At 35.2% G+C, this 129,136-nt stretch overlaps 6 protein-coding genes across 12 annotated transcripts; 4 read left to right on the top strand and 2 right to left on the bottom strand.

The window, feature by feature from the left end:
- Nucleotides 1–3,772: 3,772 nt before the first annotated feature.
- LOC106051872 (UV-stimulated scaffold protein A-like) lies at nt 3,773–19,354 on the top strand. Of its 2 annotated transcripts, none has more exons than XM_056020388.1 (15): nt 3,773–3,962; nt 4,916–5,048; nt 6,236–6,411; nt 7,269–7,423; nt 8,781–8,901; nt 9,078–9,577; nt 9,902–10,043; nt 11,022–11,096; nt 12,244–12,412; nt 13,556–13,690; nt 13,943–14,003; nt 14,511–14,633; nt 15,370–15,508; nt 16,300–16,513; nt 18,899–19,351. In XM_056020388.1, exons 1-15 carry the CDS (start codon nt 3,938–3,940, stop codon nt 18,993–18,995), a joined length of 2,265 nt encoding a protein of 754 aa, XP_055876363.1. In that variant the 5' UTR covers nt 3,773–3,937; the 3' UTR covers nt 18,996–19,351. The 2 variants fall into 2 exon arrangements, with proteins under 2 accessions (XP_055876363.1, XP_055876371.1); XM_056020396.1 differs by lacking the exon at nt 3,773–3,962 and adding an exon at nt 4,028–4,092 and having other exon boundaries at nt 18,899–19,354.
- A 3,465-nt stretch (nt 19,355–22,819) lies between these two features.
- Nucleotides 22,820–46,834, top strand: LOC106051876 (uncharacterized). Of its 2 annotated transcripts, XM_013207086.2 has the most exons (11): nt 22,820–23,025; nt 23,869–24,101; nt 38,519–38,643; nt 39,097–39,257; nt 40,133–40,186; nt 40,777–40,915; nt 42,245–42,351; nt 42,741–42,786; nt 42,910–43,578; nt 45,169–45,284; nt 45,453–46,834. In XM_013207086.2, exons 2-11 carry the CDS (start codon nt 24,088–24,090, stop codon nt 45,477–45,479), a joined length of 1,458 nt encoding a protein of 485 aa, XP_013062540.2. In that variant the 5' UTR covers nt 22,820–23,025; nt 23,869–24,087; the 3' UTR covers nt 45,480–46,834. The 2 variants fall into 2 exon arrangements, with proteins under 2 accessions (XP_013062540.2, XP_013062539.2); XM_013207085.2 differs by lacking the exons at nt 22,820–23,025; nt 23,869–24,101 and adding an exon at nt 32,895–33,304.
- Nucleotides 46,835–48,246: 1,412 nt separating this feature from the next.
- Nucleotides 48,247–57,853, bottom strand: LOC106051877 (zinc finger protein 665-like). 2 transcript variants are annotated; one of them, XM_013207089.2, is made up of 4 exons: nt 57,736–57,853; nt 52,829–53,623; nt 51,734–52,058; nt 48,247–51,357 (listed from the first exon to the last, which is right to left on the bottom strand). In XM_013207089.2, the coding sequence occupies exons 2-4, from the start codon at nt 53,571–53,573 to the stop codon at nt 49,638–49,640; spliced, it is 2,790 nt and encodes a 929-aa protein (XP_013062543.2). In that variant the 5' UTR covers nt 53,574–53,623; nt 57,736–57,853; the 3' UTR covers nt 48,247–49,637. The 2 variants fall into 2 exon arrangements, with proteins under 2 accessions (XP_013062543.2, XP_055876338.1); XM_056020363.1 differs by lacking the exon at nt 57,736–57,853 and adding an exon at nt 57,511–57,679.
- A 1,598-nt stretch (nt 57,854–59,451) lies between these two features.
- LOC106051878 (uroporphyrinogen-III synthase-like) lies at nt 59,452–68,260 on the bottom strand. 4 transcript variants are annotated; one of them, XM_056020349.1, is made up of 9 exons: nt 68,209–68,260; nt 67,255–67,369; nt 65,682–65,844; nt 65,196–65,264; nt 64,127–64,204; nt 63,676–63,759; nt 63,482–63,567; nt 62,681–62,776; nt 59,452–60,995 (listed from the first exon to the last, which is right to left on the bottom strand). In XM_056020349.1, exons 2-9 carry the CDS (start codon nt 67,354–67,356, stop codon nt 60,885–60,887), a joined length of 789 nt encoding a protein of 262 aa, XP_055876324.1. In that variant the 5' UTR covers nt 67,357–67,369; nt 68,209–68,260; the 3' UTR covers nt 59,452–60,884. The 4 variants fall into 4 exon arrangements, with proteins under 4 accessions (XP_055876324.1, XP_055876317.1, XP_055876326.1 ...); XM_056020342.1 differs by having other exon boundaries at nt 68,132–68,239; XM_056020351.1 differs by lacking the exon at nt 68,209–68,260 and adding an exon at nt 68,126–68,146.
- Nucleotides 68,261–72,690: 4,430 nt separating this feature from the next.
- On the top strand, nt 72,691–92,842 carry LOC106068373 (uncharacterized). Its single transcript, XM_056020328.1, has 14 exons — nt 72,691–72,914; nt 73,681–73,820; nt 74,009–74,107; nt 75,448–75,604; nt 75,815–75,860; nt 78,095–78,250; nt 78,995–79,050; nt 79,168–79,305; nt 82,527–82,698; nt 83,324–83,434; nt 84,396–84,487; nt 84,962–85,082; nt 91,045–91,261; nt 92,714–92,842. Exons 1-14 carry the CDS (start codon nt 72,736–72,738, stop codon nt 92,749–92,751), a joined length of 1,722 nt encoding a protein of 573 aa, XP_055876303.1. The 5' UTR covers nt 72,691–72,735; the 3' UTR covers nt 92,752–92,842.
- A 2,030-nt stretch (nt 92,843–94,872) lies between these two features.
- On the top strand, nt 94,873–112,997 carry LOC106051871 (uncharacterized). The gene is made up of 19 exons (XM_056020291.1): nt 94,873–95,119; nt 96,080–96,231; nt 97,516–97,611; nt 99,036–99,192; nt 99,363–99,408; nt 99,653–99,808; nt 99,984–100,039; nt 100,151–100,291; nt 101,350–101,521; nt 101,630–101,740; nt 102,262–102,353; nt 102,657–102,777; nt 103,553–103,769; nt 105,120–105,349; nt 106,148–106,238; nt 107,253–107,381; nt 108,112–108,201; nt 112,029–112,208; nt 112,814–112,997. The coding sequence occupies exons 1-19, from the start codon at nt 94,932–94,934 to the stop codon at nt 112,909–112,911; spliced, it is 2,523 nt and encodes an 840-aa protein (XP_055876266.1). The 5' UTR covers nt 94,873–94,931; the 3' UTR covers nt 112,912–112,997.
- Nucleotides 112,998–129,136: the final 16,139 nt, after the last annotated feature.

The raw sequence follows: 129,136 nt of genomic DNA, 5'->3' as shown, positions 1-129,136 counted from the left end.
CCTAAGTTCTAATGTGGGCTCCAATTGGCATTGAGGCATGGGCCCAAGCGTAATGAGCTCCTTCGCGCCATGGTTGCTACGGCACAGCTGTGGGTCCCTATTGCTTATGAGCCCGGGTTCATTGAACCCCTTCGCCCCTTCTCTTGTTAAATTAATTATTTTTTTATCTTGTAAAATAATAAGAGATCAGCAAATGAACTGTTTGTTTTATTATATTTGTATTATATATATATATATATAAAGAAAAACACTATTAATAGTGATATTAGTGAAGTATACACAACGTATACATGTCAAAAGTCTTTTTTTTTTTATGTTGATATTTGCTATACAAACGACTTTCTTGAAAATACTAGATACTATCTGATTTCATTAAATTGTTAATGAAGATCCTTATTTCGTTTTAAGGATTGTGAGATGCGAGTATTATTAACAGTGTTAATTCATCCATCATTTTCACTAATTCTATAGGTGCAAAAATATAAACAATTTCCTTCCTATCTTTAAACGTGTTTAAGCCCTCGTAGCAAGAGAAGAACAACATTAATAAATACATTATTAAAATTATCCTGAACCTCTACAAGGATGCCACCAGTGCGGTGCACTTCTACAATAATATTGGGGACTGGTTCAAAACCACAGCTGGAGTAAGAAAAGGCTGCCTGTTTTCATCAACACTCTTCAATATCTTCCTTGTAAGATAATGGAAGATGCTCTCGAGGGCTATGAAGGCACTGTTAGCATTGTAGGAAGAAGAATTACTAACTTGCGCTTCGCAGATGACATTGAGGACCTAGCAGGGACAGAAGACCTGGGGATGCGTATTGAAAAGACTTCCGCAGCATATGGTATGCAAATAAATGCCGAAAAAAAACACAAAGTATGACCAATAGTAAACAGGGCTTTAAAAGGGGCATCAGTATTGGAGGTGAAAAGCTGACTAGTGTTAACAGCTTCAAATACCTCGGAGCTAATGTCTCAGATGAGGGAACGAAACCCGAACTATTGACCCAAATAGCACAGTCCACAGCAGCCTTTTCAAAACTTAAAATAATATGGAAAGACAAAGGCTTAGCCCTCGGCACCAAAATCAGCCTGATGCGCTTCCTAGTCATGGCCACATTTTTATATGCTTGTGAGTCTTGGACGCTGACTGCAGAGCTAGAGAGGATACTTAAACGAGCACAAATTTCTAGTCAGTTTCTTTTATATGGGATGAGGCTCATTACCAACAGACACAAAATAGAGCAGTGAGATTCCTAACAAACGAACATTCACATTTGAATAGAGTAACACCTTTAGAAAAATCACTAAATTTAGAAAGCCTTCAGGATTCAGGATAGAAAGCTTAAAAGTAAAGTAGCAATTATACACAAAACACTGAACCATAATCTTCAAATACAAAAACAAAATTTAATAAAATAATAAGAAAGACACAAAGATAAAAGCACATTCCTCGTTCCATAGGACGAATAGGTACAAATGCTCATTCTTCCCTAGCGATATTAGAGCATGGAATGGGCTGCCTGAGTTAGCCAGGTAAACCAGTGACTTGGCAGAATTTAGGTCATTGGTTAATATGCATGACGTAATCATCGTCTTTTTTTAACGTCTGTGTTATATAAGATAAGATAACATTGGGATCTTAGTTTGTTCACGCGCTACATAGTTCAATACCCAGTCGGAAATACCCAAGTAAAGAATGTCTTCAAATCTTGACTTTTGTTCGTAAAAAAATAGTACACAATAAACATAGTGAGTGGCGAGTTGTTATTAAAATTATCCTGTTGGATAAACTGGCTTTTATCGAAGAAGTTATTTTAGTTGTATATAGTTTTTGTCTTTCAGCGGACCCCCTTGTTAGCCTAGCAGAACCTGGGGGGTCAGCGGATCACAGTTCGAGAACCACTTTTCTAGAACATACTTGGTTTGTTCTGACCTTCTTTGTTTAGCTGCTTCTAGTTCTAGAATGGACGACGGTCCTGCCATTAAAAGAGGTTCTAAACAAGGCAAAAGACAGGGAGGAATGGAAAAAGACGGTCGACGAGTCTTGCTTGGTGCCCCAACGGTCCAGCAGACTAAGGGATAAGTGAGAAATAAAGAGATACAGTATTAATATACACGCATAATACACTTTCGATAGTAAAGTAAAGTACCCCTTTCGGATCTTGCGATATATGTGTTAGAATAAAAAGTTAGGTGATGTTAAGTGTAATAGGCCTTGATCTTGCAGCTGTACGATGGCTGTCTGGCTTCGACAGATTATTTAGAAGATGTGTGAGTGTCTTGTACGAGTGCAAACACGAACTAACAAAACAAACTGTATAACAAGAACGACACAGTCGAGTCCGTTGTCACCTGGAACTGGAAGTCCAACTGAATAATTTAACATCAACAAGCTAAACCCCACTATCAGTGACGTCACTAAGTGTCGCTCTCAAAGTCCGTCAGCTATGGTGCGTCGCTATGCTAATTATATGGCTCCTTCTGTCTTGGAAGATGATGAATGCGCCCAGATGAGTCACTGGATTTGGTTACGTCTTGGACTGGGCAGAATTTGGAGGGACTGATCAAGCCAATTCTGGAGCGGTAGAATTTGCCACAGTTCGTGCATGTATATGCATCTGTCCCAGGGCTAGCTGACAATGCAGCTTCCATTTTCTTTCTCTTGGCTGATGCAGCTTCGTTTCTTTTGCATTCGGCAAAGTTCTTACCAGCACGTACAGTCTGTCTCCATGCTGCCCGGTCATGGGCTATCTCCTCCCACATACTTTGGTCGATACCCGTGACTTTCATGTCTCGCTAGCAGACATCTCTATAGGTTAGTCCTGGGCGGCCATTGGGTCTGACTCCCTCTACAAGCTCAGCGTATAGGATGTCTTTAGGGATTCTTTAAACATCATGATAGAAGGTATAGGCCAACAGTGCAATCATTAAAACTTATCAGCCTGATGCGCTGAACCCGGGACCATCGATGAATCTGAACGACAGTTTAGCGTGCAAACCGCACGACCAGGCAGCCAGACTTAAACTAATGAGACAAAACAAACACACATCAAGAAAAACATTTAGAAATATTTATTTTTAAAGACATTAGGCCTATACCTCCTTTATACAATATACATTTTTCTATTAATATTATAACTAATGAATGTTAGATTTTTTAAAAATATCCCGACCCATTCGCCTCCCCACTGAGAAATATTCCTTGTTAAGCGATTGTAGGCCTATTGATCTACTTGACCTTATAGGCCTAATATTCAAATAATAATAGATCTAGACCCAGAAGAGGATGCGCAAAATGTTTATGAACATTAATTTATTAAATTATTGAATAATATAATGCCTACATGCATACGTAAAGTTATGTGGCCAAATTTAATTTATTTCTTTTTATACTTTGAAAAATTATAAGTGTCAAACTATATATATAGAGAGAGAGCTATCCTGGTGTGGCCAACGAGCAAGCAATTTTTTTCCAACGATCCACAGACAAATTTCTAGGAAATCGTTAGTGCCGTTTTTGAAATCCGTGTCCAGGTTTCACCCAGAACTTAGAAGGAACCATGAATGTACGAGTTGAATGGAGTATAGGGGTATTGTAAAAAGAATATCTAAATCTTTATTGCCACTGACCAAAACAAAATAAAAATAAGTAAATCTAGATCAGATTCATATATAGATCTGTGCTTAAAAGAAACTCTCCGACAGAAGAAATAATAAAATGTCTATCACTGAGCTATATAAAAAGTAGTTTATACAAATCTTTTTTGTTTAGTAAACAGTAAACATTGATGATGGACTGATGAAGCGATTGATGCTGAATTTGCATTTCTAGCAAGACTAGATCTAGATGATCGAAGAATTTCGGATCTAATCTTAGTATAAGATCGTTTTTACATTACTGTCATTACCCATGAAGTGGTAATATGAACAGATGGATAAGCTTAATATTGAGGAAGGCAAGTGACAAAGTAAAGTTTCGTGACCGTCACCGTGTTCACGATCACGGTGTTCAGTCGGACTGACTGTGTCTCACTCAACTCACTGACACTAGTGACACTGGTGACTGACTGACACTAAGTCAACTAAGTGAGTCGTTAGTGACAGTGATCATGATGATGTCTGTGATGACCGTCTATTCATTGTGACTATAGATCTAGAATTAGAATCTATAATTCTATATCATCACTAGATCTATATGTATTAGTATTATTGACATTATTATGATTATTGTATATAGACTACTATTAGTTACCTATTAGTATTATCTAGAGTCTAGTTATAAATACTAATAAATAGGTTACTAAGTAAAGTTATTTATTCAGACACACTCAGTGACTCACACACTAGTGTAGTAGTCTAGTAGTTAATAATACATGAAACACTAATCTAGTCTAAACCATAAATAGGGCTTCCAGGGGCATAAGTTACAAATAGAAAAACAAAACCTAATGAAAAACTCAGAGAGACACAAACATAGAGACATAGTCATAGAGTAGAGGCACATTTCTTATTCCATATGCTATAAGTTTAGAATAAAAGTATTTATTAATTCGTACAAGCTCCCCTTCTTGCCTAGTGCTATTAGACAACCGAATGGGTTGCATGAATCAGCCACAAAAACCAACATGAAATGCGTAGAACATAATGATCTTCTTTTTTGAAGTAACCTCTCTGTAATATATAGAAGATAAACTGCAAATGAACACATTATAATATTTTGTTTGGTGTAATGCACTAATTGTAAGACAAATTTCCTTATGGATAATAAAGATTATTATTAATTATGTATGGTTATGTACATTATAAAAAAATCTAGTTTTTACACATAACTATTGTACTAGGATCTAGATCTAGTAATTTATTAATTTTTTTATTTAAATATTTCATACTTGGTTATATTTTTCAATAGAACTGAAAAAATCAGTCTCTACCCTTAATCCTGACATCACTAAACAGATGAAGAAATGTTTCCATGAATTGACTAACACAGGCAACCCATCACTTCCTGAAGCGGAGACTAAAAAATTTAAACGATTATGCAGGTAACTTACTTTTATTGCTTCTTGAAACCAAAAATAAATCTCTAACTACGCTTTAAAATGATATCTATATACTATAGACTTTTGAATTAGGAAAGTTTTAATGAGTGAATGGTTAGGTTTTATGTAACTGTCATTTTTTTATCAAATGTTGAATATTTGATACAAATGGCTATCAAATCTAATTTATGTTTAGCATGTTGTAAAATTTGCTGGGATACATTGTTTACAAACCAACGCAGTGGGATTTGAGCTCCAGACCAATGGTCACAAATAACCTACTTGAAAAAAAAAAAGTACACCTTTCAGATCTTGTGATCTATAGGGCAGTTGATGTTAAGATCATGTGTTTATTTAGCCAATGCTTAACGAGCAGGGTGTTATGTGACCACCACTACTTTCCCCAACTAAAGTCAGGTACCCATTAGAGTTGGGTGGACTCAGGGGCACCCTAAAAATCCTGGAATTCAAAATCAGTCTTCACCGAGATTTGAACCCAGGACCCCAGGTTCGGAAGCCAAGCGTTTAACCACTCAGCCACCGCGCCCCCAACGTACTTGAAAATCATGTAAAAATTGATTTAGAAATAAGTTAATTGACATTGTAAAAGGCGAAAGCTTAAAAAATGGCCACATTACAAGATCTACTGGGCTCGCAAAGACCTTCCTTCAGGGAACAGTGCCAGGTAAAGAAGAAGAGGCAGACAGAAAAAGCGATGGGAGGACAACATTAAAGAATGGACGGGGCTGCCATTGAGAGAGGTTCTAAAGAAGGCAAAAAAAAGGGAGGAATGGAGAAAGACGGTCGACAAGTCTTGCCTGGTGCCCCAACGGTCCAACAGACTAAGGGATAGGTAAAGGTAAAAATTGACATTTTATTTGTGTAACTGATAAGAAGTAATCAAGGCTGTGTCCTGACAATAACTGTTTGGTAGCATGAAGCCTACTAAACAAATGAAAATAAAAACTAAAAAACGGAAAAATAAACATGTAAAGTACATTGTGGTAATGAACTGAAAGCAGTTACAAAAACTAATAGATAGGCATTAAACAGAAATGCCTCAGAAGTTGCAAGATGCAAGAACATTACTGTGGATATATAGAAACAAATTTATTATTTCGTCCTATTCTCAACTATTATTTACAACTAATTTTTGTAGTTATTAAAAATTTAATTTTCATTTTCTTTAGAGAATCTGACGACTATGTACGCTATGCATTCTACTTGATCATGAAACAGCTGACTAAGAATCACTCGGAGATAAGGTTATCCGCCTTCCAATTGGCAGATGAATTATTCAATAGATCTCATGCTTTCAGAGAGATTCTAGTTCTCCATCTGCAACAGTTTCTGGCATTAACTACTGGTTGGTATATCCAAATACGTTTTTACTCACATTGAAAAAGTTACAAATATTGTGTGTAGAGTCAAGGAATTTAGAATTCAGTTTGATTTTAAAATTGTTTACAAAATATTAACATTACAGTATTTGTTACAGCTCTCATATATATTAATGGACTAGAAACTACACTAGTTTCTCCCAACTTGTCAAGTGTTAGCTATAATTATAGAACATTAAATAACTAGGTGGTGAAGATTGGGATTTTAAATTTTGGGATCTTTAGGGTGCCTCTTAGGCCACAGAAACAGATGACATTTACATCATCTGCCCAATAGATAACAAGATCAGAAAGGGGAGCTTTTTTTTTTCTTTTAAAAAACTCAGCCATCAAGACAAACACAACTTTTTTACTTTTATATCATATCACACACTGGCATCTATCCTCGTGCCGTCATTCCCTCATACATTCCCACTGACATGTAAAAATAGATATACACAAATAATCACATTCATCCGTGAGAGTATTTAACTATAACAAATGAATATAAAAAATATTGAATATTCAACAATATGAATATCTTACTAATCAATAATTTCTCCACATGAAATGAAAACTTCAGGTAAAATTGTACGAATGTTTAATTGATGTAATAAGACAAAGCAAATAATTAATAAAAAGCTAGTGGATATAGGGGATTTTTAAAATAGAGGAACTATGCAGTTATTGCTAGAATTTATAATTTATTTTTAGGAAACTATGAGGCAAAGTGAATACAAAGAAGAGTTCTCTGCCTTGTTTCATCTTATTTCTCCCCAAAGTGTTGCCAGAATTATTGTTCTGAGTTACATTCAAAATATATTTTATATTTCTTGTGTTTTAGCTCTTGAGGTGAACAAACCTTTACCGCCACCTTCTGCGGCTGCCAATAAATTGAAGTCAGAAACACTGCTTGCCATTCAGCGCTGGTATGAGAAGTATGGTAAAGGCTACAGAAAGTTGGTGCATGGCTACGATTATTTAAAGAACTGTAAATTTGTAAGTATTTTTTTTATGCAACTCTAATAATTTGTATGTTATGTTCCAATGCACAAGTTGGCTAGCAGTGGCGTGTGAATCGAGATTATTGTCTGTATAGTTGTTCAACTATTTATAAAATATGTAGTAGTGATTTATATTTATGTGAATTGATTCATCCCTGGATTTCATTGATGTGAGTTTGAAGGTATTTAAGGAAATTTTATTCACCACTCTGTTTCTTTGGTGTGTTTGGAAAAGTATTTATTGTCATGAATAAATGAAAAACTGTCATGGAATCCCCATATTGATGAAACTACAAAAAAATCAAACAAAGCATTAGGATTTATTAAAAGAAATTTCTATAAATCAAATAAGATCATAAAACTAAAATGTTATTTAACCTTGGTTAGTCCAATAATAGAATATGCATCCTCTGTTTGGGACCCCTCAACTCAAGAAAACATTAAAACACTGGAACAGACACAAAATAGAGCAGTGAGATTCATAACAAACGAATATTCACATTTGACTAGAGTAACACCTTTAGTAAAATCACTAAATTTAGAAAGCCTTCAGGACAGAAGGCTCAAAAGTAAAGTAGCAATCATACATAAAACACTGAACCATAATCTTCAAATACAAAAACAAAATTTAATAAAATACTCTGAAAGACACAGAGATAAAGGCACATTCCTCGTCCCATATGCTAGGACAAATTTGTACAAACACTCCTTCTTCCCTAGTGCTATTAGAGCATGGAATGGGTTGCCTGAGCTAGCCAGGAAAACCAGTGACTTGGCTGAATTTAAGTCATTGGTTAATATGCATGACTAAATGCATGACGCGTAGGACATAATCATCTTCTTTTTTGAAGTAACGTCTGTATCATATAAGATAAGAAGATGACACTGTAAAATTGAATTAAAATAATTTATACTATAAATAGATTATATTTATGTTTGATAGAGAGCTAGAGTTACAGCCATTATAGGGTTGCACTCAATGTAGATTTTAGTAATATCTAAAGTTCCTCTTAGAAAGTTCAAAATCAGTTTAATTTATCACATTTACCGGGAACTATTCCATTTCATGCTGGATTTAATTTTCCACTATGCATTTGCAAGCTTACCTTCACTGCCCTTGTTAAAAATAATCTTTTTTGTCAAATATTTATTTTTAGCCTTTCTGTTTAGCAGCAAAGTGCTAAAATAGTTTAAGAAAAAAAAAAACTCACATTCAAGCAAAAGTTTTTTTTAGAGAAGCATCTTTCCTTAGCCTTTGCATCAGAACTTTATTTATTTATTTTTTAGCCCTTTATTTGCCTTTGTCTTTCATAGTGATAATCATTAAAATAAACTTATCTTTCTATCAAAAGGTGGATTTCACAAACTTACAAGCTCAGAATCAGGCAGAAAGACTTCGACTTGAAAAAGAAGAAAAACAAAAACAGAAAGCAATGGCGGATAAAGTGACGAAAATTCTCAAAGAAATATCAGGTAAGAAACACAATTATTCATATTTTTTTCCTTGATTGATACAAGTATAAACACAAAAGTTCTTTGTTGATTTAATTGATACATTAAAGTAAGAAATATTTGATTTTATTAATTTTTCGCTTTTCTGTTTTTCTCATTAACATTACATGTTTGCATATTTTGATTGATATTTCTAGAAACACAGCAAGAAATTGTGAACTGTGCAACTGAAACAGAAAACTGTCTAAAGCTTCTACTTCCAACAACATCTGAAGAAACCCTGATGGACTTTTCTTCACATGAAGCAAACAACGCTTCATTAGACAGTAGGGAACCTTCCCAAAGTTGTTCTGTATCAAACCAAAGTCATAACAAGTCGCATTGCTCTAATCTTGACAGAGACAAATCAAAATGTTTGAGTGCCAAAGTTGGACAGAGTTCCCTCTCAGGCAAGTTACTGAATAATGTTGAATCCATGGATGACACATCTTTAAGCAGTGATAATGACTGTGAAGATGAAGAGAGTGACCTTGTGGCTCATGGATTCAATAGCACAAAGTTCACACTATCCATTGAAGTTCCTGATAAAGTCAGTGTTCAAGAGACTACGGACAACACAGACATAATGCAGTCTTTAAAAGACTCCAGTAAACTGATTGACAATACTTACCTGCCTAAAGTAATCAGATGGCTGGAGGTCAGTGAGTCACAATGGCATTGTACTAATTAAGTATTCAAATTATCATATTAAGTTCCCACCATAATGTTTGCAAGAGCTCTTCAGCTGTCTAAGCCAAACTTAGCTGCTGCCTATTAGTCTTCTCTATCAAATGAGAAGTCTGATTTAGAGCAATAAAAATAAACAGAGATTAAGATCAAACTTTTTTGTGTTTGATTAATCTCTAAAAGTGTTTCAGTTTTAAGCTTGCATTGAGCTACCAACTAGTCAACACTAAGCCACACATCCACACTCATACTGCTATGTTTAGACAATTTTCATATTATGTTGATTTTTTTTCAGATACTAAGTAAGAACGGAGGTAAAGAAAATGATATCAAATCAGCCATTGATCTTAAAATTCATTTGGAAACTATCAAGTCTAAATGTGTGGACCTTAAGCTTGTCTCCATGGAAACAAATAAAACCAAGCTTGATGACTCAGGTTAAAATATTTACTGTACTTACTATTAGCAAATATTATTAATATATTTTGTTCTTTTTTTTTTAATATCAGTGCACAAAAAGAAAACATATAAAAGTTTAGATCTAATACTAAATCATGGGGAAATATTAAATTTGCACATGCTTAATTTGTAACCCCATTAAACAAAAAAAAAACTAAAAAATATCTTTGTAATAAAACTAGAAATAAGGTTCATGTCAACAAATGTTACAATTCATTTAAATAAATTGAAATTAATCAACATCTTTGTGGCCAAGATGCCCAATAGTACAGGTGTTATTAAGTTCATCTGTTTTTCATAGCAATTACCAGGCAGTGTTTTCAACAATCCTAAAATTTAAAATAAAGAAAATTTTGTCTTCACTAGAATTCAATTAAAAACTCTTCATTTGACATCTAAATGTTTTGCACCATCTTCCATTCAATGGATGTATTATTAAATCAATCAGAAAAAGTAATTATTGAACAACACAATGTTGCAGACGTTAATAATAATAATAATAATAATCTTTATTGTCCGTATGGAAATTTGTCTTACAATTGGTGCATTACACCAAACAAAAAACATTATAATTATAAGAAACCAAAGTGTACATTCACACCAGACTCACTCATAATTTACATGTTACAAAGTTTATATCAGATTGTTCTTATTTGATGATTTGATTGCCAGGTAAGCCACATTGTAACAGGTTATCTTTTTTTTTCTACATAATTGCTTTTATTAACTACAAGAACAGTGAATGTAAACATTTATCATTATAATTAAAAATTGAAAGACAATCAAACATTGTTTAATATTTCTATGTTTTATACTGATATGACAACAGTTAAACAATTTATAATATTTTTATATTTTATTTTAACATGTCAATCTTTTGCAATCTATAAAAAGCTAATTTTTATTCATTGTCCTATGTACTTATTGTATTTTTTTTAATCAATATCCTTTGATAGATGACGATTTTGAAGAAGTTCCTGAGAAAGAAGGTTTCGAGCCACACATCCCTCCTCACTTAAGAGCAGAATATGGTAAGTGTCTCAGCCTTTAACATAGGTTTATTTTGTCAGCGTCATGTTGATGAAAAAAACTGTTGTTTTTTTTTCCAGTCAAAACAAACTCAGAAATGCTTAACTGCAAATCCAGTCCTTAGTATTTTAATGTTAATGCTCTCTACCAATTTCCCAACTATTACTCACAAAAAAGGACAACCCCTTTTGACCCAAACTGACCCAAATATATATCTTTAAAAGTTAGTCATGTATCATCCTGATCGGTAATCTTTATGATATTTTTTCATTGGATAAATCTTTTGATGTAAAAAGGGTGACATTGCTTTTTGTTTTGAAATGGTTTTTATTTTTTTTAATTTTTTTTTTATTTATTCTTTTCTTCTTCTTTTGTTTTCCTGGCATTTAGTGTAGGCTTCGGGTATCCCCAGACTTTTTTTTTATATAATCAATGCATTTTAAGAAAGTTTTTGGTCTTGAAAGTTGCTCCAATGCTGAAGTAAAAGAACATCTAGGTCTAGCTATCACTGGAATATCCATCTCCAGATTGAAAGTTACCTATAGTAAGAAAGCTAAGGTGGTATGCCCTGTGGAATCACATCCTAAATCCAGGCTCCTTCACACTATCATATTCACCAGTTCCGAAAATTCACATGATGGGTTTTCTTCTTATTGTAAGACAGTATTAAAACATGGTTCTCTATCTGGGATAGTGCAATCAAAAAGGACCTGGGTTGGGGAAATTCATGTTTATTTGCTTTAGTGAAATGCAAGTGGAAAGGGCAGTGAATGTTATTTTACCATTGGTCATTTCCAAGACCCCAATACCCACACGAGGGAATATGGCCACAAGGAGTTTTCCTTCTCCTAGATGGGTTGCATTATTGAGGCTGACGTGTTCATCATTATGAAGCAAGAGTGGTTTTGAGGCACCAGTGTTTCGCTTTTTATCCCTTTTTCTTTGTAGGAACATTTTCTGCTGGATTTATGAGAAAATCGTACATGAAGACCAGGAGCTGGATTTGACTGTCAAAGGCCTTTAGAGGTGCAAGTCTTGGGAGCATTTCTTGGGAGCTTATCCCCACTTTCACCCTCTGCATTGACAGTCCTTGGAAACTTTTGTATATATTCAAAATTCATGCAATTTATTAATGGTTCAACTACACAGGTTTAACTGACAATGTTACAACTCAAGCAAAACCTCAGCTTGTTACTGTTTCAAGTGAATCATCCAGTAAAACATCAACTGGCTGGAACCTTAAAGAAAGATTGACTTCACAAGTAGCTGCTGATCCAACAACCATGGCAAATGCATTAGCAAAAGTTGAGTCGCAAAGGTAACTTCTTATGTGTGTCCATGTTGATTATATTTTTAAAGAAATTTTAAATTTCACTCTGGACTTATTTAAACATTTGGACGGAATAATTAATTTTGCACTTTCATAGTGTAAAAAAAAAATGCTTTAATTTAACTTTAATAACTTTTATTGTTTGTTTGTTATTAGAAAATTATAAATTTGGTATTGAATTTAAGGAAAATGCAATGCCCTTGTTATGTAACACAAACTAATACTTATAAAACAAAATATTATTTTAATATTAATAACCAAATGTGGAAAAGTCCCTAGACCAGGTCTGGAAAAAAATTGTATGATCCATATTAAAAAAATGTGTTATCATATTTATCCTATTGTCTTAAAACTTTTTATATATAACTCATTTCAAACACATAAAATGGAATTCTCAAGCTAATTATCCATATATATGTCTAAGATTGGAAAAATGAAAGCAGACTAACTATACTAATTAATAAGAAATTATTTTTTTTATGATACTTATTCATATTTTCACAAAACTTTATATTTAACACATTCAAAAACACATTATCCCATAAGGCTACTATCTGGAACATCAATTGAAAGAAAATAGAGCTTTTTCTTTAAGAACATGTTTCTTGGTAAAAGGACTTTAAAAAAAGGAAGTTCTATATATTTAGAAAAGGAAAACTATTCAAGATAATGTTTTTAGCAATTAAAAATGGAAAAATAACTTTCAAAGCACCAGCCTTGATCTGTACATAAAGGCTGTGTCAAAAAAATGCTGGGAGAATAATTAGGTAGTCAAAGATTTAAAACATATTCTGGGGTACTTATATTTATTAGAAATTAAAAAAAAAGAACCAAGATTGTGAGTGTGTTTGTAAGGATGTCAGACAAAAAGGCTGTTTCATTTCATCTCTATTCTTCATTTAAAAAGTATATGCTGTGCAATAACAAAATGTATTTTATGTTCCTTAAAAAATAGCTGAGATGATAAAAATTTATCATTAATGCTTAGGATTAGACTTATCATGTTGATTGCTTTCACTACTGCAGAACAGCTTCTAACATTAAAACAGTAATTCTTCCCATTATGCTCATAATTACATGATGGTGACTGAGTCTTGCATGCATTATTTTTCTCCTATATGTTATTACCAGCTTAATGTCAACTTCACCCAAGATGTTCAGACAGAACAGCCAGGAAACAGCATCCAATATTCCATTTGTTGAATTTGGTGCCGATTTAGCATGCTGGGAAAATCCTGATCAGATAGAAGTTCCATCAGTCATTAAGTAAGGAACCATAACTTATTTCTCTTGTTATTTTATTCCAAGTGTTTCTAAACACTCATTTCTATCAACAATTTTAGTTGTTTATCTAATATGCTTCATGACTTCCAAGTGTTAGATATTTCTCAATACATAAGTATTTATACATTAATTCTTTATAGCTTTAATGTATTTTTATACATTTTTTTTTGTTGTGGTATTATCTTTATGAAAATTAGTATTATAAATAGTTTTCCTTTTTTTTTTTTTTACTAGATATGATTCGTTGCATAGATTCTGGACTCCAAAAGAAACTGAAACAGAAAAGCCATCACAGGTAAATAATAGTTTTAGCATTTTAATATTTAAACCAAAAATATAAAATGCATTAAGAATATAAATGTGTGATCAGGTTGGCAAAACCTTTTTTTTGCACTGTAATACCACGAAATTAACTAACATTAAGTCATAACAATTAGGGACAAGATTAAGTCTTTGAAGTTGATTCATAAATTTTATTCTTGATTTTCCCAATAATATTTTAGCACATCAATTCATTACTTTGAACCAAATGCAAGACAAAAAAATATATTTGCATACCATTTAGAACAAACCTATTTTTATTTAAAAAATAGACCACCATCTTCTAGATAGAATGCATACATCTTCTTTGAATATGCATGGTTCTTTGCTTTAAAAGTAGCTTTGATTAACACAAATATTGTTTTATTTGTTGTATAAAATTTGGCATTTCAATACTGATTAAAACATTTAGTACTTTAGTACAATAATAACTTCTGAGACACCATCTATATTTAATAATACACTTTTTCTTTTGTCACAGCATGAGTTGTCCGCTCTCAAAAATCGAGTCTTCAGTTTTCCTGGAAAATTTGAACCAGTTAAATGGAAGTGTCGAGCTCCAATGCCCAATGGAAAAGTGTGTGAAAGAATGGACAGAATAAAGGTTAGAGGTCAACTGATTGAAGGCCACTTTCCCCTTCACATTCTGAACCTATTTGTTATAGCTCATAATTATTGTGAGTTCTAGTGAAGATCCCTTTGTCTTAAGTTGACTGTTTCATCCATTTGTAGTTATACTATTTATTATTTTCTTTCTTATTTCTTTTCTTCTATTTCAATGAAACACAAAATTGATTAGTTATAAATCTGATTATTATGTACACTAGTTAGTTACACTAGTTTCACAGCATCGTTCTGACCACAGCTAATGCCCAGGCATTCATCTCATCATCCATGACATGATCCATGTCACATCATGACTGAAGGAGGCCACACTAGTTTTTATGCCATTAATATATCACTTTCATTAATTACTAACTGTTATTATAAAATCTAAAGCTTTGATTCACTTCTCTACCTCATTTTAAATAGAACAAATGGGAAGAACAAATATTTTCTGATAAGCAGTAGTGATAGAATATAATTATATAATGCTTTCAGAATCAAAGGTTTTACAAAGAAAATTTTGTTACAATACATTTCTACACCACAAAGTTGATGGCTGTCTTACATGAAAATATATAGGTCTGCTTCTATCCTTTTTTATCTTTTTAACTGTCTATCCAATTCACTGACCATAAATTAATATGTTTACCACATTGTTCATGTACACACAAGTGTAGACTGTCCTAAGTACACACAAGTGTTTGTACTAACACAATGTTACAACTACTTCTTAGTGTCCATTTCATGGAACAATCATTGCAAGAGATGAGACTGGGAAACCTTCTAATGTAACAGACAGCTCAGAGGCTCACCAAAAAGAAGTGACTACCCTTGTTGAACAAGAGGAGCCTTCAACGAGTTGCTGTAACGAAAGTAAGTCTGAACTTCAGGAACATTTCGTATAATCTACTTTATAAGTTAATCAATCTAGCTAGTAAATAAAATCAAAAGGAAATCATTACATTTTTGGACGAAGAGATTATTTTTTACTTTTTGAAGTAAGAATATAAAAAGAAAATCAATGAACCTTCAAGGTAAATGTTTTATGAGCATGTTACACTATAAAGTACAATTGCCAGTTATTTATCTTATTTACGAATCAGCTCTGAAACATCGGTAACACAGATCCTTGAATATGATAAGAAAAATATGACTTTAGGAGGCCATCAGTCTAATGTGAAATTTGACTGTCTGGGAAAACTCAGTTAGACTACACAATCATTCTGTTTTCCATTCTTTTGTACAGCCTAATCCATTCTTAATTAGGTGGTCTATATTATTTTAATCATCTTTCTATTATAGGTATCATTAGTTGTTATTTTTTCCTTACAATTAACACAAACATTTAACAAATGACTTCAATATAAAACTAATAAAACTAAAAATGTTCAACTGTATTAGGATATATCCATTGCATGACTTTGAAATCATGAGATGTTACATAGCCATTAAAACTGAATGAACAACATTGACAGTTCCCATGATTCTTAGCTTTTCGGCCATGAGCTAATGATGAGCAACATTATTTGTACAGAAATGTCTTTAGCACATGTAGTTTTTCTTTGAGCCAAATAACCATTAATTAATATATAATTAAAAAATTTAAGTATTAATATAACTTTATTCCTTTTCTTCTCAATCTAAACACTTTTATCTCTAATTAGGTCATGAGTTACCACCTTGGCAAGATCCAGAATTGCAGAGAGAAATAGAACATGCCACTGGCCATGACCTTGGCTCTGCTCGTTCTCAGAAGTTGTTAGATAAGGCAACTAAAGGCAAGGGCAAAGGGAAGAAATCTAAGAAGTCTAATCTGACCAACATTAAAGCCATTCAGAATACAACCCACAAGCGTCTGAGTACTAAAGTATTTAACAAGTATGTGCTTTTCATGAAATTTTTTGAAATATCAGGTCGTAATATATTTGAAGTGATTTGACATAAAAATTGGTCCCTTCAACAAATATTTCTGTTTAGCTACAATTAAGCTTAGAGGTAACAATTTTAGTAAACCCGACAGAAGCTTTGAAAAACTCTGTTATAGGTTAATTCTCAGCGAATTCTTAATTCATTAATGCCAGATGTATTTTTTTGAAACAGTGTGTGGTTGTCCACAGCATTTCATTATTTATTTTTTTGTTACCACCCTTCAAGAATGCTTTCCTTTACAGGTCAAATCTATGACCCTAATGATTGTTATTTTATATTTGAATCTCACTCTTCCTCCTTTCAAATTCTTTTTGATATGGGGTCAGAAACTTTCATTTGTTTAGTCTGTCTATCGTCTTGTTTTTAGCCACACTGTAGCAGCACCAGAGTTTCCTCTCTGGGGTGCAATACTAGGCCTTAAATTAAGGGGTCGTGGCATGCGTCATGGTCCCTCTCTCAACCTTTGCTGATGTGATCCAAAGGAAGGCTTCGTGTTACATTTGCAGACCTGCCTACCGTTACGCAAAATGCGTATTCGTTACGCAAAATCTCCCAAAAATGACCGTCAGTACGCAAATACGCATTTAACCCGTCGCGTTACGCATTTCGTTTTCTTTTTTTTTCCCCTCTTGACTAGCTTACGAGCGGTCACGGAGGTCACGCTAAGCCGTCCAGTTGGCAGGGGGGGGGGACAGAAAAGGTGGGGGAACACATTGTGTCCAGATCTAAAGGTTGATTGGTTCTTAAAAGCAATTAGATTTAGTCTAGAAATGAAGAACGCGAGAGTGAGGGAGTGGCGGGTTGGTACCGTCAGTTAGCTGATACACCAACGTGACTTTTTTTTTGTAAGTTCATTAGTAGAAATTAATTATGTTGAATCCCTGATTCCCGTATTCATTGTATAGAAATAAATATCGAAGTGCTATCGATTCAAAACACATTGTGTGACATTGTAGATATCTAGTCTAGATCTGGATTCTAGATCTAGAATCTAGATAACTTGTTATACAGGAATAGATCTAGCAATTTTATCTAGCTAGAGTCTAGCTAGTCTTTACGTTATGTCATGATTCTCTTACATTACTCTACAATCTTGATCCAATTTAGTTGTAGTATGATTTAGATTGACTAGATCTAGATCGATAACATCTACTACCATCTAGTCTAGATCTAGACTAGATTCTTAGTCTTAGTATAGAATAGATCAAGGATGAAGGTAGGCCTACGAAAGTTTGGAGTAGACCTAGATCTACGTTTGTAGCGGATCCACGGCATCGGTAACACTCTTAAGCCCAGATCTAGAGTAGATTATATTCATTCTAGTCTAGATATCATCTTTATTGTCGTATTGATCTAGATTTAGATTGTAGATCTAATCATGACATCTAGATCTAATATATATATATATATATATATTTATATATATATTTATATATATATATATATATATATGACAAAATAATGGATGGCGTTACGCATTCTGGTGCCAAAATACGCATTTTGACCATCAGCGTTACGCATTTGGACTTTTTTTGGTAGGCAGGTCTGCATTTGGCACCAACTCAGTTGCAGAAGTTGCCGGAAGGAATGTCATAGTATACTCCCTATACCTTAAAGGCTTCACTCCTGATTTTTCCCCTAGGTTGTCTCCTGAAGCCTCAGTACCGCAAGGCAGGGGGGTTTGAAGTCGGAATACCCCTCTCCTAGATGAATAGCCTTACTAGGCTGAAGAGCTCCATCTGCCCGAAGATCCTGGTTTTGTGGTGCCAGGTATTCACCTTCACCCCTTCACCTGTTAGTAAGAGCAGTTTTGCTGGGCCACATGAGCAGAACAGGTGCTGGACTTAGTTGTCAAAGGCTTTCTGAGATAATCGTAGCTTATCCACATTGACACCCCCTGGCCATGACAACCTTTGTTTAGATCTTACTTTAACTAAATCACCCTTAAGTTCTATTTACTTACGCCACCGTCTACAGACTTCAACTTACAAAGATAATTTTTTTTTTCAAACCCAACTTTATGCTGTAACATGTAAAATTACATGTTTAAGAGTCTCAATAAATAATCTGTGTTTTTAAACTTAACTAACTTTGATAGTAAAGCCTGTGTGTTGATGAGAGAAAAAAATAACTCAAAAGCTTCAAAATGAGTTTCTATGTAACAGAAAGGAGGCAAAAAGACAAGACTAAAACAGTTCAGTCTTTAATGAATGTTACGACTATCATTTTTCCTGTCTCTCTCTCAAATTTTAAAAAATATTTATAGATGTCCTTGACCCTTATAGAAAAAAAAATGTTTTTATCTTCCACTGATATAATACTTTTTGTTTGCAGGAGATCCCTGAAGAAAGTTTGTGCTACATTAGACAACTGTGACTACAAGAGAATTAGAGACAAATTTGGGAATCAGTTCCACTATAGTTTAAAATAAATGTTTCAACTAAAAGAAAAGCATTTGTATTTCTTGTATAGAAAGTTCAATTTACATTTTTATATATTAAGTTTGATAGTTAATAGTTTTAGTGTAAATCTATTCAAGCCATGCTTTTCCTCATTAGAGCCCATTCTAAAAGTTGTTTTTTTTTTTTTGTTGTTTTTTTTCAGAAATAAATTAAATTTATTGATTATTTTTATATACCATACAGTAAGATATAAAGAGAAAGATAGTGTAACTACATTCAATATTGTAAATAAAATCAATTGAAGATACACATTTTCTCTTTAAGTAATAATTTTTTTTTTACTTGGAGAACATTGAATTACACACCATAAAGGTAACATAGGTTTTTTTATTTTTTTTTTTTTGTTACATTTATTTCCACAGAAAATTATAAGATACAGAGTAATAAACACAAGATTAAATCAAAAGAAATGATTTCATGTTTTCTAGGAATAGAATCTAAATCTTTGTATTCCATTACATCCCTATTTCCCAGATAACAATAAATAGTGAAGTGATACATGAATATAATAACAAAGTTATTGTGTCCAGAACACAGGTTAGACAAAACTTTTGTACTGTCATAATTTCCTTATGGAACCCATCAATGTTGTCTTCTCTACCTAATCTTTTAATCAGTTTCTTCTCTCTAACCTTTTTTATTCTCTTTTTAAAGTACACAAGCTTAACTATTTCTCCCTTCCTAGATCTCTGTCTGGAAATACACACTGTAATTACTCATAAGCACAGAACCTAATTTATCAGTCCCATAGTTCTTAGTAGGCAGATAATGCAATGTATTATTATTGTTATCCATTATTCATGTCTTTAGTTATGACTATTGTATGATCTTATTATTGGCGAGCCCACCCTTTAAATCTTCTTATCTTATATAATACAGACATTACTTCAAAGAAGATGATTACATCCTACACGTCATGCATTTAGTCATGCATGTTAACCAATGACTTAAATTCTGCCAAGCCATTAGTTTTCCTGGCTAGCTCAGGCAACCCATTCCATGCTCTAATAGCACTAGGGAAGAAGGACCATTTGTACAAATTTGTCCTAGCATTAGGAACGAGGAATGTGCCTTTATCTTTAAATAGGAAGATCAATCAGCCTAGAATACATAAAATATATCTTTAACATGAACTCTTTCTCTTGACGTTTTACAGAAAACAGTTATAGCTACATATACCTCGTGATCATACATATGAATTCAAACTTTGATTCTTTCTAAAGCATTAGTCATCAGTGTGTTTCATTCTCTGGCAGGCAATTAAAAATATGAATTCAAGTTTTGTCTCTTTCTACAATATTAGTCATTTTTATTTCAACCTCTTGGAGATTACATTTGTTATAATTATAGAGATGACTGATTTTTTTCATTTTTATTTCAACCTCTGGAAGATTACATTTGTTATAATTATAGAGATGACTGATTTTTGTTAGATGCATTATTTGTTATGCATTTTTAATAATCTACAGCTGAAGCAAAAAAAATAATTGTACACTAATGTTTTCAGCATGGTAGGAATATGGGCATTCAGAATTAAGAATCTCACAAAATATAGGTTAGTGTTGTCAAAAGAGATTACAAAGCTACAGACAATTGAGAAATCTTTATTTTTACTAGTAATTTATATGGTATAGATTTGGTAAATAGCATTGGAATACAGTAGAGTTCCCAAAAACTCAGCGTAATCTGTAGCAAAGTTGCTTGAGGTTGTGAATATGCTAGATTATCTTTAATTGATTTTTTATAATTGAGTACATGTACTGAACTTGTAAGTATCATTTGTTTGAGAATACAACAGTGCCCAAGCTGTTAAATTCAATCAGGAAATATAACTCTTTCAAAGACAAGAGCATTAATCCACTAATTGTTGACTTTTTGTGTTTCACACAATCACAATCTGTTGCTCTGAATTACTATTGATTTTTTTTTAGCTTGAGAAAATAAGATGAATATTGTTTTGGTGATATTTATATATATACACACATATATATGTAATTACAATAATTTCTATGATGATTATTTAAAGCTTTTCTAGTCTGATTAGTACAAAGTTACTGTTCTATATAGCCAAGTAAATGTGTTGCAGTGTAGCCACTGTGTGACATGTTCATATGTCTGAAACTATTGTCAATGTATAACATTTAAAAATTTGTGAAATAATGAAATTGATGTCCATTATTTATCAAAACTTTATGTTGTAGGTCCTACATTATTGACCACCATGCCTTCATATTTATATTTAATTAGGACACTTGATGCAAACCAATAAATAAAATGAAATGAAGAGTGTTTTCACTTGCTAATTAATTAACTCCGTGTTCAATGTTTAGTTTTCAGAATTTATCTAAACATTAATTTTAGACTTATGTTTGATCAATGCTTCCCATGTTGGAAAACTGTTAGACCTAATCACTTTGATCTGTGATACTTACAGTACCTATACTTAAATAATAGACTTATTACAAATGATATTCGAAATTTTCTAGATTGATCACATTATTAATAGAAATACTAACAATCAAAATGTAAAAAATCCTTTTTTAAAAAACAAATCTTATCTTAAGGGGAAGAGGTCTGTCCTTTTAACTATATCTACCATTAATGTACAAGCTATTTCCCTTATTGATATCAAACAAAATAATTAATTACCAATAATTAATTGACTTATAAAGTATTCTTGTTTATTAATTCATGTTTTTTTTAGGTAAAATAAATAATTGTTTAAAGTATCAATTTGATTGGAGAATGCCTGAGGGAGAAATAGCGTTAGCAATTATTTAAGGGGACTAATCCCAACAAATTTAGCCATGTCTGTGAAAACTGAAGTATTAAATTCCCTTGGTGCTATTAAACAAAAGAATGAATTACCAGTAATTAATTGTTTAATTGGTTGTTGTTTTTTTTTATTGATTCATATCTTGCCTATGTCAATGAATATTATTGCGAAGTTTCAGCTTGATCCAATATTAAGTGTGGGAGTACTAACATGTACACACTTTTTACCATACCGACAGAGTGAGTTGATATAAGCTTTGTAAAATTAAAAACTTCAGGACCAAAAATTAACATGGGTCATATAAGTCATTGTTATTCTTTAAATTACTTTTCTTTAACACTGACACATAGGACCTATAGTTAAAGTGCTAATGGTTTTTATAAGCGTTAGGATTATAAAAAAAAAAAAATTGTATTACAGTGGGTTTTAATTGCCGCTTTGACCACAGAACCTCTTCAGTTAATAATGTTTAATGAAGACACTGGCCATAATGTTTGTTACTGAGTCTGGGAAACTCGACCATTGGGCTGCTTTGAAAGAAGATCACGAGTCCAGCTAACAAGAGATGGCTGACCCCATGACAAATTCTACGTACGTAGCTTTAACACGGAAAAACAATAGAGCCTCTGGTACTAGACACACATTTCCGCATTCTTTTCAGCCTTTTTTTTTTCCTACAAAAAAAAAATATTCCCCCCCCCCCCCTCATTTTTTTAAATTTTTTTTTAGAAATAATAAGGTAAGAGGGAGGGGGCGGTGGGTTGTGGTATTTGAAACATCTGACAACATCCGTCCTGACCCTTATGTAGCTGTTCAGACCCTTAAGATTCAAATCTTGTTTGGAAACTGAGCCAGTAGAGGGAGGGGGGCGGTGTTGAGGATGGGGTGGGGGGGGGGGAGGTCTACCTGTATCGATTAAGCTGTTGTTTCGCGTTCAGCGCTCCGCCCTAACCCTGCGATACTGTATGACCCACGCTATCAACATAGGGCCCTGGTCCGTCCTCACTGTGTGGCCGGCGTAGTACAATACTAATCAGTGGAAGTGTTTGTGTGTGTGTGTGCTGAATGGTTCAATACTTAGTGGTAGCTTTCACTGTGTATCTTGAGCACAACACATCTCTCGCAGACACAGCTGTTTAGGTCTAATACTGGAAATAACTAATTAGACATTGTTTATAAAGTATTGAATGTAGGAAAACTAAAACAACTTTATTATGACTTTGGTAAATAAAACTTTCCTTATTTCAAATTACTTTTTTTTTCTACATTTTCATTATTACGTTTTTATCATATATTATATATATAATAACTATAAACAGTGTAAATGTATATAGCCTATATTTAAGCTCGTGGTATGATTTCATTAATTTGATTTGATTAGTTTTGATTTCATCATCTTGCTTGATTTACTTAAGTAAATAATTTATGCTTAACAGTAATCAATTTACTTGCAGTAGGCCAACTCGCTCAAGATAAACCGAATTATGAAGTATCTCTTACAATCTAAACATTAACGATCGCTTTTATCTTTTCTTATAATTTAACAGACGTTCCTTCCAAAGACAAGACAATAACGTCTTACGCGTATTCATATGTTAATCTAGCTGTGCATTTTAATAATCAAAGACTTAAAGTCGGCTAAGTCAACTGTTTTCCTGGCTGATTCAGGCACCCTTTTCCATGCCCTTGTGGTAAGAAGCCTTGTCCTAGCATACAATAGGCTATATAGAATAAGATGCCTTTAACTTTGTGTCTGAGTATTTTATAAGATTTTGTATTTGTTGGCTATCGTTCAGTGTTTTATGTATTGTTACTACTTTTACTTTTTAGTCTTCTGTCCTGAAGCAGGCCTAATCTATAAAGTAAATTAAGTTAAAATTTTTGCGGAAAGTATTTTTAAGACTTAGACCTATTATACAGCCTAAATGAGAAGGATAATGAACACGGACGCATGGTTTGATTTCACACATTGACATATTAGTCCCTTACAGGCTAAGATACAGCTTTGAAGTGTTGCTATATATAGCCTATCTACTATGATAAGTGTGTTTTCTTCCCTATTACAGTAGTCATGAATAAGTGGCCTGTGTCGGCGATGGAGTGAGCTCGCGTCAAAACAAACCGTGAGTTCAGACCAGGGTTACCTCTCTTTGTCAACTCAAAGTGTCGGAGATTTGGGACCGTGAGTAATGCACGTGCTAGGACCCGCACGTGCGGCACCAAACAAAGAGGCGCCTATAACACGGAACACATCAATAAGGTGCAGGTGATTGTTTCTCACAAAGATGGAAAAACACAGGTAAGCTGTCTTAGCTTATTCATATTCTAAAAAAGGTCTATATGTAGGCCTATTTTTAGATTTAGGCCTATACATTAATAAGGGCAATCTCTTCGATTCGGAAGAAAAATAATGAGTGCCGTGTTTCATAAGAATACGCTAACCCAGTTGTGACCTAAATATCCTGTCAATTCTAATGCAGACAAAGACGTTGTCCTATTGATGTTTTCATTTTCTGCGCCTGTCTTTGGTAAGGGCTTTCCTTTAGGCCTCAAATTGTTTATGCACTACTTGCAAAAGTCTCCCTCTCCTTCCTGTAAATATTGGTCTGTAACTCCCTTTTTAAACTATGTAATGAAAATATAAAATAAAAGGAATAATGCAGTCTGAAAACGGACAATGCCAGGTGCTTTTCGGCTTTACAAGTTAACGTGAATTTTCATTTATGGCTCTTTTTCAACTTCTATCAATCCATGGAGAAAATAAAACGTTTTGTTCAGAATCGCATTAGTTGGGCGCGTTTTATTAGTAGCACCCGAAAATAGAATACCCGCAATTAGTTTTGTGTAGTCTTATCTTATCTTATATAATACAGACGTTACTTCAAAAAAGAAGATGATTATGTCCTACGCGTCATGCATTTAGTCATGCATATTAACCAATGACCTACATTCTGCCAAGTCACTGGTTTTCCTGGCTAGCTCAGGCAACCCATTCCATGCTCTAATAGCACTAGGGAAGAAGGAGTATTTGTTAAAATTTGTCCTAGCATATTGGACAAAGAATGTGCCTTTATCTTTGTGTCTTTCAGAGTATTTTATTAAATTTTGTTTTTGTATTTGAAGATTATGGTTCAGTGTTTTATGTATAATTGCTACTTTACTTTTGAGTCTTCTGTCCTGAAGGCTTTCTAAATTTAGTGATTTTACTAATGGTGTTACTCTAGTCAAATGTGAATATTCGTTTGTTATGAATCTCACTGCTCTATTTTGTGTTTGTTCCAGTTTCTTAATGTTTTCTTGAGTTGAGGGGTCCCATACGGAGGATGCATATACTATTATTGGCTTAACTCTTGTTACTCTTAACAACTGACATTTTTCTGGGTGGAAAGACATGCTCCAATTTGATTCCCATTTCTGTAATTCATCTAATTCTGTTTGTAAAATATCTGTGTCTTGTGTTGTTTTTATTGTTCTATATATTATGCAATCGTCTGCAAATAATCTGACTTTTGTTCCTGAACTAATGCAATTTGGTAAATCATTTATGTAAATTAAAAATAGTAGGCCTAGTGGACCCAAGACTGTTCCTTGAGGTACACCTGAGTTTACTGTTATCGGTGTTGATTTAGAGCCATTTATTATTACAGTTTGTTCTCTCCCTATCAGAAAATCTTTAATCCACTGATGCAGTGGACCATTAATGCCGAAATATTTTAATTTTTTAAGCAAACTATGGTGGTGAACTTTGTCAAAAGCCTTGGAAAAAATCTAGTAAGATAGCATCTATTTGTTCACTATTTGTAATATTCTTATTCAGCATGCACCATGACTTGCACATAATAAATGCAATTTCAAACATCCAACATTTACTTGATCTAATCATTAGCAGACGGTATAATATAATATCAGCAGACGATATAATATAGACGATGTAGATCTAGATCTAGATTTAAGGCTTGTAGCCTATATGTATCGGGAAACGCACAATTACTGAAGCCACTATGATTAACAATTTGAGTAACATGGGCATTTTTTAAAATCCTCTTCTCATCTTGCAACTTCTTCGTGGAATCTGGAACCTGGGTAGAACGTGGGTGGACGCTCTCGAAAGCGGCTCTAACGATTTACCAAGGAATTTTACTATTGATGAAAATCTTTGGAAAAAAAAATACTAGCTAGTTGGCCACATTGGGAAAACTCTAATATGACCATTATATTTTATCGAAATATTATCTTCTCAAATTAAATTTGGTCTAGACAAGATTAATTGATCTAGAACAGACATAAGCCTACGCCTGCAGGTATTCTCGCATATATATCTATGTATGCCTTATTCAGTAAAGAGTTAAATAAATAAATAAATGTTGAGGAATATTTTGTGCAACGTCTTCTGGTTCTATAGTCCTATCATTAGAATTCTATATAGCCTACTCTGATTGGAGTTATACATTCGCTTAACCAGGACTTTTTTTCGTGGGTTGGGGGAATCGGGGCGTTGCAAAAATATTCCTTTTTTTTTTTTTTTTTTGTAATCTATCATTCATTAGTTACTTAGAGTAAAATAATCGCTCTTACAAAAACATCTTCATCCGATTTCTAGATTAGGAGTTCATTAAAACAACTTTTATTTATGCGTTATTTGTTTAAAAATAATTCTCATTTCTTATTTTAGTACATCCAGTTCCCTCTCGCCTTAAATTACTCTAATTGAGGTCAGGTCAAGAGAGGTGTGTCGTAATGGCTATCTTGAAGGCGTGTCATGCTATGACAAAATCCCAGCATGCATCACGACTGCAGAAGTGTGATGCTAGTAGTAATCTTACCGGCTACTACATTTCCGACTCAAGTTGTTATCTTGCTATACTAGGCCAAAACTGTAATTGGTTGCGCGTATCTAAAAGCCATAGACCTAGATCTGTGTGAATATATAAAGCCTTGCTGAGAGACGTGGTCACAAGGGAGAAACGGAAAGAAGTGATGAAGATAATATTGATTTATTAGAGATGTGCAGTATCGTACTGAGGATTGAATGAATTTATTCAGCTAACGCTATAAATGTCATTTTTATTGCCGCTATGGTGATGTCATTTTATTGACATCAAAAACAGGCCGGGATACGATTAATATAAACAGACTTAGTGTGTAGAGTTGAGTGAAAAAGATACCAAAAAAACAAAAAAAAAACAAACGGGAGATCAAAGTGTTTTGGTGTTATTAGAGTTTAGTATGTCATTATCTGAAAGATTAGGCATTGCTGATTTAAATGCAGTTTGAAATGTGCCTGCATGTTTAAACCATAGACATACGAACTTAAAACAAAATACATTTGTAACCTTTTAGCTATTTTTTAAATTCCTATCAAGATTTACTGCTCCAGAGAGAAATGAAATCCACCGCTGTATAGAAAAATACAAAGAGATAACTGTACGGCAAAATATATTAGCCTATATTTATTTATGCTAAGCCAAAACGAAAACAAAGGATATAAATAGTGCAAAAAAGGCACTCGTCAGAGACAAACTTATTAGGTCAAAGGAAAAGTATTAGTGGAAGGTTATTATTGTAGGGGTTATTATTGTCGGCCTATTATTAGTAAGTTGAAAAGTTAATAAAATAGTAAATCTAATGCTATATATAGTTTTCTATTCTCTAGTCTTTGAGGCGCGGTGGATGAGTGGTAAAGTGCTTGGCTTCCGAACCGAAGTCCCGGGTTTCGAATCCTGGTATTTTTACTTTCGGGATCTTTAGGGCGCCTCTGAGTCCACCCTGCTCTAATAGCCTACCTGACGTTAGTTGTGGAAAAATTAATGCGATTGGTCTTTATGCTGGCCACACGACAACCTCTCTAACCAAAGGGCCACAGAAACAGATGATCATCTGCCCCATTGATTACATTCTCACAAGGTCTGAAAGGGGAAACTTTGCTCATTTTGTTATTCTCTAATATTACGACAACTCCTCAAACATCTTTACTCTAAGATCATTGTTTTGCAACCAACTGCCCATAAAACCTATGAATGATTCATAACATAAATAAACACACGAAAGCATCTTCACATAGGCCTACAAGACTTGTTACCGTCGTTTAGAAAAAAAAAAGTAGGCCTAAACTCTAATTAACAAAATGATTTTATTCCCTCAAATAACCGACTTGACCAGTCGTCTCCCTAGTAAAAGTTGAAAGTTTATGAATCTTACGTTATTATGTATCACTAAATCTGCCAACTATTTGGATGTGTGGACTTTTTCTTGTCCAAAGCTTCTATCAATTCACTCTGCCTGTCAATTCACTCGGTCTGTCTGTCTGTCTGGATTCTTATCACGTTTTATTCTCCCTCGGATCAAGTTGAAATTTTGCACAAAGTATTCAATGCCGAAGACAAAACAACCAAATAGTTTATCAATTAGTGTTAATTAATACATTTTGTTTTATATAGAAAAGGGGAGATAAGCCTTGCAGTGTTGAGAGATATGACAGTGATTGTCCAGTACTTTCCTGCATAAAGCTTTGTTTTGTTTTTTTAAAGTATTTTAAGATATTTTACTAGTATTAGTATTAACTTTGACTGCAATTTATTTTGAGTTCTAACTTTGTATGTCTACGTGTTCTTAACGATTACAGAGCACACACACACCACACACCCACACCCACACAAACGCGTGTGTATTCAACTATAGAGTTTCTCCTACATTATATTAGCCTAAGAAGCGTATTCTTTACCAAATTCATTTGCCATTCATTTTCTGCGTATCGTTTTTCCTGGACTTACGTGTTTGAGATTAAAGTGACCTTATCTGTGACGTAACAGTAACCTAAGCCCTAAACTACCTCCCAGAGCCATTCAGTTAAGTTAGCTTTATGACGCAATTATCCCCGTGAGGCTTATACTCTCCACCCCAGTGTGCTTCGCTCCACAACAATGTCAACGGTTCCCTGGCACAAAGTGGCGTGGAAGTGACAGCCAATAAGATAAGATAAGGCAAGATAAGATAAGATTTGATCCAGTGGTTACTAGTGCGTGCATAACTTGGGTGAGAAGAAAATAAAACAAGCTTGAAGCTTTATTTTTTTTACAAAGCTTATATCAACTCTGTCTACCTGTCTGTATGTCTGGTACGGTACATTTTTGTAGGCCTATAAAACTTAACAAATAGTTTCTAACAAAGTATCAATCTATAAAAAAAAAAACAATTAATTAATGGTAATTTTGGTTGATATTGAGGGAAATAGATTATACAGTATTGATATATATGGCTATAAATATACAGTTCTTCCCTTTAGATAAACTTAGGTGTTTTTTTTTAAGTACTTTATTTTGCTTGTTTTTCAAATAATTACAGTTATATTCCTAACTCACGGATTAGACATAGAAGTAGACATTTTAAAGAGTATTTTTCTAATTCTTTTATACCTTGTTTATGACACAAGAAATAGTTCAAATAATGACGATTCATTTTTAAAAAGCTTATATCAACTCACTCTGTCTGTCTGTCTGGTAAAAAGTGTGTATATCTTATTTCTCCCACACATAATTCGATTAAGCTGAAATTTCGCACAATTATTTCTTCTAACTGACAACACAAGAATCACAAAAAGTTAACTAACTATTGGTAATTATTCATTTTGTTTTGTATCTTGAATAAAGGAAAGAAATCGTACTTGACAGCTCTGGTGGTATAAGTGGAATTAATCCCCTTGAGAAATCTTGAGACCTTATTTAACCTTTTTTATGCATTTAAAAAACGATCATGCAAACATTCACAAAAGATATCCCCCCTTTTTCCCTCCCCCTTTCACAACTGGTCCAGACAAGAGATAGGATCATAGTGCACCGAGAAAGCTAAAAGCTAAACGAAACAATTGGTAAAAGTATTTCTATTGCACAGATTTATATATCTAGGTCGATCATACATATAATTACATGACTGATCCAAACTAATTGATACAATTACACTTTAAATGAGCTTTTGATGTTTTATTAAGAATTTTTTGTTAATGTTTTTCTTGTTTTATTTATTTTTATTAAGCCTCTAAGTTTCTGAGTCATCCCTTGCCTTCAAAAGAGACTCATATCACTCTGTAAAAATAAAAATAAATATATATATATAGGCCTATATATTTGTATGAAAAAAACAACAACAAATGACAGTAGTTAAAAAGGCTCACATTGTATGTATATCTATTGTAAAGTGTAGGCTATGATTGTTATTATTATTTTATAAAACGTACATCAACTCCCACTTCCCATTCTTGGAACACATGATACAAAACAAATTTAACCAATTAGTTAATCAACGAGTCGTAATAAATTAATTTTGTTTTATCTAGAAATGCACTAAGATAATGGGAGATAAGCCTTATGTCGAGAATTAAATAGCTGAAAATTTGAAACAATAAATAAATATAAAACCTTCTTTTTATATACGATTTCATGAGTAGCTCAGTGGCGAACATCTCAACCTTCCATCATCTAGGCTCAACACCTCAAGTAAGAATCAGACTCTAGCAACTTTTTAAAAATAGGTTTTGAAAATGCAGCCTGTAAACTTTTTCTAAGATACCCCCCCCCCCAACCCATCACCCTAACTGTCTCATAAAAGTGATTGGACCATATAGCGCAATGAGCGTGCCATAATCATGAAAGTCGCGCTAAACGAAAACAATTAATAAAAATATTTCCAATCGCACATATTTGTTAACCCTATCATGTTAGTCTAGATCTGTTAAAAATTAAATACATGATTAATTCAAAATATTTGCAATCAATATAAAACATTTTTAACTCTTTCTCTCCGTAATTATTTACCACATTCTGGTGGAATCAACGATGGTATCGTCAGCTAGGAGAGAAAGAGTTAAAGTGCTTTTTTTTTTTATTTTACTTGTTTAAAAAATCATTTTGGCCAGATTTTGTGTAGAATATTTTTTTCTATTTTTATCTCAGCAAACTTAAGCCAGTTTAACCATTAGTTCCATGGTTTAACCAACAACATTATTATGTATTACATAGTGTCCTACTGTCCCATATAAATCACTTCACGTCATGTTGAGAACCTTTACAAAGACAGCTCCCCTCGCCGAAGGGTAAGTGGTCTAGTGTTTCCGCTGTTTACCTGCTCGTGAAAACTAATGAACAACTTCCTCCCCTGCCAAGGTAATCGTATAGCTGGTTATGATGATAACAATATAACAGCTTCGGCCGTGACAACCTGGAGATTGGTCAACCGGTGTGTGTGTATGAGTGTGTGCTGAACATATAAAGTAAACACCAGTCCAGGTTTTATAAATGCACGAACTTTCACACAGTAGAAGAAGTTATAAGGACGCTTGAATTTAATGTAACAGTGCTGAAAAGCAATTATATTTACATAGACTTAAATCATAGCTCAAAACTTTCACTACTTAAACAAGTAACTAGTTTCGTTAAATAGCCTCTGGTTACAAAAAGTCTTTGTTTCATCTCCAATCTTCACTTTATTTATTTATTTTTTAGCTTAATTCCTCTTATTAGAGATGTACAGTATCGTACTGAGGATTGAGCTTATATCAACTCACTCTGTCTGGTAAAAAGTTTGAACACGTTATTTCTTCCACACCTAATCTCGGACCAAGCTGAAATTTTGCACAATTATTTCTTTTACACGCTAACACAAGGATCAGTTGAAAAAATTAACCAATTAGTTAATTAACGATTTGTAAAGAAAGAAATTGTACATGACTGAAGTGGTAGTATACGCTGAATAAATCCCCTTTATAGGTCGCCGCTCTAAATTGTAATAAACAATACATAACTATACAATCTTCTCTCGTCATATGTTTTCACGAGCAGGTTGTCCTCAGGAATCGTGAGCCACGATTTCGAATTCAAGTTGTTGTTTTTGTAAATGCTTTTAAAAACCAATTAGGCAACAGCCACCAGATATCCCACCCCTGCCCTTTTACCAACTGGTCCAGTGATAGGATCATAGCGTAGTGAAATAGTGGTAAACAAAAAGACAATCAGTAAAAATATTATTAATCACACAGATTTATTGTTGTTGGTCTAGATGTATTTCAAATAGAATTAGGCCTACATGAGTGATCCAAACTAATTTATACAGCTACACTTAATTTAAGCTTTTTTTAAAAAGTATTTTTTTGTATTTTGCTTTTTGATTTATCCGGCTTCATGCCGTTTTGTTTGGTGGACACCTACTGCCGATATTGCTTCCAATTCATAATTGTTTATATTATAGATCTTGTAAGTTTTGAGATTTAGAAAAGTAAAAGAAAAGACAAATCTTTTAGATTATTTTACGATCTGGAAATATATATTCATATTTGTTCCCAGTGATCCACAACTTAGGAGGGTATCATACATCTATGACAATAAATAACTGCTTTATATTTTACCAACTAATGCTATTGCAATGATATTAACACTTTCATTACTCAGAAACTGATTTAATTTATATTAACTTCTACTAAACGTTTCTTGATATCCCCCTTTTATTGAAATTATATAATAAATTATCTTTTTATTATGATTTATTTTTCATTTATTAGCTGCTGATTATTGGTCTTTAATGCACTATAATATTTAAAAAAAAACAACACTTAAAACTCTAAAAGATGGGTGCCACTTAAAATTACATCGTTATTCGGTCACCATCAGCTGTGCGTTCTTAGCGAAATGATTAGGCCTCCATGTCGAGCAAAGCCTGTGTGTACACAGTTGTCAAATAACTGGCCTCTTGTGTTGTTATTTTAACCCCTAACAAACGTTTTAAAAATGCAGAATCTTAAGAAATTGGGGGCCGTAGTTTCCTGTGATGTTTCATTTTAAATTTGTCTAGGCCAAAATAGTTCCCATGGTGCATTAGTAGCAGCAGTACAGAACAAATATCGATTAAATTGTAGGCCGAATGATTTAACAGAACGCATTTAGGAATTTCCAAAAGAATTCTCTCTTTGTGTTGAGAATACATTTAGATATAGATCTATATTTATAGTGGAGGGAAATTAAACAGTGACTCACGTTTAGAAGTTATCAATTTTGTTAACTTGTAGTAGAACAATTTTAGTGAGGAGTACGCTGATAATTAAATGTTGCTATTTATACCATGTCCCAAACGTTGCGTAACTTTGTTTCATTATTTTGAAACATTGTCTATAAACTAAATCTAAGTCTAATCAATAGTTGTTTGCATAGGATGTAGGCCTGTAAATCAGTTTCATCTTCAAGTAAAAAAAAAAATAACTTTTCAAGTCATGGATGTGCGTAACCTTACAGAATAAAAGAAAGTTATTTATGTATGAAATGTGTCAATAGTGGGCTGATATGTACAGTATTGTGTAGTATAGCCAACGTGTGTGTGTTTTGATTCTTTCCGAGCTGACAAAACAACACAAGGCTGTATGAGCAATGGTCCCTTGTTGTGAGTTTGTTTAGGTTTTGTTCTTGGTGTAGTTGTGGATTCTTTCAATGTTGTCATGAAGGAAACACTTCTTCTGTACGCTAGGTAAGTAATTATGTATGTGTGTTTACAGATTTGAAACTTTCATTGTTTTTATCTATACTAATGTCTGTTAAAATACTTTGGTCTTTAAACAATTAAAAAGTGTAATTAGACTGCCGAGTTTTAACCTTCCCTTGTGCTTTTGTTTTTGCCACTTTGTGATGTCATATTTTCATTATTCACATTAAACATATTCTATTGTGAATGATCAGAGTGTTGCACCATGGTCATGCCCTAAAGTAAACTTCACTCTTCTGTGTTTACAACATACTAAATATTTTGACATTTAATTTTCGACATGTTGTATAGACAAGACTCTCTAAAGCTTAGATCTACGTTTAAACACCTCATTCTACTCATGCTATGTGTGTACATTTAGTCGGTCTTAAGAATGAGAAATTCTTTTTTCTTTTGGTCCTGTCTCTGTAAATAAAGGTTCCCACCTCTCAAATTTGTACGTTGTTATATAGATGTCATATTTAATTATTCCCTCGATGTTTTGGTTACAACTATTAAGGCCTTGTATACAGGGAGGGGCCCATATATCATTTTTAACTTTGCATAACTTTTACTAGAATGTTAAATATATTGCGCCATAGGGGAGTCATTGTTCCTTACACAGAATGTAGGCCTACTTTGGTACATAGTCCCACGTATACGTATGCTCTAACGATATAATGAAAATGAATAGATTTATTGTAAACAACTTTGACTGAAATCGAAAGTAAAGTTTCGTTGAAAGAGCATTCTTCTTCTAATGAGATAAGATAGACATCGAGATGTATATTTACACTCCATATGTGTCAAAACAAAATGTTTAAACTGTATGATCCGTAGCCGCAATAGTGTGTGAAATATGTTTATAGGCTAAATATTTTTTTTTTAAATCTTTCATCAACAATCTAAAGTTTTTACTGACAACTTAATTTATCGTATAGGCTTATATTTAAACGCTTTCATGAAATGAAATTTGTATTAATGTTGTATATAGTCCTATGTATGAAACTACACCTGTAGGCAAAAGAATTCTCTCTGTGTTGAGAATACATTTAGATATAGTCCAGCTCTGGATTAAAGACATTTGTTTACAAAGCTTATATCAACTCAATCTGTCTTGTTACAAATCTTGCTCACGTTTTATGTTTCCTCTTTCCATCCTTGGAGCCATTTAAAACTTAACACAATTATTCATTGGCAAAACATATTTCGTTACATATAGAAAAGGGAGACAAATCTTGCATCATTGTCGGATACAATACTGATTATAAGGCTGTATCCCTTATAAGCTGCTTTGTTTTTAAAAGTATGTCTTAGATACTGACTTTTAAAAAAAAATATTGCTTAGAGTAGGCCTGCATAGGCTACAATGTCCTTTAGTATACTTAAGATTTCATTTCCAGAAGCTTTAAATAAATATGCTTAAAATCTTGCGAATACATGATAATTCCGATTATATTATTGTGTCTCGGCAGTTCTCAACTCGGGTACAAAGAAATTGATAACGAATTTTTAGGTCCAACCTAAACAGTTCTATCTTTAATTCAGTTACAAAATACAAATAATAAGATAATAATGTAGGCCTACTTTAAACATGCAGAAATCTCTTGCTCACAAAACAAATAAGCCTATTTATTTCGATGTTAGTGGCGAACTGTTTCTACCCTCTCTTTGACATCGTTGTATAGTGTCGGATTCAGTATAAACATTCGTACAGCAACTATTAAGCTTATGAAATGCAGTGGTTTGGTAGGTCTGTATAGCAACTTTTGCGTGAATGTGTTCATTGCGCCGGGACCCATGATCAATACTGACCCTTGAAATAAAAAAAAAATAACAACAAAAAAAATGTGTTGACTGCAAACGTAAGTATTTAAATGTTTAAACTTTTTACACTTGGACCTCATTCACCAATCGTAAACAAACAACATTTACCCACGTGGTTCTCTATCTATACTCTATACAAAATACGCACTCCATAAAGGCTGTCACGTGATAGGCTTACTTTTTTTTTCATTGTTTTATCAATATTATCACGTGGATAAATGTTGTTTGTTTACGATTGGTGAATGAGGTCCATTATGTTAAGCACTCTATGTGTAGGCCTTAGCATGATCATTCTCTACATAGCCAAAAGTAATAAATGCAGATCTGTTTGCATCTGACTTGGCTCGGATGGGGTCGGAATAAGCCATGTTAGCAAATATCCAGTAATTAAGTAGATAGTTACATGTAATTCTCCTTTCAGACATTGCGATCTAGAGGGTAGATGATATAAATTTCATCTGTTTCAGTGGCCCACGGTTAACGAGGGTGTAATGTGGCCAGCTCAACTCAACCGCCTTTACCTTTTCCCAGCTAATGTCAGGTATCACAGCTGGGTGGACTTAGAGGCATCCCGAAATTAAAAAAAATCTCAGTCCCCACCTGGATTCGGAACCCAGGGTTCCCATAGTCAACATTTAGTGCTAAATAATTGATTGACATAGGCTACATATTGTCAATGTTGAACTATCCCGTAATGTACCCTTAAATTAAAAAGAAAAGATCTAATAAAATAGTTAAGATATAAGTCGATAGTCAACCCCTTCATCTGTCCTTTAGTGGTGCAGCATATATGATCTGTTGACCATCTCTTTTCATTCCTCTCAGTACTTTGCCGAGATTAGAATCTCTTTCATTGATAGGCCCTTCAATGGCTTGTTGACGCTTTACCATCGCTTCTGTTGTTTGCTTCTGTTGTTTGTTTGTTTTACATGTTTCGGATCTTCTTTCAGAGTTAAAAATAGTTTACCTACCGCAGGACGACGGGGGATGGGAGCGGGCAGGGTTTAAACCCGTCCAGCTCGCAAACCGGACCACCAGGCAGCTTCTTTCCTCTGATAATGTTCCCTATTAAAATGTCTTTGAACTACAATCATTTCGTGATATGATTTTACATTCATATTTTTTTTGACAATGGTCAAAAGGTCGTCATGGGGCCCAATCACCATTGCCCTCTTTTTTTCTCTCAAGCATTACAAGTTACAGTAGGTTTACGTGTTAGAAATCGTAACCAGAATTAAATATAATGATGCAGTTACTTGTAAAAGTCTTCACTTGCAGCCTAAACACGGAATGAATCGATTCTTTTTAGTCACGTTAAATGAGTTAAACCTTCGAGTTTCCAATGCGGCCTCACTGGCAAGGATACCTTGCTACGCCACTGATGAAATGTACAAGATAAATGTGGGAGGCAACTCTGATATGAATCTGATACGTCGACTAGTCAAATATATTATCTAATTATCTTATAAAATACCGACGTTCCTTCAAAAGAGAAGATAATTACGTCCTAAGTAATGGGTTAATACAATCGTGCATGTACATTAGAGATTAAACACTAATTGGTTTTCCTGTCTGAATCAGGCAACCGGTTAGGCCTACATGCTCTAATGGCACTATGGAAGAAGGAGCACTTGTAAGAATATGACCTAGCATATGGAATCCTTTAAGTTCATATTGTCCGCCTTAGCTGACACAGAAGAGAGCACGAGGTTGCATGTGGGCTCAGAACGAGGCAGCTGGAGGTCACTCACAAAGACCGCAGGATACACATTGGAAACCTAAAGAAAATCCGCTGCCGAGGACAGACGCAGACGGCGAAAATAAAATCTAAATCGACCACCTACGGACAATGGTTATGGCAGTCCCGTCCATTCTTTTATGTTGTCCTCCCATCACTTTCTCTGTCTGCCTCATCTTCTTGTCCTGGCACTGTTCCCCGAAGAAAGGTCTTTGCGAGCCCCGAAAGTTATTATGTCAGCTTTTTCCTTTTCTTCTTCTTCACTGTGTGCTAGTGCTAGGGTAGGCCTACATTGGAGATTATGTTATTGTTCAGCTTTACAAGAGCTGTCCTCAGTTGTATAATAAAAGCGTCAGAGTTTTCAAGCTTAGAAGTTGGCTACTGTTTTTTGTCGGTCAGGATGAGAATTTGACTCTCTGGCGTACTTGGTTGGTTTGCGAGCGAGGTAGATGTGCTCCCCTTCCTGTTCTGTGCTTGTCAGAGAAATAGCTGGTGGCAATGGACTTTTCTAGTCTTTCACCTTTTGGACATTTAATACGTATGCCAGCTCCTCTGTTTGTGGTTAGGGAACACTGGTTTAGTATCACTATATTGTGGTATTTATTAAATAAACCAGTGTTCCCCAAACTTTTTTCTTAACGGAACATTTTACACATTTTGAGTATTTAGCGGAACACTTATGCTTATTTTTTTTTTAGAGAGATTTATTCCAGTGGTGGGCTGTTACTATAGTTAATTATTCACGTACTCCGTGGAATACCTACTCAGGTCTCGCGGAACACTAGGGTTCCGCGAAACAGTCTGGGAAACATTGAAGTAAACAATTTAAAAAAAAAATAATATACCTTACTGATTTTACAAAATAAATTGATGAGTAGGCCTTTTGGCCTAGCTGTAATGAGATATATATGACCTAATCGATTTTCAACGATTGTTACTAAAATAAGGGGCTACTCAATCAAAAAGTTAATTACCGAAATAGATATTTAATGAGGTGGATAAAGTCGTTGACACATATGAATACGAGGAAAAAAGGAGAGAGCTTATTGGAGATACACGCGAACAACAAAAAGAGGGAGGTCAAACGGAAAACAGTTTTATTGTGTGTGTGTGTGTGTGAGAGAGAGTGTGTGTGATGTTTCATTTGTCAACATTTTCCTTTCATTTGATAATTTTGTTCTTCATAAACATGTTATTGTAGGCTACATTTTAAAATGTAAATGATTTTTTTTCATTACAAAAAATGTGTCACAATTACAACTTGCAGTTGGTCTGAAAGCATGATCTAGAATCTAGATATCTAGATCTATTATGTATCTTATTACTAGTAGCCTAAAGTAGAAATAATAGTAGGCCCTACATAAAACACTGCACCTTGATTATACAAAACCAAAATCTATTAAAATACTCAGAAAGATAAAGGCACATTTCTTGTCCCTTGCTAGGACAAATCCGTACAAATGATCCTTCCATAGTGCTGTTCTAAGCATTGAAGGGTTGCCTGAATCAGCCAGGAAAACCAATCACTTAGTGGGCTTTAAGTCACTGATAAACATGCATAACTAGACTGGCATATGAAAAGGGTAGGACATAATTATCTTCTCTTGAAGAAGCGTCTGTAATCAATAAGGTAACTCTCATTTAATTTCTTTTAGGCATAGTATCAGCTGTCAGTGTTTACAAGACAATGTGTTTTTGGAAAGTTTGATCATTGTGTTAACGCTAGTCTCTGGACTGGCCATCACTGGGAAAAATCTGCTGCTTTTCAACCTAATAACAGGTGAGAAATTTGTCGTTTAGTAATAAGTAATAGAAAAGTCAATGGCCCTTAAGCCTTAAGACATCATACTCCATAGTAAAGGCAATTCATAGTATTAGGACCTCATCAAGGCCAATCACAGTCTTAGGATTTCAGGCATCAATATCATCAAGGCCAATCTCAGTATTAGGACATAGTTCTTTATAAACTTGTATAAATTTAACTCATTAACCCTAAATGTGAAGTTTGTAAATAATGATGAATGTATTTTTCTGTGTTTTTTCCTTCTTTTTTTTTCTCAATGGAATCGCTAAACTAATAGCTTAAAACTACTGATTTGAACATTTTAATGTATAAAATCTGCAAATGCTTTAAATATTCTTTAGGTCAACATAAAGGCTTGAATTTTTTTTTAAGAAAAAAAAACTATAGGCCTATTTGATCATATTCCAAAATTGTAGTTAAATATTTCAGTTCCACAGACAGAAGAAATTACAGATATTACAAATGTGACCTCATTAACTACAAAGATTCCATCTGGTCGACACTTTCATGAAAATGTGGATGTACTGCATTTGTTGGATCAAATTTTCAGATACACAAGTTTTGCTGTTGCAGCACTTTTTGCAGCTGAGGTAAATCTCAATAGAAAATGTTCTTCTTAATTAATCTAAACTCGACAAGGAAGAGTTGATATGAACTTCTATTTCTTTCTCATTTTTTATGTTGGAGTGTTCAGATGACTAGACCAATATATGAGATGAACTGCGCAGTGGTTTCCAAATCAGGGAGTTCTCCATATACCTTTTTTTTCTATTGGGGTGTTTTGGGGCCAGTGTCTTGTGCGGACCTCTTGGTAAAGAGAGCAGTTTTGGAGGACGTGGTCAGCATTCTCTGGTGACACTCCACATGGGCAGACTTCACTGGTTCCAATTTTGAGCTTCCGGTACATATGTTGGCTCATTCTGTTGTGTCTGGTCCTGAGTTGAAAGATTAGACATTGATCTTCTCAGGATAGCTTATAATAGACATCATCTTTCTTGTGATTTGGATGAGAGCTTGTCCAATTCTCATTTATTTTATTTACTATTAGTTTCTTCATTTCTTCTGGATAGAGTGCAATGTTTAATTGTGAGTTTGTTCTCCCACTCTTGGCGAGTGTGTCAGCTTCTCATTTCCTTCTAATTCTTTGATATTAACATTAGAATATGCATTTATTAAAACAAATTATTTTTAATTTAACATTTTATTTTTTAATGTAGTAATAGTGTCTTAAGAGTAACTTATAATTTCAGGTACAACAGCTAATCACCTTTAGACTTGTAATGCTTAAATTTGATTCTTTTTCAGCTATTAGTTGAGAGTCTTAAACAGTTTAAAAACTTGCAAAATATTAACTAGATAAAAATTAAATACAAATTAAATAAAAACATTTACATGTCAAGTTACAATATTAATTACAATCACTATACAATTAGCTTTTTTTTTTTAATTTTAATTTTGTTTTCAGATTTTTATAAAAATTATCACTCTAAGGAAAACATTTTTGACAAAACCTTGGCAGGTGAGTGTTAATAATTTCAATTTTTAGACCCATATTTATTTTCGCCTGTACACTTTTCTTACGTGTTGCCTGTCTACCAAAGGTGGAAGTGTTTCTAGATGATAATTATACTTTGCAAGTCCACTCTTTAAAAAAAAAAACCTTAAGAGTTGGCTAACTTTTCCTGTCTTTTGATATTTGAAATTTTCGTGAAATTTATATTGAGTTTCTTGCATAGTTTTGTATAAAATCCAAATCTCAGGCATAAAACAACATTGGTAGGATTAAAACATTTAAGCCACATGTAACCTTGGCAATTTGCAAGTCTATTTCATGATCATTGTTTCTCTAATAAAGTGTACTGCCAAGATTGGAATATATTTCCACTGCATTTATTTTCTAGCTATTCATTGATATGTTTAATTCATATAAAACTTCACCTGAAGCTGACTACAACAAGACTAGAATATTTCTGGACCAATATCTGTGCATCAGTAGAGAAATTAAAATGTAACAATGCAATAATTACATAGATCTAGGACTTTAAAACCTAGCTGTAAACTCTAAGCAACATTGATTTATATATGAACTGATGTATAAAATACTTGTAGGTGTTTGATGGCCTAGTGGTTGCTGGAGCTTTGGGTGTTGAGATAGCTTTCTATTGTGTAGGTTTCACTGAGCCTGGACTTCAGTCTGTGAAATACGTTGTCATGCTACGCTTATGGAGAATTCCGTTTGTGTGTTCTAGTAAGTATGTTTTGGAACTTTTAGCCCTGTTAGTCATTTGACAATGTCTGAAAAGACCCATAACCATAAATGATGTCCCTATAGTGTGCAAATGATTGTGAAAGAATTTGTTTGTAATAATAATAATAAGGCATCAGTATTATTATATGGAAAATTTCAAATCATTATATATCATATATATAATTGATTAGTGCTATACTTCATAAAATAATATTGGTATAGTGAGTGTTATTGAGCTAGCATATGAAGAGTGTCTGCTCTGAAATTCATGCTGTTCTGGTGTTCAGTCATCTCGATGGTCCCAGGTTAATAACAGCTGCCTGCCATTCCCTGTTGTACTGTAAGATGTTTAGATTAGGAAGTAAATTATCTTCAACTCTGAAGGAACATTTCATACACTGATGGGTCGGCATCAATAGATTCTGGAAGAGCAGGCTACATCGACTTTCTTGGCTCTTACTCAGTCAAAATCTTTGGACCATGTGGTAGTGTTTGCAGTTTTGATGCGGAGACCATGGCAGTCTGTGAAGCTTTAAAAGTCATTGACTCTCAACTCGGCGAGGGACATTTGAGGGTAACACAGATTGTTGTGGTCACTGACTCAAAATCTGTACTACAGGCTTTGCAAAGCCCCGGACCATGGCCCCCCAATATCAACACTGTCATCATGGCATCACATAACATTAAACAATACTATGGCACCCCTGTAATAATGCAGTGGGTACCGAGTCACATAGGTGTGACTGGCAATACCATTGCAGACTCTTTGGCCCACCAGGGAGGGCAAATTCCACCCACTGAACAGGCTGTAAGCTTTCATCAAGCCCTGGCTATAATTCAAAAAACAGAAATGGAAAAGTGGTTTGAGTGCTGGGACAAATCCCAAAAAGCCCTCGGAGTCTGGGAGCGCATAAGGTGCCCTGACCGCACTTCCCCGTGGTGGAGGCTGTCCAGGTCTTAGCAAGCTTTTATAGCACAGTGCTGGACAGGTCATTGTCCTGTTGGCGCATATTTCTCACGGCTATGGCCAAATTTTGATTCACGGTGCCCCCCGCTGCGGGGAAGAAGAGGAAACCGTGCCTCATATTCTGTTTGACTGCTCCATACTTGCTGATCTCCATCTCGACAGGTCTGGGAAACTCAAAATTCTCAACCTGTATGGCGACATTTATGCATTACGCAAGACAGCAAAGTTTCTGTCCAGGGCTTTTGCAAGAGAGGATTTGATGATGAAGGAACATCTGAAATATAAAAGCATTTTACATTTGTCAGAATCTTGTTTTAAAAACAATTATTTGATATTTAATTTAATTATCTCTTTTATTGCAGTTCGCTCACAAGCTTTACAACAAAATCTTGAAGAAGATTTGGAACGTTATAAACTGGATTCTAAAGAAAAGATAAGTCAAATGCAAGATACCATTGCTCAGCAAAATGTAAGTCTAGAATTAAAAGTGATCTAACTAGTTGTTTGCACCACTTTGAAAAGCCATTGAGAGATTCTATTAAATTGAAAAGATTTTATAAACAACAGATATGGCATGTTGAAACAGTTGGCTACAATTGTGCTATTTGTTTTGTTTTTTTATGTGTGCATATATATAAGCTCCTTATCTAACATATAGTTATTTTATAATATAATTGGTTTTAATACATTTAAAAAATATTTTTTCCTCCATCTAAATTAACTAGAATGCAAATATATTTTTATATAATTTTAGTAAAATATATTGATAATTATATATATAAATATATAATAAATATACATAATTATCAATATTTTGCCTGTGAACATTATTTAACTTGTTATATACTTTTATTGTAGGAGCGTATTCAATTTCTTCAGACTATGGTAGAAAAACAAACAAAGAGTAAGCATTTTAAATACTGTTGAATGTGTTTTAAATTTGTTTTATTAAAGACTAAATTTCTGTTAAAGCAATTTTTTTTTTCAATTAGAATTCTTAAATACAATGAATTTTTTTTCTATGCAGAATCAGCCTCCAGCACAAATATTAAAATGAGACATAAAAGCTCAGAAGACACTGATGATGCTAACAAACAGTTACAATATTCTCCTGCTATTAAAAATTCAGCCATTTCCAAAAAAAAACATAAGCAACAATCATCAGAATCATCAGTTTCTGAAGATTTTCAAAGGGAGACTACAGGCACTATAAAAAACAGTCAAGACACAATTTATAACAGGGACAATGCAGAAAGCAATATTGAAAATGATCCATTTCAGTCTGATGAAGCTGTAGTCATGAGGATACCACGTTCAGAGGCATCTTATGACTTAAAGGAAGCAGCAGAGCGGCCAAAGCAAATGCCTTCACGGCCTAGAAAGCGCTGCTCTTCAACTAGTGAGTACATGGAGTATGGCAGCATGAGCTCCCCTGAGCATGAATTTGCTGTCCTAAGTGACAAAACCAAAAGTGACTCAAGGACTTCAATAAGCAATGATGACCTAAGAAGCAGAGGCAGTAATGAAAATATTGGCTTAGACAATCATTCCTACCTTGCATCAGACACTCTGAGTGATGTCAATACTGACTCATTACAGGGTAGAAAAACAAGACAGAATCGTCTGAGTTCCTGCCCAGAGTATGTCTTCACCCAGCGTATGACCATCACAAATGAAGAAAGTAAACTAATTTCAGGTAATATACTAATATTGATGTAAGCTAAGTTTTACATGCAAGTTTCAATCAAGATAATCAGTATCAATTGGGCTAGAGTGGGGCAGGGGGGGCAGTCCTATTTTTATGGAGAAATCATAGTTTGTGAACAAAATTAGTTGAATATCTATATAATATAAGGTACATATTAATGTTTTAACCCATTTGTATATTATGTCGCACACTGACTCTGATCTCAAATTTTATCATTTGTAAATATAAAATGAAAAAGGGTTGTACCAGGTGGTAAGTACATGCAATCGCCTTCTGCCCATTGGACAAACCAATACTTTTTCTTTTTGTACTTTAGTTAAGAAATTACAAAATTAAGTTTTCACTCTACTGCCCTCTCCCCTATCCAGACGAAAACATGACGTTTTAAAACAGAATAGTCAAATATGGCAACATAGTTTATGTAATTGCACACGAATTTATCTTAGTTATTTTAAGAAAGACTTTGTTTTGGAAAATTTAGAATTCATACGAAATTTTTCATTATGAGAGAAACAATTGAGAAGAGTTCTGAACCCAAATATTATTTTCCTAGTCATCTTTTCCCAACCTTTACACAAACTGATATTTTTCTATCGTATAAAAAAATTTTAGACTATAACTCACAATATATACGTGAATCCTAAAAATGCAAAAAAAATTAAAGTAGAATCTTAACATGCTTATTGAACAAAATGTATCACTTACAAATGAACTTTTTTCTTTTCTTTTATTTTTCGAATATTTTTTTTCTGGCGGCTATCCTCAAAGTCTTAATCTAAATCTGTGGGTATCTTATCTTTTCAAGGAAAAAATCGGTTGTATTTGCAATGTAGTAAGGGCCTATAAATTCATATTAGAACATTTTTCAAGAAAACATTATTCAAAAGGTCCTTTTTTTAATAGGATGAATAATGAGCTTTAGATGTTAGGTGAATGTGTTTCTGCAGTAAAGAATGCAAAAAAACGCTTTTGACGTCGGGGCATCACCCCGGACCCCACTGGGGAAGCTTAGAGCACTCCTCCAGACCACCCAGCTGTCAAAAGAAGGGCCTCAAGATGGCTGTTTTTTTTTTTTTTTGTTTTTTCCGGCGGCGATCCTCAAAGCCTTAATCTAAATATTTCGGGTATTTTATCTTTTCAAGGAACAAATTGGTTGTATTTGCAATGTAGTAAGGGCCTGTAAATTCAAATTAGAATATTTTTCAAATAAAACATTTTCAAAAGGACCTTTTTGAATAAGATGAATAATGAGCTTTAGATGTCAAGAGAATGTGTTTGTTCTGTGAAGAATGCAGAAAACGCTTTTGGCATCTGTGGGGGAGCGCTGCAAGCTTCCCCAGACACCCTAGCTGTCAAAAGAAAGGCCTCAACATGGCTTTTTGTGTGTGTGTGTGTTTTTTCGCCAAAGGTTGAGAAACACTGCTTTTTAAAAAATTCTAATACACACACACATAAAGTTCACACTTCAAAGTTCTTGATCTGCTAGTGGTTTGATTGCAGGGGATAAATTGTTAGGTTTATTCTAGGTTGGTTTTACTATAAGCTAAAGAAATTCATAGATAAATTTTATTTATTCAGACGGATCAGTGATAGATGATCCCTCAATGTATGACAACATGGCATTTTCAAGTGAAGAGCAGATTGGTCTTCATATACTTGCAGAATTTGATGGCGTCAAAACTTACTGCAATGAGGTAGCCTTTAATTTTCAATTTAATTTAGTGAACTGAGTATCATCATAAGACAAATAAATATTTTTGTTTTCCTAATACTATATAAGTAGTTTAAGTTAACTTTAGATTTTGTATTTGTTTAGATAAAACAAAGTTACATCAAATTAATACAAAAATATTTTGTCTCAGAATGGAATTCCAATGACATCACTGTAAAAGTCTTGTGTGAACTCCCAAGTGACAACCTGTTGAAATAGTCACATCAGGATATTATTTACTGATGGAGGGTACAAGTGGATGAACCGCTATACATAGGACCATGTTATGTTGTGAATTAGTTAATTTAATATTCAAAGTATTTAGAGGGCATTCACTTGTATGTTATATTTAATTCAATCTTAGATCGTATCAAATGTGTTATTAGTGGGATTTTTATTTATCATATTACAGATACACCTGCATTTTTTTTAGGAAATCTTGTAAGAGTGCTGTAGATTTTACAAAGCAATAACTATTTAAAAATTCTTTTGTGTGCTAATCACTTTTATGTTATCATTTAAAATATTAAACATAATCTAAATAATTTATCTATAATTAAAAAACAAACAAACTATTCTTGGCAGCACTTTTTAAAAAAAAAGTTCCTCTTTCAGACCTTGAGATCTATAGGTGTCAAGGTCGTCTGTTTCTTTGGCCAATGGTTAACGAGCAAGGTGTCATGTGGCCAACACAACGATCAACTGCCTTTACATTACCCAACTAAAGTCAGGTACCCATTTGAGTTGGGTGGGGCGCCCTAAAAATGCAGAAATTCAAATTCTAGTCTTCACAGGGATTCGAACCCAGCACCACAGGTTCAGAAAACCAGTACTTAACCATCTCGCTACATTCACAAGTATTTTACTTCGTTGCATTTTTTTTTCGGATTGTTCAACTAGATCTATTTTCTATTTTGTATGATACTAAAGATAGCTCTGCATGCAGTCTTCTTAATATAAACAGAAATAAAATTGTGTGTCCAACAAAACATACAAAATTGAGATATTATTATTATTGGGAGAAAGGGGGTGCATAGGTTTTAGTTCCAAGCTTTAGATGTTTTGGATCTAGATCTTCAAATTTTAGAAATACATTTCATTATTTTGATTCTGTACTGAATATTGTCTAATAGCATTAAATTATTCATGATGCAATTGTCATGCACCTGGCACATTGTAACTTACAACTGACATGAGATTTATATCATGTACCTGGCACATAATAACTTAGAACTGACTTAAGACTTCTATCAAGCTCCTGGCACATAATAACTTAGAGACTGACATGAGACTTGTATCATTTTCACACCTGGTACAAAGTAACTTAGTCATAACATGTTATTATTCTGCCAAGAATGATGTGAGACATTTATCAAGTTCAAGCCTGGCACATATAGTCCTAGACATCACTTCAATAGGAATGAAGTGTTCATAATTTATTTATTACGTTGGAACATGCATAAATATGTAAAATTTTCAGGACTTGCTGTCTTTTTTCATAGTTATGCTAACAATGTGTTCTATACCAAATTTTTTTTTAAAACAAATATATGACTGTCTTTTTCTTTTTCAAGATGTTTGTATTGTAAACAATAAATACTGATGCTTCTTGTAAAATTTTCAGCCATAACAACCTTCATTGCTATTGTCTTTTAATTAGGCTTTTTGTATATCATACATTTTTTAAAAATTGTTCTCTAAGTTGAGGGACAACTAGATCTAGTTCTTTAATGACAAAATTTCAATTGTGAAAGTCTAAGTTTGAAGAGTTTCAAATGTTGTTGCTTTTTAACACGTTTCTGTTTAATGAGATAACCATTTATTCCATACAGAAAACAAAATGAGCAGTTTAATATGTTATTACTAAGCGATCAGCATATTTTTTTGGTCCAACAGGTCATAACAAAACAACAGAGGTAAAAATATTTCAAAGTCTTGTTGATTGTATTTTTTTTTAATTACATGTACAGAACATCATAAACTTTGTAGGACTTTTAACTGCTTTTCTCTAGTTATGTAATCTTCAAAAACTGTCTTTAAAGTGGATGAGGCATCACTAGTGATCTCCAGATGTCATTCCTGTTTGCTATCATAGTTTGTGCCTATAGCTGATTAAAGTTTCTCTTTTTCTTGTTTAAACTTAGAGCATGTTCAGACAATGGATGATAAAATTATCAAGTCTGTCTTTTTTTTTTTTTTTTTAAAGAAACATCAATTTTATTGTATGCAAAAGTACTGAAGCATGTAGAATAAAGCTGTTTCAAATTTTATTTTATCTATATATACATATTAATTTTTTTGAAAACTTCACATAATTGATAATTTGGGGCAAAAAATCTTGGTCCAAATGTGTTCCAATTAAGCTACAACATCGGGTCAAAGAATAATTTAACTTGATTTTAACTTTCATAGTGGCACCCTCTAATATTAAAAATACAATTAAATTGCAACTTCAACGCTGAGTAAATCTATAATTTTATCTCAGGGAACTTTTTGAAAAAAAGCTTTCATTAATATCAAAGGGTAGTTATGATTAAGATGAATGATATAAAATCATCAGTGTCAAGATTTTTGGCTATATTTAGGTGCCTGTGTATACTAACCAAGCTATTTTGAAGCAACCACTAGATTGATATATAAACTATACAGTAGAAACCTTCATTTTACCAGAATGAATGTCTATGAACATGCATTTTACTTGTGTCTTTCATTATTAATGATCAATTTGTGGAATGGAAAAGGTGTATGTTATTTCTGTGATACTGAACCAAATTTCAAAATACATTCCAATATAATATGGCTGTATGATTGTTATATTGCATTTTTACTGTTATGTTAATACATGAACTAACATTCCAAATGAAATGGACGAATAATGTAATGTTATGTGCTTGTAATAATAAAATGAAAAAAAACATTAAAAACTGACTTTAAATATTTTTTATCATAAAGTACAGCATAATAAAATTTTGTGTTTCCTGACGCTAATCTTTTCACCTTTTTAACTTTCTTCGTGATGAAATCATTTTGGTCCTAATAATCGGCTATTCCAATTCATTGGATTCTACTGTAGTCGGTTAGTAAATCTATTTGCTTCAGAGCGTAGTTAGAATGAATGGCAGTTGATAAACCAAAGTGCTGATATTAACATCAGACTAAATCACAACTTGAAAAAGATATTTTCATTGAAATATTTAATACCACAAGATATTATGTATATATATACATATATATATATAAAGAAAATTTTTACAAAACACAGATAATTATCAAACAACAAATGCAAAACAAAATTTTCAATGCTAAATAAACATCACTGAAAAAAAAATTAATGTTAAAAAAGTATCAAAACAAAACAAACAACAGTAATAAAGAAAAATAAAAAGTCAAATGAAAAAAAAACAACTTTTGGTAGGCTGCAATTAGTAAGAAAATATACAATATATAAACAAATTCAAAAAGCAATAAAACTTCTTACAAAAAATGAATAAAAATGTAAGCTGAATGTGATATTTGTAAATGTATAAATAATGATAAAAATTACATAATTTCAATGTAACATTTCTGTAACAAAAAATGACTTTCATTATATTAATTTTAAAAATGTCCTCATTACATATTTAAACAAAAACTGGTTCATGTTTAGGGCTTTCTATATCTTTTTTTTTTTTCATATTATTTTTTTTACATCACATTTGAAAAGAAATTGAATCAGTATTTTATATAAATATATTTGAAGAGAAATCTAATTAATTTTTATAAATGTGCCGTGATTCAGAATAGAAATTTAAAAATCATAAAGCAATGTGACAAGTGTTATAATTTGCAATATCAGTATTTGTCTATTTTTCATATGAACAAAAAAAAACCCTACTCATTCATTAATTGTATTTTATAAGATAAGATATTAAAATGTCAGTTATGCAAATTATCTGGAATATTGGTCTGATTCAGCGGAGATCACATGACAAAAACAATCCTTCTTGTAAACAAACTAAAAATGCAAATAATTAGCATAAAAATATTTATTTATCAGCAGATTTATAATTGGGACTTTTAAATTATTTACAATTTGAACAAAAAAACTGCATGTAAACCAACGTAATTAATAAAATACTACACACATACACAATTAATAAATAAATGCCATATTTAATTACATTACTTCAACATTCAAGCCAGTAAAATTATAAGAGCTTACAATATAAGATAAGGTACAAAGACTCACAGAAACAAATGCCAGAATGCAGAGGAAACTAAAAATAAAAAAAAAAATAACTACGATGATTCTAATGACAGCCTGTTGTTTGAAACAGACCTATAGCTTCCCTTTTTTTTAATTTTCTTTGATGATCTTATTGGCCTGCTCTTCTTCCCATTCAGCTGCATGACGTTTCTTCTTATGTTCATTCAGTTTGCCTAAAGTGTAATAACCCTTGTCACAATGTGCGCAGTTATGTTCTCTGACACCAGTGTGCCGCTTTAAATGGACCTGGTAGCGATAGCGAGTCGGGAAAGCAGATTCACACTGGTTGCATTTGAATGGCATGTCTTTTGTGTGTACCACCTGTATATGTAGCTTGCGATGTCCTCGCTGCTTAAAGCTACGCTCACAGTAGTCACATTTAAAGGGAGTTTCTCCACTATGGGTTCGTCTGTGTGTTTTCAAATCAGAATTTGAAGAAAATGCTTTGTCACAAACCTCGCAAGTCCAACGTTTCAAAACTTTAGCTTGGTGATAGAACTGCCGAGTAACCCAGTTATAAACATCAACATTGCTAGGAAGCCCAGTGTCATCATAACCATTATTCTCTGAATTATGAATAGTTTCATCCACCTGCCCAACTTTTTTAGCTTCCTGACCAAGCCCATCTTGAGGAATTGTGACTTCAGATGCGTCTGAAAGCTTTTCATCCTTGGAATCTTTCTCATCCTCATCTATCACCTCTTTTTTTATATCAGGTTCACTGGCAACAGACACTTCAGCCTTAGGTGTAGTCAACAAAGTCCCTGTATTAGAAATATATCTGGAGTCTCCGTGTTTTTTCATCAGTTCCTCATGCTTCTTATAGATATGCTGCTTCAATTCAATACTAGTCCTAAAACAGTTCTTACATAGATCACATTCAAAAGGCTTGGAGTCTGGCACATTGTGGCAGTAGCAATGAACGCTCAGGTGACTGAGCATTGGGAAACGCTGACCACAAATATTGCACTTGTAAATATTGAGAATTCTGTCGTACCTATGCTTGTGATTTTTGTGTTTATCAACCTCCGAAACAAAGCGAAACTCTTGGCCACATATATCACACTTGAGAAATTTCTTAAAAGTGTGCATCCTTTTGTGAACGAGTAGAGCATACTTACGACGGAAAGTTTTACCGCATTCATCACATGGGAAAGTCTCTGTATACATTTTGTGTAGCTTTATATGCCTATCTAAATTCTCTTTTCCCAGGAAGCATTTAGTACATTTTGTGCATTTAATAAACTCAGCATCCTTGTGAACTTTCTTGGCATGAGCTTGAAATTTAGCTCCGCCACTATGAAACATCATTCCACACAACGGACACGGGTACGTCTTGACTTTTGCCTTCGGCAACTGATAAGTACCTGTAGATCCATCTTCTGATTGTCTCATCTCATCGTATTTAGACTCTGTTTTCTCTTTAAATCTCTGCAGTATTTCTAAAGCAGGCTCAAGCCCAGGGTTCTCTTTGCTGGCTCCTGCGCTGGAGTCACACATGAGCGATGCCTGTATGATTTCTTGATTACGATGTCCACGAAGATGAGCGTTGTAGCCACTGCGAGTAATCAATTGAACTCCACAAATTTCACACTTGCAATCGTGATTTGTTTTGTGCAGCTGCATATGTTTCTGTAAGACATTCTTTGATCGAAAACCTCTGCCACACTCTTCACACTTGTAGGGTTTGATCTCATCATGATAATTCATATGATTTTGAAGTTCCTCAGGAGTGTCAAACATGAATGTGCATATAGGACACGAGAACTGAGATTGGTCCATATCATCTTTTTCCATATCCAAAAATTTTCTGCAGAGAAAAAAAAAAGAACAATTTATAACAATTTATAACTGTGCTTTTAATTCAAAATAGACAAACATAACTAGTTTTATCACTATCGAGGATGTGCAAAATAATTAAAAATCAAAAGTCAATTTTGTTGTTTATTCCAAAAAGGAAATAAAAATTGTAATTTTTTTTGCAGAAAAAGAGTATCAAAATATATGGAAAAATTTTGACATAAAAAAAATCCAGAAAATATTTGAATAAAAAAAAATGAGTAAAATTTATAGAATTAAATTAAGCTCATACATATTAGTTTTAATTGTATTTATTATAATTAACAATTTATTATATTCTTATTAAATTATTCTGATAAATTATTTACTATAAAAAAAAAGTTTACCTCTGTTGGCTTAAATGATCAATAAACTGCATTTCCTCAGCAAACGGGTTACTGCCAGGTTCCACATCACAGTATCTCAAGTGAGTAGACAAAGAACCCTTCATTTTGAATCTGCGAAGACATCGCCTGCATTGATAAGGCTGAACGTGGGAGTGCAGCAGGTCAACATGGTAGCGGAGTAGACATGGCGACTTGAAAGCTTCATGGCAAACAGCACACAGAAATGCATTGGAATCTTTGTGCTCCTCCATATGTTTAAGGAACGAGTAATACTTGAAGTACATGTTCCCGCAGACACTACAGATATAGCTTTCTTCTGTCTCATCTGTACATATGTAAAAAAAAACAACAAAATATGAACAACAAAGTGTGGGGAAAAAAACAACTAAAATCTTTAAACTGTAACTTTTAAGCCAGTATTGCAATGTCTTTTGAGTCCAAAGTTTACAGATGAGTGCAATATTCCACATAAGCAGACCCAATTGTAACCTGCATATTTTGTCACCTATGTGGCAGTCAAAGCCATTGCTCACAAGGTATATTTAAATTCTTATTCCAAATAAGCCCATCTTCAGTGAGGGCTAAGGCTCAAACTTGTCTTCCTTGTTGATGTTAGGATTTTATATCTTCATTTAATACCAAGTTCTGTTTTACAGAAATTTAAAAAAAAAGAAATATTGAAACTTATGTAGAAAATTTCTGTTTTTTTTTTTTTTGTTCTTCTTTGGTTAAAAGTAGTGATGCTTAGCCTATTCTAAATAATTATAGATTTCAACATGCCTGTCACAGACTCATTCGATACTTTTTTTTCTTTGTCAACAAGAAGATTTCCTGCACCATGTTTCAAGGGGCCAGATAGCACTGAGTCACAGGCCAGATATAGCCTGCATGCTGTAGGTTGCATCACTGGTTTAAAGTTACTATGGAGTATTCTGGCCAAAATTTTTTTTTATCTTTAACTGACACAAATTATTGTGTGGCATTCGGATGATAAAATTTAAGAAGAAAAAAAAACAATAACCAATCAGATGTTTGTTACTAACAGATTCATAAAAAAAGGAGCTAAAAAAATGAATTCATTAAAAAATTTCTTACCAGCTTTCTTTGACGTTCTTCCTTCACTCTCTTCTTTCAATGGAGCAATTAATTCCTGAAGTTTATTACGATCTACCCAGAGTTCATAGGTGGACAGCCTACGATGTGAGCTGTACTGAGTTTTATTAGCAAAGCTCTCATTGCAATCATGACACTTAATACTGACTAGTTCTTGGCTATGGCCAATCATGTGTTGACTATATACATCCAGATCTGTAAATATCTCATCACACAAGAAACAGGCATAATGTTTGATGCAGTTGGTAGAAAACGGATTATCTCCATTTGTCTTATTATCAATACTTTTCACATTTGATTCGGTTGGCTCAAAACTATGATCCATTTCTGAATATGCCATATCAATAGTGGCATCACTATCAACATCTTCGGAACTTTCCGCTGGCTTAACAACCATTTGGCTACTTTTGTGATTGGAAGTTTTCTTGGACTCGTGTCCATTTTCTCTTTTTTCTTTAGTTCTTTTTTGTTTATTTTTATTTTTCAAGTTGAACTGAGAAGAAAAAGGTGTGTCCACATCAAATCTTTTCTCCACATCAGAAGTTAGACTTGCTGTGGGATAATTAATATCAAAAGAATTGGAGCTATTTAATCCCTCGCCAACTTGTTTCAGCAGTTGTTCTGTGCTGCCATTAAGAGGAATGTCATCATGATCTGGTAGAAAGGTTCTTAACAAACTTGCAATGGAGTTGATTTCTTCCTTGCAACTTAGATCTCCATTTTCCATTTTCTTAAAGAAAGATTTTGTCAGCAAGTGAGGGTTTCTTCTCTTTTCACCTAGAAGGGTTGAAAGAAAAAAGCTAATAGTATCAAAAGTTCTAAATTAATATAAATAATTAATTAATTAAATATTATTCATAAGCTTTTATTTAACTCTTGTAATAATATTAGTAAAAACATTGCTAAAGATATAGTTTGAAGGGAGATAAACCCTCCACTTTTATTGTCTCCCCTTTCTCCATATGTTGACACCCATCATTTGGTGTTTCTTAACTTTAAAAATAGAAGAGCAAAACTGGTGGGTCTTACAGACTAAGGAACAAAAGTAATTATGGCTTGGACAGCACAATGGCACATCAATTATCTTAAAATAAAGCAAGGTCAAGGGGCAAAGTTGATGTCGACATATGGTAATTTTCCATTCTACATGTATTTGTCATATTCAGTACCTGCCTTGAAAAAAAATGTATATATATATATATATTAAAAGTGCATCCAGTAAATGTAATTCACTGAATCAGAGGGAGGTAACTGAAGAGCCTGTTTATTTTTTACCTTTTTTTTTTCTTCTGAAATCTTTTTGTCCAGGGTTGCTATGTTGTATAAAGTAATTTCGCTTGCATATGAAATCATTTCATTTTGCCAGCAACAAATGCTAGTCTCAGAATTAGCATTCTGATTGCCAGTTTTCATTAATTATTTCTGACGAAGAATAGTGAGGTGTTTTCTTAATGGTGCTCATTTTATTACACAAGCCCAACCATCATGAATCAGGTTTAGCCAATTGACAGGTTAAAAGGCTTTTAGAAATTCTCTAAAATTTTTATGCTTTCAGCTCTTTCATATTATTTCACTAAGTTTTTAGTAGCAATTAACTACCAAACAAAAAGTACTGATAAAATATTTATACCTTAAATTAACGGAAGAAGGCCATAAAGATTTTTCATAAATGATTAATTGCTTTGTCATGATTTTTTTTAAAGTTAAAAGAAATAGGAAAATATTTTTTAAAATCCTTTTTAAAAAAACAAAGCTTATCAAATGGGAAGAACTCCACATTTATAACTGTATCACTCAAGAATGTAGAAGTTATTTACGTTTTTCAATATCAAACAACATAATTAGTTATCAAGAAAATAATGAATCGACTACTTGGTTAATTTTAAAAAATTTATTCAAGTTTTGTTAGGTACAATAAATAGTTGTTTAAAGTTTCAACCTGATCCTAGAAAGGGAGTGAGAGAAATAACATGTTCATACTTTTTACCTGACAGGGTGAGTTAATATTAAATTGCTACCATATTTGTTTAAGGTGCAATGAACAAGAAAACAATAATTAATCATGCCACATATTTCGAAAGATTACGAAAGAGGTTACAAAGAAGGATTAACATTAGACAAAACTGGAATGAATCTGTGTAGAAGATTTGAAAAAAAAAAAATAAACAAAAAGAATTATGAAAAGTTGCATACAGTTGCTATATGGTAGACCACATGACCATACTTGTATTATGTGCTTTGGACTGAGTTCTAACCCAATTCCATCCCCTGCCATGCTGCAGGATGTTGGTAGAAATGTCTGAAACTCATAAAACAAACAAACCCTTCTGGAAGCAGAGACTTAGTGGTTTGATGAGTTCAGTTGTCGGAACATACTAAGTTCAAAAGTATTATTAAAAAAAAAAAAAGAAAAACATTTAGCAAAAAAAGTTTAAATTAAGTGTAATTAATTAGTTTGGCTCAGCCATGTAATTATATGTAGGATTGACCTAGACATTATAAATCTGTGCAATAGAAATAGTATTACCAATTTGTTTTTGTTTCGCTTTTAGCTATCTCCATGCCAGTTGTGAAAGGGGGAGGGAAGGAGGGGAGAATCTTGGTGAATGTTTACATGATCGTTTTTTTTTTATGCATAAAAAATGTTCTCACAGGGGGACTAATTCAACTTATACTTTAAGTATGATTTCTTTCCCTTATTCAAGATGCCAAACAAAATAATTAATAACCAGTATTTACTTAACTAATTGGTTAATTTTTAAATTGCTTCTTGTGTTGTCAGGTAATAGAAATAATTGTGAGAAATTTCAGCCATCAAGACAGAGTGAGTTAACTCTTTCTCTCCTAATTATTTCTCCACGTTTTGAAGGAATTCTTCATTTTGGTCATTACTATTTGATTATGATTAAGCATCAATAGTTTTGTTGTTTGTTATCAGAAAATGTTGTATTTGGTATAGAATTAAAGGGATATGCATGCTCTTTTTATGTAACACAAAGTCAAGTTTATAAAATTAAACATTAATTTAATTTAATGAGATCAAATAAATGATGGTATCTATTGGGAAAGTGTTAATATAAGCTGTATAAAATTATTGATCCTGATTGGATGATACATCTCAGGATTTAATTATCAGTTGTGTTTTTGTATTGACATTTTACAAATAAATCTGCTAAACATTTCAAAAAAAAAAAATCACAATCTATGTCACATTTTCTATTTCTTAATGGACCTCATTCACCAATCGTAAACAAACAACATTTAGCCTCGTGGTTCTCTATCTCTTCTATACAAATTACGTAATAGAAAATGTCTATTACGTGACAGTTTTTTTCATTGTTTTATCAATATTATCACGTGGCTAAATGTTGTTTGTTTACGATTGGTGAATGAGGTCCATTATAAATAAACTATTATTTAAAGGTATTAATACTGTTCATAAAACTAATAAAAAGGCTTTAATTTTGAAGATTATTTTCGGCTTTGATTACATAAATCTGGAATTACAAACTGTAAATGATCAAAAATGAAACAAGCCCCCCCCCTTTTTTTTTATATATATTATAAGTTAGTTATTACTTTACTATATTACTTTTTAATATATTTAAAATAAAACTGTCTAATTATATAAAGTTAGTTCTTGACTTTCTATAAGTTAAGAGTTAATTAAAGAAGATATATAGTCCTAGTAATTAAAACTTCTTCACCTTAGACATTAGTTATATTATAGAGTCGATCTCGATCTACATTATATTATTTATAGATCTAGTTAATTATAGACTATTAAAAAGCTATTTTATATAATATACTATAATATTTTTAAAACTTTTTTTGGATAAATTTCTCTTATAAAAATCTAAATCTAAATATAGAATAACAATTAATAAATAAAATATATATATATTTTACAAATAAATAAAATATATTTATTATATATATATATATCTATATATATATATTTTATTATACACAAGAGCATAGCTCAGATGTAGATTATACAGTCAGGGCAGGCAGGCCTTGTTATAGATCTATCTGGAAATCAAGACTATAAATATTTTGGAATATTAGAACTGTAATCTGTATTAGTAGCTTTATAACTTTATAATTATATTAATATCTGTGTGTTTAGCTATGTAGCAAAATAATAATAATAGCAGGATTGGTAGACCTATATTCCTATTTATATAAGTAACATTTATATTATTAAAGGACTATTTGAAACTAGATATGTTACTAAATATGCCGACATATGATCTATTTAGATTCCAGGTCTTATTTTATTTTCTCTTTTAATGTCCACTTTGTCTTTATAGGCCTAGAATTAGAATATCTAGATCTATAGAAATAGTCTAGATTCTAGACTCTAGTCTAGATCTAACTCTACTCTAGAGTTTGAGCTACTTATTTGCTAATTTTCATGTTTAGTAGACTAAACTAGACTAGCCCACTCTAGCCTGGCCTTAGAATTAGGCCGCTAGCCTCCGAAAGTGTCAACTGTCCTTAGCTTGGCCTAGAATTCTAGACCTAGATTACACCTTTCTTGTAGTGAAGTGATAAAAAGAATCAAATATAAACAAAATTAAAGAAGTAGACACTAGATAGATCTAGATCTAGTCTACGTGTAGAAAAGATTTTATTTGGTAGCATAGAAATATGCTGATTACTTTTTAAATACTCAAATTCCAACGAAATATTTGGTTTACAAAGCTGCAAAAATAATAAATGGGTCCGAACCCTAACCGCCGCCATTACGACGGCTCTAACAAACCACCATCCATATTAATGTTTTCATATTAGACTTGAGTGAGATTATTTAGGCCTTATTGGCTCCTTTTCATTGACGATTAGATTTAGTTGTATAATTTATTAATAGATAACTATTTAATTACCTTACTAAAACCGCACACTTCGATTAGTTTCCTAGTTGCAATGGGAAAAGTCCATCTTGATCCCCCGCGGACATAGCTCATCGCATTATGAATGTAGGCCTTTGAGTTCGGATCCCAGCGGAATCGAAGGGAGATAACCAAAATAAAAGATTTTGACTTATTGAGATTATAAACGCTTGTTAGTTTCCTTGATTTAAATAAAAAGAATACATATAAAATATAAAAAAGCTCTTGTAGTCATAATCAATTAGATCTAAAGGTGTAAAATCTACTTCTAGATAATGGATTTAAATTTGATGGATGTAGTGAAGTTTCTTTTCTTATAAATCTACTAACAAAATAGAGCAGTGATATTTATACAAAACGAATATTCCAATTTGATATAGAGTAACACCATTAGTAAAATCACTTAACCTGAGACACTTCAGGACAAAATAAAAAGTAAAGCAGCTATAATAAATAAAACACTAAACCATAATTTACAAATAGAAAAGCAAAAGCTAATGAAGTAATCAGAAAGACACAAATATAGAGGCACATTGTTTCTTATTCCATACTCTAGAACAAATTCATACAAGTGCTCCTTCCCAAGTGTCATTTGAGAATGGAATAGGTTCCCTGAATCAGCCAGGACAGCCTATGACTTGGCAGAGTTTAAGTTGTTGTTGCATGACTAGAATGACACATGAATTGCATAGGAAGTAATTATCTTCTTTTGTTGAAGTAACATCTGTAATATAGCCTATAAGATAAGATAATATAGATCTAGATTTCAATTCTAAATGCATAAAAACGAAGCCCTTAATTGCAGAAGGATACTTCTCAAAGAAAGGCAATATTTCAATTTTTTTTTTCACCGCTAACCTTTAAATTAAAAAAGATTTGAAAGAGTCTAGATCATCTGAATCTATGCTAAATTCTTGGGCTTCAAAGATAATTTTTAAATAAAATACATTTCTTCAATTTAAAAAAATAAAATTTAGTATTAATTGCCAAGAATGAAATAGACAAAAAATTAAATGGTTCTCCATAATTTACATTAGCAGCATAATTTAGAGATTGTTCATTACGTTTCGCTTCAATTTAAAAAATTTACTCTTTTTTTTTTGAAGACTTCCAAGAATTTAATTGACCTGTCTTAATGTTTTACATCAACTTTTCAGAAGACAGTAGTTGTAAAATCACAATTGTTGAGACAGTTTGTTGTGTATCACATACAGTAGAGAGTTTAAGAGGATTTAAGATAAGATTTTTTTATTGGTATAAATCAAAATTCAGTTTGACTACAATTTTCCACCTCAGCATTACTACTGTAAGAATAACAATATAGACAACTCAAACAAGATACACACATTTGTAACAAAACAAAAGAACACACACACACACAGCCAGCGCTTGATGAAGTGGGCTTTATGTACCTTTAACATTTGGCCTCTTTTTTTGGACCTTATACCAATTTATTTGGTGGACACTTACCTCTGATAGTAATTTTCAATTAATATCAGGGAGGTTGAACAAAAAGAACTGAATGTTTAAGATGAAATGGCAGTAGAAAATGATACTTTGATGTTTTAATTAATAAAGTGAAACTTGAGCATAGAATTGGTTTTCACATGTGATTATAAGAATCAGAATCAAATAATATTAAGTAAAATGTTTTTTTGACGGATAATTTTTTATTTTTTAATTAAAAAAACAAAAGGCCACTACAAAATATTTATTGAATTAAACTTTTTATTTGATTTTCACAAATATATTTAAATATTATATGTACATAATACCATTCATAAACTTTTGCCAAACAAAAAAACAAGTGCTTGGATTTTTTAAAACAACAATGTTCAACATGCATAGTTCATAAGTATTAGAGCACCAAAGTAGTAAAATTATTGACAACCAAAAATGTATGTAAAGATTAAAAAAAAAATTACAACTTTAGCCACAATCTCTTCTATACTAAACAAAATTCTTATATTTTTCATGAGAGTGTCTGTAACAGTAGATTGTATTAACACTGAAATAAAAATGTTCAAATCAATAATGTTACTTTGTGCATTTTGAATGGACATGCTCTACCACACACTTAACTCTAAAAATGAGAGGTTTTATCCATTTCTGGTAAGGTAGTAGCAAGTTTTTCATTGAAACTGGTTAAAAGTAGTAAAAATTATGACATGCCCATTGAAGGCATATAAAAGGGGGGGGGGGGGGGGGGAAGATGAAATCAAAATAGGAAGAAACTGGTTGTATCACAGCATGCATGTAACTTTATAACTTAGTAAGTTCACTTGAGTATATAAGTGATATTCCAAAACCCTGATTTGCTTACAGTTCCAAATGTGGCAAATAAGAAGAGGTTGTTGAGAATACTAAACCTGATACTATTAAAACAGCTACCACACCAGAAAAAGCAATAGTATTAAAGACATTTTTTTTTTTACTTGACAACATGAACTGAAAGTTTTGAGACCTTTTCATTTTAGAGGATTGCTATTATATAAGCCATCATAAACAGTTTTTGAGTTAATTTTTCTTTCCCTTGTAAAGAGGGATCATTTTTAAGCTAGTATTCCTTCTTGCCACTTATCCAATCTAGTATGGCATTAAAATTTACAAATTTCCTTTGAGGCAGTGAAGTATATGCAGAAGATGCAGTCTATTCGCTTCAGTGACCAGTTGGTGTTTGATACCTATGTTGAGGTCAATTGAAATTTATCACATTGCAAGTAAAAATGTAAATTTTTTAGCAATAGGGAATAGTTATCCATACTTCATTACCTAGCCATTTTGTAAAAGGTTTGATAAGAAATGCTGATTAATAGAACACATGCATCAATTTAATTATGGAAGACATAAAATAATATTCAAAGAAAAAAAAATAAAGATAATTCAAGAAAGCATAGTAAACAGAATTTGAAAAGAGATTGATCTATAACTAATGTTACTTAGTTATTGAAGTAGCATTATTTTGTCAAAATATGACATTTTTTAACATTAGCCCCCTTCTTACTACCAAATTATTTTTGTGGTCTATCAAATTATTTTTTAAATTTCTAGTTTGTTTCCTTGTTGCTCATTAATACATTTTAAAATTTAGGCTAATTTAGCAAATAATATTTTCATCAACAATGACATATTTAGCAGAAGTTTTACAACAGAAGTTTCAACAAGCTCTCAGGATCTGGTTTCTCTGCCATTCCAAAGGGAGTGAATTCCAAATCACAGATAGCTTTGTAAGTTGCAGGTCCTAATGCTATTATCTTTGGAAACAAAAAAAAATTGAATCATATAAGTAATTTTGTTTACAAATAAATATATATATAACTTGATATATCTAAATTATATTTTTTTTGTGATCATTAACTTAATATTGATTTAATTCCAGAAATAGCTAACTAAACTATGCCTGCAGAAGATTTTACAGAAGGACTGAAAAACAACAACAACAACAACAAGCACACATACACATTTGGGCAGTTGTTTGAGACAAACATTCATAAAAAGCTAAAAAGATTCTAGAAATAAAAAATCCCCCTTTGGGTCAGGATTTTGTGATTTTACCATCACAAAAGAGATACAAGACACCGATAGCAAAGACAAACAGACACAAATACTCTTTTGTTCCCCTGGCAATCAAATCATTAAATATTAACTATCTGATATAAACTTTTTGCATGTAAATTATGAGTGAGTCTGGTGTGAATGTCTATTTTAGTTTTCTATAATTATGTCTTGTTTGGTGTAGTGCACAAATTGTAAGACAATTTCATGGATAATAAAGATTATTATTATTATAATTGTCTTAGATTTAATTTGTTTTGATGTTTTACAAAGGGAAACTATTCAAGAATAAATTTTAAACAATTAAAAACATTGGGAGGAAAGAAAACAGTAATATGTAGATTTGACTGCAATGATAGGGTAAAATCAAGGATAGTATAGTGGATTAGGAGAGAAAGAGTTAAAACTAATGAACTACATGTTTAAAGTACAGGGATGATATTGATTTAATGAAATATATAATTAAAAAAAAGTACATTCATTGGAATTTAAACCTTCATTGAAAATAGAATTAATCTTTAAAATTTTATTTTATTTTGCAATTATATCCAAGCATTAGTTGTTTTTTAAATTAACGTAAATAAGCATAGTTTTTAAATAAATATTATTCTTCTTGAGTAACTCTGACCAAAAAGATTAATAGTGAAACTTTTTTTAGATGTTTATTTGGTTAACTGCAACATGTTGGATAGCATTTTTTGATTTATTGAAAATTGTGTTTTGTTTGTTTTTTTGCTAGCCTACAGAAATGGAACAAATATAGCTAATGTTTAGGCTATAATTGATTAAGATTTTGGTGTGAATATCAATGTTTGGGGTAAGTAATTTGCAGCCGTTTGAGAAAGATACTGTAATTATAGTGGGAAGAAGAAATGGATGCTAGATCTAATATTGATAATGTTAGATAAAATCGAACTGGAGAGTGGAATGCAACTAAATCTGATATGATATTTAAATTTTATTGAGCTCTTTAGATCTATTCATGACTTTAAACATAATGCTTATCACTAGGACTATTTTTCTCTACTACAAAAAAAAAAATTTAATTAATTTTTTTAGTTTTTTTCTGTGAATTTAGTGAAAAAAAATAATCTTTATAGTGATTGATGAAGAGCTACATCCTTACTTTATGGGATGGGGTAGATAGCTTCTGATTACTGATAAATTGCTAAAGGATTAACAAAAAAAAGAGGTATACTATTCAACATTTTTTCAAAAATAATTTAGCGCAATTAAATGTTTATATTTGCATTGAAAGGCATGTATCCATAATTTGCCACTAAACAGTTACAAGCAAATATTTTTGTTTTGAATAGAATCACTTGGCATAAAAGTCTATCAGATATGGTTTGAAAACCAATGTCCTATGTAAATCATCTATTACCTTAGTATCATTCAAGGGAAACTCATTGCTGTCCAACAATGTGTGAACATATTGGAATCCTGATGGACTAAAAAACACAGTATAGTCAGGTAAACCCTGTAAGAGAAAAGCAAAGCAAATAAATAATAATTTTTAGCATACTTCTACAAATTGATGAAGAACCACTGCCTATAAATCACTATTTCTTGCATTCAATTGCAGTTTCAATAATTATTATAATTTAATTAATTTGCTTTAATTTTTTTGCACAACATTATTTAGCACTGCACTTGAGTAATAACATTTGTTTTCAATAGGAAATCTTATTAGATAAATTTTAAATGCACATTTTTTTAATGATAGAAATGCAGCACAAAATTATCATAACTGGAAAGGGTTTTTTTTTTCTTTTGAGAGCAGTCCTCCACTCCTTACCATCCCCTATTGTCTCCAAAATGTGTAAATAAAAAATAATTTAAAAACGTAGAAAAAAAATTAATTAAAAAAAATAATTATAAAAAAAAAAACTGTTATCAAAGACCCAAAAATGGTAGTCATTTCTATAATAATAAATAATCTATAGAAGCAAAGGCACAGTGGCTGAGTGGTTAAGCGATTGGCTTCTGAACCTGTGAAGACTGGGATTTTGACACTGTGCTCATTAACCAATTACCATAGAAACAGATAACATGAAAGGGACATGGATCCAGCTGAGAGGAATAGCCCAGAATAGAACCTGAGATGGCAAAGTGTTCTTATGTTCCACTGGGAGTCACTATAATTAGTCAAGGTTAGATGTGATAAATGTAAATACTAACTAACCGTATCATGAAGAGCTGCTAAAAGAGAGTTTTTTAAATCTTTATTAGGACATGTCTCATAGGAAATTACTTCTGTAAATGCAATGCCTGGCAAAGAAATAAACAAAAAGTATGACAACAAAGTTATAAAAAAAATATGCATAACTTAATTAAAAATCTTAAATAGTCTTTTTTAATTATTATTTATAATCTTACCATGAGTAGTAAAGGCCTCTGTGAGTGTATCACGATGTATATTCGAGCATGGATAAAGCAATGGTTTTTGTTCACCAGGTTTTACTATAGACATAACACAAATGATTTATTACTTAATTACATTAACCAAAACAACTTTCCTTTGGAAAAACAAAGATTATTATTTAAATTGGAACACTTAATGCGTACAAAATTACTTTGTCCAAAACATATATGTGAAAAAAAAAAAAAAACTATTATAGATATTGAGATTAAAATAAATTTTAGCTAGCAACTTCTTCTAGCCAGCTTTTTGCTGCAGAGCTGAATCAGCTCTTTTGCAGACTGTGCCAAGGAAAAGTAGTGTGCTGTTTTCTTCAGTTAGCTAGCAACTTAACAATTAGAGTTTCAATAATGACTAAATAAAACTTAGGGATGCATGGGGAAAAAAAAACAGCAAATAAGCTCTTACCTTCTTGTAAAATAAGCTGTGTCAGAGCTTCAGCGTTGCCACTGTTTTCACCAACAGGGTTGAAGTTACATTTTCTAGCTGCATGTTTCAAAAGATAAAAATGCATTATCTTAAAACTGAGAATGAATTATATATCTTTATATTTATCAATCTTCTGATGACAAGACAATGTCTTACTATTACTATCTTAATCTTTTTTACTTGAGTGGATAGAATGCCATTGAGCAACCTTGTAATCTTTATATTTTTCCTGTAGTTGGTGAACTGCAAAATTCATGTCTACTGAAACTCCTGCCTGAAGCCACATCGACTTTTCTGGAAGTAGACCAGCTTCCAGAAGGTGTAATCTTGAAAAGTACTCAAGCCATCATTTTGCCAGCGATTGATAGGTGGGATATGCCTTGATGGTTATTGCATATCTAAATCCATTACTCATGTACAGAAGAATAATGGAGGCATCTTTGAACTCTTGAGGTAGTTCATTTTGTTCCCACTATTTTTGTTACAGATAGGTAAGTTTAGATTTCAGTTCTGTACTGCCAACTGCATATATATTTCAGCAGGGGTGGAGTTTAATCAGTGACTAACCACTAGATAAGTTACATATGACGGTTAATACTTAATTAAGCTAAGGAGGATCAGCAAGTGAATCATTAATCTGGGCTTGCTTTAAGTGGGTAATGGTTTCAGTGTTGATGCTTGATGTACTGGTAACATGACACACTTGTCAGCTATTTTGTTGTACTGGCCACAGGATACACATGTATGCTATTTGTCACAGAAACAGATGAAGTTCACAGCATCAGTCCCATGTAGAGAATTTTGCATTCATATGAGATTACAAATGAGTTTGTGCCAAATGCCCAGCATTAATTTAGATCACACCAGACAAGAACCATCATTCATGAGTAATCAATGATCTCTTTATATGTCTTAGAAGTGTGCTCTTAATAGGAAATATTAGTGCTGCTGCAGGACAGTTGTTCATCTGGGCACATATATTGCCTCTGAATACAGAAGGAGCCATAATAATTGAAACATAAAAATTCTGACAGCTGTTAAGGCTTACCAGCTTCAGCTGTTGTTTTCCCAACCACATATGTTTTTATTTGAGTCAACATATAAACATCGTCTAGTTCTGAAAAAAAAAAGACAAAAACTAAATATATTTTCTAATTGTTTTTAAATGGAATAAAGAAACAGAAATACTCAAGAGAAGAACTGAATAAACATATGCATTAATTGTATAGGTCAGTTAGATCTGTTCCTATTGATTGAAATGTTTTTATCCAATAATAAAATACATTTTTTATCATATTTCTAGTGCTTATTCTTTGACCAAAAGGAGGAGCTATTATTATTATTATTATACTCTAATGTCAGTGGCATTGTTTCATGTGATCTACTACTTAAATTTTTGGTTATAATGTACTGCTTTTGAAGCTCAACATATTTGTATAATTGTTGATTTGATTTGATTTTAGGCACAATCTAGGCCATGTCGTGCCTGCAGTCTGTATAATTGTATCCCTCAACTTAGTAGTTAGACAATTACCTTTCATAACATTAGCTACAGACTCCACAGCTCGTACACTTGTAAATATTATTGCAGAAAATAATTGAATGGCTGACAAATAACTTTTCAGAAGCTGCTGATTTACGAAGCAGAAAGATAGAACTGGTAAAGGTATACAAGACATTCCATGACTTTCTAAACTCTGTAGGAAAGAATGATAGATGTATTTTTATAGTTTAAACACAAATGATTTTATAATGCTTGACTTAAAAATACAGTTGACCTTGATAGCCCAAAGGTTACAGGACTAGAGTAGTGTCAGATTATAGAAAATGTCAGGTTAGCTATACTTCAAAAAATTCAGTATATTTAGTAGTATATGTCAAGAAAATTATATTTTTCATGTACAGTAATAATATATTTTCTTAAAGTTACAAAGTTATAAATAAACAACAGAGGAAAAACAAAAAATTTTCAATCTAAAAAATGCAAAAAACTTCCCGAACTTGGGAATATATGCTGGATTCAAGTGTTTTTCTCTCAGTATGGTCTTTAATGAATTTCAGAAAATTTTATTTTTTCTCACTATTTTTCAATATGTCTTTAGGTCGCACAATGATTAAATCACAATATGTCTATAGGTCGCACAATGATTAAATCAAAGAAATGGCAGAGGGAGTTTCACCATGATCATACTACTTAGTAATTTTTCAGAAAGAGATAATGTTTCAGGCTTACTTTTGTTAACTGTATTAGCCATCATACAAGATGAAACAAAAAATCAAAAACTCACAAATAAAAAATACAGCAGGTAAACTGTCTAATAGTAACCAAAGAAAGACAATCAAGAAAATTCAAAGTCAAAACTGACTTGTGCAGTTGAAGAATGTACATTGTCACAAAGTCATGTTGGATTAATGAGTCTGACAGATTAAAAAGTTCTGGAATATCAAGGGTCAACTGTAAAAATATATATTATTAGAAATATAGTCTAACTTTTAAAGTAATGGCTTCTAATTATATCTAGGGCCTATAATATAAAAAAAAATACTAGGAAATCAATTAAAAAACACCTGTAATTTAGCAATGTATTTATGCAACATATATTCATATATTAGCTTGTACAATTTTAGATCATAGTCCAAGATACTTCATCAGTTTTGCAATTTTAAACAAAATTCCCTCATCAAGAAATAAAAACAACAATTGAACATGCATGGTTCATTAGGATCTTTGTAGATACATATTGCAAAGATAGGGGAACTGTCCACATTAAAAATTTGTGTGTCTGACAGGTGAACCCCAATATTGCTGCTTCCTTTTTTCCTATGACCTAATGTACCGTTTTGAAAGATTTAAAAAATTCTATATTATATGTGCTTGCATGACTCTTTTAAGAGTGTTTGGACACAGAACCTGTACATGGCTTAAAGAAGAATGATGCATATATATAGTATATTATGGTTTACCCTTAATGATTTAATGTAAGGAAATAGGATGACTTAGAAGTGCCTTTTTAACCTAGGCATAGATTTGAGCCCATCATGCAGTTCACAAAAGAGGGTGTAATTAGTCAAAAGACAAGAGATTAATAATAATTAGATAAGATTACCTCTGTATATTTGTCGACTTCATTTTCTTTTGGACTCTTAAATAAAAATATTTTCTTTTTTGTAATACTTTTACAATCAGTAGTTTCAGTGTTACTGGCCATGGAAAGTAGTGTTCTGGAAAATAAATTCAAAATTTAATCAATATTTAGATTCAGACTTTATTTTCTTTATAGAGTTTTGTATTTTTATTTATTAACATATAGATCTAAATTTATTATATAGTCTATAGACTATATTATAGTTATCTAGATACATGTCATAATATATATTTATATAATATAGTTAATATAGTTTATAAGTATAGTATATCAGTACAGTATATAAAATAGATAAGTATTAGACTTTTTTTTATCTAAGAATAGTAAGAGGCACTAAGTGACTAAGACTAAGAGGAGGCTGAGGCAGATCTGGAACAGATCAGGGTTAGGGCTTGGAGAAAGTAAGGCCCAGGCGAGATCTGAATCATCATATGAATGGAAATGGAAGGATGTGTTGAAGCAGGCCAGAGCCCTCCATCATGATCATCCATTATGGGCTGTAGTGCCACTGAAATGGATGGATGATACATTTGATAGAATAAAAACTATGACAGTATGAATGAGCTATGAGTAGTATTACTATGACTCACTATGAGCACTCCACTAGTCGTCTAGCTAGACTAGGACTAGGAGTAGGTCTAGAATAACTAAGTCACTAAGAATAGATTACTCTAGTCTAAGTCTAGACTCTACTAGGCTACTAGTCTAGGCTCTAGTCACTCTATAGTCACTAGACTAGAATCTAGATCGTTATTCTAGATCTATCAATTAGTCTTTGACAAAAAGTCAATTTTTAGTACTATTTCACAAATTAAAAATAAGAAGACTACACTCATACTGTCACATCTAGATCTAAACTTGTCAATGCAAATTAATTATTGAAAAAAAACAAAACGAAATCGATATTTTGCTGACTTTGAATTATTTAGTTAATGCCATCGGAAATTCCCCAAAAATTAAGTTACGTAGTGCACGGAAATTGAAAATATCTAAATATCCTTTCGCACTTTTGTCTTTTGTTGTAATTTTTAAATTTGAAACCGACATTAATAAATTATTATCTTCAAGGAAATTTCTTTTACAATAATGGATTGCAATTATCAAACCTAGAGTTACCAGACATCTGCAAACCCATGGGAGAACAAAAAGGAGGAAAAAGTCTTACAAATGAGAACAAGTTTTAAATATAGGTAGATCCTTAGAATATATTTTCTGATACGGGTATATATATAATATGTCACCTTGAATTTTATATAATGCTTCATGAATGATCAAAGTTCCTGGATGATTTTTGCCAAACTCATCAGAATGGCGAGAAGGAAATCAGTAATTTTACTGCGGCGGTAGAGGATATCAGCATATTTTGCTTTATATATTTATGCTGTTTTTATTTTTCCTCTTCTTTACCTATTTATTTCAGTTTATATTTTGTTAAATGTACGTTAACCTGCTTAGGGGCCTAAATAATAATAATTTTCATTTGGGAATGACTTCGTAGCAGAGAAATTCTGGGATTTTGAACCAACCGACCAACCCAATTATATAATGCACAATGGACAGGACAATGCTATCTCTGAGTCCATTTCGGATCTACTTTGTGCTGAAAACGTTAGGCTCTTACAGGGTACCTCATAGCATTTAAAAAAATACTCATTTTTAGACCTGCGTTGAGGGTCCGTTTTAGATTCACACAAATTCGACTTCTTTAGGAGTATAACAAAATTAATATAAGTTTTATGTCGTTTATTGATGTTTCAAGATGAATGATGAAAGACGTACAAGTGGTTAATTGGCTCTCGAAACTAATAATTAGAGAGTAGGCCTACAGCTTCACTATTCTTCACGAATTGTCCATGTTCTAAGGCTAATCTAAGCAATCTTTGAGTTTTCTTTGACTCAACTCTGTCTTTTGACACACACATAGGCCCAAGTCAGCTCTGAAAGGGTATATATCTATATGGCTACTCAGAGATTAGGCCAGATCCGCCCGTACTCGACAATGGAGTCAACAAAAAAAAAGCTATTATAGCTGTGGCTAGCTGAATTTTCTGATGATGTGGCACGGATGATTCAGCCCCTGTGACCTCATCATGGCACCTCCGTGGAAACGTCTAGTAGTGGCACTAGGTAGGCTTAGCGCGGGAAGTGAACAAGGCCCCGGCAGGATACCCTGGTTGAGCTTTTTGTTGTTTTGTTTTTTAATCTCTCTCAGGGTGGGGATGGAACGAAAGCAAGCAACCCAGTCCAAAATGTCCGCCACACCGTTCCACAAAGGGAGCCGATTTCAGTGTCCCGTTAGTTGGAGTGGCGGTCCCTGCACGGAACCTGGCGGTTAAAGTATAGGAATATGAGGCAAACTCCCCGTGGTTAGCACTGCCCTTGGCCACTTATAGCGAGTGGGCCCAGGATCGAGGCGCGGTGCGCTGCGTACGCGGTACGGTCGTCTTACTCGGTCCATGGCCGTTACTGGTGGGTGAAGAGGGGTTTCTCTGGGTGAAGAGCTCCGGGTCCAGGCCTGTTCGTTGGATAAAAGCCTTTTCAACGATCAACGGGATAATGGCGCTTTCGGCGCCGATTCCCTACTGGACTTATGTGGCAGGTTTGTAGCAATATTGCCCTGACAGGAAACGTGAATCTTATTATGAAACTTGTTTCAGTTACTATAACTATTATAACTTACCATTATTATTTAATTATCTGATACCAATATACATGTCGGTTGACAGATAGAGTTTACAAACCTGACCTTATTTACATTGTTAGTTTTTGGATGCATCTAGAAAGTTTTTATCTGGTATGTCTTACATTAGCTTTGTTAGTGAGAGTCTCTGCCCAGTATACTTTTAGTACATCACTTTTTTTTGTTGCTTACACGGGTGTTGTAACGCCCTACTTAGGAGCTATCGGTGCAACGAAATATACATTATAGCATTTCAGCATTTTTTACCATAAGAATCATTATTGTATATTATTTTTTTTTAATTCACATTCCATTCACTTAATATGTTTTATGTACGTGCAATCAGTCTGGACTCCTTGACAAAGTCATAGTGGTGCTGTGACAGTTCACGTAACCAAATCCCTCCACTTTTCCCGGTCAGGAGCAGTTCTTAGCAGGATATCAAGAGAGAGGTCAGTCCATTCTTGTATGTCATTCAGCCACTCAACCAGCTTTTCTTTAGACGACCCTTTCTTCCTGCTTCCTCCACTGTACCTCGAGGAATGAAGAATATAAAGAATCTAAAACGACAATATATCCCATTGTTATATCAACCAAGGGGATAATAACAACTGACCTCACAGAACTGCAAACTCCCATAGAGCGAGGCTGGACAAAGCCAGGTGCCAAATGTTTTCTGAGCTACATTAACTCTTTCTCTCCTAACTGACGATACCAACGTTGATTCCACTAGAATGTGGTAAATAATTACGGAGAGAAAGAGTTAATAGATTCTCCTGGCGTCTACAGAGCAAAAAATGGCAGATCAAATATGGGTTGAAAGTCAGCTTGAATTTATATCTACCATGAAAAAAGGAGGCCTAAAATGAGTAGTTCATTGTAATTGTTTAGTTAAAATGTTGTGAATTGTAAATTGTACAAACCGGATTATTTTTAAACCCATTATGACTAACTGATATAGTGCTAAGGGACCCTGAAATGTTTGATATAAGTGCTATTAGAGCTAGCCAGGAAAACCAGTGACTTGGCAGAATTAAGATCATTGGTTAATATGCATGATTAGATGCATGACGCGTAGGACGTAATCATCTACTTTTTTGAAGTAACGTCTGTATTATATAAAATAAGATAAGATTTCTTCCAGAGGCTAGGGATGAAAGATAGCAATGCCCCCTGTCCGAGGAGCACCCTCCTCCCATCATCTAGAATCTAGATGATTATTTAATCGAATCCGAAAGCAGAACAGACTCACTAGGACTTCAATGTTACCATAAATCTCGTTGTCTACAAGTAGAGAGTCATGCGATTATCCCGCTGGCGTATTCAGACAGGTACATCAGGACCTCGTGTACTGAGTATGATTGATCATGCATACTATTCGGTTTATTATTAGTTTTATTATTAGCCAGCCAATCACGTCGGACACCTTTTCGTCCCGCACGCGTTTATTTTGTATTGAAGGAGGTAGGATTATGGTTGTTAATAGATTGTACTTTATAGATTTTTGATATTTTGTCCTGAAAATATTGAGACCTCATTGTTACTTGCATTGTTTACCAAGCAGATTACCCATGGGTAGACCCTTCAAGTTCGAAACCGCCCCTGAGTTTGTGTTTACATTAACTCTCTCTGTAATCTTGTTGCTGAACATTTTTAATTTATTTGTGGTAGACCTATACATTTTACTATCAAATCGTTAAAAATAAGGTACCAGCGATCTCTAGAAAAACCTAGAGCGTTCGAACTAAGTTCGACAATCTAAGATCTAGATTTAATAGTATCTGTGCCAGAAAAGGACAATCTTTTCTTTTTTCTTTTCCACGCTGTAACAAATATAGTGCATGTCACCTCTACATTGTAAAGATAAGATTCTATAACGAACGCAGTGGATCCTTTGTTTTTAGCACTGAAAAAACTGTAGGTTTAAATGTGTTTATACAAGACAAATTAAACGGAAACTATATTTTAATACAGGATAATAAATGCAACACCTGCCCCATAAAAAACACCTATACTTATTCAGGGACTTACACACCTACATAAAGTAGTATTGCGGGTTTACATGAACTCTCCTCTATTATTGTTAAAAGTACAACACTAGCAGACTGTATTTATGTATATATATATATATATATATATATATATATATATATATAGGCCTATATTTATATATTTATATATATACAAGACATACATAACTACGTTCTTTCTTACATATAACTAGAAAGGCAGCTCAAAACTATTATATCAATACCTAATGTAGCCAATAAAAAAATGTACTATAAAATAATAATAATAATATTTCAATTTTTTTTTTAAATTTAATTATGACGTAAAATCATTTAAAGGACTTCAAAAATGTTGAAAAGTTTCCAATTTGCAAACACAACAACGTGTTGATATGCCAATGAAATGTAGACGAAATCAAAATATTTGCTAGATTTGATTCTCTATCTGATTAGATATGTTTCATAGAAGTTTTACTCAAATGTAAGTGTGAACCTCAGTGTTTCTGTAAATGTCTAGTTTTAATTTTAGAACCGTATTGGCAGAATGTAATATGAAGTATAGAAGTGAAAGAATTAATTTAAGAGAATTTGGATTGGTGCAAAAGTCTCTACATAATTTTAGAACCATCAAAGTAATTTTAATATATATATATATATATATATATATATATATATATATATAACTGTAGATCTATATTACTCATAATTCCAGGATTTCTCTGTGGATTGATACTTGTAAAAACGGCAGACATAATGAGTCGTGCGTTCTTTACTCTGTTAATGGCCAGCATAGTGGCGATGGTGGCCCCTGATATGTTAATAAACCCTGACTTTGAGAATGGAATTAACGGCTGGCATAGTGACGGATTTACAATGAGCACCGATAATACTCATGTTAAACATGGCGTGGCGTCTGTGAAATGTTCGGGAAGGTAGTACTTGATAATCTATTTTTGTAAACCCTAATGTGAATAGGATAAATAACTCTTAAGTAAATGAATCCAAACATTATCGGTGTTGATTTTACATTTTATATATATGTGTTCCAAGATGTAATAAAGTTTTAAGTATTAAATAAAAAACATTTACTTCTATATGAAAATGAACCACATACATTACTAAGACTGCTTTATTGATCCTTATGGAAATTTGTTGTGATGACAAGGACACTTTTCCCATATAAAAACAACACAACAGAAACATACACATAAATAGAACAGGCACAACATAAAAGAGTACAATCAGCGACTACACACAGGCATCTTGGTCCTTTTCATGTTTCCTGATCAACGAGTGGCTAGTCAGATATTGTTTGTAATACAAGCCCGAGAGGACTTCCATCTCCTCGATGTTAGCTGGAAATTAATATCAGCTGTAGAAGTCCATCAAACAAAACGGCTTGAGTAGCCAGAAAATCTTGAACACTAAGAGACATGAAGCCCAAAAACAAAAGAGGCGTAAGCCTAAACAAAAGGCATGGTCCTCCCTCCCCGATACTAGCCTACATCTAATTTCAGTACCTTTTATGCTCGGCTTGTTGAATAAGTTATCATCTAAATTTGACAATAGACCAATGTATGGACAGTAATGGTCATAATTTTCTTGTTTCGAATTTCTGTTTTGACTAACTTTTAAAAAAATAAATTTATAGTATTATATTAAAAACATCGTTTGTTATGTATTTTATACTTAATCAAGAACCAAAAAAGATCAAGGGCCGTCTCAGTTTGTGACCCTCAAGCCAGGGGGGAGGTACACCTTTAATGGATTCATCAAGCTGGCCAATGACCACGGCTATCAAGATGTACATGTTACAGTCGAGCTACGACACAGCAGTGGTTAGTCTACCTTCCAAGAGTTATCCTTAAGTTTCTTGTTAGAAAATCTTTTTTTAAATTTAGCTAGTACACTAACTAGATATAGTGCATGGACACACTAGATATAGTGCAGTCCCCCTAATGCTATAAAAAAAAAACAAGCCACAAATATCTCTGTATTGACCTACCGACAATTTTGCTCTTTTCAGGACCCAATGAGTACATCAGGGTATCCAACCACGAACACATGAGTGCCGCCGATGATTGGGTGCACGTAGGAGGCAATTTTATTGTACCCAACAACCATGGCAAGTAACACACTAAGAGATTATTAGCAATATCTACATTTAGACCTACATGTAAAACTGCAGCCTACGTTCACCAACATTTTTCAGTATCTTTCTTGAAAGAATAATAAAGGATGCTCTTGAAGGTTACGAAGCATTGATAGAAGAATTACTAGCTTGTGCTTTGCGGACGACATATATGTCCTGTCAGGAAAAGAGGAAGAGTTAGCAGACTTGGCGAGGCACATAGACAAGACTTCGTAGCATACGGCCTGCAAATTAATGACGAAAAAAACACAAATTATGACCAATAGCCAAAAGGGCTTTAAAAAGGCAATTAAATACATCGGAGCCATCGCTAAATGTGAAGGAAACAAACCTTGTTGATGTCTAAGAGCTGAGCCGAAGGCTCTTCGAGCTCTAAGTTTGAAAAAAAAAACCTGTTTGGACGCCAAACAGTAAAAAAAAAAAAAAACCTGAGTGAACACACAGTTCTGTTTGGGAGAGACCCTAGACAATGCCTATGTAAGGCATTGCTGTTGACCGATGCGTTCGACCCCCGACACGTGGGCTAGATGCACGGCCGAAGGCCGAGAATGCACCGTGGACTTCTGCCATTTTCCTTCAATGTACCAAGCTAACTGTGTGGGATCCGCCATTTATGTAACGGTCCCTTTGAGGAACAGCGCATGGATTGGTGACAGGTTTGTGGGGACTTGTTTACAACTCCGCCCGTGCAATGAGTGGACTCTCGTCTACCCGTGGGCATCCCCAGGGGAGTCCTGTGTTGCTACCCATTTAGCCTAGCCACTTCCTCAAATGGCCGTTTCCACGCGGGCGCCACGATGAGGCAGGGCAACGTGCCCGCGAGGAAACAAACCTTAACTAGTGGCTAGAATTGCAGTCCACAGCAGCACCTGTTAAGCTCAAATCAATTTGGAAAGACAAAGGCCTAGAGCTTGGCATTAAAGTCATACCTATGCGCTCCTTGGTGACAGTGACATTTTGTATAACTGCGAATCTTGAACACTAACTGCAGGATTAGAGAGCACGTTCCTTTGTTGTTGTTGTTTTTTCTTAAGTCATAGAATCCAGATGAGTGCAGTGTTTCACATGACCACGCAAACCCAATGGCGACCTGCATATTTTGCCACACGATGCAAAGAAAGCCGTTGTCCGCCGGAGGGGGGGGGGGTCTGTTTAAGTTTTCTTCACGTTTTCTGCGCCTCTCTTCTGCAACTGTTAACTTATGTCTGCTAGTGTTCTAAAAGTGTTCTAATTATGTCTCCCTAATTAGCACTGATTCCTTTACGTTAAAGAAATGCTCCTTTTTTTTAAAATTCTTTTTTGTTTACCACCAGCAATATCTCAAGCCCGAGTGTATGTTGAAGGACCACTGCCTAGCGTAGATTTTTACTTTGACAACGCCGCTATGTCCGAACTAGTGGTCGACCCAAACTGGAAAACGGATGCTAATAGTCGAATAGAAGCTAACCGTAAAAGCAACATTCATTTAAAGTCAGTGAGATTTTTAATAACAAAAATCCTAATATCTTTTAACAGTATTAAAATTTGGTTTCTATAAAATAATATCATATTAAAACTATACATGTAATTATATTTTGCATGATTGCATGATATATATATTATGTAATATTGGTAAGGAGTGACATAGATGTTCACCTCACCCTTAATGGTATACCTACTCTTTTTTCTAAATCTCACCAGCTTTCACGTCGCCTCCAACTTCAATGTTAATGACTTGAAAGTGAAAGTAAGTCTTATTTCTGTACGTCATAGTGAATACTAGTGAATAGTGAACCTTCACCAATGACACAACGGTGTCGCTTATAGAAAATCATATACCAACTAAATACACATCAAACAAAATAAATAAATGCTGGTTTAGTAATAGATTAAAGAAGCTTTATAAACAGAAGGAAAACATATATAGAAAATTTAAAGAAACTAAGGCAGAAAGATTAAATACCTAACCCAAAAAAGTAAGCAGACAGCTGCCGAGTGAATACATAAACAATGTAATATCTAAAGATAACAACACAACCTATGGTCATACATTAAGTCTAAGAAAATGGAAACAACAGGCATAGCGCCATTAAAATGAGAAGACAACTCAACACATAATGATAATGAAACTAAAGCTAACATCCTAAACAAATACTTTGCATCAGCATTCTTCTCAGCCCCAGGAGACAAAGATATTTTACTTAATTTGAACCAACTAGACAACATAGGAGATATAGCTAAACATTATTTTAGATTTCCTCTCCTTTTTTTTATTCTGCTGTAATGATTACATTAACATTGTTTTTACACAATACAAAGACAACATGACAATGTAATGAAGACTTCAGAGGACGTTGGCGTCCTAAATGAGTATCTACCTTGATGGTTAGGATACAAAGATTTAGATTCACAACTGTTTTAACAGTTTTATTACTCCATGGTAAGCAGAATAAGATCAATATAGATTTCATACCTTAAATTTTAAATACAGAAAAAAAAATAAACAAATTAAGCTTTGAGAAAATTGAATAATTAGCAGCTGTGTAGAAATTTTAATTCGTGAACATCAGGACTTTAATGCCATCAGCAAGTTCTCACGTGGGCCCCAACTAGTCAAGAGTCATGTGCACACGTGCAATGAACCCCATTGTTGCTAATTCACAGGCTGTGGGCCCCTAATGGTCGTGGGCTTGGGTTCATTGAACACCTTCGCGCCATGGATGCTTCGCCACTCATGAAATCCCCATATTGATGAAACTATCAAAAATCAAACAAAGCATTAGGGTTTATTAAAAGAAATTTCTATAAATCAAATAAGAACATAAAAATAAAATCTTATATTTAACCTTGGTTAGGCCTCTGTTTGGGACCCCTCAACTCAAGAAAACAATAAGAAACTGGAACAGACACAAAATAGAGCAGTGAGATTCATAACAAACGAATATTCACATTTGACTAGAGTAAAAAACGTTTAGTAAAATCACTAAATTTAGAAAGCCTTCAGGACAAAAGACTCAAAAGTAAACTAGCAATTATACATAAAACACTGAACCATTATCTTCAAATACAATAAACACAATTTAATAAAATACTCAGAAAGACACAAAGATAAAGGCACATTCCTCATCCCATATGCTAGGACAAATTTGTACAAATGCTCCTTCTTCCCTTGGGCTATTAGAGCATGGTATGGGTTGCAGTAGCTAGCCAGGAAAACCAGTGACTTGGCAGAATTTAAGTCATTGGTTAATATGCATGACGCGTAGGACTTAATAATCTTTTTTTTTTTTTGAAGTAACGTCTGTATTATATAAGATAAGAACGAGCGCTAAAACAATTTTTTTTTTAAAGTTTATTAAAATAATTTGCATGCCAATACTTCCGTTTTCTGTACACCGGATACATTCAAAAGTTTGCTATTTATAGAAACAACTCTAGTTATGACAGTCTTCAAGGGAGGATCATCTGAGTTAACCTTTTTGTCCAGTAGCTTACCATCATCGCCTATTACACACTAGATAAAAATAAGTTAAAATATATTATAAGGAATTGTCTTCGATTCCGAAGGTGAAAGATGACAGCAGTATTTTATATACAACTTCGATATATCTTGACGTCATGTAATGGTTGCAGCCTGCATTGAACATTTTTTTTAATACAATTTTCCACATGATTGTTCGTATTAAGCCTTCGGCTCATTCTTTGCTCACAATAAATATATTTTCAAAAAAAAAGTTTAAATATGTAAATGTAAAGGTAATGTCTTCAATTTCGAGCAAGAAGCATGACTAAATTGTTTTACATTACTACGCTGACCCAGTTGCGACCTGCATACTTTGCCATATCTGATGCAGACAAAGCCATTGTTCTTCAACAAAGGCTTTTCTTTTGGCTTCAAATAAATTGATCAGATATCGTTGTACTATATAGAGATGTGCTCAACACAACTATTTTTTTTTTCTGATGTTATATCCTTTTCAGATTGATCTTACCAAACATTTGTTTGGGTTTGGAACTCTGATACGATCGGACTACATGATTGGCTCTAGCCATCAACACTATAAGGATGTGCTCTCTTACATGTTTAATTGGGCAGTTGTACAAGATTACAAGTGGAAGTTCAACAATGGCACTCTAGTTAGTAACTTAAATAACCAGTTTGTGTGTACTTGGTGTTTTGGAGTAAATGTGCGTGTTTCTCATGTAATCATGAGTAAAGGTGGGCGGTTGTGGGGTTGTGTCAGGTGGTCTATCGTAGACCAAGTTATTAAAGACATGCATATTTTAATTAGAAATAAATAAACCGTTTGCTTTCAGAAAACAAAAATAAAAGGAATCATAACTTTAAAAGTCGCAAATATTGTTTGAATTTTATTTTCAATTGCTTTTCTTGTTTTTGAGATCTAAACACGAAGGACAGACAGACAGACCACACAAAGCTGATAGTAGCTTTTCTTCTTTCGTGAGTTGCTAAAAATCGACGTTTTAACCCTTAAAACGCGTCTGGTAGATTAGCCTCTAAACATCGGAATTGTATTTCCATTTTGTATGCACTCTTTGTAAAACAGCTCAGCAATTTAAGGGTTAAATTATAGAACGGTAAAGAAAGCCGGAAGTGTTGCCGATGATTCTAAAAATGGAATAACTGTTAAAAGTCTATTTTAAGCTCCATTATTTACATCGCTAGTTAAATGTATCGTCTAGGAAGATTCTCGGGGGTGGTGGGGGGGGGAGATAGGGGTATAATTTATAGTATGAAACACGTAAGATTTATCAAACACATAAAAAAACTAAATATAAAGCTTAATTTCAGACAGTTTAATATGACTAAGTATACATTTTCAAAATAAAAAAAAATACTTTTCATATGATTTATTGCAGACGCATCCTGATTACACAAGGGCAGTAGCGGCAACAGAGGAGCTTCACAGACTTGGGTGGGTTCATTTTATACCTTTTTTGTTTCTTTCAATTTTTACAAACTCATTGTTTGTTACAGTAAATCGAGACTCAACGCTGAATGTGTTACAAAGACAATTCTTAATGTTCCGTAGATTGAATGTTCGTGGTCACTGCATGTTCTGGGCCAACCCTGAGAAAGAGCCACCTTCGGTGAGAGCATTATCTGGCCAGGATTTAAAGCACGCAGTGGACGAGCGTATCCGCTTTATGACCAGCATTACCAAAGGGAAGTAAGTACCGATGCATTTTTTTTTTTGGAACAAAGAAAAAAAGTTCAAATGATTATCTCCCTGGATTTAGGTCATCAATTTTTGCAGGGTTAACTTGTAGTGCAGTCAGGGCCAGTCTTAGGCCACTGCAACCTATGCGGTAGCAGTGGGCCCCGCGCTAATTCTAGGTGTAATTATTAAATTGCAAAATATATACGAAAAATTCCTTGAAATCTCCTGAATTTATTAAAATCTCCTGAAAAATAGACAAAAGTGCCATTTGTTGGTGTCATTCATTGCGGAAAACGCCAATCCTACGCGATAAAAGAAAAAAGGCATTGTCAGCTTTCATGTAATAAAATGTAGGCCTAATAATCGGGCGAATTTTCACCTTAATCGGAAGGTCCAATACTTTATTTACTTCTATAGTCACTGGCATATAAAAATGCCATAGGTTGCAAGGTTCGTAAAGTAAATTAATTTGATCGCAATTTTGTACTTAGAAAAGAATGAATAAAATTCAAAGTCGAATTTTTTTTCTAATACAAAATCTTAATTTTCACTTATTATCCTTATTGCCACCCAGACTAGGTCCCCCGTAATGAGTTTCGCATAGGGCCCCGCAATTGTTAGGACCGGCCCTGAGTGCAGTGATGCCCAAAATACGGCCCGCGGGCCAGATCCGACCCGCGATGTGGTTTCATCCAGCCCGCCGAAACGTCAGCACAAAGTGTAGAAAATTTAAATCTACCAGGAAAAGTGAAGGGATCTTTACTTATTTGTGGAACATCATAATAAAACAAGGTATTTGTTTTATAAAAAAAAGTAAGTTTTAAAAAAAGCAACAACATATTAACGGCATTATAAACCAAATATGGCAGCATTCTTGATTTGAGCCGCGAATAAAAATAGTGTTAGAATTACACTTACAGATTGGAGGATCGATGGGAATAGTTGCCGAAAATAGACAAGAGACAAGTCGTTGGTTGGCCTATCGGTAACTACAATGTTGCTCCCATTTTAATTAGAGCAAAAAAAAAGCAATTTTCCGACATGTAAAAAGAAAAAAAAAGATAACTTCCAATATCACATTAAGTAATGGAATTACTAGATCCGCAAGCTTCTAATAAAATTGATTCAGGTCATTTCATTTTATTTTTTTATACATTTTCGGTCATGTGGCCCGCGACACAAGTGACGGAAATTAAATTGGCCCGTAGGTCGAATTAAGTTGGGCATCACTGTTGTAGTGCATGCGCTAGGTGGTGCCAGGGGGAAGGGGACGCAAGATGAGGATTCTGTGACCTTTGAAAAAGAGGCGTAGCTAGGGTGAGGGAGGGAGGGGGAGAATTTGAAAATCCACTCGGGCCCCCCACTTGAGGGGGGCACTCAAATGAGTGTTTTTACATTAAAAATTAAATATTAGACAAATGCAGCCCCCTCCCCCCCCCCCCCCCACCAAAAAAAAGGTCGAACTCCCGGACCCCAAATGATGGCAAATTCCTAGCTGTCGCGTTGTGTCTTTTCCTTTGTTTGTTGTTTTTTTCCTCTACTCGTATTACTTGTACGGGGCGAGAGTGCCTTGTATTTTTGTTTTGAATTGTTTTTGCTACATCACAAAGTCCGTGACATCTATTGGTCATTCTTTGTCAGTCAGTTCACCCTCGAAATTTGGTTGAAACGGACGGTGTGTTGGTCCGTAAAGCCTTATTTGTCGGACTTATTATTCAGTAGGATTTTCGGACCCCTGTTTAGGGGTGCCAGTGTTGGAGTTGAGGTACTGAGCTCGACCCTATGCCAGTGTGGACGTTGCTTGTCATAGAAATATATACATACTACAGTCTTGAGTGTCATTGTCAGATTGGCGATCATCGACGGCGTTGAGTGTCAGGCCGTTACGCATCATTGGTATCAGTTGGGATCACCTGAGCTCTAACTTATTATTGCCGATGTTGGCAGTATTGTGACGTCAGTTGGTAACAGTAGCAAGGCTTATGTGAATTATTGATTAGTATCTATCTATATATAATTTATGTATCTATTATCTAATCATCATTTTATCACTCTCGTTGTACATATACATATATCAGTATCAAACAATTAAATTCATTTTTTTGTTATTTAAACTATCCACATAGTTGGTTACTCTATATACGACTATGTGTGAATGATGTTCTTGTCAGGTTGAACCGCGGGACCTTAATTGTATACAGCTAGTTAACAACACATATAAATCCAAAACCTGACACTAGCTACGCCATAGTTTTGAAAGCAGGTTCATCATCTTACTCATGCAATATTTACATGCATATAGTGCAATTTCCAAGTATAGCTTGTGTCAAATATTCATTATGAGCATATAAGACATAAAACAAAAAAAGGAAATATAAATAAAAAATACTATTTAAAAAAAAACAAAAAACAAAGCCTATATTTAGCATAGTTCTATCATTTAGTTTGGATCAGTCATATCATTAAATTTTTAATAGATCTAGTCTAACATTAATAAATGTTTGTTTTGTAAAATGTTTTACATAATTCGGTTGTTCCTTCAGAGTTGACGATAGTTTACTTCCTAGTCCAAACCTCCCGCAGGACGACGGGGGATGGGAGCGGGCAGGGTTTGAACCCTCGACCGTCGATAAATCCAAACGACAGTCCAGCGCGCAAACCGCACGACCAGTCAATGATTAGAAATATTTTTACCAATTGTTTTTGTTTAGCGCAATTTCATGCTTTTAGCTTTCTCAGTGTTTGTCTGACGAGTGGGGAAATGGGTGTTCACCAGCGAAAAAAAAGGGGGGGGGGATAACTGAATGAATATTACCATGATCGCTTTTTAAATGTATTTATAAATAAAAAAGTAAACCACCTGGATTCGAACTCAAGCTAACACACTAACCACTGTGCCAGTGAAGTGCTTATGAAAACAGAAGGTTCATAGCTATCTATTGTCGGTTTCAAACTTCAATTAATTTTTTTTTCTCAGGTAAAAAGAAAAATAGTTCTGCAAAATTTCCGCTTGATCCGAGATTGGGTGTGGGAAAAGAACGAGTAGAAACTTTTTATCCAGGCAGAGTTGATATAAGCTTTGGAAAAAAAAAAGCGTATAATTTGTGTACATAGCTCTTTGGGCTGTCGAGCATTCTAGCTTTTCTAACGTCCGTTCTGGATGCTTCCTTATTAAATTATGTACAAACCTCTTTAGTTATTCTTAAAAAGAGATTCATACAATCTTTAAGGTTGTCTCACTGGGATGTGTACAATGAGGATCTGCACTTCCACATGTACGAGGAGCACACTGGCGACTACGGCTACATACAACACATGTTCAGAACTGTCCACGCCGCTGACCCAACGCCGTTACTGTTTCTGAACGACTATAACATCGTTGCCCAGGGCTCCTACACATTAGTACGTACAAATGTCAGCACTCAAACAAGATTTTGGTTACAATAATATTTTATTAAGAAGAATACAAAAGATGTGAACACGTTTATAGTTGCAACCAAAGCTTAGTGTGTATGGGAAGGGAGGAAGGACATAGTGGCTGCTTGATAAAGCGCTTGTCCTCTTAAGTCAGAGGATCCTGGGTTTGAATCTCGGTGAAGACTGGGATTTTGAGTTTCTTGGGGTTTTTTTGGACGCTCCTGAGTTCACCCAACTCGGATGGGTACCTGACATTAATTTGGTAAAGTAAAAGCGTTGTTTTGGTCATAACACCCGCGTTAACCTTCGGCGATAGAAACAGATGAACTTTACATCATCTGCCCTATAGATCGCGACTTTTCATTGCCAAGTGAAGGGTTGCCTGTTACATTATTTGTTCACATATTTGCTAAGAGAGAATAGTGTTTTCTCCTTTGTTTTACTCTAAGTTAAAGACAGTTTAATCAATGAGGGTGATAGTTATGGAACATTGGCGGAATGGTTTAGTTTTACTTAATACAACTGAAGGATTAAGCACCCCCCCCCCTTTCCTAAAAAACACACACAATAAAACACGATAATTATATAAATTGTATTGTTTTTCTCGCAGGCCTATTTATCTCAGATTCAGAAGTTGAAAGCTGCCAATGTCGGACTAGGAGGCGTAGGAATACAGAGTCACTATAAAGATTTCACGGAACCAGATTTAACCCTTGTTAAGGTTTTCTTATTTTTATTGATTCTATTTGAAACACTTCAATGCCATTGAATTTGAGACGAAATGTAAACTTTTTAAATTTTGAATTTTTAGTAAATAAAAATGTTGCAATTGTAGGCCTACATATAAATCGTCACCTTCACCTATTCCTTAGTCTTCTGAACCGTTTGGGAACCACACAAGATCTGTCAACCTTCTTTCTCAGTTCCTCTCTCTCTCCTACGCCTTGGATAGAATTTCATTCAATGGTAGACCTATAAACAATCTACATGTATCAGATTAATATTGACACTTTTCAATAATATATTCAGTGAGCTCTGTGCATTATTTTTATGTAGATATGTGGGGTAAGAGGGGAGGGGGGGGGGGCTCTGGTTGAACATTTCTGTATTGACATTAAAGTGTCCCCTTTTTTTATATCTATACGAGAGTAGATATTTATTATTTTAAATAATCTACCACATCAATTAAATAGTGCAGTCATTGTGTTGCAGCACTAGAAAAAAAAAAGCTTTTGGTGTTTATAAAAGTCTTTTTAGTAAAATCACTAAATTTAGTGACACTTCAGGGCAAACGACTAAAAAGTAAAGTAGCAATAATATATACAACACTAAACTAGACATAATTTACAAATACAAAAACAAAACCTAATAAAATACTGAGAAAGACTCAAAGATAGAGGCACATTTCTTTGTCCATATGATAGGGAGATGTTTTAGAAGTGCTTCTTCTTCCCTAGTGCTATTAGGGAATTGAATAGGTTGCCTGAATCAGCCAGAAAAACGAACTGCTGATTAACAAACACGATTAGATAGACATAAGGATAGGCGTATGACATAATTATCTTTTCTTCTGAAGAAACGTCAGTAATGTATAAGTTGAGAAGATAAGATATTAAAGTTTCAATTGTTCTTAAGTTATCGTCTTATCCAAAATCAAAATAAACATCTGATTCTGCTTACAGCATCGGTTGGATGTTTTAAACATCGCTGGCCTGCCATTGTGGATCACTGAACTAGATTTGTCTTCACACGACGAGAACGCAAAGGCAGATGGGTAAAATATTTTTTTTTATCAAAAGAATAATTAAAGCAGACAAAAAAAAAAAGAAACGTTACAATTACATACATGTTTTAAATTTGTTTCCTTAAAAAATTCTGTATTAAATATTTGTATGGCATAATTGAGAGCAACTTTCTAAATAATTAAGAAACAATGGCACAATTACTTGCTCGTGGGTCAGATCTTTGTCAAGAGAAAGAAGCTTGTTAATGGCTAAATCAATTTTTTATAGTTTGTTATCTCTTTGTACAAAGCTGATATCAGCTCATTCTGTTTGGACCATAGCGCATTGAGCATAAAAACTGCGCTTAAAAAAAATTGTATAAATATTTCCAATCCTACAGATTTATTATTGTTATTCTAGATCTATTAAAAATTAATTACTGTATTGATTTAAAATAATTGATGCAATTTCACTCAATATAAGCTTTCTTTTTTTAAAAAGATTTTTATATTTGGTTTGATTAGGTATGAGAATGTGATCAGACTTTACTTCAGTCACCCAGGGGTTCATGGTGTTTTACTCTGGGGTTTCTGGGATGATTACATGAACGCAAGCAGAGCCTTGGCCAATGGGAACTCTATTACAGTAAGTTATGTTACCTTACCCTTTGACTTAGAAAATCTTAGGAGTCAGTCTTAAAACATTTATCTGGCTGGAAGAGGGAGCGAAATTTGTAATGGCATGTTGCTAGTAGATTCATATATTTAAAAAGATTCTTCATAAGCTCAGCGTTTGTGTTTAAGACAGAAACTTGTGAGCAAACAAGTTTTTTTTTTTTTTGTAAACAAGCTAGGAACGAGTTTGACGCTCTAGAGATTGGAGGACTTTTGCCCTGTTGTGATTATAGCGACGCACCTAAACGACCGACTCCCTAATCGAAACCGAGACTGTAGCTCCCTTTATGTATTAAACTATTTTGGATCCTCGTATGAAGTTGACTCAGTCCTTTTACACGCATCTTAATCTCGTGTATTTCTTGTTCGTCTGTTGATTAAACCGAACTCAACACCAGTAATAATACACTCATACAGACACAGACTTATGCAATATTCTGATCGTCATCTTATACTATAAAGTAGAAAGTAAGGCGTATGTATGTATGTTACGAATAGAAATCAAAACCGTTTGACCAATCTTGGCATAAATGTTCCATGGTACTAACTGGAACCGTGACGTATGTATATAAGTATAGTAGCCCTAAAATAAACTTAAAACCCTATAAAAAAAAAGTTGCCCAACTCTATTAAAGTAGGCCTATTAGTATTTTATGTATCTAGGCCATGTTTACCATGTTTCAGTGGCGTAGCTACCAATGTGCGGGTGGTGCGGGCCGCACAGGGCACCAAGTGGAGAGGGGCACTAAAATTCCCCCAGTGTGTATTAATTTCCTATTTCCGTGAGCTTTTCAGTAAAAACGACTAATTGTATGGACACGAACAAACTTAAACTACTGTATTTTAAACATGAACTAACGATTTATAAACTAGTCATGTCGCTATTTTGTTTCATCTCCTTGACTATTTCTTCCATACAATGTAAGCTATAGAACAGTTTGAATCTAATTTACTAGATTTATTTGCTTGTCAAGAGTTTAGCCTTACTATAAGTCTCTCCAAGACCGAAATCCTGGCACAAGACGTCGCAGAAATACCTATAATACAAATTGGGAACCACACCCTTTCAGTGGTGTAGGAATTTACCTACTTGGGTTCAACAATTGTCAGTAACCTAGACTTAGACATCGAGCTGACAAAAAGGATAGGAAAAGCTACCACAGCATTGGCAAAACTCTCCAAGCGCGTCTGGGAAAATGGTAAATTGACCACAGCGACCAAAATCCTAGTCTACAACGCCTGTGTTGTGAGCACTATCCTTTATGGCAGTGAGAGCTGGTCAACATACATGTACTAAGAGCACAGATTGAATAGTTTCCACTTGCGCTGCCTGAGACGCATAATGGGCATCTCTTGGAGGGACCATGTCTCCAATCAGGAAGTTTTAAGATTGGCCAATATGAACAGCATGTATGCTCTCCTGACACAAAGAAGATTACGCTGGCTCGGACATGTCACCCGCATGCCAGATGGCAGAATCCCGAAAGATATCTTATATGCTGAACTTGTGGAAGGAGTCAGACCCAAGGGCCGCCCAAGACTAACATATAGAGATGTCTGCAAGCGAGACATGAGAGCCTCAGGCATCAGCGAAAGTATGTGGGAAAACATAGCCAAAGACCGGAGTGCATGGAGACAGACTGTGCGTGCTGGGACAACCCTTGCTGAGAACAAAAGAATTGAAGCGGCTTTAATCAAGAGGGATAAAAAGAAAGCTGCCCTGTCTGCTAGCCCTAAATCAGAGGCATACACATGTACGAATTGTGGCAAAGTCTGCCGTTCTAGAATTGGCTTGATTAGCCACACCAGATTCTGCCCCGTCTCAAGATTAAGCCAAAACCAGTGACTCATTTGGGCGCATCCATTGCCTTTCGAGACAAAAGGAGCCATATATATATATATTTATTTCGGACACACGGTACATGTTGTTACTACACCAATCAATGCTCTGTAATATAAGGAAGAAGAAGAAGATATGCCAACCTTTTTTTACTTCATTGTTTAGTCCAATTGGTTTAATCTAGATATTGAGTTTAAAATATATTTCTAAACTCTAGCTCTTACCAATTGACTTAATTTATCAATTTCTTTATCATTCTTTATAGTTTAATTTGGGAAACAATTTTATTGTAATGTCAATATTTTTAAATAAGCTAACCTTTGTTTTCTACGAGTTTTTATTTTAACTAACTAATTAATTGTAATACTGTAACGTGAACAAAATGATGAACAGTGCTCAAGAGTGACTAGTATGGCTGGCGCCTCAAAACCCTTTTAAGCTCAGACGGAGAAATCGGCATCTCTGGTTCTGTCCGGTCTGGGTAGACTATAAGGGCCCCATACCCAGATCTATCGGGGTCCCTTATTACCGACCCATCGGTATAACAGAATATGTCATCTGATGGGTAGGACTTTAGTGTAGCGGATGCCAAGTTTTGGAGTATGGCAGGTGTTAATCGCCTCTTGGTGGCTCCCTCTTGCCCTATAAGGGACATGCTTTTTTGAGGGGCCGACTTCTCCTCCACGGAGGGCACGTACTAATTCTTCTAATAGGGATTCTATCAGTGGAGAGCCCAGCTGATTTAGACTAAATTGGCCGCAATGTGGAGGAACGATCGCATTTTATGCGGATCCTCTCTCTCCACTGTCGCACTAATATTGAGGTGGGTAGCCTAGAGTCGCCCCTTTTATAGGCTGTAAGTACCGCCCTCTCCCTCCTTAAATGTAAAGGGGCCAGGTTTGTTAAGATTTCAGCAGCGTTTGTTGGGCTTGTCCGAAAGGTGCCACAAATGAACCTTAGTGCCTGTGATTGTACTCGGTCGAGTGGTTCGAGGGCAGTTTTACTAGCATATACTTGAGCTGTACTCAATTTGTGATCTGACTGCCCCTAAGTACAATGTGCGTAGCATGTAAGCTTTGGCACCCCACTTTGTGCTGGCCAGCTTTTTTAGTAACGCTAACTTCTCCGAGGCTTTTCTTTCAACTTCCTGGACGTGCTGGAGCATTGACAACTTTCTATCCAGGGTTACCCCTAGATATTTGGCGTGTTTTCACGTTGGAGTCGCAGCCCACCGAGTTGAAGCTCGAATAGAGCCTTAAGAATGTCGATCTCTAGGCTGAACAGGGACCAGGTCGTTTTGGCAACGTTTATCTTAATCTGTCATTTGTCGCAATACGAGGAGATGGTTTGGAGGTCTGCTTGTAATGCCGCCTGTATTTGGTCGGCTTTCTTGCCGGTTGACCAGAGGACAATGCCATCCGCATAAAGCAGTTTCTTTGACCGCAGTGAGGTGCGTTTCTTAAATTTCTTAAGTCTAAAGAAGCACCGAGACAATTTCAAGTCACATCATTGCCAGAGTCCACCGACTATAGGCGAGCTGTTATTGGGAATGAATTAACTGAACAATTAAAAGCAACAAAGCAAGATGAGACGGTTATCATTGAATCCAAAAATAAATGATGAGGCCGACATCGTGAAAAGAAGAAAATACTTCAATACCGCAGGTTCTAGAGACTAAAGGATAGCACACAAGCATGTCCTCAAAAATTCAAACTGAAGAAGCTGAACCATCAGACAGAGTAAACAATACAGAAAGCAGGATAATAAACTCTAGACTGAACGACATTGGAGATTGGCCTGATGTCATCACAGATAATATTCAGATATACAGATAATGTTCTTACTCAAGGATCTGAATCAGTTCAGCGTATGGACAGTCAATTCAGAGAGGCGTATAGACATCAAGAATCAGCAAAAGGAAAGGCTAGAAAGCTTTCAAAGGCTTGGTTTTTCCGGCAAATGTCAAACGGCGATAAAGTTCTTAGAAAGTGGATGTGTTATTCGCCAAAAAAAAAAGAATCCTTATTTTGCTTCCCCTTCACACTCTTCTCAACAAGATCAAGTACTAAATCTTCATTTAAATCAAAAGATGGATTCAATGAGTGGTGGAGGTTATTTCCGAAAATAGAAAAACATGAGACCAGCAGAGCTCACATTCAGTCATCGCTTGCTTGGAGGGAACTTGAAGTTTGCCTGAGAGTAGGGAACAATATTGACAACAAGGCCCAGGATTTGATTATACAAGAGACGAAAACCTGAAGAGTTAGTAAAATTACTATCAAAGTACGATCCACTCTTGAGGGAGCATGTGCTTCGAACCATGCTTTGTTCCAGACCGAATACATACATGTCTCCACAAATACAAAATGAATTTATTACAATATTGGGGGATCACGCTAAAAAACAAATCATACAGCAAGTTTAACAAGCCAAATATTTCTCTATTATTTTTGACAGTACACCTGACATCTCAAAGCTGGATCAAATTTCCCAAATTTTACGGTATGTTGTCATGGAGAATGACGGGGTGCAGGTTCGTGAGTCTTTTGTTGACTTCATCGACACAAAGGGCACGCATGCTGCTGGAATCGCTGAGATGATTCTAGAGAAATTGCGTTTGGATGGCTTAGACATAATGGATTGCAGGGGTCAAGGCTATGATAATGCTGCGGTCATGAAAGGTCATTAAGGTCATGAAAGAATTAACAATATTTGATTAATGAATACATATTATTTTGAAAAAAAGTAAGTTTTTGCAATGTTATTAATTAGTTAGTTGTTTTTTTTTTTTTTTTTTTTGGGGGGGGGGGGCATCAAGATGAGGTACCGCACCAGGCATCATATACTCTAGCTACGCCACTTCCATGTTTACATGAGAAAAGATCGAAAGGATCTAGATCTAATTTTAAGAACTACACTTTGCACAGATAGTTTTTTACTTTGACACATAAAAATTAGTCTATTGATTTCATTATTTAATAAAATTAAGCTTCAAATTTGTCTTTCAAAAGCATTTTTATATAAATTCGTTCTTTATATCTGCGAATTTAGAAGTCCTGACGTACTTTATAATCCCATTCATCTATCGAAGCCGACATCTAAGTCTAGACTCTAGACAGTCTAGATCTAACTCTAATTCTAGATCTAATTCAAAGAGGAAAAATCTACTTTATACTTTAACACATTTACATATAAAATAAAGTCCATTCATTTCACATTTTAATCAAATGAACCCTCAAGTTTTGTGTTTCTAAAACATTTTTCATACATTCGTTCGCTATAGCTTCCATGTTGACATGCATTTTAATAGTCCCATTCATGTGTCGTGCACACCGCTATGTAAACACACTATGATTGGACAGGCTACATGAGGCTCTATATGGGGGATATTAAATATACTAGCATACAATAATTAATTTTTATAAGTTTATTGAGTCATTGACTTCACTCTTATATCTATATCTACTTTACTACTCAAAAAACAAAGATTTACTGCTGCAGGGGTTAACGACTGTATAGAAAATACGAAAAACATGCATATATGTAACCCTGCCGGACCAAGAAAAACAAAGGACGTTTGGGCCACGAGGCCTTCAAGAGCTACAAAACAAACAAAAAATAAACAATTAACACAAAATAATCTTAAGTTAACTTATCTGTCCGATGTTGTTCTCTATCGAGGCAGAAAAGAAATGAGCTACGCTGGTGTAAAAGCGCGGGAAAACGGAAGGGGGCGATGATGTCAGGCAAAGATGAATGGAAAAAGGGGGTACCGTAGTGTTAGTGCCCATCGCATATTAAATAAAAGTGTGCTGGTTGTTGATCCCGTTAGGTTGGAGGGTGCCTGACATGTAAATAAGTTTGTTTTCGATCTGCATACGGGTGTTTTTGTCATTGCATTGTTGTATAGCAGTGACGAGGAGGTCGGTGGTACCCCTATGATGTGTGTTATTAAAATGGAAAGAGACAGGGCTTAGTTGCAAAGTTACGAATGTCTCTAAAAAAAAAACACGAGTGACACCCACCCTAGTGGCGCCACTGCCTAGTGGTGTTATTTTACCCATTTGATTTTCCTATTCTTTTATCTCCACAGCTCAACAAAGCTGGCCAGAGGTTCGTTCAACTGACCAAACATGAATGGAGCACTCACGTTAACCGATCGCTGTCGACAGGGACATCTTTTAGCGTGCGTGGTTTCCAAGGAGACTACGACGTAGTTGTCCTGTACCATGACAAACCCATCAAGCGGCAGACGTTTACTTTGGGCAAAGGTGACCTCACAGTGGACGTCAACATATCTGGAACTGGACGTTAGTATGCTTTCAGTCCATATACAATTTCTGACTGAGAAGTTCGTTTAACTTCCTCGTCTCAACTCATCTCTGACTGTGGTCCCCGTCTATGCCATAGGCCACCAACCAGCTTCCTCCAGGCCTTTCATCTCTGCCTGTGGTCCCGTCTAGGGCATAGGCCACCAACCAGCTTTCTCCAGGCGTCTCATCTCTGCCTGTGGTCCCGTCTAGGGCATAGGCTACCAACCAGCTTCCTTCAGGCGTCTCATCTCTGCCTGTGGTCCCTTATAGGGCATAAGCTACCAACCAGCTTCCTCCAGGCGTCTCATTTCTGCCTGTGGTCCCGTATAGGGCATAGGCTACCAACCAGCTTCCTCCAGGCGTTTCATCTCTGCCAGCGGTCCCCGTCTAGGGCATAGGCCACCAACCAGCTTTCTCCAGGCGTCTCATCTCTGCCTGTGGTCCCGTCTAGGGCATAGGCCACCAACCAGCTTCCTCCAGGCGTCTCATCTCTGCCTGTAATCCCGTCTAGGGCATAGGCCACCAACCAGCTTCCTCCAGGCGTTTCATCTCTGCCAGCGGTCCCCGTCTAGGGCATAGGCCACCAACCAGCTTCCTCCAGGCTTCTCGGTTCTGGGCGTGTCTCTCCAACTATCCCCGAGTCTTGAAACCTTCCAGCTGGAGGTCCATCTTCTCCTAGGTTCGGGACTTCTGTTAATTTGCTGTTTGGTATTTCTGTACCTATTGTTTTTCTACAGGATATGGTAGCTAGCACAACACCCAACCCCCTCCCCTCTTTTCTCAGCCGGGCTTGGGACCGTCGTATGGCGTTTTTTAAACTTATACATGACCATAAACTGTGCCGGATTCACGGCAGTTCAGAAATTGCCGCTGCCCAGTGTCTCACTCTGAAACAATGGAGGGGGTGGCACCTTATATAAAAAACAAATGCAAAAAATGTAAAATATGCGTACTGGCTGTGAAGTAAAATGATATATAATATATATATAATATAATATCAAAAGAGGTTAGGACTTTTCACACCACAAAAATACTTTACTTACTTCAAACTGGTACTGAACTTAATATCCTATATACTGTAGTATGAACACAGGCTTTCTATTTAAACGTTATTTGAAAAAAAAAATTGATGAGCAATATAATTAATAATCGGGATATGTCTGTGAATTATAATGCGCTCTATCTTACGTCAGGAGCTGTATCCCACATTTCAATACATCTAACAATATTGCATCTCAGGTCATGAAATGTAATTTGTCACATCTGGACAATAATTTAACATTTGAAATTTCATGCCAATAGTTTAATAATCTTTGAAACACATTCACTGAACTGCTTTAGATTATTTAGTTCTTTGGTTTTCTAAGTTTATTTGCCTTTCAATTATCGTGTTTTCTGCAATAAAGTGTCAATGTTCCATGTTATTTACAATTCTTTTTTTTTCCCTAGAACAAATTACTGTTCCTGTCCAGAGATATCCGTTTTAAAGTGAAAGGAATGAATTTTGTATCAAGAATTTGATGACTCATTATCATAAAGGATGAAAAGAATGATGACCATGTTTGATGTAATAAAGGCTAATAATAATTAAAGTTTTCAGTTCATTGTATTTATTATGCAGAGCTAATTCTTGTCCTTCCACCAATGTACACTCTTCCTGTTACTGCCGAGGAGGCAGAGTACAATTTTTAGGATCTAAATATCGGGATCGATCAGTTTTGAATAGTAGTAAAAGTAAAATTCCCCTTTCAGACCTTGCGATATATAGGGCAGATGATGTAAAGGTCATCTGTTTATGTGGCCCACGGTTAACGAGGTTGTCATCTGGCCAGCATAGCGACCAACCGCCTTTACTTTTTCACTACAAATGCAAGGTACCCATAAGATTTGGGTGGACTCAGAGGCGCCCAAAGATCCCGAAACAAAAGAAATCACGAAGATTCGAACCTGGAACCCCCAAGTACCGAGCCTTCTCAGTTTTGAATGTCGATTGTTTATGTACGGTCACCAGACACTGAGAAAAGGAGGATCGATACTTGTTCTTAACATTTAATCATCAAAGTTTGTTTCTTTAGAAATCTGTGCGTGAAACAGAGATTTTCATACATCTCTGAATACCTATAAATAGCAAGCTGTACTGTTGCATTGCAACTTTCTTGGCTTAATGGGTACAGTCATAGGTACAGATTACTAAACAAGGCTTATCTTGCACCATTCACACTGGATAGCCACACAACCAATCGCTAACTTCTTCTCACCGTCACCATAGAAACACATACACACACAGCAATGTGTCTGAAGTTGTTTTTTTTTTTAATTGTCAAGCGAGTTTAAGCCAAAAAAAAATCTCACCAGGTTTAAGTTTTGAAAACATCGACATTGATTCAATGCGAAACACTGGCATTGGTAGGTAACGAGATTATGTTCCAAAAAAAAAAATCCACAACACTAGACATCTGATAGCAATTTTTCTGACCATAGAACGGCATGGTGGTATGTACTCTTTAATATCGAACCCTGCCCGACGTCCTCCTTCCCGTCCTTCGATACGTTTTGCGAGGTTATAATTTTTAAGAAACTTCCAAAGAGAAAAATATATAGAGCGAGTGATGGCATCGATACACAAATACAAAAAAATCTGTTAATTAGTGCTCACACTCTACATTAGCTTGGACAGGCTCGTTAGTCTTGGCTGGTTAGTGAGTCCAAACTTCTGCTGCTTATACTCAAACGTAGGAATATCTTCGGGATAAACCTTGAAGAAAAAATAGAGAGACATTTACCCTTAGGCATCTTGTGATGCATAGTACTACACCCTGACCCTGGTACAAGCGTGTGATTGTCAAAAGAGTTGAGCTGAAGGCTCTTCGAACTCTAGGGGTGTAAGCCTGCTTGAACAAACCGTTCTGTCTGGAAGAGGTCCAAGTCAATGTCTATGTAAGACATTGCTATTTCCGATGTATCTGGCACTCCGGGCTTATGGACTAGAATACAAGGCCGAATGCCGAGCACACCGGAAGACCCAGCCGTTTTGCTTTGTTTTACCAAGCTAACCGTGCAGGACTCGCCATTTAATGTAACGGCCCCTTGAGGAACGGCGCATGGATTATCGATAGGGACCTGGAAGCTCTCTTTCAACTCCGCACTGTGCAATGGGAAAACTCTCGCATTCCCTTAGACAATCCCACAGGAGTTTTGTTTTGCTATTCATTTAGCCTAATCACTTCCTCAAGTAATCGTTTCCACCCGAGTGACACGTTGAGGCAGAATAGCGTACCCGGGCCCTGGTGGAACCTGCGAAGCTGCTGATCCCAAACTGTATACAAAATATTAGATAAATATTGAGACAGATGAATCAGTAATTAAAGATAGTAATATATCAGCACAAAACACGCCCACTGTTTATTTTTTTTTACCTCAGCATTGTACTAGAACGAGGCTTCTGTTTTCGAACTTAACCTCTTACTAATGTTTGTTTCTTTTTTTTTTTAAATCTTGTTTAATTTGTAGAAAACTAAATAAACTTTGGTCCTAGATTCTTCTTTACTCTCAGATTTCAACCATATAGATAAAAGTTTTAAATCATAAAGGTTAGTACTGTTTATGAATGTTCCATTAGGTTAAGAAATCTAATGCAGAGTTGACGCAACATTACTAGCAAGGGAGAATGTTCTGGTTTAATTTTGCTAGTGTCTTGCTTCTCTGGAATCTAAAGGCATCCGAAGGAGCTACGGAGCTGCTGCAGAATCCTGGCTTTGAGGATGGAACTAATCATTGGAACCTTTGGGGATTTACGTCTGAGGCACAAACTGCAGTTGTCCATGGTGGTCATTCAGCGCTGAAATGCTCTGGAAGGTGAGATCATTAGATATCGGGACAGCAGGTGAATTATATATTTATAAATACCACGTTACATCGGTTTCACGGAGAATATTTGGCGAACATCTAATTCTGTGTTGATCTCAAAGTAAACATTTAGATTTTAGCGTCTGTCCTTAAAATGTCAGTACAGCATAAAGTATACTTAAGAACAAAGGAAGTCATTCCACAAGCGTGCAGATCAAATAGAAAGGACCGACTGTAGTTGCCGTGACTATATTTTTCACAGCATTACAATGATACTTTGAACAAGCCTAATAAAATATTCTGTTTGCTAGGAGACTAATGTTTGATACATGAAGGCAACCTATTGACAGAAGTATGAGAAGTTTACGTTTCACATTTTACAATTAATAATACAAGTTTAACAATGATACATAAAACATTAAACCATAATAATAATAATAATAATAATCTTTATTGTCCGTATGGAAATTTGTCTTACAATTTGTGCATTACACCAAACAAAAAACACTATAACTAAAAGAAACTAAAGTGTACAATCGTCAAATACAAAAACAAAACCCTAATAAATACTGAGAAAGACACATAGATGAAGGCTCATTTCCTCGTTCCATATGCTAGGACAAATTTATACAAATGCTTCTTCCCTAGTGCTATAAGAGCATGGAATTGGTTGCCTGAGCCAGCCAGAAAAACCAGTGACTTGGCAGAATTTAAGTCATTGGTTAACATTCATGACTAGATTGACCTAGGAACACGCGTAGGACGTAATCATCTTCTTTTTTGAAGTAACGTTTACACTTTATTACAAGACAAGACAACATTTAAAAACAAAATCTTCCAGAACGGAATTTTTCGCACAATGTCTAGATCTCATATATTGTAATTAAAATTAGAAAAAAAATATGTATCTCTTAAAATATTTGTTTTGTGCCTAAATGTTTACTCATTCAAGACGCTTCACTGTCACAGAACACAGACCTGGCAAGGACCATCTCAGGATGTGGTGGTCAAGCCTGGAGGTCAGTATGCTTTCAGCGCTTTTTTCAAGCTAGCCGCTGACGTCCCAGGGGTCGCTTCTCAATCTGTCGCTGTCAAGATTCATTTTAAGTTTCAAGACACAGGTAAAACACGTGTACAGCCATTTTGTTTTGTTCTTGTACACAACATGAAGATGTTCAAATAAATAGTCCTAGATCTAGGTTGCATTGCGTAGTAATCTCCATGTTCTCTATAAAATTTAAAGAGATCTCACAAAGGCCGCGGAACACATATTTGAACATGTATGAATAGATGCATGACGCGTAGGACGTAATCATCTTCTTTTTTTTTTTTTTTTTTTTTTTTTTGGAATTAGCGTCTGTATTAAATAAGATAAGATAAGATAAGACAAGCGCAGAAGGCGGAAGTAAAACTTGACTTTACCTCCGGCGGACAGCGGCTTTGTCTGCATTAAAAGAGAAGAAATGTACAGGTCGCAAAGGGGTTTGATAAGCCACGTGAAACACTGCACTCATTCTTTGGAATCGAAGACCTGTCATTTTCATTATAAACTTTGTCTTGACGAGGCCAGGCTCTCAAACTTTGATCTCGATAAGATTTGAAGGCTACAATAATATGGTTAGTAGTATATGGCTCCACTCCACTGAAGCCTGTGTCCTCGGTTCTGATTGTCATCTTCTGGAACAAGTATTGTCATATTCTTCTGTGGTTTGTCCAATAAAGGTGTCGGTTGCTTAATATACTTAATAGAGTAGTAATGACCTGTTACAGTGGCGTAGCTAGTGTGCGGCTGGGAGTGGAGATCCAAAAACGGAAAACCCCTTTCCGGGCCCCGAAATAAGCGTCCGAAATTTGTTTTTACATTAAATATTAAATATTACACCATTATCTCAGATCAAATGCACGGAGCCCCTAAAGAGATAAAGCCCCCGGGCCCCCAAATCCCTAGCTACGCCACTGACTCATTAGTGCTAGCAGCAGCTGCTCTTCATCTAATTTCCCAAGAGTGTTTTATGAATGCTAGATATTACTAGACAATGGTTATGCTAGCCCTGGACGTGGCAACATATGTAGGCCACAGCTGGGGATGCGTAGCCACGAGATATTTTGCATTCCTCATTAATCTTCGGACTCAAAGACAAACCTTATTAGATATTACTAGATTAGATAAACGATTAGTACTCTTATTAGTGTAAGTAACGGAAGATCATGGATTCACTATAACCATCTATCAATCGCCTTCTGATAATAGAAATGTTACTATAACATAATAGAAATGTTACTATAACATAATAGAAATGTTACTATAACATAATAGAAATGTTACTATAATTTAAAGTCATGAGTTTTTGTGCTTCTTTAATAGCTACAATGTATAAATCTTTGTCATCATTTTTCCCATAAAGGTGAAGATAATTATTTTCAAATAACCAACGTGCCTATCATCAAAGCTGCAGACGGCTGGATACAGCTTGGAGCAGACTTTGTGGTCCCTACTAGAGGTGACTTTGTTTAGTCATGTAGTCCTTACTGTAATATGTAAATAGTGTAAGAAATATCTTCGTACGTGTTATATACTATAATATATATATGACTGTTATCAAAACTCATGGAGCTAAATGTATGATTATTTTAGTTTACGTATAATGTATGTTATTTAAGCATATTGTTGTAACTGAACTGTTCTGCTGGTCAGTGTAACCCTATGGGTAATCAACCGACACATGTGACACAGGCCTGTGTACTTAAAGAGGACTGATGCAAACATCCTCCGTGTAGGTCAACAGTGTTTTTTGGTTATCTGACTATGGACTATGTGTTGTATATAAGAAAGGTTGGGTCAGGTCAGGCGGACTGAGAGAGGAACAAGTTGTGTCTAGCTGTTCTATTCAGACATTGACTTCTGCCCATTTGTAAAGTATTTGATTGTTTTCTCATCATTATTTATTACAAACTCATTAAAGTGTCTCGTTATATCAGAGCCCAAGTTGTCTGGTTCTTGACTTAGCCACATTGTTTTTTCAAGGGTTGATAGAGAAACGTAACAATATTATATAAAGTAAAGTTCCCATTTCAGACCTTACGATCTATAGGGCAGATGAGGTCATCTGTTTCTTTGGCTTATGGTTAACGAGCAGGGTGTCATGTGGCCAGCACAACAAAATAAATGCCTTTACTTTCTCCCAACTTAAGTCAGGTACCTATTAGAGCAGGGTGTCATGCGGCCAGCACAACAACTAAATGCCTTTACTTTTTCCCAACTTAAGTCAGGTACCCATTAGAGCAGGGTGTCATGTGGCCAGCACAACAAATAAATGTCTTTACTTTCTCCCAACTTAAGTCAGGTACCCATTAGAGCAGGGTGTCATGTGGCCAGCTCAACAACTAAATGCCTTTACTTTCTCCCAACTTAAGTCAGGTACCCATTAGAGCAGGGTGTCATGTGGCCAGCTCAACAACTAAATGCCTTTACTTTCTCCCAACTTAACTCAGGTACCTATTAGAGCAGGGTGTCATGTGGCCAGCACAACAAATAAATGCCTTTACTTTCTCCCAACTTAAGTCAGGTACCCATTAGAGCAGGGTGTCATGTGGCCAGCTCAACAACTAAATGCCTTTACTTTCTCCCAACTTAAGTCAGGTACCCATTACATTTGTGTGGACTAAGGGGCGCCCTAAAAAATCCCGAAATTCAAAATCCAATCACTCAGCGAGATTTGAACCCAGGACCTAGGTTTGGAAGCTAAGCGCTTAACCACTCAGCCACCATGACCCATTATATGCCCTAGAGATTTATTTGTAGGATTTGTTGTGTGTTAAACGTAATTTATACTAACTAGTGTGTCTGGATCTAAAGCAAAACTTACAAACATGTTGAAGTTTTGGGTAATTAAACAATAAACTGTTGATTTTTCCCACTCCATAGAGCACACAGCCTCTTCCCTGTACTTGGAGGGCCCAACACCCCAGGCAGAGTTTTACTTCGATGACGCCTCTCTTACCGAGATACCAGAGAATCCGAATTGGAAGACAGAAGCTGACCAGCGCATTGAAACTCTGAGAAAGAGCAATATCAATTTCAAGTCTGAGACTGATTTTATTACATTGCAATGTCTTAGTTTCTATCATTAGAAGCTTATATATATACGTTTAAAGCAAAATAAAAGTAGATCTCACTTATCTTTTAGTAAACAAAGCAATGTAGAACTCCATGAACTGGAGATGTAATACTGGACATTCTTAATATTTTCAGTGTCAATGTGGCTCCAAACTTCAATGTTAATGATCTTAAGCTTCAGGTATGTGCGTGAGCGTGTGCGTGAGAGAGTTAAATAAATCTTTCATAGCTAAATCGACCATAATTTCTGAGTTAATGAAAAAATTATGATAAACGTTTAAATATTTGGCAAAATTATGAATTATTCAAATATGTTTAACCAACGTTGATTTCAGTTTTATAGTGATTTAAACGGCTCATATATTAATCTACAAAGATACTACAAATTATTGCAATTCATTGGTTAATCTTTATCCACGTAACAGATCGATCACACCAAACATTTATTCGGCTTTGGAACTCAAATACGTAGTGACTACATAGTTAGCCCAGACTACCAACAACTTCAGAACATTATCTATTACCTGTTTAACTGGGCCACTATAGAGGAATACAAGTGGACCTACAACAGAGGCACCAGAGTAATTATTATTACTTTAAATATATTTTTGGTCATTACTTTACCTTAATTCCCTGCCTATGTTCTGGATCTTAGAACAGTTATGACTCTTACTTAAGATGTTTTAGAACATAGTGTAATTATAATGAAAGTATTCAGGTTATTTATTGTTAAGATGTTGTTCTATTAATTTCAAGGAAAATCCTGACTTTACCACGGCTGTAGCTGCCACAGATGAGCTTCGAAAGCATGGGTAAACTAGACCTACTTATCTTTATAATTCTTTTTCTTCAAATTTTGGTAAAGTAAGATATAATGTTTTATGACTTAAAAGTTGACTCAAGATTTTATTTTATTTTTGCAGGTTAAACGTTCGTGGTCACTGCATGTTCTGGGCAGTGGGAGGAGACACACAACCAAGTTACGTGACCGCCATGTCTGGACAAACTTTAAAAGATACAGTCGATGAACACATACGTTACATGACTGGAATTACCAAGGGGAAGTAAGTCATTGTATCAGCTCTTGTAGGAGACAGTTTTCTCCCTTTGGGTCAAGCGTTTCGAGGTACTGGACTCTTTACAGTTCAGTCTTGAACCATGTTGTCGAACCAGCATAATAAAATATATTGTTATAACTCTGCCATGCGCACCGCCATCCAGGCTAGTGCTAGAAGGTGCGCACTGTGATTGACTAGACTGAAAAGGATGTCAACATTAGAGAGGAGAACGATTTCCGCCCAAGTTGAGAGCCGAAGTGAAAAGACTGTGCCTAAGAGAGATGATGTTTGTGTACCTGTGATGTCGTGTAAATAAAGATATATGTGCCTCGTTGAGTTGCCTCCCTTAAGTTATTACAATTGGTCTCAGAAGTGGGATTATAGGCAACTCAATATAAATGTAATTCTTTAACATAGCGATGTAATATTTAACGTCAAACATTATGTCCAAGCTCTAATAGTAGACATGGAATATATTGGTGTATGACTTCAGACTAATCACACTTCATATAGCATAGACATCATTTGTATTGTAAACATTGTTTAGTTTACATGTACACCTCAAACCCAATCCCCTAGTCTTCACCTACATCTGTTAGACCGTTCACCACACAAAGTATTTCCCAATACCCAGTACTAACCGAAACTAAATTTATAAGACGCTAGTCATCCGACACCAAATAACTTAGATCAACTTAGATCTAAGTTGATCAACTTAGAGCCAGAACAATAAAAAAAAACTACTTATGCAAGTTAATATGTTTCAGGCGACACATGGTTGGATTTAGGACAATGCAAGATTGTGCAGCCGCACATGGCCCCGCCCTTAAAAGGGGAGTTCAATTTTCAAGAATATAAAATGAATATAAAATGCTTAAACAAAATAGGCTTATAGTGAACAGAGACATGATATTACATTTACAGTTCATTTTTTTTTTAATACGAACTATTTTAGATTTTAATATTATGTTTATTTATATTGAAGATTAAATGGTTTGGACCTCCAAGAAAATTTTGCTATGTGCTATAATCCGAAACTGATGCTAATTTACATAATTTCCCAGACTGTCTCACTGGGATGTCAACAACGAGCTACTTCACGGGAACTTCTATGAAAGCAAGACAGGAGATGACCACTACACACAACACATGTTTAGGACAGTACACTCATTAGACCCTACCCCAAAACTTTTCCTCAATGACTATAGTGTCGTGGCCAATGGCGAGTACACGCTGGTGGGTATAATTAACTAGATAGATTTTTACAGATGTTCCTAAAGGTTTGAAACTTCACAATAAATAAAATGAAAGCTTCAAAACTCATTCTTAGAAACTCTATTTCAGGCTTATCTTTCACAAATCCAACAATTCAAAGCTGCCAACGTTGGCCTCGGGGGTGTCGGTGTACAGAGTCACATGCCTTCAAATATCAGACCTAGTCCGACCCTACTCAAGGTTAGTTCACCAGTTAAAGATTTAGATCTAATCCCAATTATGTTTACTAGCCTTTGTTGCCTGGTCAAGTAGTATTCGCTTCGAACTAAAGTCCTGAGCTCAAGCTTTGTCCGCCTTCATCCTCTGCCGCCCAGCAGGCGTTTTAGTCTAGGACGTAATAATCTAATTTCTAAAGCACCGTCAACACCTGTGAAACAAACAATTAAATTATCTTGCATCCACCAATCAGAAGTCAAGCAAACACATGTCCAGCACAAAAACATTTCATCTTTATTAAGGGCATAATTCAGAAAGAGAATTAGAGAGAGACCTTAAACTACTATGGCCTCCTTCTTGAATCGCAAAGTGACCATGGATAAGACTTACAGTCAAGACATTTATACCCGAGGACATCTTTTGAATTACCAACAGCCAACTCTACTTAAGATGGTATATGATTTAATTATATGCGGTTTCTTTCTTAAGATATTAGCCTATAGAAAATGGAATAATATAGATTCTAAAAAAAAATATCTTTTCAGCATAGGCTGGACATCTTAGCCCAAGCTGGAGTACCAATGTGGGCAACAGAATTAGATTTGATGGCACATGACGACAACTCCAGAGCTGATTGGTAAAAAAATATTTCTTACTTTCTATAAATGCTTTAATCTTGCGAAATCCTGTTTTTCTCTCTCTCTACTTTTTATTAAGATTCCTCGACCATAAGCCATTTATCATTGGGATCATTTGACCTTTTTTCTTCGCGTTTTTTCCTCAATATATATAGGCCTTTTTTACACGACTCCATAGATTTTCTTTTTACTACAAAATCTTAATTACATCAATGTTTACATTTAAAGGTTAATATTAACAATTAAGACAACTCACTAAACTTCATTAACATTTTTTTATTAATTTTGTGCAATGTCCAAAGGTATGAGATCATCTGGCGAGTGTTCTTCAGTCACCCTGGTGTTGATGGCATTATATTTTGGGGCATCTGGGATCACGACAAAAGTCCTGACTATGGACTTCTTCATGGCTACAGCTATACAGTAAGATAAAGTCATAGCTAAAATCCTGAATTAAAACTGTCAACAATAACAAAGAATATGACAGTAAAAAAAATTTCGTTTAGTATATCATCTTACAAATTACATATCCTTATGCTCTAAGCATACATGTCTGCTGAACTATCCTTATGTTCTAAGCATACATGTCTGCTGAACTATCCTTATGTTCAAAGCATACATGTCTGCTGAACTATTCTTTTGCTCTAAGCTTACATGTCTGCTGAACTATCCTTATGCTCTAAGCATACATGTCTACTGAACTATCCTTATGTTCTAAGCATACATGTCTGCTGAACTATCCTTATGCTCTAAGCATACACGTCTGCTGAACTATCCTTATGTTCTAAGCATACATGTCTGCTGAACTATCCTTATGCTCTAAGCATACATGTCTGCTGAACTACCCTTATATTCTAAGCATACATGTCTGCTGAACTACCCTTATGTTCTAAGCATACATGTCTGCTGAACTATCCTTATGCTCTAAGCATACATGTCTGCTGAACTACCCTTATATTCTAAGCATACATGTCTGCTGAACTACCCTTATGTTCTAAGCATACATGTCTGCTGAACTATCTTTATGTTCTAAGCATACCTGTCTGCTGAACTATCTTTATGTTCTAAGCATACATGTCTGCTGAACAAACCTTATTAAGCTATTTACTTGTCATATTTTACCATATTCTTCCTGTTGGTTGCTTGTGTTGTCTCATTCTATCTCAGGTTGATTTAAATCTCTTATTTTGGTCAACAGTTGGACAAGGCTGGTCAGAGATTTGTTCAGTTGACTAAAAACGAGTGGAGCACTCATGTGAACAGGTCACTGTCGTCTGGAACATCTTTCAACATCCGGGGCTTTCAGGGAGACTATGACGTGATCGTCTGGTACAAAGATAAACCAATAAAAAAACAGACTTTTCATCTGGGGAAGACTGACCAGACCGTCACAGTGGACATATCAGGAGATGGACGTGAGTCCTTCTGATATTTTTTCTCTTATTGACAATACTAGATTTTTAATAACCTACAGTTATCAAATTTTTTCAACAAATTAGAAGTTTAGTACAAAAACATTTCTTTCTATGGTAGAACGTCAATTATTTGAATTATTTAGAGATGGGTATTTAATTTCGGGTACTTAATTGTCCGGATAACCGAATGCGGAATATATAATATTCGGTCCTTGTTATTAACAATATAAAGAAAATTCATATTGGGTTATCGCTGCTACGAGACAGCCGAAATATAACAACCTTAAGAAAGTCGGGTTCGAATCCTAGTGAAGACTGGGATGTTTACTTTCGGGATCTTTTAGGGCGCCTTTGAGTCCACCCAGCTCTAATGGGTACCAGGCATATGTTGGATAAAGTAAAGGTAGTAGGTCGATGAGCTGGTCACATGACAACCTGGTTAACCGTGGGCCACAGAAACAGATGACCTTTTACATCATCTGCCCTATAGATCACAAACAAGGTCTGAAAAGGGAAATTTACTTTTTTTTTTTACTTTTACATGAAGCAATGTAATAGACGTCGATCTTCAAGAGCACCGTCCTGTAAAAAAAAGACTGGATATTTGACATTCCGGATAACTGACGTTCTGGATAAGCGATCTTGCCCTGTCTTAGCTATTCGAACTTGAATTTTCCTTTCTGATATAGTTTGTAAAACAAAAACTCAAAATTCACTGAAAACCTCTGTAAACAATGGGTTTCTTTTCCTTCTTTGGTGTACACTCTTACACGGCTATTACCTGTGAAATATTTTATTTTGGTATTCAACATATATCTGCTCTTTGAAATAAAAATATGTTTTTCTTTTGTCCCCTAGAACAACGTAGAGCAGTGTTCAGCGGATGGCGATACATTTTTCAAAAATATAGGAACGAAAAATGAATAGCAGCGAATAATTTATTTTTCTTGTAATTAGTAAAATCTAAATTTTGTAAGAATGTTTTAAAGAGATTTAAATATTTTAGAAAACGTTTCTTTTACTTATATATATATATATATATATATATATATGTATCAAAAACGACTACGACTTTTAAATCTGTAAACATGGAGGCAAATAGATCAATGTAATTAGAAATAAAATTGCTTTGCCTCAAAAAGCAAACGATTATACTTGCATTAATGATTTTTAAAAATGTTTATTTTCTAATATGACTTGTAGGCCTACATTAATTTTTCGTGTGATATTAAAGATTACATCATCGCAAACAAATTATGGTTTGGGTTTTCGAAAACGTTCAGACAAGACAAACAAAATAGAGACCTAAGATTGTTTTGAAACTGTACATAGTTCAAACTTTTGTTTCAGACGAAATTCAGCTTCCCCCCCAAAATGATCCATTCGCTACTGTACCTGTCACCCACGAGACTACGAGCACTGGACTGTGGACCATGGGTCAAGCCACGTCCACTTCATCAAACAATCAATTAACTTGCACCACGAGGTGGTCTGCTGCGTCAGAAGTGGGAGACGACAAGACAATAGAAGTCGGCTGCAATGGAGACGAAGTGCTGACTGGATGTTCTAGTCTCTTAAAAGTAGGTCCAGTAGCTTTGTGCATTTTTCATTTTTTTTTAATTATTGAAAACAAAAGTATGTATAAACTGACAGTAGAAAGATAGAAACTAAATATGTTTTGAGATTAAGCTCATCTATTTTTTTTTCGTGCATATAAATGATGGCTGCATAACTTTTGCAGCGACTTTAATGCAGCTTTTTTTATGAATATCGAGGGTGTCACGTGGTCAGATTTATGAATAATTGCCTTTAGTTCCACTATTGAACACCAGGCACCGATTAGAGCGGCTTATACCTCGTGATTGGAACTCGAAACATTGTTAAGTGAAAATCAGTCGCTTTACCATTCCGTATGCTCACATATATTGAAGTAAAGTGCCCCTTTTAGACCTTGTGATCTATGGGGCAGAGGATATGAATAAAGATCATCTGTTTCTATGGTCAATGATTAACGAGGGTATCATGTGTCCAGCACAATGACCAACCGCCTTTGCTTCGGGTGGACTCAAATGTGCCCTAAATTCCGAAATTCAAAATGCTAGTTTTCGCCAGGATTCGAACCCGGATCACTCTGTTTGGAAGCTAAGCCCTTAACCACTCAGCCACATCGCCCCCTCATTATATTGAGAGTTGCTCTTATTAAATTTTCTTTATCGTGTCAAAACTACCTCTTGAAAAGAATATAATATTACATGTTTATTTCAAGAAGGACTCTTGTGTGGAATCAATTAAATAATGATAATCGATATAATGATTAAAAAAATATTCTATAATAGAACTGGTGAGAATTGGTGTTTATTTATACATATTAATAACAGAATAATGATTGGACTCGAGATGGGGAAAAAATGACATTAACTAATGGAAAACCAGTTTGTCAGGCCATCAATGGAGCTGGATCTAGCATAGGTAAGTTGTTTTTTGGTTTCCCGATTGTAGCACCGTATACTGTTAATGCCTTAATGGTATATGGTCTGTCAAGAAGTCCAAAGCAGGCACAACAGAGAAAGTCGTAGATATATTATGAATAATTACACTCATTGTAGCATAAGAAAAACTTAAGTTTGGCGATCATACATATTTCTCCCAAGAAAATAATGTCCCTATAATTCTTTTCAGCATTTTTGTTAGTAAAATAACGGAGACAAGTTGAACATCTCGGTTCTAAATTGCAGCCTCCGTTACATTTGATATACATACACCTATAACTTTAAAAACGTGTAGTTTGGCGTCTGTTGTCCTTCATTCTTGCTCTACCAGCAGCAGGTTATGCCATTTAGGTGATCGAAAAAAAAAAATTAGCTTTTGCTTTCTTAACTGGCCAGGTAAACCAATAGACTGAATAAAGGTATGGCATTTATATTTTCTATTTACCGAAATCATTCTAAACCTTTGATCCTAGTAAAATAACGGAGACAAGTTGAACATCTCGGTTCTAAATTGCAGCCTCCGTTACATTTGATATACATACACCTATAACTTTAAAAACGTGTAGTTTGGCGTCTGTTGTCCTTCATTCTTGCTCTACCAGCAGCAGGTTATGCCATTTAGGTGATCGAAAAAAAAAATTAGCTTTTGCTTTCTTAACTGGCCAGGTAAACCAATAGACTGAATAAAGGTATGGCATTTATATTTTCTATTTACCGAAATCATTCTAAACCTTTGATCCTAGTGAAAGTCGCAAGTGACTTAAGTAGCATTGTGTCAGAAGCCCTTCACAGCGTGTTTGGATCAACCTCCATTAAATCACATTACAAGAGGTCACTAAAAAGACACTAAAACAAATAATTAGTATAAGATTGATAATCATTTTTACAGGGTCTTTAGTATAGTATAAGAAAAAAAAACTATAGCATAGATACGAAAAATACGAAGCAATTTATTATAACACTATATAACTTTTTATGTTTTATAATCCTACAGGTACCCATGCCGTAGCTCGCTGTTGCAGTCTGAGCGGTCTGTCATGTACGTATAAGTCTGCTGGACCTGCGGGTATTGGTGTTGATGACCAGCTCGTGATCCCATGCGCCTCTGATGGCTATCCACTGGGTAAGCAAAGGTCTTAAACCTTTATGCTAGGACGTTCTAGATTCTCGTTAAGTACGCTTCCTAAGACAAGGATTTCTACCATTAGTGTGATCGTCCACTGCTTGTCTATGTAGAGTCAATAGAAGACGTCATTTTGAAAAGTGCGACAAGAGTAAATCTAGATTGTTGACATGAAGCAGCGATGTCAAAACAAGGGTCTCAGATAATTCTAACATTGACTAAATTATATTATACACAGTTTTAATCAGTGGCGTGGCTAGGGTGGAGGAGGGGGTCCAAATTTGAAAATCCCCCCAGTGGGTGTCCAAAATTTGTTTTTACATTAAATATTACGCCATTATTTCCTGTTATGATATCGAATGTCAAAATGCAGAGGCCTCTAAAGAGGTAACGCCTCCAGAGTTACCTATTCCTTAGCTACGCCACTGGTTTTAATTAGTATTTTTGTCTACAGTAACATACAATAATTGCAGAAACCAATGAAATTCTTGTGTTTTTTTTTACCTACTCACCTGTGTTTTTTTTTACCTACTCACCTGTGTTTTTTTTTACCTACTCACCTGTGTTTTTTTTACCAACTCACCTGTGTTTTTTTTACCTACTCACCTGTGGTTTTTTTACCTACTCACCTGTGTTTTTTTTACCTACTCACCTGTGTTTTTTTTACCTACTCACCTGTGTTTTTTTTTACCTACTCACCAACAAATATTAATGTGACTTTGATGCTCAGGTTGTGCTGCGACATCTTGGCTATCTACTTTTGATGGAACAATTTTCACGAATACATCTTGCATAGCTCAGAATGATGAGCCTAGACCAAGTAAGTCAAATGTCCATATCTAACAGATTACTGCCGAGTTGTCTTTCTTAACATATTGTTACGAATCTCACTATCCAGGCTCTCTGCAAACTGCACCATACACCACCAACTTAAAGAACTTGACAATTCAGGGCTCCAAAATAACGTAAAGGTTTAATGTCCATAAATAACAGCCAATACTGTACAATTGGCAGCACGTAGAATAGTACAAATAGCTCTGCGATAACAAATATCTCTCCGATAACACCGTTCCGCCGTATCAAGTCTTGCACTGGTCTCTCCGTCTCGTTCCGGGCTTGCACTGGGTTCAACAGTTCGGGACTGACTTCACACACTTGGGCTCGTTGTGTCGGACTCGATCACAGACCAAGATCAAGACGCCGTTCGTCTCAACTGTACTTGATAGTACTCCGCACTGAACCGTCGTAATGCTCCGTACAGGACCACACCGTTGAACTGTGCTGTAGTCGACCGTGTTCTGAACTCCTGTCGTAAACCCGCTTTCTGAACCGTCTTGACTGCGACACCTCCGCTCTTTATATAGGGTCCCTACTGGCCTTCTAGAACCGGACAGAACGCCGCTCGACGTTTCTAGGTGGTCAGATGACTACAACTCTCGTGACGCCCCTGAGCTCTGTTCACGTCGGCGATCCTTCCCGAACTCTCTTGTTGACACTCGTCTCGGCCGATCGTCGTAACTCGTCACGGTTGACCGCTCGTCTAGCGCTGGCCTGGGGCGATTTGCGTCAGCTGACTACACACACACCACTACCCCTCTCTGTGCCACCACCAAGTTTATAACACTGCCCCCTCCTTAGATCTGTCCGTCCCGGACAGAATCAAGCTCATGACATTGGCTGTGAAGTTTCATCGCTGCAGGCGGGGGTCGATCGGTGGCAGTTGGCTTGCCTCTTGAGCTTGACGGAGCCATCCATGTTGCAGTCAGCAATGGTCGCTTCCTTCTTCTCCTCCAGTTTGCCTTGACCTGGTTGCCTCGCCGTCGTGCTTTCATCGCCATCCACGTGGAACTCAGAAAACGTTTTATTCTCCTCCAGTTAGCCTTCATCTGGTTGTATCGACCTCGTGATCGCATGGTCATCCATATTGCACTCAGCAAAAGTCGCCTTCTTCTTCTTCTCCGCCAGTTGGTCTTCATGTGGTTGCAGTAATATCGAGGTTGCATCGTCATCCATCTTGCATTCAACAAAAGTAGCCTTCTTCTTCTTCTCCGCCAGTTGGTCTTCATGTGGCTGCAGTGATGTCGTGGTCGCGTCGCTCTCTTGTCGTTCGGTATTGAGGGCAGCCGTTTGGCACATGGAGAGGTATAGGATGTAAGGGCTGGGGATACCAAGATCGTTGGCAAAAGAGGTGGCTTGATAGGGCTTTGCGAAGAAGGACTGGGATGGGCTTCAAATCCACAGGACATGGAATTGTGGGACAGGTCATCATCTTCAGCCTTGTCTGGAGGGCATGCTTGTGGGGCAGGTTGGTAACACTCCTCGTGCAAAGGTCCCTCGTCTTCGGCTTCAGGCTCCATTCGGCTTTCTTCACCACCATCAGGACCTCTCTCTCTTGTCTCAGTATCGGGCCAATCGTTTGTTGGTTTCAGACCCTGTCGATGACTTTCGTCAACGTCAGACTGCCTTGGATTCTCTTTACCACCTTCAGGACTTTCCTCTCCAGTCTTGGCAGCTGGACCAACGGCTGTTGGGTACGGACCTGGCTGGTATCTCTTAGCTTGCAAATTTCCCTCAACAGCTTCGTCAGATTTCATTGGGTTCTTATGGTCACCATCAGGGCTTCTCTCGCTGGTCTTAGAATCTGGGCAAGCGTCAGTAGGGTCCCACCTTCGTACGCCACTTGCAACTTGCAAACGTTCCTCAGCAAAATGCTTGGACGCGGAGCAAACATTCACTTGATATGCCTTGCTGTTTGAGGTGCTCATATCAGGTACAGCTGCATCACAAGCTTCGTTCGAACTATGGGCAGCTTCCATTGTCTCTTCATCTGTCTCTTTCGGCTCCACAGGTCTGTACTCCCTGTTTTCAGATTGACAGGCAGCACCACATTCATCAGCATTGCCGTTGTCACTGCATATTTCTTCAAAGCTTTGGGTGGCTAGTAGTTCATTGTTTAACGATGGCGCAACTCCTTTATCTTTAAAGTCCCTTTGGTCGTACAGGGTTTCTTCCACCACGTCCATCGTTTTCACCACGGGGCTCGTCACTTCCTTCACTGAGGTATACATCTTTTCAAGCTTGGTACAGATCTCTTCGTTGGACTTCTTCCATGTCGTATTCATAGCCCGCAACTCTTCCTTCCAGTCATCTAGCTGTTGGTGCAAGAACTCTCTTAAATTTGGTGCGACTTCAAACAGATACGTGTCTGGATCTTCCTCTTCTTCAACTATACATTCTCGGAGGCGTGCTTGTAAGGTTTCTTTATTTCCGCTCGTTTTCAGATCTCGATCACGGAGTTCTTCCTTCAGTTCTCTAAATTCAAGTTCGTACAGCAGTTTCAGACGAGCCATAGTAGATCCGATCCAATCCGATTCCGATCCGATCCCACTTCTGACACCAGTGTTACAAATCTCACTATCCAGGCTCTCTGCAAACTGCACCATACACCACCAACTTAAAGAACTTGACAAGTCAGGGCTCCAAAATAACGTAAAGGTTTAATGTCCATAAATAACAGCCAATACTGTACAATTGGCAGCACGTAGAATAGTACAAATAGCTCTGCGATAACAAATATCTCTCCGATAACACCGTTCCGCCGTATCAAGTCTTGCACTGGTCTCTCCGTCTCGTTCCGGGCTTGCACTGGGTTCAACAGTTCGGGACTGACTTCACACACTTGGGCTCGTTGTGTCGGACTCGATCACAGACCAAGATCAAGACGCCGTTCGTCTCAACTGTACTTGATAGTACTCCGCACTGAACGGTCGTAATGCTCCGTACAGGACCACACCGTTGAACTGTGCTGTAGTCGACCGTGTTCTGAACTCCTGTCGTAAACCCGCTTTCTGAACCGTCTTGACTGCGACACCTCCGCTCTTTATATAGGGTCCCTACTGGCCTTCTAGAACCGGACAGAACGCCGCTCGACGTTTCTAGGTGGTCAGATGACTACAACTCTCGTGACGCCCCTGAGCTCTGTTCACGTCGGCGATCCTTCCCGAACTCTCTTGTTGACACTCGTCTCGGCCGATCGTCGTAACTCGTCACGGTTGACCGCTCGTCTAGCGCTGGCCTGGGGCGATTTGCGTCGGCTGACTACACACACACCACTACCCCTCTCTGTGCCACCACCAAGTTTATAACAATATTCTAAGTGTTAGGCACCTAGTTTATATTATTAGTTAGTTAGAGACGCACCATAGGAGATGTATATTGAACGGGACTAGTGACGCTTGGAATATTTTGGGTTAAAGACTGGAAAATCAGTTAGCAATAGGATTCTCTTGGGTAAAGACGTGTTTTATTTGACAGAGACTCTGACTGTGGCCTTTTATTGGATTAAACTTATTATTCATTGTTCATCAGTGCTGACCACATCTTTTCACTTGTTAAATCGATGTGTGTTGATTATGTGCTGTCGTTCCACTACATTGAATATACCCGAACAAGACACCCAAACGCTTGCTGAGTAATTGATGAAATCTAACAATCATCTACAGTTGAATTAAGTACAGAATTAAACATACATCACATAAGATATCGATCGAAACAATTTTCATATAGTAATTAATATAAATATAAAGTTACTGTTGTAAATGACACAGCGCTGAAATCAATGCTTGCCCATGTCTTTTGTTTCTACAGCTGTCTACGGCAGTGCTGCGTGCTGTAAAGGTGGAAACATCAAATGCTCAACTCTGGTGTCTGCACCAAGTGGTCAGAATGTTGGGGACAAAGCGTCCATTGCATGTCCGAGTGGTCAAGTGATGACTGGGTGCAACGTGTTCACAGAGAATGCCAAAGCTGCTGGAGCTTATATTGAAGGTAAAGCTCATTGATAATTCAGACTACATACAAGTCAGACTTCATATAGGTTAGATTTCATGTATTTCAGATTACATACTGTGACCATACGACCGCTAAGCTGTTCTGTTTCCAAAACCTGTAATGCGCGCTTGTCTACGGTGTCTTTAGAAACCCCTAGACCTAACGTCACCAAACTAAACTATTTTAATAATTAGTTGATTTTGATGACATACACTCCCAGAGGCGCATGGCAATGGGAGCTTTTCTCGCGGCGCATGCCACATACAATTCTGACTACAAACAGCTTAGATTTCATGTAATTTAGACTTCATACAACTTAGATTTCATGTAATTCAGACTTCATACAACTTAGATTTCAAGTAATTCAGACGTTATAGAGCTTAGATTTCATAGTATTTAGACTTCATACAGCTTAGATTTCATGTAATTCGACTTATTACAATTCAGACTGCATACAGTTCAGGCTTCGTACAGCTTAGATTTCATGGAATTTAGACTTTATTTATAAAGACTTTCATTAACATATAGACAAGAAACAAACAAATGCTAGGTCACCAGAGTTTCTTATTTGTTCTCCTAGTTAATTTTTTTTTATACTGCAGCTCAAAATGGTGTGGATACCTGCATTGCTGTCAACGGTTATGATAGATTTGGTTCAGAAAAGGCAGTTCAAGCCTACATTACCTGCTGCCATGTCTAGGATTTCTTTAAAGCTACAAGAAAATCATATTGGAGTTGAAGTGTTTAGTTTTCTTTCTAAATCACAATAAAGAAAAGAAAGTCCGATTCTGGTCTTTTCTACTTTGTTCTAGATGTAGATCTATTTCTCAATAGATTTTTACGATAATTTATTTTAGTCACAGTGCCGGTTTTAAGGGACGACAGGCGTGGCGATGCTTCTGGGGTCTGCACATTAGAGGGGTCATTAGGCCTATACATACTTTTATTTTTTAACTTTTTACCTGCAGTACTTTAAATCTTACGTTTGGCATCACTGTCGTGATTAAGAAGTGTTCGCTTTTAGAGTGCTCGTCTGGGGCGTACCTAGGGTGGGGGAGGAGGGGGAGAATTCGAAAATCCCCCCGGGCTCCCACTTGATGAGGGCCCCAAATGGGTATTTTATACAATATAAATATTAAATTAATTATTACGCAAAATGCAGGGTCCCCAAAGAAGTCAAGCCCCCCGGGCCCCCAAATGATGGCTAATTCCTAGCTACGCCCCTGGTGCTCGTAATATATAAATGCAGCACTGGATTTACGTCAACCCAGGGTCTAACCCACCACAGGCTCAAAAATAGTTTTTGAAATAAAATATGCATATTGAATATTTAAAGAAATGAAGGAAACAAGATTAGGTTAAATATCGCATATAAATAGTATTAGTAATAAATGGATTTTTATTAATTAAAGCGTTCATAAAAAGTGAGGTGGCCTCCTCAAAATTCCTGCCCAAGGGCCTCCGCCTACATAAATCTGGCCTTAATGTTCAATGAATGTTAAGAAACAAATGAAAGAATAGCGATACACAAATTTTAGAAGTCTTGATGTGGTCTAATCTTCTTAGGTTAATAGTAATAATGATATCTTTTATTTATCCTTGTAAAAATTTGGCTTACAATTTGTGCATTATACACAACAAAACACCGGAGAACGAAATATACGTACACACTCATTTAACACACTCTAGTTAATGTCATTCGTTTCTATTTACCCATGAAGGTAATAGTAAAGCTCATTGTCCCAAATTACTTATCTTGAAATTCTGGTGGTCGAGGATTGACAAAAAAAAACATAGCCACATTTTTATAGAATAACATGCCAGATTTCAGTATCTTAACATACTATGTCAAAGTGCTGCCAAATTAAAAAAAAGAGAATTGCTTTTACACATGTAGAAATAGAGTATTTTAAAAGGGAAAGATGTTATGCTTTAAAAATTTGTCTTTCTTTAAGATGTCGTGTGAAGATGCGCAACGAAACACTAATTAATTTTTAGATCTATATTTTAATGCATCTAAATTATATATAAAGTCATTTGGAATATATTGGCCTATCCGTGTGTGTTTATCTACATAAACGCATGAATGTGTCTGTGTGTGTTTGTATCTTTAAACTATTTTGTTTTATCTTGCATAAAATTTATGGATTTTCAGTAAATCTGAACCTATAATATATATTCATTCAATAATCATCAAGAGATCTCTGGAACCGCCGAATGAATTCCTATGAAATTTTTCACACACTTTCTTTTTTAACTCAAAGATGATCGCTAATAAGCTGTTCTGTTCCATTAGAAGTGTGTGTGTGCCTGTGAGTTTTGTGTTTTGGGGATGATTTTAAGTAGGGTTCGTTGGGGTAGGACCAAAAAAGCATCATAATTATTAGTATTAACTATTTTAATTTGGAATTGAGAAGCCGAAGAAAATATCAGAGATTGTATGCAAGACTAAAGTTACTGCTTCAAGGAGAAGTAAAGTGATACTAGAATTGACAGGGCTAAATTATGGTTGCATGGGGGTGGGGGTTTCAGAGTGAGAAAGTATCTAGCCCTGAGATGAACTCCATTTGGTATCAAGGCTGGAAGGATTAGTCCTCCCGTAGAGCCTTGGCAAGAAACTCTGCTGTTTAAGCTCCCATACAGGTCAAGTAACTCGGCAGACAAACTATCCTGCAGCTCTCGGAGCTACGGACACTCTTGCAAGAGATGCGCCACTGTCTCCACCGAATCTGCACAGTGTCAGCAACGGGCATCAAAATTTGGCCGGAATCGGGCAAAGTAAGCACCAACAGGGCAGTGTCCCGTTCTACACTGCGTAATGATTGATTGTTCCTGCCAGTATCTAGCCCTCAATCTCTGCAGTCTTCTTAGCTATTAACATTGACTAAAAGATCTTTTAAAAAATAAACGTCCAGTGTCTTATTGTGAATAATATTTTACACTACTGAATGTCTCTGCGTAAATTGTCAGGTTTACAAAACGGAGTATTACAGAGAACACATTTCAGCTTTATTAAGACAAATTTTATCCTCTACCGGTCTTGTTTCCCCACTAAATCTTGATGTAGTTGTAATGCTCCATGACAACGTTATCTTTTTTTTTTTTGTCTTACTTTTTCAGTAGACTCATTTCTTATCCTAGTAGACATACTTTGCACAGAAAAGAAACAACTTTGGCATTATTTTCTCTACGAGATTTCTGTGCTAAACGTATTAATTTTTTAAAAATATATACACGTTATACTACAGTAGTAAAGTTCAGCTTTCAGACCTTGTGGTCTATAAGGCAGATGATGTAAAGGTCATCTGTCTTCTGTTATACTATACCTCTAATAAAAAATGAAACAAAGATTTAAGTATAAAAGGTTAAGTTGACATACATGAACTAGTTAGAATGTTCAGGCTTAGCGTGGCCTGTGTCCTAGCATTCTGCAGTCTTGAGAGATCAGACGGAGCCCCAGAGTTGCTTCAGAATCCTGGATTTGAGGATGGAACCAATCATTGGAACGTAGGTGGGTTTACGGCTGTGGCTCAGACTGCAGTTGTTCATGGAGGACATGCAGCGCTAAAATGTTCAGGCAGGTAGGTCCATGACATCCAACTCAATACAGATTGGGCAACATTTGTTCAGTAGATGTTCTTCTATTACATAATTTCATCTTGAATAATATTTTTTCTTAAAGACGTTACTTAAGAAAAAATAGCAATAGAAGATCCTCTGCCGATCCATATGTTAAGGTAGTAAAGTTTCCCTTTCAGACTTCGCGATCTGTGGGGCAGATGATGTAAAGGTTAATGAGGGTATTATGTGGCCAGCACGACGACTAACAGTCTTTACTTTCCCCCAATGTCAGGTAGTCATTAGAACTGGGTAGATTCAGCGGCGTCTTAAAGATCCCAACATAAAAAGTTCCAGTCCTTCACCAGGATTTGAACCCGGTTCGGAAACCAATCGCTTTACCACTCAGCCATCGCTCCTCCCTATCCATATGTTTAACCTAGTCATTTAAATTAATTAGAGACATCACAAAGTCATTGGCTGATTCAGGCAACCCGTTTTATGCAATAATGTCAAGAATGCTTGTATGATAGTACTCAAGCTTCGAACATGAAAATGTATAACTAATTTGTGATTGTCCTCAATAGGTACAAACGATGACCTGTTTTAGTAACTATGTTGTGTACATTAGAGTTCCCATAGCTCCAATTAAGAAACAAAAACACAGAGAAGGACAGTTTAAATTCTCAGGCGCTGATTAAAAAACAATATTAAAAAGACCAACAGTGTAGTAGATTATAAAATAAATTTAAGATAGCCACAAGGTTAATTAAATGTTGTTCTTGTAGAGCACATGACTGGCAAGGACCGTCTCAGAATGTGGTGGTCAAGCCTGGGGGTCAATACGATTTCAGCTCGTTCTTCAAGCTAGCCGCTGACGTCCCAGGTGTCTCAGCTCAGTCTGTTTCTGTCATGATTCATTTCAAGTTTAAAGACACAGGTAAGACAATCGCTTAGTCACTACGATATTTGAGTTCTCTTATCTGGGCGCTACGTTTAAGACGTTTTAATCATAGGAGTGGGCGTGTGAGATGATCAAATAAACTTTACATTAGAGAAACTGTTCGAGAATAGAGCTTGGAATTCAAACAAACATTTTGACAAAATTATATTTTAAAAGGGGTAAAGGTACCCTTTTCAGACCTTGGGATACACAAATAATGTAACGCTCATATGGCCGATAGTTAATTGCAGCCAACGCAATGACCTAGTGCATTTTTTTACCCATCAGCGTTGAGTGGACTCAGGGACGTACTAAAAATCCCGAATTAAATACTAGCCTTCAACGGGATTCAAACTTGAAAACACCAGTTTGGCAGACAAGCCTCCCGCGACCCGACCACCACGCCCTCCAGAAAAATGTATATGGAATAGAAAAAAAAATCAATTTTATCGTTTTATCAGGTATTCCATATTTAAATATTAATCTATTAAAATTATTATCAATGTTTAAGAAATTAAACTATTAAAGTAAGTGACCTCGTTTCATCATCCAAATACAAACACAAAGATAAAGGCACATTTCTCGTTCCATATGCTAGGACAAATTTGTACAAATACTCCTTCTTCCCTAGTGCTATTAGAGCATGGAATGGGTTGCCTGAGCTAGCCAAGAAAACCAGTGACTTGACAGAATTTAAGTCATTGGTTAATATGCATGACTAAATGCATGACGCGTAGGACGTAATCATCTTTTTTTTTTTTGAAGCAATGTCTGTATTATATAAGATAAGATGAGAAAATAGAAACATTTTTTTTTTGTGAAAGCTGTTTACAACAAGATCGATGCCAAAGTTGTTTTTTTAAAGAATATATTAAATGCGATTCTAGAGGCTACTTCCTTGGTACGTCAGAAGGAACTAAATTCTCCAGATTAATGTCCGTTCGGAAGGTAAGGTGGTCAAAACACTACGTAAAAAACTCACGTTGCAAAAAATGTAATCATTTATATCAAATTAAAATAACACACGTAGAAGTATGGCTGGTTAGCTAAGCTGATAAGGCCTCGTACTTATAACCCGAACGTTGTGGGTGCGATCCACATACTGGCCAATTGTTTATTTTTTTTATGATAAATAAAATATTGCTGTTGAGTAGACTATATTATTTGAACATAAGTTGGGATGGATTTTTTGTTTAAATGGTATATTTTCCATGTCGTGCTAACATATTTGAAAATGTTTAAATGCAATGTTGAGTTGTTATTGAAAATGCTCTTTAATTGCACAGGTGAAGATCACTTTCTCCAAATCACGATTAGACCCAGAATCAAAGCAGCTGACGACTGGGTCCAGCTTGGAGCAGATTTTGTAGTACCAACTAGAGGTTGTTTTTATTTTAAAATACATATTCTATTTAGTACTTCTTCATTGATACCTAAATCATTGTTGCTATGGAATTATAAAAAAAACGTTATGTTATACTTGGCGTGCATAAATTTCTTCTTGCGTATAAGATTTAAATCGACATACTTAAATCCATATAACCTGTATTACTTTTTTTTACAAGCTTCATGACTAATGGGGACTCTAGGACCGACTATTGGGGACTCTAAAACCGATTAATGGGGACTCTCAGACCGAATAATGGGGACTCTAAGACCGATTAATAGGGACTCTAAGACCGACTAATGGGGACTCTAAGACCGACTAATGGGGACTCTAAGACCGATTAATAGGGGCTCTAAGACCGACTAATTGGGACTCTAAGACCGACTAATTGGGACTCTAAGACCGACTAATGGGGGCTCTAAGACCGACTAATGGGGACTCTAAGACCGATTAATAGGGGCTCTAAGACCGACTAATGGGGACTCTAAGACCGATTAATAGGGACTCTAAGACCGACTAATGGGGACTCTAAGACCGATTAATAGGGACTCTAAGACCGACTAATGGGGACACTAAGACCGACTAATGGGGACACTAAGACCGACTAATGGGGACTCTAAGACCGACTAATGGGGACTCTAAGACCACATGAAAACAGCGATGAAAGAAATATAACATTTTGTGGCATAGCTAAATCGATTGCTTTTTACAAAGCTCTTAATTAACTCACTAAGTCTGTCTGGTAAAAAAAGTTTGTACATGTTATTTCTCCCAAACCCGATTTCGTTTCAAGCTGAAATTTGCACAATTATTTCTTTTATATGCCAATACAAGAATCAAGATTTTAAAAATATCCAATTAGTTAATTAACTATTATTAATTACTTATTAGTTCATTGTTACAGTCTCGGTTGACATTGCATGATCTAATGTTCACGTCATGTTAAGAGGTTAAAAGACACGTGGAATTCCTGATGTAGAAAACAGGAAGTAGAATGAATAAAGTTGACTTCGAGTTCAGTCAAGTAAGTCAAGTGGTATCCTTTAGACCGGGTGGTCAGGTAGTATATTTTGGTCCGGGACGGACAGTAGTGACTTATAAAAGTCGAGTAGTAATTTCAGTTAGGTAGTAACTTTTGGGCAGTTGATGCAAGTGGTCTTTTTGAGACATGTATTATTCTGTACAGTGTTACCCGCTGAGATGCGGACGTTATTTGTTATCTACTCTGGAGAGTTTAACGTATTGGATATATTTGATGGATAGCATTGTTCTTGACTTGTGTACCTAACAAGGCGAGCAGTATTATTATTATTGTTATCAAATAAACTTTATGTTTTGTCTGCTGAAACGGACTTAAGTCAATCTGTAGTATCTATGTTTGTCACGTGTCAGGAGTACGCCAGGAAGCACGAACACAGCTTTCTACGCATTCGCGACACAGTAGTAGTGACCAGTCCCTCAGGTGTGTAACAGTAATACACGTCACACTATATCAACGCCACGTCTCTAAACGTCCATTTACATTCACAAGAACCAGCAAGATGTAATAATTCGACGAATTTATAAATCAAGATTATGTTAACATGTTGTTCTTTTATATTTAAGTTTATTAAAACTGTAAACCTTCATCTCATCAGAACACAGTCTCTTCTCTTTACCTTGAGGGTCCATCTCCAGGGGCTGAGTTTTACTTCGATGACGCCACCCTAACCGAGCTACCAGAGAATCCAAACTGGAAAACAGAAGCTGACCATCGCATTGAAACTCTGAGGAAGAGCAATATCCATTTCAAGTTGGACACTTTCATTTGTCCCACTAATTCTGGATTAGTTTATTTTGAGAATAGATCCGGTTTTTTTTTTTACATTATAAGCTTACATTGATAGGTATGTATCTTTAAAGAATGATTAACAGAAAAATATGAGTCTATGCTAATTAAATCGGACGTTTAAAATTGTATATTTTCAGTGTCAACGTGGCTTCAAATTTCAACGTTAATGATTTAAAGCTTCAGGTTTGTAAGTTTTATATCACGCTATTAGTAGACGGATAATAGAAACACCTTTTGACATCCTGCGCACCATCTGTCTCTGTTCTCTGCTGATCTTATCGATTCAAAGACAAATATCCTGCCAACTAACTACTAACTTATTTTATGTTCTGTCTTTTTTTTTTGGTTCAACTAGTAATGTGCCTTGTAGGATTATTTTAAAAGGACATTTTATTCTTTCACTTTTTCACACCACTAAAATATTAGCTTTGACAATGCTTTTAAGTCGTCATATGGACAGATTATGTTATGTTATGTTTATTTCATCTTATCTTAGCTTATATTATCTTAGCTTATACATTACAAACGTACCTTCAAAGCAGAAAATAACTATGTCCTACTGTGTTAATCTTGTAGTCGAGGATGTTAAATAGAGTCTCTGCCAAGAGAAGATAATTGAGCAAAATATTGGTTTTCCTGGCTGTTTCAGACAGCTCCGTTTGATGCTCTATTGGCACTAAGGAAGAAGGAGCACTTGCATAATTTGTCCCAGCATATGGAATAAGAAATGTGCCTTTATCTTTTTGTCTTGTTGAATATTTTATTAGATTTTATTTTTGTATTTGTAAGGTACGGTTAAGTCTTTTATGTTTAATTGCTAATTAACTTTTTCATCTTCTGTTCCAAAGTGTTGTAATTTCAGTAACGACGTTACTCAAGTCTAATGTAAATATTCATTTGTTATAAATCTCGCAGCTCTATTTTGTGTCTGTTCCAGTTTCTTTGTATTTTCATGTGTTGTTTTAAACCCCGCGAACTATGTAAAAAGCTCATTGTATAATAAATATTGAAGTATTTCAGATGGCAGACTATTTCCTTTCTTAATGGCTATGAACAATCTGTTTCTAATGAGAAATCAAATATATTTATGTATTTCTTCTTGATCTCAACAGATCGATCACACCAAACATTTATTTGGATTTGGAACCGAGATACGTAGTGACTATATCGTTAGCCCAGACTATAAACAGCTTCAGAACATTATCTATTATCTGTTTAACTGGGCCACCATAGGGGAATACAAGTGGACTTTCAACAGAGGCACCAGGGTAATCGTATTCTTTCTTTTTAAATCTATAATCAGTTTTATCAACTTGCACCCACATGCCTTTAGTTTACAGATCATTCTAAACAAATAGTGACACGGTCCACAACAATGAATAATAATCTTCATTTAAGTCCGGCACAAAATATTTGTGGGACAACATCTACTTCATCTTCACAGATGTATAAATACAGAAATATAAATAGTTGTAGGCTGTAGCTTAAACATATTCAATGTGTAATACCTCTGTAATCAATTTTCACAATGTATTACTATATTTTAAAGATAATTCTTAATTTAATTATGTGTCATATCATTTACAAGGTCACATGGGTCATAATCTTATCTTATCTTGTATAATTCTTAAAGACAACCTGCACCCATTAAACCACTGTTACTTAAGATCTGAACGAAGTGGTCGTCTCCTTTCCATTAGGACTAAAACAGAAAGATTTAAAAACTCCTTCATCCCACTATCGGTCCGAGTGTTACAAGATCAGCTGTCGTCATCGAGAAGTACATAGAAGTCTAATTCATAAAGCGCTGGTTGTGAATGTGTGTGTTTCGTGTGTGAATGTTGTTCAAATTCTTAATCAATATTGTTATTGTACAGTAGTTTCGCTGAGCTTGTCAATTGTAGTCAAACTGAATTTCCATTAGATTGGATCAATAAAAATTATCTTATCTTATCTTATAATACAGACGTTACTTCAAAAAAGAAGATGATTACGTCCTACGCGTCATGCATTCAGTCACGCATATTAAACAATGACTTAAATTCTGCCAAGTCACTGGTTTTCCTGGCTAGCTCAGGCAACCCATTCCATGCTCTAATAGCACTAGGGAAGAAGGAGCATTTGTACATTATAATAGCAGACGTCGCTTCTGCTTACTATACCATCATGCATCCTTTTGTCTTTTTTTGGGACTCCGTGAAATCGACCCCATAGATCAGGGGTGGCTATGATGCGCATTGCACAATTACAAGTGGAACACTTCACCCATGAAATAATAAAAACAAAGAAAAGAATGCCTGATCATTATAAGTAATAAAACCTATCTGCAGAGAATAGATTCATGGGACTTGAGTTCATTAGCTACTATGATGTCAAGAGACCCACATGTTTTAATGCTCGTGGGCCCCGAACCCAGAACACTGCCTGGTCGTGCGGTTTGCGTGCTGGACTGTCGTTCGGATTTATCGACGGTCGAGGGTTCAAACTCCCATCCCCCGTCGTCCTGCGGGAGGTTTGGACTAGGAAGTAAACTATCTTCAACTCTGAAGGAACATCCGAAACATGTAAAACATTTTACAAAAGGGAAGGATAAACCTTCTCATTTAGAATGAATTAGTAAATAGGTCTTTAATATAAGACCTTATACGAATTTCGAGTGACACTGATATCGCGGATGAATTATACAAGCGATTGTTCTGCCATATTTTAGTATAATTGAATAAACTTATATTTGGTACAAACGTTATTAATTGCGTTCATCCCTAAGAAAGAAGAAAAGTTACACTTGATATTGTTATCATCAGTGATGTAATAAAAAAAAGAAATACAGGGACACTTTAGAAGTATTAGTCCTGTGAACATGTCGAGAATAAAACACAAACTAAACAATGAAATAACATAGTTCTATTTGGAAATAACCAAATATTTCCCTTATATGCTCTTTCTTTTCATTTTCCTTGAACGAATCTGCTTGTAGAATCTGTGATGTGGCCCAGTTCAACATTTGGTACGAGAAAGGGATGATAATTTAAACGTCTTTGAAGGACTTATAATAATAATAATAATCTTTATTGTCCGTATGGAAATTTATCTTACAATTTGTGCATTACACCAAACAAAAAACATAATAACTATAAGAAACCAAAATGTACATTCACACCAGACTCACTCATAATTTACATGTGACAAAGTTTATATCAGATTGTTCTTATTTAATGATTTGATTGCCAGGGGAACAAAAGAGTGTTTGTGTCTGTTTGTCTTTGCTATCGGTGTCTTGTATCTCTTTTGTGATAGTAAAATCACAAAATCCTGACACAAAGGGTGATTCTTTATTTCTAGGATCTTGTTAGCTTTTTTATAGATGTTTGTTTTTTGCCAATGATTTTACCAGCAGCATTTAGGATTCTATAAAGTTAATTTTTATTTTTAATGCTCAGAATGCCATACCAGGCAGTGAAATTGAAACTTAAAATATTGTAGATGTGAGGGTGATAAAACATAGCCAAGACCTTTTCGCTAACTTTAAACGAGTTGATTCACTTTAAGAGAATAGAAGAGAAACCAAAATGTTTTAGCAGTAATGTTATTATGTTCATTTACTTGGTTAAGCTTAAAATAAGTTGAACTAGACTGGAAGATCACATTCCAGATTTTGAAAAAATATTTTTATATTATTAATTATTTTATAAGGAGCACCCAGATTTTACGATGGCTGTGGCTGCAACTGATGAACTAAGAAAACATGGGTACAGTTTTTTCACTCATCTTTTATATCTAAGTTATTATGTGATAGTAAGTGTATGTGTTTTGCGTTGCTGGTAGTGCAGTGTGTGTGCCTGTGTATGAAATGACCAGTGGACCTTGAGTGTATATGGTTGAGTGAACAGCAGTGTGTCAGGACTGTGTGTAAAAGGAAGTCAGTTTAGAGAACAAGTGGCTGGAGTAAAGAACATAAATAGAGACGAATAAAATCATTTTGTTAATTGAAGCTCGTGTTGTTTTAGTCTATTACATGGTGTCAGATGGACCGACTCCACCCGCCACAACCGCTGGAATTAAATGGCAACGTACCAGAAAATTGGAAAAGGTTCAAACAATCCTTTCAGATATATTCGATAGCAAGTGGACTGGATACAAAAAGCAGAGAGGTACAAGTGGACTGGATACAAAAAGCAGAGAAGTACAGTCTATGACATTATTGCATGTGTTCGGCCAAGAAGCAGTGCAAGTCTATAGCACTTTCCAATGGACGGATAATGAATGTAATGAATGTGAGATTAGCAAGTCCTTCCATACACTTCACTGCATTCTTAATAAGTTTGAGAAGTACTGTCTACCAAGAAAAAATGTTACCATTGAAAGACATGTCTTTTTCCAGCGTTCTCAACATGGAGAGTCATTTGACAGCTTTGTCATTGACATCAAACTTAAGGCAATGACATGTGAGTTTGATTTGCTTAAAGATACCCTAATAAAGGATGGGATAGTTGGTGGCATAAGGAATGAGAACACCCGAGCAAGACTTTTGAGAGAACCAGATCTAGACATTAACAAGGCAGAAAATATACGTTGGGCAGCTGAGGCAACTGAATGGCAGCTTAAGCTCATGAATGAAGAAAGTGGGGTACAAGTTGTGAATTCAGCTACCAATAGCTTTAAAAGAACAAAGGAAATGTGAGTTGTAGCTATTGCAGCAAGGAACACAAACCACGTCAGTGCTCAGCTTATGGTGAGACATGTCACAAGTGTCATAAAAAAGGTCATTTCTCGTCAGTGTGCAGATCAAAGCCTGTAAGTATAGTGAAGTCAGAAGGTCAAGATGACTCCGTTGAGGAAACATTTTTCATCGGCAGTATTGGCTCTCATAGTCTAAGCAACGAATGGAACTCACTCATTACTGTTGAAAACAAACAATTCACATTCACGTTGGATACTGGAGCACAAGTCAATATTGTCCCATACAGAATCTTCAAGCAATTAAAAAGAAAGAAACTTCTCAAATCAACATCCAGACTTACTACTTACAGTGGAGAAAGATTGAAGGTTGTTGTCAAAGCACACATTAAATGTACTGTTAAAAGTAAGACAGCCATAACAGAATTTCAAATTGTGGAGACACATTCAAAGCCAATTATGGGTCTACCAGGCTGCCAACAAATGAATTTAATCAGAAGAGTTGACTTTATATAGGACGATACACTCTCAGGCTACGCAGATGTATTTACTGGCTTAGGCTGCATGGAAGAGGAATATACTATAAAGGTCAATTCCAACATTAAACCTGTTGTACACGCTGCAAGGAAAGTCCCAGCGACACTACGTGAGGAATTAAAAAATGAATTGAGAAGAATGGAAGATGAGGGTGTCATTGAAAAAGTAGATCATCCCACTGCATGGGTCAACTCACTTGTTATTGTTGAAAAGAAAGGAGGCGGATTAAGGATATGTCTAGACCCTAGAGACCTCAACAAAGCCATTCAAAGAGAACACTACCAATTACCTACTATAGAAGAAATAGCTAAGTTTTACCACACGTCGCTACAAGTTCCTTCGTCTACCATTTGGGCTAAACTCTTCTGCAGAAGTATTTGCAAAACACATACACTTACTATCACAGCTATATTGCCATTTTTTCTCTTTTGCCTTTTAGTTGCTTTAGTTGCTAATAATTAAAAAAAAAATCTCAGTTTGGAAATAAATATCTATCTTGGTTTTTGTTTCCTTGTTTTAGGTTGAAAGTTCGAGGTCATTGCATGTTCTGGGCAGTAGGTGGAGACACACAACCAAGTTATGTGACCGCCATGTCTGGACAAACTTTAAAAGATACAGTCGATGAACATATACGCTATATGACTGGGATCACCAAAGGGAAGTAAGTGTGTCGTCTCGTCTGCATTAAAAAAACAACGAATTTCCTTTTTTTACTGACTACAATATGGATTTGGAAACAAAACATATTAAACATATAATCTAAAACATTTTTGTATATCGATCTTCAATGCTTTGTAATGATTGTCAATACTGACAAAGTATTTAAATGACCTAATAAACAAGATAATGACACAGTAATTCACTTTCCTTTCGCTAGATGGATTGTTTATATAAAATAGAAGACGTTATCTAGACGCCAACCAACACTTCTATCTAGCATATAGTTGTCATATATTCTCAGACTCTCATATACTCTCGGGCTCTCATATACTCTGACTCTCATATACTCTCATGCTCATATACTCTCAGACTTTCATATACTCTCATGCTCATATACTCTCAGACTCTCATATACTCTCATGCTCTCATATACTCTTACACTCTCATATACTCCATGGGCGTAGCCAGGGGGGAGGTTAGGGGTTCAACCTCCCCCCCGAAATGAAATCCCCCCAAGGGGGGTTGGAACGGAATTCAATGACTTTTTTGCTTTAATTTTGTTTATTTTAGGTGAGATTTTAATACTAAATCATCACTTACCACAGCACAGCCGAAGGGGTTTTGAGTTTAAAAACCCTCTACCAGGGGGTTTTGAGTTTTAAACCCCTTACCAGAGGGTTTTGAGTCAAAAAACCCTATCAGAGGGTTTTGAGATAAAAATTCCTCTACCAGGGGGTTTTGAGTTTAAAACCCCCTGCCAGACCCCCTGCCAGGGGTTTTGAGTTTAAAACCCCCTACCAGAGGGTTTTGAATAAAAACAAATTCCTATCAAGGGGTTTTGAGATAAAAATCCCTCTACCAGGGGTTTTGCAGTTAAATCCCCCTCTTCTATCAACAAAACTACAAAAAAAAAATGGAAACGACAATCTCCAAATTCCAAGAAAACAGCTCAGGAAGATTTTGACTTAAAAAATCGCCTCCAAAAATTACGATAAACCCCCTCTCAATATAAAAAAAGCAAATTACACACTCAAAATTCTATGAGCGTAGCCAAAGGGGTTTTGAGTTTAACCCCCACCCCCTCCAGTTGGGGTTTGAAGCTAAAAAGTACCTCTTAAATATAAAAAAAAGCAAATTACACACTAAAAAATCTATGAGAGTAGCCAAAGGGGTTTTGAGTTTAAAACCCCCTGCCAGCGGAGTTTGAAGCTGAAAAATACCTCTTCAATGTTAAAAAAAAAGCAAATTACGCACTCAAAATGCTATGAGCGTAGCCAAAGGGGGGTTTGAGTTTAAACCCCCCTTCAGTGGGTTTTGATGCTAAAAAATACCTCTTCAATATAAAAGAAGCAAATTACACACTAAAATTCTTTGAGCGTAGATAAGCTAATGAGGGGGTTTTGAGTTTAAATCCCCTCCTCCAGATGGCTTTTTTTAAAATTTAAAACCCTTTCAGATGGTTTTGAGTTAAAAATTCCTCTACAGAGCGTTTTGAGTTGAAAACCTCTCTCTTCAATATTATTTTGAAGCAAACTACAGTCACCAAATTCTATGATCGTAGCTAAATGAGGTTTTGAATTAAAAAAAAAAAAAAATACAGAGATTTTATTTTTAAACCCCTCAACAGATGATTTTGACGATAAAACTTTCCTTTTCGATATAAAATCTAAAGCGAAATACAGGCATGTGATGCCAAGAGCGTAGTCAAGAGAGGTTACAAATTTCTACCAGTGGCTAGACATCATTAATAAAGTGTGAATAGTCATCTGCCGAAATTGAAAAACCTAAATAAGGCTCAACAAAGATGGCTAAGACAGATTTTAGGAGTCAGTTATAGAGATCGGGTCTAAATCAAAGAAATCATATGCCGAACTGGGAGTCGAACCCTTAGTAAGGTTGTGACAGAGCGTCGCATGAGGTTTTGCGGGACATGTTCTCCGACAAAATGAATTACGCATAATAAGAGTTGCGGAAACAGCTTGCCGGAAAATGCGCCGAACGGCGCGAGAGGGTCTAAGTCAGTAAGAATAGCACATTAGGTTTTTGAAATAAAACTTTTTAATAGCAAGATAATGCACTGTAGATACCTCAGAATATGCATTTTGTTGGCTTTCAATACCAGAAATAGTGCTCGGCGGCGGGGCTTCGCCCCGCGCTGGGGGAGCACTACGAGCTCCCCCAGACCCCCTTGCTAGCAAGGGCGGGGAGTCTACAAGATTTCCACTAATTCCAGGAAGAACCTCTTCTAGGGCACAATAAACGTCTTCCGTAAGGGTCAGAATGTAATAAAGATTAATCATGTACACGCACACATACACATATGTATATATTTTTTTCCGCGGGGGGGGGGGGGGGGCGGGGGGAATCCCCCCAAACCCCCCCCCCCCCGAAAAAAAATCCTGGCTACGCCCATGATATACTCTCATATACTCTCAGCCTCTCATATTCTCTCAGACTCTCATATACTCTCAGACTCTCACATACTCTCAGACTCTCATATACTCTCAGACTCTCATATACTCTCATGCTCATATACTCTCAGACTCTCATATACTCTCAGACTCTCATATACTCTCAGACTCTCATATACTCTCAGACTCTCATATACTCTCGGGCTCTCATATACTCTCGGGCTCTCATATACTCTGACTCTCATATACTCTCATGCTCATATACTCTCAGACTCTCATATACTCTTATGCTCTCATATACTCTTACACTCTCACATACTCTCAGGCTCTCATATACTCTCATATACTCTCAGACTCTCATATACTCTCATGCTAATATACTCTCAGACTCTCGTATACTCTCAGACTCTCATATACTCTCAGACTCTCATATACTCTCAGACTCTCATATACTCTCAGACTCTCATATACTCTCATGCTCATATACTCTCACTCTCATATACTCTCAGACTCTCATATACTCTCAGACTCACATATACTCTCATGATCATATACTCTCAGACTCTCATATACTCTCAGACTCTCATATTCTCTCATGCTCATATACTCTCAGACTCTCATATACTCTCAGACTCTCATATTCTCTCATGCTCATATACTCTCAGACTCTCATATACTCTCAGACTCTCATATTCTCTCATGCTCATATACTCTCAGACTCTCATATACTCTCATGCTCATATAGTCTCATGCTCATATACTCTCAGATTCTCATATACTCTCAGACTCTCATATACTCTCAGACTCTCATATACTCTCAGACTCTCATATACTCTCAGACTCTCATATACTCTCAGACTCTCATATACTTCGAACTTGAGTTAAAAACTTCAATCATACCCTTACATTGTATATTTAACC

Source organism: Biomphalaria glabrata, chromosome 1 (assembly GCF_947242115.1).
Source record: "Biomphalaria glabrata chromosome 1, xgBioGlab47.1, whole genome shotgun sequence".
Taxonomy (NCBI): Eukaryota; Metazoa; Mollusca; class Gastropoda; family Planorbidae; genus Biomphalaria; species Biomphalaria glabrata.
The sequence above is the reverse complement of the archived record's forward strand: the minus strand, read 5'-3'. Positions and strand labels throughout refer to the sequence as shown.

What these genes read in the sequence shown, in the direction of transcription:
- LOC106051878 (XM_056020349.1), bottom strand. Translation starts at nt 67,356, where the DNA reads ATGGCCAGTAACACTGAAACTACTGATTGTAAAAGTATTACAAAAAAG. An exon ending in TAGCAGCTCTTCATGATACG is followed by an intron (nt 62,777 to 63,481) that starts GTTAGTTAGTAT and finishes TTTCTCTTACAG; the next exon opens with GGTTTACCTGACTATACTGT. An exon ending in TTCCCTTGAATGATACTAAG is followed by an intron (nt 60,996 to 62,680) that starts GTAATAGATGAT and finishes TTGTTTCCAAAG; the next exon opens with ATAATAGCATTAGGACCTGC.
- LOC106051876 (XM_013207085.2), top strand. Translation starts at nt 33,276, where the DNA reads ATGAAGGAAACACTTCTTCTGTACGCTAG. An exon ending in ACACTTCTTCTGTACGCTAG is followed by an intron (nt 33,305 to 38,518) that starts GTAAGTAATTAT and finishes AATTTCTTTTAG; the next exon opens with GCATAGTATCAGCTGTCAGT. An exon ending in TCAAAACTTACTGCAATGAG is followed by an intron (nt 45,285 to 45,452) that starts GTAGCCTTTAAT and finishes ATTTTGTCTCAG; the next exon opens with AATGGAATTCCAATGACATC.
- LOC106051871 (XM_056020291.1), top strand. Translation starts at nt 94,932, where the DNA reads ATGTTCTGGTTTAATTTTGCTAGTGTCTTGCTTCTCTGGAATCTAAAG. An exon ending in CCTACAACAGAGGCACCAGA is followed by an intron (nt 99,809 to 99,983) that starts GTAATTATTATT and finishes ATTAATTTCAAG; the next exon opens with GAAAATCCTGACTTTACCAC. An exon ending in GACAACTCCAGAGCTGATTG is followed by an intron (nt 102,354 to 102,656) that starts GTAAAAAAATAT and finishes CAATGTCCAAAG; the next exon opens with GTATGAGATCATCTGGCGAG.
- LOC106051877 (XM_056020363.1), bottom strand. Translation starts at nt 57,595, where the DNA reads ATGGCGGCGGTTAGGGTTCGGACCCATTTATTATTTTTGCAGCTTTGT. An exon ending in AAGAACGTCAAAGAAAGCTG is followed by an intron (nt 52,059 to 52,828) that starts GTAAGAAATTTT and finishes ACATATGTACAG; the next exon opens with ATGAGACAGAAGAAAGCTAT. An exon ending in GATCATTTAAGCCAACAGAG is followed by an intron (nt 51,358 to 51,733) that starts GTAAACTTTTTT and finishes TTTTCTCTGCAG; the next exon opens with AAAATTTTTGGATATGGAAA.
- LOC106068373 (XM_056020328.1), top strand. Translation starts at nt 72,736, where the DNA reads ATGAGTCGTGCGTTCTTTACTCTGTTAATGGCCAGCATAGTGGCGATG. An exon ending in TCTGTGAAATGTTCGGGAAG is followed by an intron (nt 72,915 to 73,680) that starts GTAGTACTTGAT and finishes TACTTAATCAAG; the next exon opens with AACCAAAAAAGATCAAGGGC. An exon ending in AAAAGCAACATTCATTTAAA is followed by an intron (nt 75,605 to 75,814) that starts GTCAGTGAGATT and finishes AAATCTCACCAG; the next exon opens with CTTTCACGTCGCCTCCAACT.
- LOC106051872 (XM_056020388.1), top strand. Translation starts at nt 3,938, where the DNA reads ATGGATAAGCTTAATATTGAGGAAG. An exon ending in AAATTTAAACGATTATGCAG is followed by an intron (nt 5,049 to 6,235) that starts GTAACTTACTTT and finishes CATTTTCTTTAG; the next exon opens with AGAATCTGACGACTATGTAC. An exon ending in AACCAAGCTTGATGACTCAG is followed by an intron (nt 10,044 to 11,021) that starts GTTAAAATATTT and finishes ATCCTTTGATAG; the next exon opens with ATGACGATTTTGAAGAAGTT.